The 144,179-nt window shown below is 36.4% G+C and overlaps 3 protein-coding genes, 1 long non-coding RNA gene and 1 pseudogene across 8 annotated transcripts; 1 reads left to right on the forward strand and 4 right to left on the reverse strand.

The window, feature by feature from the left end:
* Positions 1 to 4,614: 4,614 nt before the first annotated feature.
* On the reverse strand, positions 4,615 to 6,582 carry LOC122407626 (uncharacterized). The gene is made up of 5 exons (XR_006260240.1): positions 6,116 to 6,582; positions 5,826 to 6,011; positions 5,430 to 5,602; positions 5,020 to 5,133; positions 4,615 to 4,933 (listed from the first exon to the last, which is right to left on the reverse strand). It is a non-coding gene; the product is annotated as an uncharacterized lncRNA (long non-coding RNA).
* A 12,579-nt stretch (positions 6,583 to 19,161) lies between these two features.
* LOC122407918 (uncharacterized) lies at positions 19,162 to 24,468 on the reverse strand. 3 transcript variants are annotated; one of them, XM_043414402.1, is made up of 4 exons: positions 24,142 to 24,468; positions 23,288 to 23,456; positions 23,070 to 23,127; positions 19,162 to 21,655 (listed from the first exon to the last, which is right to left on the reverse strand). In XM_043414402.1, coding segments are annotated over exons 1-4 (324 nt in total). In that variant the 5' UTR covers positions 24,237 to 24,468; the 3' UTR covers positions 19,162 to 21,653. The 3 variants fall into 3 exon arrangements, with proteins under 3 accessions (XP_043270337.1, XP_043270334.1, XP_043270336.1); XM_043414401.1 differs by lacking the exon at positions 19,162 to 21,655 and adding an exon at positions 22,489 to 22,809; XM_043414399.1 differs by lacking the exon at positions 23,070 to 23,127.
* An 11,570-nt stretch (positions 24,469 to 36,038) lies between these two features.
* Positions 36,039 to 117,830, reverse strand: chinmo (Chronologically inappropriate morphogenesis). Of its 2 annotated transcripts, none has more exons than XM_043413955.1 (7): positions 117,743 to 117,830; positions 98,602 to 98,838; positions 73,761 to 73,981; positions 72,454 to 72,686; positions 72,080 to 72,327; positions 70,713 to 70,988; positions 36,039 to 37,880 (listed from the first exon to the last, which is right to left on the reverse strand). In XM_043413955.1, the coding sequence occupies exons 1-7, from the start codon at positions 117,816 to 117,818 to the stop codon at positions 37,648 to 37,650; spliced, it is 1,524 nt and encodes a 507-aa protein (XP_043269890.1). In that variant the 5' UTR covers positions 117,819 to 117,830; the 3' UTR covers positions 36,039 to 37,647. The 2 variants fall into 2 exon arrangements, with proteins under 2 accessions (XP_043269890.1, XP_043269891.1); XM_043413956.1 differs by lacking the exon at positions 117,743 to 117,830 and adding an exon at positions 115,543 to 116,095 and having other exon boundaries at positions 36,040 to 37,880.
* Positions 117,831 to 132,142: 14,312 nt separating this feature from the next.
* RFeSP (Rieske iron-sulfur protein) lies at positions 132,143 to 135,504 on the reverse strand. Of its 2 annotated transcripts, none has more exons than XM_043413957.1 (4): positions 135,150 to 135,504; positions 133,911 to 134,078; positions 133,103 to 133,280; positions 132,143 to 132,815 (listed from the first exon to the last, which is right to left on the reverse strand). In XM_043413957.1, the coding sequence occupies exons 1-4, from the start codon at positions 135,352 to 135,354 to the stop codon at positions 132,530 to 132,532; spliced, it is 837 nt and encodes a 278-aa protein (XP_043269892.1). In that variant the 5' UTR covers positions 135,355 to 135,504; the 3' UTR covers positions 132,143 to 132,529. The 2 variants fall into 2 exon arrangements, with proteins under 2 accessions (XP_043269892.1, XP_043269894.1); XM_043413959.1 differs by having other exon boundaries at positions 133,911 to 134,063; positions 135,150 to 135,503.
* Positions 135,505 to 135,812: 308 nt separating this feature from the next.
* Positions 135,813 to 139,631, forward strand: LOC122408480 (ATP-dependent helicase brm-like; annotated as a pseudogene).
* Positions 139,632 to 144,179: the final 4,548 nt, after the last annotated feature.

The following is a 144,179-nucleotide window of genomic DNA, read 5'->3' on the forward strand; positions in this document are numbered from 1 at the left end:
CAGGCGCAAGCACTACCATGCTTAAACAGTTGGGTGGATGGAAGTCCCTTACAGTTGCAAAAGGTAACTTTTTTATTTATTTAATTAAATTGTAGATATTTTCTATCGTTTACTTATTGTTTATCTTACCTATTAATGATATAATTATTTACAGATTACGTCGAAAATTCTTTAAAGAATAGAGAAAAGATTTATGAATGTATTACTAATATGACTGTATCCAATCCACAACTATCAAGTAGTCGAAATTACTCTAGTGGCACAGTAACTGCAAGTAACAACTCAAAATCTACCAGACAGGATGTTATTTTCGATGATTTTTCTGATGACTTTATAATAAGTGAAAATGATTTAGTAACAATTGATGAACTTAGTCAGGTATCAACATCAGAACCTCCAATTACCTCGATTACAACAAATGCAAAGAGAAAAGTATTGGGTGAAAATAATAAACAAATAACTTCGATTCATTTTATGACAAAACCGCCAATTAATGTTTTTGCAAAAAAACGAGGAAATGAACCAACGTTAAAAAATAGAAAAAATGATAAAATTAATGACCCTACCAGTAAAATAACATCAGAGTGTTTATCAACAAATTTACATTTAAATAATCGGAATATTAATTGCCAAAACTGTATTTTTAACGGAAGTATTAAAAATAATTGTGATCATTTAAGTGATAACAATAGAAACATTGAAAAATAAACGCAATTACAGTTTTAACAACTTAAGAGTTTGAGCTTATAATATGTTTGGTTTTATAAAGTTTATAAATAATGTAATTCGTTAAACTAATAAAAATAAACACGCATCTTTGCTAAAATGGAATTAATTTATTTTTAGAAAATATGACAAGACTTGATTCTTTGGATGTATTTGATGCCTGCCGCCCCGACTAGCAGCACTCGCTTCGCTCGTGCCGCAAATGTCGCGGCAGGCATCAAAAACTATCACCATTTAAGGTTATAAAAGTAAAATTTAATAACGTACTTTCGACCGGCTATGAAGAAAAATTGTATACACTACGCGGGACAAAAGTTGAATTTTCGGCCCTTGTAGTGTAATATACTATTTAAAGATAGCTTCTTCACCACCTTCGGAAAAAGATTTTTTCAAGTGCTCGATTGACAGCCCAGCTTTAGCCATTTTTGTTTTCATTCCCATAGAAATTCCTTCAGTAATGCACTCAAAACTACTTTTATTTAATTTTATTTTTGCAGTTTGCGCCTCAGCAAAAAAAGTTGTGTTAATTGTTTTTGTTTCAGCTCGCAGTTCTTCGTTAGTAATGCCTGAAACTCGAACTATTTCCTCCAACATTCTTACGCCGACAGCTCCATTATGGGATCCAGTAGAAGCAGATTCTCCTATTTAATCTTCGGCCAAAGTTGATAATCGGAAGGACTGCTTCAATTTAACCCTTTCCGGAAGCTTTTTTCTTAACGCCGACAGACTATCACAAAAACCATAAACGATTTTTTGAAGCTCTGACAAAAATCCAAGACTCTGTACTTCTCCAAGTAGCTTCGGTGTGTCGAATCTATGGCCATTATGAGCTACGAGTATTTCTGGACTTGGCATCAAAAAGTTCAGAAATCGCTGCATTGCAATTCTTCGTGGTACGGTCGCTAATTGCTGTCCGTGTAAATGCAATTCACCACCTTCAATAGTCAACTCTGAAATAATCAAAATTTTGTTTAAAAATAAGCAAAATTCAATACCAATGCCGACAAAAATCATTAATGAAAAATTCATACCAGTAATGATAAATGCTACTCGAGAAATGTCGTTACTTGGGAGAATATATTCATTAAATTCGTCAGAACCATGTTTTGCTGATATCTGAATTATTTCAGAGATTTTGTTGAGGCCCGTTGTTTCAAGGTCAAAATATATAATGAAACGGCACTTCCTTTTAAATCGTGTAAATATCACATTTGAATCCCGCGCCACGCGAGCTCGTACTCAGCCGCTCGACGCAACTCTCCGTGGCTCAGCGTGAAGGCTATCGCCTTAACAGAATAAAACTCTTTTCTCTCGTAATTACTCTCATTTTATGTTTTATTGACTCAATCAATTCAATTTTTATGCGAGGCAAGATTCAATTAAACAAAACAAGTTAAAAATTCAGTGTCAAAGGCAATTGAAAGTGTCCAGAGAAAACTTGTCCAAAAAATGTCCTATTGCGTGCTGGATCTAACGGAAATGGTCAGTCACAAACAAGCGCTTGGTTCCAGGGCAAATAATGACTCAAATTGACAATAATTTATTAATTTAACGATTGCAACAAGAACATTTGATTTATTTGATTTTGAAAAAACAAAATATGATTTTTGGTTGATAATAACATTTATTTTTACTCAGGCATCATTAATTTCTCAAAAGCGAGGGAAATCACCCTCAAGCTTGTTTAACCACGTGGGAATAGAAATCGGCCGACCAATCAATGAATTTAGAGAGCAAAATTCTGGTTGGAGATTATTTTTCTAAGCGAATCAAAGTTCAAGTTATTTTTAGACTGAATTATCATTATTATTCCTTTGTTCAAACGAGTATAAAAGGCCGTGCGGAGCAGCAACGGCAGCTCATTCTTGAATCAGCTCTCGCTTTAGTACAGAGGTAGTGACTCTGGAAACAAGCCCCAACAAACCAACCAACCTAAATACTCCAAATTTCACGCCGAAAGGGAGGGGTCTGTGCGATTCCGTGCAGGCCAAAAATTCGAGGGTGAAATTTCTTTCCGATCACGCCGAGAGGGAGGGGACTGTGCGATTCCGTGCAGTCCAAAGATTCGAGGGTGATAACCTATCCATTCCTTATTGAGAGGGAGGGGACCCTGCGATTCCGTGGGGTCTGAAGATTCTTGGCATAGGCTCTTCACCTTTACTCCACTTTGATTTATTTTGTTGGAAGCATAAGTAATTTATTTCGAAAGCATAAGCTTCCACTATTCTCCTTGAATCGAGGGCTTTCTCCATCATCCAAATTACTTTAAACATTCGATTAAAATAAAAATTATTTTGATTGTCCAAAAATTTAATCGATCTCAGTTGTTTTGTATCGAGTCAAATTCCACGCTCATTTAAAATTATATAGAATCACAGGATTAATCAGATTGATTGAATTTGAAAATTAAGAAAGTAGGAACTAATTTCTGAGCTCACAGATAACATTCACAAATTAATTAAAGAATCAGCGAAGAAGAGCAGAAATAAATAAAACTGGAAAAATTTTTTGACATAAGAGAGCGAGACCACACATAAATTGGACAAGTTTATTGAAATTAGGGAAATATTTTCATTTACACCACAAAACACCAACGATTTGCATCACATTTTCATTTGTTTAATAAAATTACTTTGAATAAACGCTATTATTATATTTTTACACACAAATTCTCAATCTCTCGTTCATTTCATGCCTGCTCCCAAAAATTTAGTAGCTCGAGCACACGCGTATCGGGTCACGTCTAAAAGCGTACCGTTACAATAAAGGTGCTTCCATTAGGGATTACTTCGTTTCGTAGAGGTACACAATCGTCAACGTCTACGACTGCGCTCAGCCCGCATCCAGATGAATAAGTAATGCCTTCTTTATTTTCAGCGTTGTTATTTGTTCTCTGTCAAGCCTGGAATAATTGTCGCCGTCTTCTTTTGGCTGGTGTTGTCTTCGAAAATTCATTCGCGGCTTTCCGCTTCTCATCTTTTTTTCGAAATTCTTCAGTATTCTTCCCTGAAGAGATGTCAAGTTGCTTGTGGATATTTACGACGTAACCAGTTTCATTATTTTTTCTGGTAAACGGCAGCAGCAACACGAAAATTATTCGATTCAGATCCTCAGTAATGTCGAGATTTTGGAGCTTTACTCGCGACAATTATACTAGGGAAAAAAAGGTTGGGACAAGTACATTGATGGTCCCTTGTTTCTGGATGACATAGAACAAATATTCAAATCCAGGAAAACAATTCTATGGAAACAAAAAACGAAAAATTGAAAAGTTCAAAAAATTCAACAAAAATTAAAAACAATCGAAAAAAATTCTATAAAGAAAAACTAAAAAATTTTCAAACAAAATCATAAATATTAAACAAATTGAAAAATGTACTATCCAAGTTACATGCAATATAAAAATGTATGATATCAATTGAAGGCCAAGTTTTTATTGATCATTTGAAATATTTACCCAACAAATCGGAAACTTTGATTGAAAAAATGACGTTTTATGCATAGGAGTCACTAATCATTCATAATAATTATTTTCGAGGAAAAATAAGCTCATGAAGCAAAAGTTATAAAGAAAGTTACGTGCAGTACTAAAATTGATTATATCCATTCGAGGCCAAGTATTTATCAGTAATTCGAAATATAATCTCCAGCAACAAATAAGTGTTGAGAATTCTCATCGGGCTCAGAACGTTTCATTGAAATTACTAAAAAATTAATAGAAATAAAAAATTGCAGAATCTTCCTTTTGAATAATAAGAACGATGGCAACCTTTTTTTTTAACCAGAACATATGAAAATCGGTAAAAACTCACATGAAAGTCATTCGTTACTTCAAGAAGGTACAGACTTTGAAAAATCGATTCCCCTCCAACTTTCAGGATCGCCTGGTGTTATTCACAACATTCAACTTCGATTGGATCGGTACAAATTATGTTTAAATACGTCTTAAACGTACTTGTCCAGCCCATCACTTTTTATTCGAATTGCTAAATTGTGCTAATTTGAACACGCTCTTCTTTCAAAATCGGATTTTTAGTAATAATTTCGACTGCTATTTTTAGCTCCATCGATTTAGAACTACCTAAGTGATTCACTCTACAATCGTGATCAGTCTGATTATGCCCTTTTTGACAAAGAACGCAGCGTTTATTTCGTGTAGCGTATCCCACAACCTTGCCGCTCAAAGACCCAATTGTAATTCCGTGTCCTGTAACGACCAAAATAGCAATATAGAATCTAATCTTCGTTCTGGAATTCTGATTACGAGATTGAAATGTCACGTCAAAAAAATACCTGTGGAGCTATTGTAAGAGCGACCAGTCCCTTTTTTTTTGCCAACCGAAACTTTTATCTTCGTTGGAGAACGTGAAACTTCTTTCAGATCATGTTGCCTTTCATTATGCTCTTCTGCATTGTCGAAATTGTGGGAAAAAATTCGTGCAGACAATTATTTTAAAAAGCGAGACAGTGTTGAAAATAATATATCAAGCCACATGCACAGTTCACACGCCCCGCATATTATTTTCAAAAGCAAATATTAAGCACATATAAATTCCAATAGTACCAAATGTCACCACAATAGTCAGTGTTAATACTGTTAATAGAATAATTTGCGATTTGTAACCCGTGCTTAAGTAACAGAGATAAGAATATGTTGCCACAATTGCCGTCTTTATATGCTAAATAATAGTCGTCAAAATTACCATTCCAAACGAGCAAGTAAAATCAGGTCCACTCCAAAATATAGAGTTACATCAAAATGCAGCCCAGCGTAGAAAATAAAAACTGAAACAAAAATAGAGCACTCTTTCTTTCTGAATATTACTTGCAGTTCTCGATGTATCGTTCATCTATCCAGAAGTCGCAGAGCAGCTATCTAAAAACACAGAAACTCAGTTATTTATAACAATAGAAAAAGGTGTTGATTAGCGTATTCATAAAAAAAAATCATTAAATTCTATCAATGACATGAATTACGATATGAAAAGGATAATTAACAGCTTGATACTTTATGCACAAATTTTAAATATTTCATTAATGTTAAGTATTTAGGGGGCCATAAAATTGTATTTTGTACAAAACAAACACTGTTATCCTACCATTCTGTTTGGGATAATTTTTTTTCCTGTCGTAAGGCGTTTCTGCAGCTTTTTTTGCAGTCTTTTCAATCGCTTTCCCCACGTATCGCTCATGACGTTTGATTGTACCATCATTAATGGGTAGTACATTCAATTCGGAAAGAATGGTATTCAAGTGAGTTGCACCAATTCCACCATCCAGTATACCTAAGAATAGATTTTTCAAAACATAATGAATTTTAAAAAAGGTTTTTTTGTGTGCATTCTGTAGTCAGTTTGAATCAAATATGAATTTTAGGTTATAAACTTACCAATAGCAGCTTTTACGTTTACAACGTATTGTCTGGCACCGGTATCGCTTCGAAAAATCCATTTTGATGTATACACATCTCCAAGAATTAAACATACATATCATCGTTATTTAAAACACTCACGAGACCGATTTTTGCTTCATCGCAGCTATGTACCGAAACGACAGTGGTACGTTGCACTCACGACACCACATTTCACGACTCAAAACACCAATGTCAATGATACGACGTCTCTCAGGCACTTCATGTGGAAATTCCTCTTGCACTTTTCTCCGTTTGCAGGCAGCAACTACATTTTCAGCCCTCCGGGCGGAAAGTGGCAACTTTCGGCCCGCTGCGCGTGCCGAAGTTGCCGCATTCCGCCTGCGTCGGACAGAAAAATCGTATACACTCCACGGGAGTGAAATTAGACCACCTCAAACCGCGTGCTTATCACCCTCGCCTTCGGCTCGGGTGACAATTCTGCCCGCGGTTTGAAGTAGTCTATTTTCCCTCCCTAGTTGTGTAATATACTATTTCTTTCCACTTTTCTTTTCTTTTTGTCGAGAATTGGCCTTGTTTATCGCGCACACGCGGTTCAGACGTCGCCATTTTTTGAATACTGAGCGTTTGCTGACAACGCTATTTGTGAAGTGTTGAACGACATTACCAACTGGTGAATATTTCAACGTTGCCAAATCGCGCAAGCAACTTTAGATTCATTCGTGAAGCTTTATTTTCGGCGATTTCAACAGTTGGCAATAACAAAAATGAGAATTTTTTATTAATTATTCCTCTGAGATTTGACTAATAAACCAACATTAAAACCCATTAATGCGCAAAACGCCAATTTTGGACACGCAATTTCAGATACACAATTTTAATTGAGGAACCGAAGGAAAATTCTTCAAAATCTCATATAGGGGGTTTTCAAGGGTGCTCTTTCAGAATCTGGCATTTATTTCGTAAAATAAAATCAAGATCTTTATTATTTTTGCGTTTTTATTCAAAAAGTCAAGAATTTTTGACGTTTTTTTCCTTTCAAATCGATTTTTGTCCTTGTTTCTGCACTTGAATAACCATATTATCGCTATCAAAGGTGTCCTTAATATTTGAGCTTTCTAAAACACTGGTTATGAACCCTTTTTTCTCTCTTAGTTTTTCCAAGATGGCAGTTTATGCAAAACAGCATAATGTAAATTTGCATGATTTTTTTTCTCAAAAAGTATCGACTTCACGAGAAAAAATTATAGAACAAAAAGTGTTTAGAATCGTCCAAAGAATACGTGTGATTTTTTTTAGAATTGTTCTAGCTATTTTTGAATTTTACAATTTTGACAATTTTTTGAAAACTTTCAAAAATTCTGAAAAAATTCACACATATTCTTTGGACGGTTCTAAACACTTTTTGTTCAATAAAATTTTTTTGTTAAGTTGATACTTTTCGAGAAAAAAATTATGAACCTATTTAGTATGCGACGGACAAAAAATTACAAGAAGGCATAACATAATCGTCACTCTGCCACTACATACCCTAGGGAAAAAAAGGTTGGGACAAGTACATTGATGGTGTCGTGTTTGCTGATAATTTCATCCATAAAAAAAAAAACTTGGAAACCGATGCCTCATTCTTCTTATTTGATTCGAACAGCTAAATCAATTGAAAAAAATTCCACCTAATTTACGTGCAGCATTAAAATTTATTATATCAATTCGAGGCTAAGTATTTTCTAATGAATTGAAAAAAAGTTACCACTTGAATTGCGTGCAGCACTACAATTTATGATATCAATCGGTGGACAAGTATTTTATTAGTAACTCCAAATTTTGACATTATTAAATTGTTCTAAGAAGCTTTTAAATCCAAAAAAATCACATGAAAGCTAATGAATTGTTACTCTATGGTGGCAGAGACTTATAAGAAAATCGATTCTATTCAGACTTTCAGGATCCTCTGGTATTATTCACAAAATTCGACGTCGATTGGATCGATACAAATTATGTTTAAATATGTGTTAAAAGTACTTGTCCGGCCCATCACTATTCATTCAATAAAAAATCAATCATAAAAAAACAAAATTGTACGGCAGAATCTGGTTAAAAATTTGTTAAAGTGCGATTCATTATTAATTCAATATTCTGAATAATAGTGTAAGTTAGTTCTTATTCCGAATGGAATTCGTTCGCTGGAAGAATAAGTGGGAAGTAAAAATTGCCGTTATTGAATATAAACTGGAGAGTTATTTTGGAAGCTAGAACATATATATTATGTACAATTGTTTTCATTTATCGATGCACAATAATATCCCTTGCATATTGCGAAACAATTTGTTTCCGTTTTTTATTAAATTAGTGCAATTAAGTAACAATTACTTGAAGATAATTCTCTCAATTCCCTCGGCATGAATACTCGTGACTTATCAGTTCTGGACAAGCCCTGATTTTTATTAGGATAAACAATTTAAACGGAAAATGATGGGCCGGACAAGTACTTTTAACACATATTTAAACATAATTTGTATCGATCCAATCGACGTCGAATTTTGTGAATAATACCAGAGGATCCTGAAAGTCTGAATAGAATCGATTTTCTTATAAGTCTCTGCCACCATAGAGTAACAATTCATTAGCTTTCATGTGATTTTTTTGGATTTAAAAGCTTCTTAGAACAATTTAATAATGTCAAAATTTGGAGTTACTAATAAAATACTTGCCCACCGATTGATATCATAAATTGTAGTGCTGCACGCAATTCAAGTGGTAACTTTTTTTCAATTCATTAGAAAATACTTAGCCTCGAATTGATATAATAAATTTTAATGCTGCACGTAAATTAGGTGGAATTTTTTTCAATTGATTTAGCTGTTCGAATCAAATAAGAAGAATGAGGCATCGGTTTCCAAAATGATTTCAAGCGCGATTTTTCGGTTTTTTATTTTTTACTTGTTATTTGATTCTTTTGACACTTTAAAAAATAGATACAGATTAGTTTTTTTTACAGATAATGTTTTTTCAAGATTTGTGAAAATTTTTTCGAATTGTTCTGTATTTTTTTTTATAAAATCATTTTTTTGACAATTTAAAAAGAAAATATTTTTAAAGTTTTTTTCATGGATGGAATTATCAGCAAACGAGGGACCATCAATGTACTTGTCCCAACCTTTTTTTTCCTAGGGGAAGTTTATGGTTTTATACTTAATCGCATCGCAAACTGAGCAACTGTACACTTATCGTAATGAATGTTTTCACCAATAATTCCACATTTGCAGTTTGTAGAATAGGAATACTCAACATACACGTCATTTCATAAGTATTGTTGTCAAAATTTGTGTTTGCCTACCGCATTCCGAAGATTCAACTTTTCATATTATCAGCAAAAAAAGCATCCAAAGACTTTTTGGAACAAGTTTCATAATTTATTACTCGAGAGACCAGGTGGAAAAAGAATAACTACACTTATATCAAGACCAGAAACTGTTTTGAGAATCTGTTGTACAAAATGTGCGATTGATGATCATAATTGGAAACCTCTTGAATCACGTTACCACAATCAGCATGAAGAAATAGTAGAAAATCATAGGACACATATTAGGCAACCAATTAATAATATGCATCGATCCGCTGCAAACCGATGGAGTCAAAACAAGGATCGGAAAGAGCAGAGCCATAGTTAAAAAGAAAAAAGACAGCGCAATTGAAAGAGAACAGAAATCAAAATTGTTTCATGTATCTGTGCATTAGTTTCTGAAGACAGTAATTTCAGATCTATTCAGAAATAAGTAGGTGAAGACTTTAGTAATGAATATCTTCATTAATATATTCCAGTCGGAACCAAAAAGTTAAAAGATTGGCATACCTGCTATTTCACAGAAATATCAAAGTTCATAGGTACTTGCTACGTACCAGTTATACAGACTTTGGTGCTATAGGGAAAAACACTTCAAAATTACATGAACCACATTTTTGAAACTTATTATGACACATTCAAAAAAAAAGTGACAGATACGATGCATGTTGAAGCAAGCAAAATGCTGTAATTTTGTATGTCTCCATGGTTATCCGCAGACAAAATATTTGATCCCATCCAAAAATGATCAGGTGTAGACTTACAGACATAAATTTTTCAACCCACAATGCCAATCGCAAACATGGTCTGGAAATATTCAATATACATGTCGCTTCATCACTTTGTCGAACTTTAGAGGTGTTCATTGCATTTCGAAGATACAAATTTTGATATCATGAAAATTAAGCACCCAATGACTTATTGAAATAAATTTCCAAATTTATCATGTAACAACTCAAGTGAATATATCTATGCATTTACATGGCCCAAAGATTTTTCAAAACTTTGGTGTATGAACAAGCAATCATGAAGGCTTTTTGTTATAAATATTTCAAATTATCTTGTTGAAATTAATATAAAAAAATAGAAATACGAATATCTCTCGTATTGTCTGGAGAACAAATAGAAATTGGTATGACAATACACTGTAAGCTAAGGAGGTGGAAAAAAGAGACCGGTGAACACAGCCAAACTAAATGAAAGAAATTATGACAACAATACATTGAATTACTTGACCAAAGTTTTTTAAAATTTATTTGAATTCGTTTACACACAACCATCCACCTCTTTCTTTAATGTAATTACACAACATAGAATTTTTGTTTGGAAAGAACGTTTTAGAGGTTATAATGAACGAACGTTTTTTTTCTCATTGTTATTATTATTATTATTCAACACTAATTAGTCACGTCATTAATAATATCGATTCCTTCCACTTTTCAATAACCACTTTTATTTTTCTACACTCTGCACGCAACAGCACTCCGACGGTCATAACCTCAAACGTCAACATGACGCGAAATCTCGCAAATTTGCTATCTATGTACATATTACGATATCGAAGTAGAACAGATAATTCTTAATTTTCACGACACACATTATTCACGTTTTCACTTCTCAACATTTTACTCACTCTCAGTACACTGTATGAGATCAATTAATCCACTTTTGAGGTTTTATTTATTATAGATATTATTGTCGTGAATTGGGCTCGAAACTTATTGAAACTTTTTTTATGAAAAAAATAAAATTGATTATATCCACTGCTATTTCCAATAATGTTTTATTTATTTAAACGAAATTTGCAAATCTTGCACCGTTGATCCACGAGGCTACGATCGCAATCACTTTATAATAACATAACAGACGATAACAGACGGTATAAAAGAAAACATTGAGGACTATCAGAAACTTTCTCATCGGCGATTGGTCGAGACGGATAGATTCTTACCGGTGATTGGTTATGATGGGCATCAAGAAGCCCTTGTATGTATCGGTCTGAACCCATATACGGATACGTCAGCTGCGTAAATGTGTTGGTACTTTTTGCATAATCTTGAGCCCGTGCAAAGTTTTTTCTCAGCAATTACGCCACCGATCATGCTGATTTTGGGCGCAATCGAAAGAGAATTTCTTCATTAGCTGAAAGTTCAATTTTCAAATTGCGACATAACTCCTGAGCTTCGCAATTCAAGAAAATGACATGTCGATTTTACCCCCACCACCGCGAATCGTTTTATTCAGAGATAATATAGTCTCGGCGAGAGCCTCGGGCCAGCAGACGACAGGGCTGTCAATGTACTTGTCCCGAGACTCTGCCGAGTCTCTTGATATAGCGTCCTGCGATTAAATCATGAACGATTTTATTATACTTTTGTGAATTCGAATTAAAAAAAAAAAAATTCCCAAAAGAGTTTCGTGATTAGTGTTATAATGTGCACCTATTAACTGTTGAAGCATCAAAACATACTTTGCTGATTTTTCAACCAAAGCCAGTCAAATATTAAAAAATCTTATTGTGTCCCAAATTTTCGACCGCGTTTACGGTAGATGGTTGTAAATATATTTGTTCACAATAAATTATTTCTGGATTGGCTTTCTTTTCATGCAAACTTACAAGAATTTTTGTTGACGAGTTATAAAGTTATATTTGAGGAACATTACTAATAAAGATTAGCAATGTCTAAAAGAAATAGTTGTAGTGGTAGAAAAAGAACTCGCCAAGCTGAGGTTGAAATTACAGAAAGTGAGAACTATTATAATGCTTCTGTAATACCAGATGATGATTCTGGCAAATCTGATTGTTTTTCTGAAACAGAAAACGATTCTGAAGATGATGATGAAAGTAATACCGAAGAAGAAATAGATCTTGACTCTCTGAAATCGTTCAGAACAGTCATAGATTCTTACACTGATTTTCAAAAAAAATTAGAAGAAAATCATATCTATGAATAGGTTGATGGCGAAAAAGAGTATAACGAGCCTTTGAAAAATGAAATATTACTGAAAATTGTCGATCGCAAGAAAATATTAGAAAGTTCGTTGACCGAAATATTCGAATTTTTCTTTTCCCTTGAAGTTAAAAATCATATTATTGATTCTACAAGATCATACGGGTATGAACTTTCCTTGGATGACTTGAACAAGTTCATTGAAATTTTAATTTTCAGTACCTTTAACAAAAGATTAGGTCAACGAGACTATTGGTCTCAAAACGAATTTTTGCGCGCTGAACCAGTGTCCTCATGTATGGGTGTTAAAAAATTTGAATTAATCAAATCCACGATGAAACTACATAGACCTGGTGATGAAAATAAAGAAGACAAAATTTGACGGGTAAGAAGTTTTTTAGATATTTTAAGAAAAAATATCATGCAATTTGGCTTTTTTTCAACGGCATTATCAATTGACGAAATGATGATAAAATATTTTGGGCGATGTTCTTTGAAACAATTCATCAGATGTAAACCAGTTCGATTTGGAATAAAAATGTGGGGCATAGCTAGTGCTAATGGATATCTGTTTGATTTCGATATATACTGTGGAAAACATGCCAAATGTAATATTTTACCCAAAATTTCTCTTGGTAGTCGCGTTGTAATTCAAACAATGACACAGTTGTTGTCTCTCACAACTCCACGTAATTTACAAAACTATCATGTATATTTTGATAATTTATTTTGTTCTACCGATCTTTTGGTCCATTTAAAAAAATTGGGGTTGCGATGCACAGGAACTATTCGACAGGACAGGATACCGGTGCAACACAAGATTAACAAAAAAAAAGATGAACGTTGAACTTATCATGCGATGTACGACAAGAACAGTGGTATAAATTTCATTACAGTAATGGATTTCAAGCCTGTTTCAATGTTGTCTACTGCTACTGGTGTAAAACCCACTGCGCCTATTGAAAGGTACCATAAACCTGAGAAAATGAAAAAAAACACTGCAGTTTCCAAGAGTTATACGTGCCTATAACGACCATATGGGTGAAATAGACCTTCACGATCAATTTTGCAATAAAGTTTTGCCTACTTTCGATCGAAAAAATGAACTTGGGTCATTTTTATGAGAGGCATCCAAATATCAATCGCCAATGCCACTGCATTGTACAATGTCGCAACAGCAGATGAACGTAAAAAAATAGGGACTAAAGATGTTTGTATGGCTGTTGCCAATAGTTATTTGAAAAAAAAAACCGCCAATGCAAAACTTCACGAAGTACAACAAACAAAAACAAAAAAAATGTTCTAACAAAAAATGTTTTGTAAGAACTCAAAAGCTTTGCATGGCGTGCAATTTATATTTTTGCAGAACTTGTTTCGATTCAGCACATGCAAAAGAATAAGAGTTATAAGATAATAAAACATGATTCATATCAAGAAAATAAAAGAAACAAAGGAAAACAAAAAAACAAAAAAAAAAAACAAAAAAACAGGTTCTCTTTATCGTCCACCTCCCCGTGGTGAGAACTGGGCAACGCTGTATTATTTATATGGCAGAGTGACGATTATGTTATGCCTTCTTGTAATTTTTTGTCCGTCGCATACTAAATAGGTTCATAATTTTTTTCTCGAAAAGTATCAACTTAATAAAAAAATTTTATTGAACAAAAAGTGTTTAGAACCGTCCAAAGAATACGTGTGAATTTTTTCAGAATTTTTGAAAGTTTTCAAAAAATTGTCAAAATTGTAAAATTCAAAAATAGCTAGAACAATTCTGAAAAAATTCACACGTATTCTTTATACGATTCTAAACACTTTTTATTCTATAATTTTTTCTCGTCAAGTCGATACTTTTTGAGAAAAAAAATCATGCAAATTTACATTATGCTGTTTTGCATAAACCGCCATCTTGGAAAAACTAAGAGAGAAAAAAGGGTTCATAATCAGTGTTTTAGAAAGCTCAAATATTAAGGATACCTTTGATAGCGATAATATGGTTATTCAAGTGCAGAAACAAGGACAAAAATCGATTTGAAAGGAAAAAAAACGTCAAAAATTCTTGACTTTTTGAATAAAAACGCAAAAATGATAAAATATTGAATTTAATTCAAAAGTTAATAAATTTCTAAAAAATGGATAAATTATTCATATAAGAATTATTAAGATAAATATAAATATTGGAGTAAAAAAATAATAAAAAAAATTAATTTTTTTAAGAATAATTTTTTCTTTAGAAATTAATTTAATTGCATCTCTAAAAGGTTGAATTAAACCTATTAAACCAACTTTATTAGGGCCCTTACGAATTTGAATTAATCTTCTTACCCGTCAAATTTCTTCTGCTTCTTAATCTTCTTACCCGTTCAAATTTCAACGCTTCTTAAAGCAATTTCATAATGTTAAAACTCGGAATTACTAATAAAACACTTGTCCTCCGATTGATATCATAAATTTAAGTGCTGCACGTAACTCAAATGGTAACTTTTTTGATTAATAAGAACTTTCTCAAGTTCCTGATGGTACCCGCAGGAATGAATATTCTGAATTATTATTAAATACTTGTCCTCGAATTGATATCATAAGTTTTAATGCTGGAGGTAACTTAGATGGAAATTTTTTTCAATTTATATTTTTTTCAATTTTTTATTTTGATTTTTCGTTTTTTATTTTTTACGTTTTATTTGATTTTTTTGACACTTAAAAAATTAATTACAGATTTGTATTTTTTTTAATGTAATGTTCTTTCAGGATTTGTGAATTTTTTTTAAATTGTTCTTTTGAAATTCTTTACAATTGGTTTGATAATTTTTTTATGGATTTTTTTTATATTTTTCGTGATATGATCAGGAAACAAGGGACCATCAATGTATTTGTCCCAAGCTTTTTTTCCCTACAGTATATATTACCGGGAAAAAGTTTTCGATAAAGTTCTCACGTTCTTTTTAGTGTTACTGCACCGCTGGTTTAGATATTTCGATGCAACAAGACGCATTTTGAAGGGAAGGCATTTAGCTTTACTTTGGTGTATTCAAAAAATCTCTACAACTTTTATTACGGGTACTATGTCGTTTCGAAAAACATTGATATTTTGGTTCGTTTGATTTCTTTTTCAACTGGACCGCAAGTTCAGATAAAACATTAATTAACTATATTATAATTAACTATACTATATATAACAATAAAACAGTAATTAATTTTGTCTCCTCAATTTTCCGATATATTTTTTCTTTTCATTTATTTTTCAGCGGAACCTCGAGTACATTGATTGTGGTAAGTGTAGTAAAATAATGGGGTTTTTTGAAAAATTTGGAGAGAGAAAATTTTTTTTATATAACGCAACCACGTTTTCCTCGCTTTTCGAGCCTGCCGGCGGTTCGGAAAGTAAGTGTTTTACCGACTGTTGAAGTAGATTAGTGGTGGGGAGTACCTAAAACACCACTTTTAACTCCAAGGAGTTAAAGCGTTTTATTTCGACAAGAGTCTAGTGTGAAACTTGGAATTTTCATGTAATATCGCATAAGAATTGTTCATTGTAAAATTTAATAATTTCAGCCTTAACGCTCGATTTTCACATCTTTCAAGGTAAAATTAAGCCATTCAGCGATACAAAAAACCCTTGTAAAGCATTTTTCGTCCGAATCGGTTAATAATTGAAAACGAGATTTCAATATGTACGCATATGATACATTATTACCAGAATTGACCCGACTTTTTTTCGTGAATCAACGTGGTATGAGACGCCGATGCTCGTTTTTTAGAAACTTGTGAATTTCGCGGATTGGGAAAAAAGTGCTACATACGAAAGGTAGTTTCTTTGATATGAGATAAATATTTGATAGATGCTTTTTATACAATCCGCGATATCTTTTCTACGAGTTTTTTCAGGAATGCACTTCAGTGCTTCATGCTATGTCTTATTATAATGAAATCGCTCAATAAAAAATTCAAAAACAAGAATGATACTTTTTCTACTTTGGATATTCTAATACGACTTCATGATTCTCGAAAAACCTATATCAATCCATAACTGTTTGAGGTAAAAAATTTAAAAAATCTGATAACATTCTCATGAACTGAAATTGAATAAAAGGTAAAACTTTTCTCTCCTTTCAAATTTCATAAAAAAAAACCTCATTGTTTCAGAATTACGATAATCAAGGTACTTGAAGTTCCACTGGAAATTGGACGGAGGAAAATGTAAAAAAAAAATTCAGTGAATAAACAATCGCTGATGCAACTCGTATCACGCTTGATATCCTGTTAAATCTAATATTTCTCGCGATATGAGGGGATTTTCAAAATTTTTCTTTTGCTAAAAACGCGATGATTGAGCGAAAAAAATCGTTTCCAATAAAAAAATTGAAACTGAAACCTCAACTTTTGAGGATTCGCTCGTGAAATTGAGGAGAAAAAATTTTATCTGAAAACGCGGTTCTATTGAAACGGGAATCAAACGAACCAAAAATCAACGTCTTTCGAAATGACGTAGCACCTCTTTTGAATAACATATTGTCATGAACATGTCTATCAACCCAATGAACGTAATAAGACTGTTGCTTCTTACATTTGAAGTAATGAACATTCCTGACAGTCCTGTTAACAATAATGAAGTGGAATTGAAAGAAAGTTTCGAGAGAATTCTGAAGGCTTCTATGACAGAGTTCAATCGGTTAGAAATCGTGGAAGATACGACATTAGATTTTCAAGAACCGTTTAAAGATGTCATAGTAGAACTTGTAGAACGAAAACTAACACTTCTCACGTAAAGCATGTCAAAGTATTCGATTCTCTATACGATTATGATGTCAGCCAATGAATATGTGAAATAAATGTTATTCAACATATAAGTCGATACGCAATGATAAAGGAACCATATGAATTGAATGTCAACATTTCGATGCGCAAAGTGAAATTCAAGATTTTAGGACTGGTTTACCCCCTTAATTTTTTTGATCCGAGGAAAACCAAAAACACGTCCATTTTTTTTTGCTCTGCAAAATGGCATTTCTTTTATTAAAATCGGATTGTAAGTTTTTATTATACGAAAAAATTCTGAATATTCGGGGGTGGTTCACCCCTTTGCAGTAAGGGTGCATAAGAAGTTGGACATGTCATATAGATTATTTGACATGCAGAACATTTTGCAATGGGTTTTGTTTCGATTGGTTGAGTGCTTCCATATGAAACACTCTACCAGATGCCAAACATGCCCAACTTTGGGGGTTGATTTCACCCCTTAAAAATAACTTTCGGCCGATAAAAAAGAATACGTGTTTCTTATTTTTTGATAAGCTACATTCTATGAAAAGAATACCAAAATTGGAAGGGGCCAGTGCTCAAAACAAAATTTGATATTTTAAGGGTGTTTTACCCCCTTAATTTTTTTGATCCGAGGAAAACCAAAAAACACGTCCATTTCATTTTTTTGCTCTGCAAAATGGCGTTTGTTTTATTAAAATCGGATTGTAAGTTTTTGTTATACGAAAAAATTTTGAACATTCGGGGGTGGTTCACCCCTTTGCCGTAAGGGTGCATAAGAAGATGGACATGTCATATGGGTTATTTGACATGCCAAACATTTTGCAATTGGTTTCGTGTCGATCGGTTGAGTGCTTCTATATGAAGCACTCTACCAGACGCAAAACATGCCGAACTTTGAGGGTTGATTTCACCCCTTAAAAATAACTTTCGGCCGATAAAAAAAAATACGTGTCTCTTATTTTTGGATGGACTATAACATAGAAAAAAATTATCAGAATCAGAGGCGGACACTAAAGTACCTTTCCTTGTAAGATCTAAACCAGTGGCGTAGTAGAACAAAAAAGAGCGCGGAACATTTTTGGTCTTTTATCCGGAAATTTTTCCCCGGTAGTGAAAACACTTGAAAAAAGGTAAAAAAAAGAGCGCCAAATATTGAAAGATCACAACCTTAGTTTTGAATGATCTTCACATATTATCATTGTTAATTTGAAATTTTCTTCCTCATTATTTGTTTCATGATAGGGAAAAAATATAAGATCATTCTAATATAGACAAGATTTACATCATTTGAAATTGACTAAACAGTTTTTGTCCGTCGTCAACGTAGAAAAAATAATTTCGCCACCTGAAGGTAGTTATTCAACTTTAAACAATTCATTTGTAAAAAATGTCTTGGAGATAAGAAAAAATGTACAATTTTCCAAAATATTTAGTAATTGTCACTCTTCTAAAAAAAAGCGAAATCACTATAAAAATACTCTAAAAAAATAAAAAAAGAACGCCAAGTATTAAAAGACCGCGTCCTTAGTTTCGAATGATCTTTACTATATTTTCAGTAAATTAAAAATTTCCTTTCCCATTATTTATTGCTAAAATGACATAGTAGGATGATCAAGATAGGAAAAAAATATGAGATAATTCTAGCATAGCTAAGAATTTTGAATAAATTTCGGTTTCTGCAGAGGATCGTATTACACCTCCAACTGTACGAGTTTTGTGACTTCAAGCGTTTCCAGAATGATTTTGCGATTAAGAGATTGTTATTCTGATTTTATGTACAAATTCACTATCAAAATTACATACAAACTTGGCGTAGATGGTTTTCAAATGGAAGCTCGGTGAAGAAATGCGCCATCCGTCTACATCTGGAGCGAATTTCAATCCCCACTAATTTATTTGTTTTTTATTTCGTTATCCTTCATCCAGCCTGAAGCGTTTTTGCTTTATTTTAATAATTAATGATTAATAGGATCGAAGACACGAGAGTGGTGTGAAGAACTGTAGACGTTGGGTGCTGAGAAAATAATAACAGTACTTTTATTCCTAAATCTAGTTGTATACAATGAATTGGTTTAAAGTTCCCTCTGTAATCTTAATCTAGCGGGATGTATGTGATTTGTGTGTGGTTTCGTGTAATGTTCACCCGATGGCGTTGGTGTTGTTTCTTTGTAACGCTCTGAGCGGGAATTATAGTAACTATTATTTCGAATGATTTAGTTTTGGGTGGGTTCGATTGATAAGGAGTTGAAACTCGCCTTGCGAATTTCTCTTCAATAACTCAAGACAAAGATTTAAATGTTTTATGAATATATTGACGAAAATATGGATCTTGACTCTTCGGCTGACAACAATGTTCTCCCTTAATTCTATTCCGTTCGACTTTTAGTCTCACAAATCTTTTGATTCTCACGCGCAGACTCCGTACGCTCCGCTCATACGCGGACCAATCACGTTGTTCTTCATTCTCCCACTCATTCGAATTCTGGGGTCTCGCGACCCACGCTTCGGTTTCACACGCTCGCTTCGCAACCACACAATGCCCTTATTATTCTAGGTCCTTAGCATAAGAGTGACGAAGGATATGTCCTAGCCTAATGTTTATAAGATGAAAGTGGGTAAAAGCATCGTATTGGAATACTAGAACTATTTATATAAGAAATCAAAGAAAGCCTTATTCCGATACATTTCAACGTATGGAGATTATTATAATGTAAACTATAAGAATGAGTTAGTCAATACGTTCGTATTTCTTATCGACTAGCGGTTATTGTTTATGCTATACTTATATATTAGTCACCCAAGTCCGTCACGTTCCTCTCATTTGTTAATATTTCAATGATCAAATTATCAAATCCGTATGAAATGCTAAAGTACGAAATTCGCAAATTCGCGGTTCTTAGCGCACTCTGGTGACGAATTACGCATTCGTCACATCTATCGATAAATCTCGGTCGGGTCGATACCCGTAGTGTCGCTTCTCTGGCGCTCTGATCGCGAGACGACCCACTGTCCACAATGACCGTTTTTCAAAATGGCCGCGCCCGTGCTGTTCGACACCCGGCTCGACTATCGAATTGTTTATTAAGTCTCCTTTGTCCGCGCAGTTTCACAATGTTTTTCGTGTATCAGTTAGTTCGTGCCGGCTTTAGTGCAACCATATACCTAAGTGTTTTGTGATTGTTTTATTGTGTGTCGTTACAGTGATTGTTTTGTTACGGGAGGTGATGTATGTGGTTTTGTTTATCGTTTGATTTTCGATCTCCTTGTTTCGTTTTTGTCGTTTCTTGTTTTCCCTTCCCCTTAAAGTCCCGTTTCTGTACACTTATTCCTTTTATTCGCTTCCTTTTGTTTCGTCGCTTATCGCTACTCCTCGTTCTCAAGATTGATCCTTGTTTCCTTTCTTCCTCCCCTTGATTCTGAATTTGCTTTTAAGTTGGATTCTGGGTTTGACGTCCCGCCTTAAATTTCTTATCCCCTTTGCCCCCACGTTACTCCCAATAGCAATCTCTTTCCCCTTTGGTACTCCCGATTATTATTTTTTTCCCGTTGGGTTATTCCGTTGCCCCATTTCTCATATTAATTGTTCTGAAATCCCCTGACAGGTTTATCCCGAAAGAGCTGCTGTTCGGAGGCTGAAGGCGAGGATCAATCTTTTCGAATTACAAATTTCTAAATCTGGCCTGATTTCTCCGCAGCGGAATGCTTGGTAAGTTTGTCTGAATGCCTATCGTCCCTTACATAGCCCTATTGATTCTGCTGCTCTCTGGCCTCTCCTGTTTCGTCATTGACCTTGTAAGAAAGTTATCTTACCAATTGATCTTCCCGAATCGCGGTTGGCGTAGGGATCCTTTTGGTAGTTAATTTCACAAGGCTGTGACGAAAAGGGTACGGCCTATCGGAGACAGAGGAGGGCAGAGTTTCTTTTCCTTCTTCTACTTATTTGTTTCCCACCTTCTATTGGTTTCCGAGAATAAATTCCCTCTGTTACCCAAATAATGAACCCGGTGCTCGAAATATCTTTTAGTTTTTCTTTATTTTCTAAATTTTCTTTTCTCATTACAGGTTTCCTTGGGAGATGGCGACACTGTTGCGAGAAGGGCGGTGGCGGGGGGTGTTTGAAACGGGTCTACCGTTACAAGCCACGTATGAATTTTTTACTTGTCTACTTATTCATATACTGGTTCCTCACAGGATATCGCGTGATGATATTAAAGATATTGCTGAACGCGCAGTATTCAATGTAGTGTAGCTTGCTCCTTCTTCATAGCGATGGTTTAGAAATGTAATTATATCCGTTGTTTGGGGTAGAAAAATATCTAACTTATTCGATTGAGTAAAATCCCACCAACGTTTCAAACTACATTCGTATTTTTTTAATGTTGAAGTGGCGATGGAGCTTGCCATGATATCCGCCGCCTAACCTGGCAATCCTCTTTTCAAATATGCCGTCCTAATAATTTTCCAGCCACCAACGAAAGGTGTCTCGCCAGTGGATGGATCCTGTCTCTGTAAGGAGCCCCAATAAGAAAGTAACGTTAGGTTATAAGGTAATGACTGGGTCGATGAGGAGTGACTTGAATAGTGGATACCAGGTCTAACACTGACAATTTATTAAAATTTTTCGATTTTCTTCGGTTGTGTATAACAAACGTCTTGATCCGTTGGCACAACGAAATAATATGAGGATCGGGGGTACCACAGCTCCGAACAAGGGGCCCAGTGGCGCCAAATCTTCAAATATTAATATGTGGTAAACGTTGTGATTCTAGGCATGACAAGTATGATTACCAAGTTATCATCTTCGAACGAGACATGTAGTATAATTTAATCTATTCGCCTGGATATTTATTGTGTAATTATTCATTAAATCATTCATATTTTCTAATTATTTTATTTTCTCATACACCCACTTCATTAATCTCTTTCATTTATATATATCAGGGATCTATTTTATTCTTCAAACCATTAATTTCTTATTCCATCGAAGAATAGACATTTTTTTACTATCGCTGATAAAACTAATTGAGTATCGATTTAAATAGTATATTCGATCAATCGTGTCTTCCCGAGCTTCTATTTGAAAACCATCCACGCCAAGTTTGTGTGTAATTTTGATAGTGAATTTGTGCATAAAATCAGAATAACAATCTCTTAATCGCAAAATCATCTTGGAAACGCTTGAAGTCACAAAACTCGTTAGCCCGTACAGTTGGAGGTGTAACACGATCCTCTGCAGAAACGGAAATTTATTCAAAATTCTTGGCTATGGAAGAATGATCTCATATTTTTTTCCTATCTTGATCATCCTACTATGTCATTTTATCAATAAATAATGGGAAAGGAAATTTTTAATTTACTGAAAATATAGTAAAGATCATTTGAAACTACGGACGCGGTCTTTTAATACTTGGCGTTCTTTTTTTACTTTTTTAAAGTATTTTTATAGTGATCTCATATTCTTTTCCTGCCATGATCATCCTACTATGTTATCTTAGCAATAAATAATGGGGAATGAAATTTTTTATTTACTGAAAATATAGTAAAGATCATTCGAAACTAACGGCGCGGTATTTTAATACTTGCCGTTCTTTTTTTACTTTTTTAAAGTACTAGCAACAACGCGGGCGCTACGCGCCCGCTTTAATTATTATTGTTGATGTCTGAAAGAAAATTATTTATTTTATTAAAAATATATTAAACTATAAATATTTTAGAAAATGTTGAAATATTAAAATATTTTATGGACGTAACAAATTGTTTTGTCATTTGAACAAAGTTTCGTTTCAGGTTTTTGATTAAAACAACAAAATATTTTAATATGGCAACAATTTCCGTTTCCAGTACTGTAAAAAAATATTATTAAAATGATGATTTACAACATTGAATAGGTTGTCATTAAATATATTATTTAATTATTTACAGCTTTTCCGTAGCAAATTTTTCGTTCCAAATTCTTTTCCGTTCCAAATTCTTATTATCTGAAAATTATTATATGAATTGTTATTATCCATTGAGAATCTATTTTCTTTACTATGCACATTCATGATTATTCAAAATACCACTATTTGATTATCATATATATTTTATTTAATTTTTAATTTTTTAGTAATATTTTATAATGGTTTATTAAACACTTACATCTTTGCAACGCAATGAAGCTTCGTACTTATTCGCTACCTCTTCCCACATTAATACCCGCATTTTCCTTCCTTTGCCGTTGTTCACCACGAACTTGTATAAAACTTTCTTAACACCTTTGTCAACCAGTTTAGAGCCTTCAATACTATCAATATATCCAGTGAAGTAGCTGAAAAAATTTAACGAAAGAGTAATTAATTATTAATATTATTTCTAATTATAATAAATATTTATATGTTCTCATCGTCATTGTCATTCTAGTTGTCGTCGTCGTCATCGTTATCCCCGTCACTCTCGTCCACGTCCACGTGTCCTCGTCTGCGTCATCATCTCCGTCACTCTCGTCCACGTCCACATGTCCTCGTCGTCGTCCTCGTCGTCTTCGTCATCCTCGTCGTCTTCGTCGTCATCGTCATCGTCATCGTCCTCGTCGTCTTCTTCATCCTCGTCGTCTTCGTCGTTATCGTCATCGTCTTCGTTGTTATCGTCATCGTCGTCGTCTTCGTCGTTATCGTCATCGTCGTCGTCTTCGTCTTCGTCGTCATCTTCGTCGTCCTCGTCGTCATTGTCCTCATCGTCGTCTTCGTCCTCGTCGTCTTCGTCATCCTCGTCCTCGTCGTCGTCTTCGTCGTTATCATCATCGTCGTCGTCCTCGTCGTCATCGTCATCGTCATCGTCCACGTCGTCATCGTCTTCGTCGTCGTCATCGTCGTTGTCATCGTCCACGTGTCCTTGTCCTTGTTGTCGTCATCATTGTAACCCTCGTCCACGTCCACGTGTCCTCGTTGTTCTCTTCGTTATCGTCGTCGTCATCGTCCTCGGTATTTTTTAAAAATATTTGTGGTGGTACTTACATGGTTTCGTCTCCCGCGATGAATTCATCCATTTCTTCATTGCTTGTGAATTCTTCTGTCGTCGCCGTAAATTCGTTAGTCGTTGATGTCGTCATTTTGTCTTTTCTTGATTCCACCACTTTCTTCGCGTGCTTGGCGGCAACTGACGATGTTCATGGCAACGAATAAACAAAACCATGACCATGGCAACGACCATGGTAACAAAGGCTCCACATTCGACACCGACGATACGTCGCAAGCCTGCATGGCAACGAATAAACAAAACCATAGCAACGAATAGAGGCTTCAGATTTCGATATCGAAATGTCTTTTTTAAGAAAGGATTTTCATTGTATACTTGAAAATCAATGAATAATGTTTAAATGAAATAATGTAGATACGATTTTAAGTGCGTGAATGTTGACATGTTCTGATTATAAAAAAATGATTCAACATTGTTTTTAATGTTGGAAAGCAACATTTTGTGGTTTTTTTTATCATATTGGTTTCAAAACATATTATTCCGAATTACAAATAAATACTTGGACTCTAATTGATATAATTAATTTTGGTACTGCAATTAAATGTGATGCTTATGACTTTTTTTTATTCATAAAATTGCTGGATCATTGGAATACTCCATTTTCCCATTTGAATTTCTAATTTGTTCCGTAGGAATTTATATTCCGAATCACGAATTAATACTTGGGCTTGAATTGATATAATGAATTTTAGTGCTACACGTAACATATAATTAGATGGAAACATTTTCAATACATTTAGTTGTTCCTCTGTCAGAATAGAATTAGGAGACTCGGGCATCGGTTTTTGAAATAACTTCAAGCGAGGTCTTTGGATGTCATAGGATTGTAATGTTTTTGAGCGGTGTATTTTATTTTTTTCACAGTTTAAAATAACTTTTAGCACAGTCCGATGTTTTTCGTTAAAATTTCTTGCGGTATCATACGGAAAGGGACGATGATGCATCATTGTACTTTTGTCCGTACTTTTTTCTCGAGATCGTATTTTGCAAAAAAGAAAACATTCAGTGAAGCAAAATTCGAACCAAAAAAATATCATGCCTGCGATAATTTTATATTCAAGTTTTTTTATACTATTTTTCTCATTTTCTAACTTATTGAATATTGAATTTATACTATAAATTCTTTATATCTAAAAAAATGATAAATAAATTTTGAATAAAGCTTAAAACGAGTGATGTTTGTTTTTATGGTCTCTTGAAAAATTTTGATTAAAAACTTTAAAAAATAAATAAAAACCCCTAGGGAAAAAAGGTTGGGACAAGTACATTGATGGTCCCTTGTTTCCTGATTATATCATGAAAAGTGTAAAAAAAATCCATAAAAAAATTATAAAACCAAGTGTAAATAATTTCAACAGAACAATTTGAAAAAAGTTTTATACCGAAGCCCCATTCTTTTTATCTTATTCTAAAAGCTAAATCAATTGACAAAAAATTCCATCTAAGTTACGTACAGCATTACAATTTATGATATCGATTCGAGGCCAAGTATTTAAGGGTAATTCGGAATATTCATTCTTATGGGGGAACCATCAGGAACTCGAGAGAGTTCTAATGAATCAAAAAAGTTACCATTTGAGTTACGTGCAGCACTAAAATGTATGATATCAATCGAAGGACAAGCGTTTTATTAGTGATTCCGAGTTTAAATATTATGAAATTGTTCTATGGAGCGTTTGAATCCAAAAAAAAATCACATCAAAGGTATTGTAATTTGTTACTCTATGGTGGCAGAGATTTAGAAGAAAATCAATTCTCCTCAGACTTTCAGGATCCCCTGGTATTATTGACAATATTCAGCGTCAATTTTGGATCGGTACAAATTATGTTTACTATACTTGCCGTCAAAACGCTGCCGCGTCCCTACGTATAATTGAATTGAGTTATCTAATCCACTATTGAATAAATCACGAAACAATATTATTCATTGGGGGCTCGAAGATACGCGTTTACCCACATTGTATATGATATTGTATGAGAGTTGTATCAACAGTGTTGTTTCATCACGAATCTATGAGAATCATATGGAAACATAATATTCAAGTTATGCCCGAGTAATGCTTCGCAATAAAGTAAGTTCCGGAATGGATGTAGGATGATAGGCAAGGTCAGAAAAGATGACAGTACGTTTTTTTGTAATTTATAATTAATGGTAAAGTTTCTTGACTTACAGTAATTGAACAGTTATTAATAATCTATATGAAATTTCGATTAATTTTATACAAACAAAAAAATCATGAGTTACACTCAACTGATTAGCGCGGATCTCTGCTACCCCTCAACCAGACTAGCGGGGACAACGAACGTCAAAGGAAGAACTAATAATGAAAAATAAACAAACAAAAAAATACAAAAGTAACGAAGAAAGGAACTTACATCTTTATACATAACTTTGTTTATTCTTCTTTTTCATTTCCTTTTCATAATCGTAAGAATCTATTCATTTTTTTCCTTTTTTCGTATTTATGCCACCACTAAGCTAGGAAGGTTGAGGTCGTATAGCTCGACGTTTCTCGATTTTCCATGCACTTTGTTTGCTCTCATTTTGCTTTTTCCTCGCTAGTACACTCTCTTTCATCCTCGATCACTTGTATAAATAAAATAAATTCTAATAATGTAAAAAGAGTGCGACATCAGTATTTAGAAAATACAAAGATGGTTCGCGCTAAATCATCTTCCTTCCTCTTTATCTCTTCCCATATTCATCTTTCGATTATACTTTTTTTCTTTTTTGTTTCTCATCATGGCTACTTAACATTCCATGCTCACGGAATCTCACCAGCTCACAAAAATTATATGATGTCACACCGCAGCATCATATATTTCTCATATCGTTTAGCGCGTTCTTTTACTCTTCTTTTTCTCTCGATCGACCTTCTATTTTCTGCGTCGATTCGAAGACGGGAAAATCTTTTCCTGCGACCCTACGACTCTCTGACCCTTTAACGCAATTTCCACGGCAGAAAACAAAAAAAAAAGTAAACAAAAAAACGTAATTATCTCCATTTTACTTAAATCAAAATTGGTAACCATTTCTTATTGTTATATACGAGTACAAGGCATTTTCTTCGTCACTGTTTTCACCTGGCTCGAGTTTCATCAACTCGTCGAGTCGGATCACAAAATCACTGAACGATATTGAGGATTTCTTTTATTTCCATCATTTCTTTCTTCTTTTACGTTCTATTGGAAAGAAAATAATTTCATTCCTTTCTTTAAAACAACATACGACCATATGAAACAAAATACGTACTTGCAATGAATAAAAAAAATTCTGGGATAACCCGTACCAGGCGCAACGAGGATTTCGAAAAGCCTTTAAATGTGTGTAATGACGTGTCACCGTTTCACTGTGAGTTTATCGAAATTCAGTTAATGTATATATATATTTGTTTTCTCCTTCTATTCTCTCATCGCATTGCGGGACAACGACAGCGGGGCTCTTATGATTAACAAGTATATCTCTTAAAATATTATGAGTGTACGTGTCCGTATGTGTGTTTATCCGTATGTTATATACACATCCATCTGTTACATATGTATGTGAATATATATACCGAGGGATCAGTGTACCCTTTTTATTAATCGAGTCGGGGAACGGAGGGAGGGCGGGGGGAGGGGGGAGAAGGAGAAATAATTCGATTAACGTTGCGATAACGTATAATATTGGACGCGTCCAGCGCATAGAAACATAAATAAATAAATTATAAAGGGAATATAAGGCGCAGCGACCGATATAAAGACATATATAGGTATGTTTACAAACATAATACAATTATATATTTATGTATTTATTTATACATATCGCAACCGCAGGAAAATTGAGAATTCTACTTTATAGAATCGAGGAAATATAACAGAGGATCTGTGCAGTTTATTCGACGTGTCGTCTTTCCCTTTTTTCATTCCCCCTGTTTGCTTTATTTCTTTACGTTTATTAAGAGCACATTACGCAAACCGCGGCCACGGCAATTTGTAACTTTCCACACTCCTGTGTAATTATTATGAATGAATAATACTTGGAGGCTCATGAAGCTCGAATGAAAGGATCGACATATCGATTGGCATTATCACGTCATATATAGTGTGACTTCACGTATATGGAGAAATCACCTATTTTTCCTTGCTATTTTTTCCTCTTCTTTTTTTTCATTATCCCATGAGGTAGAAGCGAGTTCGTATATTTGCAGGAATATATGTCACGCAGGACGAAAATTTCTCTAATCGTGAACACATATAAGACAGATATGTAGACGAAAAAGGACGACGCAGTAACTGATAATGTATAATTGGGAATAATACAGCAAAATTATTGTTTTTATTTTCCGGCAAATCAAATCCCAACGATAAGTCTTAACGAGTATACGGATGATTGTGGTGACGGTAGATATTGGTTTTCTTCGCTAATTTTTTAGTTTCCTATTATATCAATGAAACATATGTATGTTGACTTAAGACCAATACGTAGCGCGGATAGTGTGAGTCTTCATTCGTAAATTTGAGAGAAACTACTGATAACAAAGTAAATATAATTTTAAAATATGGCGACGAATATGGTCACCGGTTATAAAAATTCTTACTGAATAATCACGGCTATTGCATCGGTTTGTTATGTTTATTCTTATTACTTCTTCACATTTTTCTCATCGCTCATTGTTTTATTCATTTATTGTATGCATTATACTTAACCACTATTATACTTTGTAGTTTGTACTTGGTTTTCATTATTCCTGAGAGAAGGGACTTGCAGAGGAGTGTAACTGCGAGTCTCTTCAATGTTCTCGCGGTGGCCCCGATATTATGTTTTTTATCGTTCGTTTTTTTTTCATTCTTTTCATTAATTATTATCATTTGTTCAGTAAATAATTTTTTCGGTCTCCTGTTTTTCGCGTAATCTCAGAATATCACCACGTTTATTCGAACCGTCCTGTTTATTTCCATCTATAATTTGTATTTATTATTACTTTTATTTCTGTTTTTTTTTCTCTATCAATTAATACGGCCAATGAGCTCATCGTTCATCGTGAAATATCTGATGTTATATATGAATTATTACGTAATATACATAGACGTAGCTGTATATTATTATAATTATTAAATCGGAAAGTATCTCGTCCCGGTGCACCCTGTATTAGAATTACATTGTGTTGTGAGGTAGCTTTTGTACTTGGCGTGACGTTACATTGTGAGTGAGTCAATTTAATTGCCTCGGCCAGTGCACAAGGTCAGCAATTTTTTCGATACCAAATGAATTAACGAACGAGTAAAAACAACGGAAGTGTGGAAATTGTTTTTTTTTTCTTTTTCGTTATAAATCATAAAAAAGATCAGTACTCGACCACGTTGACCGATTCCAAATATTGTGGTGTATGATACTTGGAGTTGGTATGATAATTTACGAAAAATTGTTTCTCTTTTTCTCAAGTTTCTTTTCTTTTTATCTCAATACGCATCGTCGTTACAACTTAATATTAGCTATATTCTTCCTTTTTTGTTTGTATGTTTGTTTCTTAAACTTTGTACTATAAATCCGGTGACCACTCAAATGGTTCACCATGTTCGCCCTTTAATCGAAGTCCCGCATTGCGAAATCTCTAAATATAACCAAGTATTCGTGCGTTTGCGTACGTTACTTATTTTGTATGTATTACATTTTTTTCCGTTTTTTTTTTCATTTGTTTCGAATTTTTTTTCATTTCAATTAACTTTAGATTTCTCTTTTATTCCTATGGTATGTTTACTAGCTATACGATCAAACTGTGGATAGTCGTCAGTGCGCGTTTTTTTTTATCGTGTTTTCTTATTGTTATTTTCGATTTATTCATATGTTCTCTCTTCATTTCTCACCGCTCTATAATGTTTCAACACGTCGCTCTCACTGGTTTTAACGGTTCCACTTCCCCCCCTCCCCTTTCCCACTTCTCACTCTGTTTTTGCCACTGCCGCTCGGGTTAATGTATGAATAACTTATCAATTATAGCGATGACATAGAGATTAAATTCTCAGTGTAAGTAAAAAATCAATATGATGAAAGATTTGCATCAATTATAAATCGTGAAATAGTTAGCGGGGGGTTTGACAATCGTGAAAGGAAAAAATACTATATTCATGTCCTCACACAGCGATCGAATGAGCACGATTAATTGCCGAATTAGGCAGGAAAAAACGTTTTTGTTAACACCCGAAATCAAAAGTTCTTTCCCTTCCAATTCGGGATTTATGACATATTATTTATCTATCGTTGGTTTTCATTTTCATTGTATCATGTCGAACTCATTGATAGATCGCGATGTGAAAACTTTTTCCCAAAGCAGTGTTGTCACGACATTCATAGAGGATTTTGAATCCATAAACACATATTATATGAACAACATGCAACATATTACTCTACGGCATATTGGTACGATATTGTTGTATGTATCGTATATATACATGTATAAAGTGTCTTGAATCCCTTTTAAAAATTGAAAAAATTATATTTGCTTCCGTCGCTTTTGAAAAAATGTACTCTCTCATCACGGATAATGGAATATATCAAAATTAATAATGACAACGTCGTCGCGTAACAACTGAGAGGAGGAATGGAAAAAAAATAATAATAATACGAAAAACCTTACTAATTGATTTGAAAATGATAACGATAACGAAAACGAAAACCTAACCAAAAAACGATTTAATTAATAAACCTATACCCCATTTATGAATGAAGGTTCAATGACCGAAGGACCAAATTTATGAAAAGGTTTCCATGAAACAATTTTCACGTCATTGCAACGTGAAATTGGAACAAGATTCAAAGTCATACTGGAAAAAGACAAAAATGAATCTTTATTTAGAATACGAACTGTAATTTTACTCCCGAAGAAAGTCCCAGCGACGCTCAGAATAATTGAAAAGACAACATTGTTGAGAGACACAAATAAGTTTCGTATTATTCACGAAAAATATAATAAAATAATGAAAATTATAAACATTTTGAAGGAAAACTGTCAGCAAATCAACGGAAAGAATAAAAAAACTCGAGTCGTCAGCTCGTAAATGCGGCTACCTAATCAATCTCACATACATTTACATAATTATACACAGTATATTAATTTTTTTTGTTTTTCAAACGTTTCAACGAGTACAATTCCCACCGATTTTCGACCTCTCTTTCTCTTCGTTTAAGCCTAAATTCATTATAATGCTACATTGATTATCTAGGTACATTTTTTAATAACACCGTCTCGCCAGCAATTTTTAAACTGAATCCTCCCATTGATCGAGCCTACAATAAATCGATCTTGGATGCGCGTTCACGCTATTCGTATCGTTCCCTGCGTTAATCTCGTTATTTTGTGAATGAAGTCGGTAATGATGTTTTTACCTTTAGACGCGTAGCAGGCGAATGATTGAAAATGAAATTCGTAAATTTCAAAAACTCAAGCAATTGTGATAAGACTACCTCTAGAAAAAAAATGCTCAACTCCCGAATGACGCCCTCTCGATTAACATTATATTTATTTGTCAGCTCAACATATCTGAAATCGGGGGGCTCTTCCATACTTTAATGCAAATATGACATTACATAGACTTGGAAAATTTAACGACAATTTTTTCGGTCGATGACGCATTTCTTTGCCGTATTTTGCAATTTTAAAATAGATTCGAAAAAAATCATTACGAGTCATTGTATATTCGTTTTTATTTGAAATTGAATGACAGTCCCGAGTTTCCATTGAAATTGAAGCACGCATTTCAAACACCAATACTAACTTTAGTACGGAAGAATGAAAATAATTAATGAATGAAATATTGAAGTTCAAAAAACTCAAAAAGATTGGAGATTTATTCATCCGCCGGGGCACTCTATCGACAATGTTGGTTCAAAAATATTTTAGAATAAATAAAAAACAAGCTTCAGTTAAAGAACTCTAAAGAAAAAAATATATAATAGTGATGGCGTATTACAGAAACAAAAGTTATTTCTAATATGGTTTCGCCGTAATCAGCATAGAATATAGTATGAAAAGACAAATGTGATGCAAAGAAAGGTTGAATCGGAATGTTGAATGTAAAAAATAATCCGGAAACTGATCCAATTGACCTACACATGTTTCCAACTGTAATGTTTCCAACTAATCTCAGTTATTCTAATTATTTCAAACACTGACAATGATTGCGTAAGTGCGTATCAGTGGGTGCATTTTTTATAGCGACATTATTACGACAAAATTTGGACACCGAGATACAATATGATTTAGATGGGAAAATCAGATTTTTCTTTCACAATTTCATTGTTTCCTTGCGCGAAACGATCGCCATCCAAAATCTCACTTTGTATGCTTACAAGATTCATATTCGTTCCACTAATTGAATTATTTATGTTTACTCGTCTCGGATCTATTCTCATATATTTATATATTTATTTATTCATTCATTTATTTATTCAATTATTTATTTATTCATTTATTATAAGTTTTTTTTTCGTTTTCCTATCCATCAGTAACCTCCGTAATTTACCTTCCTCAACTGCACAAACAGTCTCCGGGAGCACTTTCATCCCCGCCCCCCTTTCCGCCACCGTACTCTAATTTTATCACCAGCACTCGACCGAGGTTCACCTTCTATTATAAATCGAGCAAAACTAGCGGGTCCTGCAAATGTGTACTATGTACTTTCGATCAATCTTTGGATCACAACGAGTTTAGTGTTCTTTCAAGTTATAAAAATATCGGACGTCCTTGAGATTGTTTAAAATATTCTGTTGGTGAAGGTATGTACGGATGTATCTTCTTATTCGCAGTGCTAGCCGAAAGTCGATCGTTTAGCATTTTTATTTTATCTTCATAGGATCACGCTCGTTCATTTCACATTTCGATTCTCCCCGGTGACAAAACGAAATTCGTCGATTTGCGACACCAAGCAAACGCAGGTAACAAGTTTTTCTTTCATTCCGATTGTAAATGAAAACAAGAGATTATCTATGATTCAACAACTTGTGTAACTTTATGTGTTTTTTTTGTTTCTCGTTATTTGTGGTTTCGATTGAACAGCGCTTCAATATTTCAAACGTTCTCACATATTATTTTTCCCTTCTTCTACGTGATCAGGGCTTTGCTCACTCACTCTTTTTTTCCAAATTCAATCACGCATAAAACCGCACACGTGTCTTAATTTCCAATCATCGAAGCTACTGAAAGTCCTTGGTATGTATATGTCAAAGACAAACACACACATAAACGCGAGCGTGCACGCGCAATGGTATTCATTCCAAAAATGTTAATCCTTTTCTTTTCTTTTTCCTCATGGTTGACAGAAAAAAGTTTCAATTGGATGAGTCGTTTCATATTTTTCGTCGTATTCCGTAATTGTTTGAATGACTATAGGAAATTTCCACTGAATTACGTTGAATGAACCTGATTGGAAGATTTGTGGGCGATTACAGGAGACATCGATAATTTCTTCATAGTCAGCTCTTTTTTTTTATGCTTGCCAATTCGAAGTTGGCGAATAAATTAATAATAACTGGCTATTTCCCTGTATGGTTCTCAAAAGAAAAAAATAAATCTTGTATATATGAGGTAGTGGTTTCGTAGTTTTGGCAGATCTGTTGTAACTTCAGTTACATATATTGCGCGACTTCTTTAATTACGATTATTTTCTAATTCTATTGCGAACGAAAAACGGAATAGCAGAAAAATAACATCACTAATTACGTAAACGATAATAATAATAATAATAATAATAATAATAATAATAATAATAATAATAATAATAAAATCAAAAAATGTCAACTCCACGTCGTATGCGCTAATAAATATTTGAATCTCTATTGTCTTTGATAACTTATGATAGGTAGGCATGTCGTTTAGAGGTGGTACATACTTTTCCGTAACAAAATAATTTACACGGAAACTATTTGAGTAAGAAATAAGAGCAAAAGAGTATATATATTAATATAAGAACGACGAATAAACAGATGGTATTTAAAGTATTAGCGAGAGAGGAATAATCCATTTGAAAACTGTAAATACTGTAACAAGTTATATCGCGGAGCCATCCTGACTAGCAATATTCGTAACTATACTATGGAATTCGTATATTTTCATATCCTCATTTCTATTTTCTTTCTTTCTGTTCATTGCTTCATATGTAGGTCTGTATCTTTGTAATTCCCGTTTCAGCGTCATTAAATTTTTAATTTCTACTATCTATCGAATTTTCTACTGACGTAAATACGAGTAGTTTTAAAATAGCGCTTGAATATCCATTCGAACGTCCATCTAGTGAAGAAGTCTGAGCAGGCAGTTTGATTGGATGATTGTATGTGCGAAGTACGACACACGTTCTATTCGAAATGAGTTATTTTGCGAGAACGATACTCCCGATGTTTCGATGAAACAAAACTTATTACAATTCAGAATACTTTTAAGATTGAAAATCCAAAGCGTGAAATTTTATGAAAAAAATCGAAACTTACACGAAGCTGGCCCGTGCTTTTATACATTCAGCTCTCCAATCATTCTGGCTATTATAATATCTCGATCTATTTACGTTATATTCAATTATTCTGGTTTTTTAAATAATAATTATTATTATTATTATCATTATTATCATTTATCGTCTATTGCCCGAGGCAAAAAAACCCGCTCGTTATTTAAACATTGTAAATGTGTAACAAACTGGTATTGATTGTTCTGCCGTAGTCTTTCGGCGCTTTTTCGCACCGATTCCATAGAGAGTAAAAGGTGAAATAAAGAGAGTGACGTGACAAAAACACGCCACAAGAAAAAATATTTATGAGTCCAAATCGTAACAAATATTCAGATTATTGTTGTCTCTCTCTCTCTCTCTCTCTCTCGTTTCGAACAAACCGGAGCGATCATTTCTATCTACCATATAGTAAGAGTCAACTTCTGTTAATAATGAAGTACTTTAAAAACCAAGCACCCCCTTCAGTGTTAAAAAAACTGGAAATTATTCATTTTGGCTAAATAAACAGTTCAAGTAGAAAGGGCAGCGTCGTTTCATGGTAGCGTTGACTGCTTATTTCTTCAATAGTTCTGTGCACTATTCGGACGTACATTTCGCGGGTTCGGCTTTATAGGCTAGTGTAAATAAAGAAAAAGTATAAAAATTTTTCTTTTCTCACTTAACGTGCCCTTGAGAAAACTCAATCGCATCTCTGGAGTGTCAATAGAGTTTTATAGATGTTTGGCACGTTTGACTGACGTTTATGTATGAAATAATAGTAAACACAAAATCACGTGACTCTTTGACATCGAAGTAATAAAACTTCGTAAATCTAGGGCTCGATGTTTTAAAGTTCGCCATTTCTTTCGTTTTTTTCCCTATAAAATAAATGAGTAGTTGAGGCTTCGGTTTGTTCATTTGTTTCAATAGTACCCGGTATTGAATTGATGGCTATATAAATAGTAACTTTTGATCTATTGAGAAAAATGGTTTTTTTCCTTCATTCGGCAGCATGTTTTATATATCGTTATAATATATAAATTCTGTATATGTGTGTGTATAAATTCATTGCGTCGTATTTTTAATATATGTATATTTAATATATTTATATGTATGTATAATATAGATATATTAATATTAATATTTCTCTCGTCTACGGCAGTCTGCGGTAGGATATTTTGTATCGCGTTGATTCTATCTTATTTCTTCTGGGTTGTTTGTTGATTTCTATTTATTATTTTAATTACGTATATCAATGTCCCTTGAATACTATCCAAGGTTATTGCTACTCGTTAGTCTCAAGGAAAATGATAAAAATATTGAAAAGTTCCAAGGAATAATAATAATAATAATAATAATAATAATAATAATAATAATAATAATAATAATAATAATAATAATAATAATAATAATAACATAGGGGGAAATAACAGTAGTAGTAGTAGTAGTAGTAGTAGTAGTAGTTGTAGTTGTAGTAGTAGTAGTAGTAGTAGAAGAAGAAGTAATAATAATGCTAATATTAACAATAATGAAAATAATAATAATAATAATAATAATAATAATAATAATAATAATAATAGCGGAAACTCTTGCGAGTTACTAACGAAGAAAATCTTGTAAAAGTAATCAGTTGATCAATTACCTGAGTTGATCGGTTTGTTTTCTTGCGATCTCTATTTGCCATTCATACGCTCACATTCATAATCGCTCGGCCTTACATACGCCTCCGTGACTGTATCATAATGCTATTTTCTTTTGTTTCTTTCGCCTCTTAATACTTCACTGAAACGCCGTTGATCTTCTTTTTATATTTGCCACACGCTTGGCTTTTCGGCTTTTCCACACCTCACTCGCTTCGTTTTGTCTTCTTTTTCATTTTCTTTTTATTTTGTGTTTCGTACGGTTTTTGTTTTTTTAATTATTACTTTTTTACAGTACAGTTAATAAACCTTACTTGACCGTTGCACTTTCATTGACTAGTTTTGTGATTTGCAGCGTGTTTTCGTGAGACAGCATCAAGGAGCGAGGATAGTCGGGGAGGGAGGATTTTCACGGGTCTTTCGATCGTGTTACGAGACCAAATCCGCGCGTCCTCGAATTCTGTTAAATCTATTTCATTTTCCATCATGTCTATTGTTATTACTGATGTTTTTCGATCTTTTGTCTTACGTATCGTATACTCGATCGATTATTTTCATCGTGACGTTCGTATAGGATGTCGGGTCCGCGGATTTTTTCTCTCTTTTCTTTCTTCTATGGTAGCCATTTTCATTTTCACATTCTTGCGTTGAATTTTTTTTTAATTTTGCGTCAATCTTTTTTCGTTTACTACTTGTCTCACAGCCGGAATGCAACAAGAGAACACGCTGTTCTCGTGAAAAAAGGGCCGTCTTGTGCCTGCTCTCCTAATGGAGTAATTTATGTATTTTTTCTTGTTTTCCGACATCGAAATCATTCAATCAGAGAAGCAACATCCGACGGCATAATATTATTTATTTCGTCTCCGTCGATCCATTTTTTCTTCAGCGGGAGACGATGGACGCTCATACGAATGGGTCGGGGTTGAATGGGAGGGAGCACTTGTACTCTTGCTAGTTTACAGGTAACTGTAGTAATCGCAAAATAGATTTTTGCTACCGCGGTTTGCAAAATCTCATCCTTGTTCGAGGAGGTGGGGAGTGGATGAGAGAGAAAAAAACAAACCTCCGCAACACATTTCCCTGGTTTTTTCTCTCCCCCCCCCCCCCCCTCTTTAGCATTGATTATAATAATAATTTTAAAAAAGAACATGATCGATGCTCTTTTTCAAGACGAAAATATCGCCAGTGCACTTTGAGGAATAACAATGCACTCTAGTGAAATCGATCACGATCCCGCGTTTATACGCTATCGTATTGCGCGTGATAAAACCAGCGTGACTTTGGTTGTTGATCTTCTTTTACTTGTTGTGTTATTTACCAATTTGGTTTCTTCTTATTCAACCTTGCAAATGTCGTATATAATTTTTCCTGAAGGTTCCAGGGTGCCGTTTATTGGGGTACCGTGTCCGCCACTGGATGACTCGCTTGCTGAAAAGCCTTGAGACTCAACTCAGTCTTGTGCTCGCGAGCGATGTGACGTCTTACCGTATTATTGCGGGTAAACGTACGCGAGCAAAACGGACATGAAACCCTTATACCCTGATGGCGTTGTCGCACGTGGGCACGGAGATTCGTCTCGTAACCGTACAATCTCTCGCAAAACGGACATTTCAATTTTTTTCCTGCAACATAAAAGCCCGAAAGACGAGCGGTTAGTTTGTGATGATTCGGTAATTAGGATATAAATGAAAATGAGTATTCCCAACGAGAGAATCGCTTCAACGATATAGAATAATAATAATAATCGTGACATGGAAATATTGATAGCATTTGCATGGGTGGCTACAGCAGAGATCTATGCATAATCCATCGGAAGTCACATATTTTTCAATGAATGACAGATATGTGACGTTTGATATCGATGCCAAATGTCATGTTGACACTACCATCGAATGATTGCTTTAACAGCCCATGCAAAAATTAATATTTCAGGCAGAGATAAACAAAACTGCAAACAGCAGGAGAGGCTTCCGTTATGAAATTGCTGCGAAAAGTCCTGCGTTTTCTCTCTCTCTTTCTCTCTTGGTATATTTCCATCTCCAAATATGCCAGTCCATGGTATATATATACATTGCGAAAATTTTAAGCTATAAACAAAGATCATATGACTCACGAGGGAAGCAATAGTAAGATCTTTATAAACATTGCTATCTTGAGCCTTGTGAGAGACCACTGCGGGTATTTCGATACCTATGCTCCTGTGTAAGAGTATTGAAAGATATAAAAAAAAAAAATTGCTATGTCAGAGATGCGCGAAGGCGAGTTCTGGTTTTAGCTCTCTCGGCAGATACAGAAAATCCAGAAAACCATACTGAAAAATTCAAGTCCGAGGACAAATGGTGAAATTTTCAAACGAGACATCTTAGAAAATTCCTTCTTCCGATTCATCATTTACATTTTACATACTCAAGGAACAATAGAATTCAACCTGTGAAATGCTTCGACGGAGAAGCAGGGGGGTACCTGTTGAAAGTGGTCTGTTATTCGAACGACAGCGTTCGAATTATCAAATAGCCCGTAATATTGAGCCATGCATAAGACCTTGATAAGTCTTGAATCAGCACATGATGGGAGCGCATGGAGACCACTAGGCTAATGCAAGAAGTTGCCTTGAGGGAAAAGGGATGGACGTGGTCATCACCATATATTTTGTTTTATATCTGCTATTGTGATTTTCAAGTTTTTTCGACTTATTGCTTAAAGTCATTGGATAATAACTAATGAAGATAGCGAGTGCCGATCGAATCGAAAGACGAGTGTACCAAAAGGTGACACAGCACTGGATCACAAGATATGAAATAATTACACTAGCGCAAGTGCACTGAAATTTTGAATGGTTGCATTACTTTTTTTTTCATGTCGATGCGTTCATATCCCGTCATGCAAAGACGAAGCATTCGTTAATCGACATTGATGTACATTTGGTGATGCATATACCTAATCTCCCGGCACTACTAATAGCAACAGCAGGCAGTAAAGTGTGCAACGTATCTCTACATACGTGAATGAGCGAAAGAAAAGCTTACAGGGTTTTCGGTGAATACAAGACCCGAAAATAGAGAGCATCGTGTTCAACCTTCCTAGAAAAACGTAACAGGGCTGTTACGCTATGCCGATGTGTCGTCGTACCGTGTTTTGCTCTCTCTCTCTCTCTCTCTCTCTCGCTCTCTTTCTCGCGGTCTCTTGGTCTCTTTCTCGTTACTCGCGGATTCGACGATGTACGAACACTCAAATACTCGTGCATATGGTGAGTATCAATACACACACGTGTGCACACAAACGCAGTCACTTCTCGTGCAGCTGACTATGAAATTCACAAAGGACCGTCGAAGTCCCGGGGTCGACCGATGTGACGCGCGCGATGAACAAAGGCGAAACACTTCTTCGTGCGCTAGAAGACGTGCGCTTGAAAAACGAAAAGAGAAGTAGAAGCAGCCGGGAAAAAAGAAAAAGTAAAACGAGAGGATTACACAGGGTTAGACGGACGGTGACGACGACGACGACGACGACGACGACGACCAAGTACAGAGCAAGATTCGCGGGATGAGGAGAGAAAGGGAGGGGTGTTTCTCCCTTTATCTCTTGGAGAACCGAGAGGATGGGAGCTTTCAGTGGATAATGCAACGAAAAAGCTGCCCTTACGCCCTTCATCCTCCGTATCAATTGCCGAAGCTTCTGAAGATTATTATCAAAGAGGGAGGATATTCATTGCTCATTAGCGTAAAATCCAACAGTTCAACCGTACAGTCACGAGCTCACGGCGTCTATTCAGCTAAAAAATTGTCCAAAATTGTTCAACAAAACATAAATATACGTCACCCGATTTATGATAGGCAATTTTATCCCAACGAAAATCTCATCACTTTCATAAATCTAAATTCGTATATACAGGGTGTTTTACCTAATCTGACCACCTCAAATATCTCGGTAATTATCGACGCCACAAAAAAATGTTTCAGACAAAAGTTGTACGGTGCAATGAGGGGGGTGGGGTTCGAAATGTCGAATAACCGAATTGTAGAATGGTCGATATTTCGAAATTAATAAATTCGTCATGGAAGATTGGAGAAAAATAAGTAATTCGAAATTCGTATTCCCGATCGACTATTTAGCAAATTACGTCTTTAATCGAATGTTTTTTCTTTGAATTCGCATTTATTCGAAAATATATATTTCCATAGTTTGCATTTCGAATGCAATTTTTACAGACCGTACGAATGTCAAAAGTTCATATTTTTGAATTCAGAATGGAAAGTAATTGTTTTACAGACAGACCAGAATATAGAGTAGCAAAAAATCGAAAGTGAATTTTTCGAGCCTATAAAACTTAGATATGCGGAATAGCGATAGCTCGAAAGTGTATTTGGAGCTCCGCTGCATTTCTTTATTATGATCGATCAACTTTCTAACGTTTCGCTATTTTGACCATTCGACTTTTTGGTGTTTCAGTATTTCAACCTCAGTAATATTTGGTCTTTCGTTATTATATTTTCAAAATTGTGAATTTTCACAGTATCGCTGACTATAGTAATTTATGAATCGAAAGAGTGAAAGTCGAATTTTCAAAAAATCGATATTTTAGTCATCGTTCTATGGGCGATTGTTACATTCTATTTTCGATGTAAAGGTGCTTCGAACCTTGCAGTTTCTGCTTTATTTATTTTCGGCATTCAAAGCTCTAGTCGAATCTATCCGTCTCCATATTATCATTCGAAATTTATAAATTCGAGATTTTAGCTGTTCGAAATTTTAGTCATTCCAACATTTGATCCCCACCCCAATGAGGGTCGTCATATGCGACTATTTTTTTTATGTGGATGAAGACGCTGACGCACAGTCAAGATCACCTTCACTTTTTTAAATGGAAAGGTACATTTTTTTCAACCATTTTGTAGAGCATTACAAACTGCATTAAAAAGACACTCAAACAAATCGAATCGATACTGAAACTATTTTTAAATTTACATTTTATATTAATAGATGTTCAAAATGTGCACCATCAATCTCGATACATTTCTGAAGGCGGAGGAGGTGAAGTGACACTACCTGATTCAATAAATAATTTTATTATGTGTTCAAACTTTCGTCTGAAAGGAATGCGACGATCATTTTGTTGAGTTCGTTTCTGTTTTTCCATAGATTAATGTAGCCTGTACTTTTGTTGAAATCTTAAGAATGGGCTAAAATTTAAATATGGTGTAAAGATAGCCTTCATGAACTGACTGTCAAAATTTAAAATTGATTCACCATTTAGTTTTGGAGATATTCGTGATTAAACATGGATCATTTTGTACGCGATGCTTATACTTAACACGTCACTGGATAGCACTTTGTTTACATTTTTTATTACCGACGTTAAATGGATCTTACGAATTTAAAATAAAAACAGTCGTGTATTTATTACTATTGTGGGATTATTAATATTTTTTTTTTAATGCGAATTTTTTACTATCTAGGTTCGGAGGTATCAACTAATGAACTGTGTATGTTAATTTTACGTGACGTGGAACGGGCAGATGACCAGTTGTGACGACGTGGCAATAGTGTAAGCTGCGGCAAAATCATAGGCGAAATACAAAACAATATGAAAGCTTTTTCCCCAAATGTTCGACCACGTTTCTCCATTGAATTGTCATTTGAACATTTTTCAACTTCTTTCGCGACGAATAAATACGATTTCGGGAAACACTGACATTTTGACGCACAACGCTATAGTAATACTGCAGATCGGCGTGTTGTCACGATTTCAGTGCCATTTTCTATAATATGTGTAAGAGACCTATTCGTGCATGAGGCGTGATTGTGTAAGACAGGCAGAGTGTACCAGCTTTGACAAAACCGTGTAGCCAGCAGGACCGTATAAGCGTCGGATTTCATTGTTCGCCGCGGCCCAAACTTTTAGTTCGTACGTGTAGGTACAGAGCTACCTTAAAACCATTTTAACTTTTTCTGCTGTAGTGTACGTAATGGATATCGCACTGGCAGTGATACCGATATTATAGCTTGTTGTACTGATACCGGTTGTAAAGCGATAACCGCCAGTTAAGATTAAAGCTTCAAGAATAATGCTTGTAAACATAGTTCAGTTGATAGAAGAAGAATACGAATGTCTGTGTCTAAAGCACCAGGGAAAATTAAACGGTACACTCTTCCAATGAAATTGAATTTAAATCAAATGTAAATTTGAAAATATTTTCGAAATCGATTCTATTTTCATCGATATCGATCTTAAATGACCTTGAACGACTTTGACCCTCAAGTGTTTTTTATGCAGTTTGCGATGCTCTACAAGATGGTTGAAAAAAAAATGTACAATTCCATTTAAAAATGTTTAGGTGACCTTCACTGTGCATCAGCGCCTCTATGAAAAAACATAGTCATATCTATGACTAATCCCTTCGCACCGTACAATTTTTTTGGATCCGATAAAATTACCGCGATATTTGAGGTAGTCCAGCATGGTTCAGACTTTCTTACCTCCACCATTGCTAATTTCTCACCTAATATTCAACTCGAAATTTTTCACTAAATTTTTTTATACCGCATCATTCATACATCCAAAAATGTAACTTGATGGTTTCCGCGACGGTGCCAGATAAAATGCTACATGAATATTTTTTTCGGTTTTTAATTAAGAATTTCGAATGGATTAAGACGAATGGTGTTTATTCGTGTACGTTCGATACACAACAGCGAATGACGATGACTTATTTCCAGAGTAGATCATACGAAACTATCATTTCTTCTCAAGCGGAAAGTACAAATAACGCGTATTTTTCAACTATGATAACATATTTGTTTATATTTACATGGGAATCAGTAGATAATTCGCAGTGGAACCAAGATTGGCGCCGCAAAGACAGCAATCAAATCTTCGGAGCTAGCCTCCTCACCATGAAAGGTGTAAAAAAATCTCTCGACTGCTTGATCAGAAAGCCTATACTACCTGGTGGACGGCACATTGACGTAGGAATCGACAATTTCCTCCCCGGCTTTCTACACGATCAAGTATCTTACGGAAAAATTCGGAGAGGTCGCACACACTAATTGGACGGGTGAAACCCATTTGCTTTGAAAAAAATAAGAAATAAAAGATTGAATTTTTGTGATGTCGTTCCTACATCGTTGCGCTTGGGACAAATAGACCCAAAATCAAATTTCGAACATGCGTAGAATTAAAAGTGGAAACGTACTAACGAAACAAAATTCAATTCAAATAGTCCTTTCCGCGAGAAGTCACAAAACCGATGACAAAAAAAAATGTCAGTCGAGAGATGATTTAGACTTGGTTTAAAAAGGCTCAATGATAAATAACGAACGACTAATGGAAAAAAAAAATGTTCAGTACATTACAAAAGAAGTACTTGTATTTACGCATGCAAAATTTTAGATCCGGTCATTGACTACATAAGAAAAAAAATAGTTAAAGGCGGTAAGGGGAGGGGTATTTTCAAGATTTTGAAGACAGGTCTTACGAAAAAGTTACTTTTAAAACGCGGGTCCCAAGTGATATTTTTCCGCTGGCGCAACAGAAATAAACTACAAACTGAATTATCGTTCTTGTGAGGATTCGTGAGAACTCAGAATAATAAAAGTTTGGGTTTACCGACTGATCTGAAAAGAATTGACTATTTTATTACGATTTGGCAGCGTCACGGAAATCATGTGTTCAATTTATTCAGCAATACACGCGACTGATAATTTCCGGAATAAAATCAGGGCACCCCGAATATGCACCGAAAGAACTGGCCTGAATCTGCGTGAACGATCCTTCGAAAATGGCCCCCGACTAAGAATCTATGAGGTTATCAGTTACAAGTCGGCATTAACGGTGCGACAATAAAAAAATAATTTTCTGTATAATCTGTATGGATACTACTTACGGAAGATCAACGAAAAATAGTTGAAACAAAAAACCTTAAAAATGTACAAAAATTAGTTTTTGTTAGAAGAAAAGAATAAATGGAGAAAGGAAGAATACAGAACGGTCGCACGCGCGCCACGATCACTAATATAATCCGTCATTCTTGACTCTGATGTAGGAAGGTTAGAGGCATCCAAAGCCAGATCCGGAAACCATAAAACTCGTGCGTTGCCTCAGTACTAATGCCCCCAGGTGCTTTACGAATGGCTTCTAGCCGCGATCCTCCATATCGTGAGACGTTAGAAAAGAAAAACAAGAAAAAGAACATAATGAAAGAGAAAGAAGAAGAAGGAAGAAAAAATGTAGCTATGTGATCGTGGATTCGCAAGAGAGGGCTTAACTTTTGGCCTTCAAAGTTTTTCTCGGGAGCATCAAAACTCAGTATAAAACTTGTCCTGAGCGAGAACGAGCTCCTCAAATAATAAAGTATAGGATGAGTAACGCATCGTGCGTGTCCAAAAAGACACGAGTAACTCCCAACATCGTGCCATCTTTCTTCCGCTCGATCTACCTGACTAACAAGTAGTAAAAACATCAGCAATCGTGGTGGATTCACATTGACCTTCAAGCCGAAACAGACCGAACAATAAATATGTGCCCTAGCATACCTCTACACATACGAACATCTGTATGTACGAGTGTATTTTCAACGATAGCATCGAGCAACATCGAAACGAGACGAAAATTTTTTATGTTACTTGTGAAAGTTTGCTTAAATATTTTTGAGCAAACCCTCTACTGCTGATCAGTCGCGAAAATTCAGGTCTATCATATATTGCATATTTGCAACAAACCTTGAAGAAATATGTCAAATAACTATTCTTCATTGAAAGTATCTTTCATTTTCCATTTTTTTTTTATGCATTATAATTAATCAAAAGTGGAATTCGTAAAAAATTGGAGCCTCGAAACAATTACTTTTGAGGGCGTTCACCGGTTATTATTACGCGTTTATTCAAGTATTCTGTAAAACATCGATTGTTCGTTCATTAAAATCCAGTGAAAGATGTTCTATATATTAACTCATTCAGTGTAAGCAAAGTTTTGACATCTCGAAGTGTCGTTCACGTATAATTTTTTTTCTCCAAATTCGTTATCAATACAACTTTAATATTATGTGAAAATATAATAATGAAGAATTTTTTGGGCAAGCATGCAGAGCTTCATTGCATATGAAAAATCTCCATATTTTTCATTACAATAATCTAATTAGTCTCTTGTAACTCTAGGAATGACTCCATTCTCTATATATTTGTACTATTATTTAATGCTCCGTAGTGCATTATATATATTGACTGGTTATAGTTGAAAGTAAATTGACTGTCGTAAAGCGAGGGAATTAGAAAAAAATGGTTGTTTAATCCGTAAATATCTAGGATAAATGTACCTAAAAGTAAAGCGTACTTCCCATGCACAATAAGCTATATGCTTATTCCCATGCACAATAATTCGATGCATGCGGTACCGATTCCAAACCTCAAACGGCAATATCGCATAAATATCAGGAAATACGAGAAATTATGCATGTATTGTTTCACAATAGCATCACGTAAATACGTAATGACAACAACAAATTTACAACGGCAATGCATTCCAGCAAGAATGGTCGTTTTGATTATGACCCCCATAATCCATGGGACTTGATTTTGCGGTGACGTCTGAAATGAGGATTTACCGCTTTATTCCTCTTGCATCCGAAAAGTACATATGAATATGTGCATGTATGTATTGATGAAAAGCAAATGAAGCCTCCATCGAGAACCAAGAGATCGCGCGTGTTCATGAGACCCGTTTTTTTCTCTCGAGGTTCCAACAACAAGCTTCACAAGCGTTGAATCACTTTGATTTTTCGTAACGTGCGACCGTGCGAGAGAGCCGGAGAATATTACGGAAAAGCGTTGTCCTACGACGACAAGCATTCATACTTAGACATTCATATTTGAAGATATTTTTGTAACGATATGCGACGATGAAGACGGGAACGGGGGTCTTCCCGAAGTCAGCGGATATAGAAGTCAGAGTGTATTGTCATCCAAATTGATTAAGGACTGTATCAATATAATAGAGATCTTCATTTTCGGTTTCATTCGCTCTCCAGTGAGATCCCAGCAACCTAGTCTCGGTCAAAATTTTTCCTATTTAAAATATACGAATAAAAGCAGGTGGCCTTGGAATAAGCTATAAGCGATGCTAGTGTTGATTCAGAAACTTTGAAATCCGGCCTCTTTCGAACGTTACATATAAAACTACGATGACGTTGCGTTCTGGGCCTTTCGTATATAATAATGGAACATTCGGAGCGGTTGGTGTATCAAGTTATACAAAATAAAAGAGGGCGGGAGTGGATGAAAATGTATAGGATTTTTATGTTATACATATACATTTGAGCAAGCGTACATACAAAAAATAATTATGATGTCGAAAATGGTCGTTGTCATAAATTTCGCAGTCTCGTTTCCCTAGTAGTGAGAAGCAGAAAAGAGAAGGAAATAAAAAGCCGCCTTTACAAAAATAGGACAGGCTTTCTTGATTAGCCCGAGTAGATATACACATGTAGGAACCCAAAGATATTACAGTGGTTGGTGTATAACATACTCGTATCAATGGTAAATAGAGAGAAGCTGCGATGCTCGCGGGAACAAGAAGTTCAGATCGACAACAACGCAGGCGAACAAGTCATGCGCGGCTGATCTTAGTTCCTAGTCTTCGGGCCTTGACCCATTTCACCCACTGGCGCCGAATTGGTCGTTGGGTGCTTACGGGCTATACTTCGTGTTACCAAAGACGTTGTCGCGTAACGAAAAAAGACCGAAGAATAGAACCGACGGGGATAAACGTGAGATTTTTCGAGGAAGGGTTTTTTCAGCGATGGAGGAATAAATCGAGAGGAGGAAAGGGGGCATAGCTGTATTGGAACTTGGTAAGAGCGGAGAGGGAAAAGAAAGATCCGATAAAAAAGGGACGACGGAGAACGGAGGGTGGAAAAGAGAAAAATCAATGCGAGACGGGCTTCAGTGCAACCCTCGCCAAAATCAAGAAGCCTCGTCTTTCAAGCCTCCCTCCCTCCCTACATCCTCTTCGCGTTCGCCCTTCCTCATTCTCATCCCTCATTCTCATCCACCTTGAACCACCGTATCTCTTTCCCCTCGCCTTCTCGTTCAGACCCTATTCGCGACTCTCCCACTGCTTTTTCTTTCATTCTCCAGCATTTCCCCAACTCGCGATCCTTCGCTGCATAGCCAAAACCGTCGACCATCACCCACCGTCGTCGACCCCCATGAGAAAAAAAGACCAAGAAAACCATAACCTGCACAACGGACTACTCACGAAAATCTTTATTCCTCGCATCAACGTCATTCTTATTTCTCATGCATCAATCCTTATTTGATTTTTCAACACCCCCTCCTTATACCGTAATTCACTCATTATCATTTTATCGTCGCACTCACATTCTCTCTTTTTTTCACTGTAGAAGGTTTTATGCAAGAGTATCTATTAGTTTTATTCACATGGGCTTTGACTATATACGTTCAATCATATTTTGCCCTCGTATTGATCTGAGAAATTATTGAAAATTAGCAACCGAATTCGATATTATTTTAAATCATTACCATCCGGCTTTTGCTTTCGAAGCATAGACTCGCTTGAGTCCACATATTCAAATGCAGTCCGTAATATAACTAAAAATCATATTCCCTCCCCGTCCTCCCGTCGTATTCGTGACAGCACAATAATAGATGGAAATTAGATTTTGAATCCGAAGTATTTCCGACAATGCAGCATGAAGAAAAGAATGCTCAAAGCTAAACGCCAAAATCAAGTTACAAGTTTCTATTTTGCTTAATATATGACATTCCTATGTATATTCTACGATTTTGTACGCTTGGCCATTCGGTCGGGCATGAAAAAGCAGGAAAACACGAAAAATATTAGGCTATCTCATGGAGTCGGACCAGATGAGAGACCTTCGAGCGAGACCCCTCCCCCCCTCTCCTCCCTTCTCGACCAGTCCCCTCTCTTCCCTACCCCGACCGAATGAGCGACCGTTCCCTCGCTAGGTTGATTCTACGAAGAATCAAATACGCATATACCAACACAAGTTTGCTTGCCAACGAAGAGGTTAAGTCTCCCTTCTTCCCTCCTTTCCTGTCTTTCTCCCTTTACCGCCTGCCTCCGCCTCGCCATCGGTAGGTTTTTTCCTACTCTCGTCTTGTGCGTAGTAGATGCACGTTCACTCGCACATCGAGCACAAGCGTTCGCGCATACGCACGTTACGCGGCTTATTGATTCGTGTTTTCCTGTATGCGAGGCTAGGAAAAGCAGTGGCGGCGCGTTGCGGAAGCGTCCGAAACTTTGACAATACGGCAATACCAACAACACGCGCGCCACACGGCGCTTTTATGCAATATACCTATCCCGTGAAGCCCGTTTGTGTATTTAACGTGAAATGAAATGCGGAAAAATCCAATACATACATAACATACACCACCGATTGCGCAACCGCTTTAAGCGTACACGTTTTATCCTTCAACTCGCTAAGACTTGATGCAATAATTCCATATAATCATTTTATTACCATATTTCAACGGGATTTGCTTGAGCTCCTAGCATCTATATGATGATTCGTATTTATCCGTATGATAATTACATTCAACACACTTAATCAATATAAAGGTAGACGAATAGTCCTGCGACGCTTTTTACATCTTCAGCTTCGATTTTTCGTGAAACTCATAGACACTCCCGATCTCGATTTGTTCGATGCGCATTCTCCGAGTTTACTATGTCAATATCATCGTTCCATAAGTAAGAAGAACAAAAAAGGGGAGAAAATGAAGAAAATATAATAAGCGATCGAGGAGGTTCCCGCAGAATTCGTTCGGACTAGTTCAGAGGGTGTAAAACGCTATGCCCAAAAGAAAAGGCGGAAACACGAACGTATTTTTTCAAAACGTTATAAACACTGGATGCTTCCATTTTTTACTATTTCCCTATCCTATGGTGTATTCAAGGTGCTCAATGATGCATATAGAACATTTATGTATTTCTCAGTTGATTCGCGTGTGTGTGCTCACGATCCGTCCGAGGGTGCAAAGAACTCATACAAAGCTGCCCGGGCAAAGCGGAAAATATAGAGATCCAAGTTCCGTGCAGCGGGTCGTACGTACGTCTAGGCGAAACGGGGGTTTTCATTTTCAAGATGCACCAGAAGTGCGTGTTGAAATCCTCGGCATTTGAATATTATTCCCGAAATATCAACAACAACAACAACAACAACAACAACAACAACAATGATAACAATCAAGAATCGTAGGAAATCGCGAATAGCCAAAGTTAAATACGCGCAGAAGGAATTTGCACTCATTTGAAATGGTGGAAGGTTCGACGGTGTATTTTTCGTTGCACATCATTGCTTTAACTTTTTAATTTTGAAATGAACAACAGAAATATAGCAGAATAATAATTTCGTAATTAAATTTAAGCGCAGATATACTCAATTTAATATTCAACCCTATATAAATATTAGCAAATGGCTCTTTGAAAGTCAATATATGTGAGAGTCAGAAATTCATCACATGTGCATCATTTATTATATTCAATAGTATAGTAATTTTCATGGGCTATTCTTTAATTAGCACTATACCCCGTCTTGAATATTTAAAATCGTATCTGAATTTTCATACATCGTGTCCGCATAGAAGCTTCCACCTTCTTCGTAGAACACTTGGGTATTCGTTTTCCCATCATATATACGACAATCAGTGACTACTTGTGTATCATATATAGTAGGGTGTGTCGAAAAAAATCGATATTTTATTTTTCGGGCTCCACAAGCATTTTTCTTCTTATTGTGCCAAACGATGAAGCTAGCCGAAAGGACAGCCCGAAATAAAATTATTTCGGCCGGCCCACCGCATACTTCAATTTTCCATAAGAATAACACGTGAAAAAAAACTTCGGTGAACATTGTTCCATATCATCTGTAAAAAAAATTGCACAGATATTCTACTTACGTATTTTTGTAGAGAATTGAATTCCCTATAAAAAAAGTCCTTAGAGTCATTGGCCTAGAACCAACCGTTCAATGGCTACAGCAGTTTGAAGTTTCTAACGTCACCTAACCAGATTTTGCATGTATTATTTCCTATTTTCGAGGTCGCTCCCTTTAACGGTGCTGTTTAAATTGGGCTAAAGCCTATGTTTTTTTATATTTAAAAAAAATTAAGACTGAAGCAGTACAGCGCTAAGAATGGAAATATGCTGATTCACCTGAATCTCAATATAATGGTGGTACGTGACATCAATTTCGTCAACTTAACGAAACGTTGAATTGATTAAAGTGCTTATTCATATGCTAGCTCAATTTATTATTGCTAATTATGACGAAAACGATTTCACTTTGTTCTTTTCTCACAGTGCTGAAATCTCCAAAGCAACATCCCGACTTATCACTACTCCCATCACTCAAAATATGTATAATCCGAGTGAATCATGCGGGACGTTTTGATTATAGGAAACCTCGATCGGATAAAAAATTTTGAGCAAATGAATGAAAGTCGAGTGATCTCTTGACAACGCGAGACACAGCAAGCACTGGTGTATCAGTAGTCAAGAATGATATTATTCTACTACCAAAGGTTCGAATTTCCATTGTGGCAGACGATCAAAGTACAACAAAGGGAAAAAATGACACAGAGGCTTTGTCCGAAGAAGTATTGAAGGCTATGGGAAAGCGTATCGCACCAGAAAAAATCATAGGCCAAGCAATACACAATGATATCTCCGAACGTTGGCTGGAGGTGTTGAAAATGGGCCTTACGCCGAATGACCGATCGGAAATTTTGAAAAAATATCCGATTCCTGTAAATTGCACTTTGATCGACGCTCCAAAATTGAACCCGGAGTTGAAAGCGGCAGCGACTGAAGCTGCGATAACAAAAGATATTCAAATAGCGTCAAAGCAGGAACGAATCGCGGGCTGTCTTACCGCCATAAGAACAGCACTCTCAACTGCGCTAAACGGCAATGGAGACGCTGAATATCTCCTGATTATCGAATACCTTTGCGATACAGGAAAGTTATTGACAGATTTTCAACGAGAAGAATCGTCAGTTCGAAAAAATCTAATATTAACTGGAGTAAATGGACCTGTTAAGGAAATGTTACAAAACTCGGAAATGGACGAGTGGTTGGGCGTTAAAAATTTGGAGGAACAATTGAAAAGTGTGAAATCGGTGAAACGATCGCTCAAAGACCTCAAACCACCACCCAAAAACCAATCAGCAAGATATCCAAAAAATTTCAGAGGCCCGCTTGGTCTGCAGAACTAAAAACCACAGCCAGCGACGATGGGCGGGCAAAAATACACGTCGCGACTGCAGAGAGGACAAGACCAGCCGAAGGCGCACTCGTCCCGGAGAATACAATCAAACCAACCTTACCGGAAGTCATACCAGTGAAAGGATCGCAGCTACTCGAGACATCGTCGCTAAATCCTGTAGGTATTAAGGGCGGATGATTACGTTTATTTAAAGATAAATGGCGGAGGTTTACCTCTGATTCAAAGATTCTCTCGTGAGTCAATCGATATAAAATACCATTTAAAAACAGACCTTATCAGCGAAAAATTTCACGAGAAACGACGTGACCGGAAGAAGAGAGATTACAGATTGCTCGACATATTGACGAATTGTTCAAAAAAGGAGCAATAGAACAGTGTTCACCGGCCAAAAATCAGTTTGTGTCCAATATCTTTCTTCGGCCGAAACCAAACGGATCTTCAAGATTAATAATACATTTAAAAGGAGTCAATGAATTTATTCAATGCGAACATTTCAAATTAGAGGATCGGAAAACGGTGATTCAATTAATGAGTCCGAGCGCTTTTATGGATTTTACTGACGCGTATTATATAATCCCGCTCGATAAAGCTAATAGGAAATTTGTTAGGTTAATATTTGAGAACATGCGCCTTCCTTTCGGTCTCTGTACGGCTCCTTATGTATTTACGAAATTGTTGAAACCAATTATTACTCATTTGAGACAACAAGGTTTTTTGTCGGTGTTATACATAGACGACTTTTTATTATTGGGAGATTCTCACGAAGAGTGCTCGCACAATGTCTTAAAAACTTTAAAAATACTCAATGAAACAAGATTTTTAGTTAACAAGGAAAAAAGTGTACTTGTTCCATCTTAAAGGGTACAATATCTTGGATTTGTATTTGATTCAATGAAATGGATCGTGGAACTTTCACAATCGAAGAAAGGTAGTCTTAAAGATCAAATTAAGCGAATGAGTATAAAAAACAGATGTAAAATCAGAGACTTTGCGGAATTTCTAGGAACGACTGACATCTAGTTGCTTTGCAATCAATTATGCCTGAGACTATACGAAAGCAGTCGAAAGGGAAAAATTCTTGGCTTTAACCGAAAACGGGGGAGATTACGAAGATTACATGAGACTTGATAAACACATGTAACCCCATAAAAGATTCAACGCTTGTCATGGAAATATTTTCAGATGCGTCTTTATCGGGCTGGGGCGTGTTTTGTGGAGACGAGCGTGCTCGGGGACATTGGACCGACAATGAGTGACACTTGCACATTGATCATTTGGAATTACTCGCATCGTTTTTCGGACTACAATGTTTTGCGGAAAATATGTCAAATTGTCAGATACTATAACGAATAGACAACACAACTGCAATTTCATACATAAACAAAATGGGAAGTATTCGGTTTAAACATTTAAATCATATTACGAGACAAATATGGCAATGGTACGAGGCAACAAATATTTGGATCTTCACATCTTACGTGAGTTTAAAACGAATGTTGAAGCAAACGAAGAGTCTCGCACACTCGACCCGAAAACGGAATTTTAATTATCAAACACCGCATTCAGAAAAATTGCAAATACTTATGGAAAACCACAGTCATAGATTTATTCGCGACAAGAAACAATGCAAAATGCGAGAAGTATGTGTCATGGCACCGAGACCCAAACTCGTTTGCCGTCGATGCATTTACCATCTCGTATGGAAGCCATATTTTTTTTAAGCATTTCCGCCATTTTCTATAATCGCGCGAACTTTACGAAAAATTAAACGAGAAGGATCCCACGGTATTATAGTTGTACCAGACTGGCCCAGCCAGCCTTGGTATCCAATGTTCCGAACACCAGCAATTTCGAAGCCTCTCTTGTTCCAGCCCAATGTTAAACTGATACTTTCTAACAACAGGGAACCTCATCCGATCTGACGACAAATTTCCCTGGTGGCCGTGAAGTTATCAGGCGAGCGTTTGAAAGAAAGGGAGCGTCAGTTGCAACAACGGATGTAATGATAGCTTCATTATGTGACTCATCAATTAAGCAATATGTATCAGCACAAAAGCGATGGTTGTTCTATTGCAATAAACAAACGAAATCACTTTTCTCGGCTTTAAATTCAGACATTTTGAAGTGTCTCACAGAACAGTTTACAGAAGGCGCTTCATACGGTTCGCTGAATCCGATAAGATCCGCGATCGCCTTAATCGTGGGACAAGAGGTTGGACTAGGTGACAAAATAAAAAGATTTATTAAGGGGGTGTTTAAGTTAAGACCGTCAGCACAGAAGTATGACTCTACGTGGAACCCAGGAATAGTTTTGGAGTTTTTGTCAAACATGGCGGATAATGAGGAACTCACGTTAAAAAATTTAAGCATGAAATTAATCACGCTGCTAGCCATGATGACGGGACATAGAATGCAGAATTTTTTCGCACTCATTAATATAAATAACATACATAAAAGCGATGAGGCAATATAAATAAGAATCCCGGACCCCATCAAAACATCGGGACCGAATCGGACACAGCCAATACTGATTCTACCAGTGTACAGGGATAATAGGAAATTATGTGCAGTTTCAACATTAGAAACATATTTAAAGGAAAGGGAGAAAATACGAGATAAGGAAAAATCACTATTCTTATCATTTAAGAAACCCTTCTGCACGGTTTCTAGTCAAACTTCAACTCGTTGGGTTAAAACGATTCTAAAGAAAAGCGGCGTAGATACAGAAACATTTACAGCACACAGTACACGATATGCCTCAACTTCGGTAGCAAAAAGAAATGGTGTGGGCATAGAGACGATAAGAAAAACAGCCGGATGGACGGCTGGATCACTCACATTCGCCAAGTTTTATAACTTGAATATTCTTACGCACAAAAGCTCATTTGCAACGTCTGTTTTAAAATGTAAATAGAACTTAAAGTTATTATTTTGCTTAAGTTCAATTATCGAACGAAAATTTTCATTGCAATAAAAATGTTTCAATTATTACTGTTGTTACAGCCTTTCAACAAATACATGTTGATCATGGAGGAAGAGGCGTGAAATACAATTAAACAATTAAACGAACTTACCTGTAAGTGAAGTTCTATTGTAATTGTATGAGCGCCTCTTCCGAAATGATCACTCCCACCCAAAAATCCCAGTTTACGTGATACGCAAATCCCTGAATAACAGATCAAAGCTTTAAAATAATGACAAGAGAGAGAAATGCAACGAGAAGAACAAGGATGGCATAGCTTTCGATTAAGTGCTATAAAATTTGTGGCCACGTCGGTGTGGAATGGAGGTACTCCATGTTGATCATGGAGGAAGAGGCGCTTATACAACTTCACTTACAGGTAAGTTCGTTTAATTGTTTAATTTTTCACATTAAAAAAAAAAAAGAAATTGAAATTCTTTGTTACGTGTTTAATTCGATTAGAAAAAATTGACTGCGAATCAAGTGACCGATCCATACGATTATTATTTCAAAACATCCAACGAAATTAACTTCCTATTTGTAATTAACCTAATTTTCGGAAGTAGCGTCATGTTCACTTATGCAAGGAGTGCACGATCTTTTTCAGCGATTACAATCATCGTCAAAATTGATTTTCAATAAAATTTCATACAATCACGATTTTTTTATTTATTTAAAAAAATTTTTTTATTCCCATTATCTTTTATTCATCACCTCGTTTATTGCTCACTGCAAGAATAAAGATGAATCTTTCTAAGGAGAACTAGTAATAGTAGTAATAGTGAACGATTTTTATCATACAAATTTTTGTATCAAAAAATTTTGTCGAAAAAAAATTAATTCGCAAAAAAATAATACACAAAATATAGTATATTATACCACAAGGGCAGAAAGTTTGAAATTTTTGGGATTCAAACGTCTGCCCGTATGGTGTATACTATTTTTCTTTATAGCCGGTCAAAAGTACGTTTCTTCGGGAATATCCATCTACCGATAAAAGATGTTTTGATGCCTGCCCCGACATTTGCTGCACGAGCGAAGCGAGTGTTGCTGGTCGGGTGCAAGCAGATGAATTTTGAAAATTTTGACATTGAATTCGTAATCAGTGACCCCGAAGAAAACCTTCTAATACAGAATGTGACGAAAATTGCATTACCATAAAAAAGTTAGGATTGGAAGGGTTAAGTGATGATTTGGTTGAGAAGTAATGGAGCTTAAAATCTATAGGATCATGAGTTTTTAAGACAATTTGATTGACAAATTAATGTGTATAAAATTTTAATGGATTTGGAAGTGGTTTTTAGGATTAAAAAAAAATACTGACGTGTAGAACCAAAACGGGCAACGGATTCGTATTCAGAGAGCAAAAATGCATAAGAATATCATAATAGTGTCAATGACGAAAAAATTTGTATTTTTGTGAGCCCGTGTAATTTGGAGAACTGAATACCCAATATCCATTAGAAGAGTTTTTTTTGAGCGAAAAAGAAAAAAAACACCGTTAGTACTAAGGAAAACTGAGATTACTCGTTTCCAATGATTCCGGTTTCACCAACAATAGAAAATGCAATAATTTGATCGGCAAATTATTGGAGTTGGTACGTTCTAGGCAAAATTATATGATTACAAGCACTAATTGTTTTTAATAAATCTTTGAACTTATTTTCAATAGCTTCCACATATTCCATAAATTCAAGAAAATGATTGAGCTAAATGAGTAATACTTTTAATAATATTAAATTGGAAAATCCGCGAACGTATGAAAAACGACTACAGTGAAATTGAATTATTGCTTGGATGAAATATATTTTTTCCAAATGAATAGAACATTAAAATACTCTCAAAGTATAAAAAAATGTTCAATACCTCTAGATAATCGCACATTAGTTTAAAAATAGAACATTTTTCAGAATAGTTGGCAAAAAAAGCCTCGAAATCGTTGATCCAGCAAGATACCCGGATTAAGTAGAAAAGATTCCTACGAACCTGAGCGAGAAATGTCAAGAATAGATGAGGATGATGCGCGTCGGTGAGGAAGGATAAATGGATCACACAGTTTTCAGTATCTGTACTTACTGAATCGGGAGGTCTGATTAAATCCTGCCTCTTCTACTCGCTCTATGTAGATCGAGTTCAGAAAAACGGAAAAGTTTACTTTAAGAAGAGCGAATATAATGATGCAGAATTATTATTGGGTGTAATAATGAGAAGTCTGCTTCAATTGCCAAGTACAGCAAGGAAGATTTTTGAATTTCTTTCAAATTAATTCAAATGATGCTTTTACAACTATAAGTTGAACAGGCACTTTGAGGTGCATAAGTATAGTTAGTTTTCGTATCAGATGGGTTTTCTAATACGGAGCAACATTTTGCAATTTCTTTCATTGCGATCGGTTGAATAATGCTGTAATTTTTTCAGATTTTTTTAACCCTCGACCACGGAGATTGAAGTTTTCCGTTTAAAATAGATGGAATTTTTCTCCGTTTGTGGTCATGATTTTACTGTGGGTCTCAATGCGTTTAGAAAATCTTGAAATTTTCAGAAATTACTTCACAAGCATGTTGATATACGGAAAAAATTTCCAAAACTCCTATCCTCAAAATGTTGTATAGCATCACCATACTAACCCATTAATGCGCAAAACGACAATTTTGGACACACAAGTACGCAGTTTTAACTGAGGAACAAAAGAAAAATTTTGAGGGTGCTCTTTCAGAATCTCGCATTTATTTTGTAAAATTAAATCAAAATCTTCATTATTTTTACGTTTTGAATTGAAAAGTCAAGAACTTTTTAACGTTTTTTTTTTCTTTCAAATCGATTTTCGTTATTGTTGCTGCACTCAAATAACCATGTTATTACCAGTACAGGTATCCTGAATGACCCATCCAAAACACTGGTTATCACTCTTTTTTCTCACTCAGGTTTTCCAAGATGATGGTTTTTGCAAAAACAGCGTGATGTAAATTTTCATGATTTTTTGTGGGTAGGAGTTTTGGAAATTTTTTCCGTGTAGCAACATGCTTGTGAAGTAATTTCTGAAAATTTTAAAATTTTCCAAACGCATTGAGGCCTACAATAAAATCGTGACCTCAAACGCAGAAAAATTCCTTATCTATTTTAAACGGAAAACTTAAATCTTCGTGGTCGAGGGTTAAGCATTGTTTTAAAAATCTGAAAAAATTACAACATTACTTTTTATGTATGTCGAACCGATTTAGAGGCGGAAAGGGTAAAATAAATTTTGATCCCAAATAACGACCACCCTAATGTGCACCTATTCGTGAACATTTTTTTCAATTCCTGTTTCTCAATCCTTTTTCTCAATTCCATTCGTCTTTTTTGTCTTAAAAGAAGGAGAGAGCCATATAAGGAGAGCGGGCGAGAAAGTCACGCGTTCCAAAGCTTGACCGTGACCCAAATAGCGTGCGTGCGGACATACACCACAGAGGCAGCAAACTATAGATGAGAGGCTGCTGCGGTATTGGGATCCCTAAAATATGATCTTCATCTCTCGGACTGAAAATGCAGGCATACATATATGTAATAACACGTGTAAGTGCGGAGAGAAATAGGGGAAAGGAGTAGACGGGAAAACACGCTCTTGAGGGCTAATATTATCTGCGCTGATATTTACGTGAACACATGCTTTTCAACAACACATGCATGTATTTGCCTTTTTCATAAAATATTCTTTGCAGTTTCAGCATCGGGCAATGGGAGCATTCTGATGAATTTCTTATTGTAAATATAAAGTCTAAAATCTATTAATTCAAAGTGTAAGGGACACAGTTTAGACAACATATGAATAGTTAACGCGTGTATTGAGATCCTTTGATACAAATAATATATTGAGATTAATAAAACTTTTTGGCACGAATAAAAGCTAACTCTATTCTTTTTCAGTGTTCGGCAGTTTCACGTAATACGAACCAATGCATCAATGAATGAATATAGCGAGATGAATTTTGCCTCAATCACAAACAAATAAAATTCAAGTCCAGCTTGCACGATAGTAAAAAAATTAGAGAGAAAAAAAACGTTTCATTAACAAACGTATAAAGTCGATTACAGATCAGTTTTCACGTTCAATTAATGTACGCGACTTCAGAAAATACGTCAACAAAATGGCCGAAAATCCGTTCGAAAACTGTCTTTTTATTACTATCTTGATCTATATTTCGACGCACTTAAATATATGCAGCATTTGAGAGAAAAATAAAAAATTGAAATATGGAATATGTTGAACTTTGGTAATCGAGGAAACTAATGAAAATCAATCGATCAACGTATATGAAATATGCATTAAAATATTTTGTCGCATAATTCAACTGATTTTGTGAATTTCAGATTTAACGACAAAAGTTGAACGACTAAAATTTTTCAAGATTGCATCTTAAATAATTCAACTGATTTTGTGAATTTCAGATTTAACGACAAAAGTTGAACGACTAAAATTTTTCAAGATTGCATCTTAAACAGTTTTTTTGTTTATACGGGCGAATGAAATGACAGCGCAGTTCGAATGAAATATAAATTTTATAATGTCAGATCAATCAAATAAGTTGCATGAAAATACAGCAAGTTTTTCCGTGTTCAAGTTTCCTCAAATGTCGGCCTCAAAGTCGTAATCGAGGAAGATTTGACCCACAAAACATTGACTAGCACGACGAGCGGCCACTTCACCTTAAGCGACCACGATGAGGCGACTATAAATTTCAAAAAGTCCCGTGAACCTCAGTTCTTTCCACTAACGGCAAAAGCCATGAATATATGTCGTGTATCTCTCATACTTTTTCGAATACCATCCCCACTCGGTAACTCGACAAAATGGCAAGCCCCAAAAAATCTAATGACTTCTAAGAATCCGTCGTGCATAAATGTGTAACGGCGATCCCGGAAGTTCAGCTCTGTGCTGAATTCTTATGGAGGGGCCATAATTTTACGAGTATACTCGCCAATTCGTACCGTTACTTTGGGTATACAACCATCGAGACTAGCTAGGAATTTGAAACCGGAGATAATCCCTCTGGTCGGAAAGAAAAGTTCATGCAGAAATCGACCTACATTATCTAATGCTGTATACGATACATATTCAAGTCTCGATGTAATCATTGAGAAATCTATATACAATAAACGCTAAAATTTATCATCCAATATTCTCGTTGAACATATATACAACTTCGAATCGACCACTTTTTTCATTCGTTCAGTTTCTTTCCCTCCTCACATAAATATATTTTCAAGTTTATCGTTCATCCACACTATTCTCTCACTTTGCCAAATTGACTGCTTGCCTTTTGGAAAATCGTGAAATGACTTTTGGGTTAAGCAGCCTGCGAAAAGAGATGTAGCGCTTTAATAGGATATATTATTCCGTTAAAATTTCACCTCCTTTTTAAAAAGAACTTATGCATTCATTAATTGCTCAAATAATCCGACAAAACAAAAGCTGAAAAAAATTAACGAATCAAAAAATGTTCAAAGTTGCAGCAGCAAAAACAGCAGATTCATAAATGAGTTGAGAGTACTTGACAGCAGTGAAAACTCGTGCAGTAAATCGTCAATGTATATACATTCGTTTCGCACGAGGAATAATAAAGGATATAAAATGTTTCATGTAGTACGAGAGAGCATCGAGTAAAGGAGGGGAAGGAGCCGTGAAATGTCGCACGGCTTGTTGGCTCGAGCATTGATAACCAAGCAATCACAAGCGGTCACATTAATTTGTAGGTGACACACGATTAACGAGGTCATGGTACTATTCAGCAAGCTTTTTCATTTTCATTGTTATTGGCTGACTTCTCTTAACTTATTATTTTTTTAGCACTAGTTCCGCGACTATAAAAGAATTCAATCAGCGAGCATCGTTTTTATTCTCGTAGCAGAAGCTAACTATTACCCTATACACATCTCACGCGACTTAAGGGATTAGATGTCCACGTATTGAAACTACAACCTACCCACCTTTTGCATAGGATTGACGAAACGTGGTCAACTCAATACCATGAGTTGACCAATTTTTCTCATTTCAGTTATTTTTTCAGTTATTCGGGCTGAGAAAAATGAGTTTTCGTACAAGGGACAATGATAATAAAAAAAATATGGGATATCGAATAAAAAAGAATGACCGAAGCTCCATCACCACGTTTTTGAAATTATGCGTTGCGATTAAAAGTTCGTTATACCTGAGACAAAGCGATTGTTACTTTTATGAAATTACCGATCTCTTACAAGTGCACATACCAAAGTAGTATTTATGTTTCACGATCACACGATCTTCATTTTCTACACGACGAGCCGTGTGCTCAGATACGGCTTTCTATTATTTGCAGTTAGATCGTTATACAAGCCAAAAAATTCAACCGTTATGTGACGACGTCGACAGGACGCCGTTATTATGGATCAAGACAACGTCACCCCTCTTCACCGTACTCCTTTCAGGTCTTTGCTGCCTGTGTAATTCGTTGTTTGGTAGATTCTCACGAGCCCTGGAAATATACACCGTTAGAAAGAGAGAGAGAAAGAGAAAGCTCGCTTTCTCTCTCGCTCTCGCCTACTCATACGCACACATGCACACGTGTATGCACGAAAGATAGATCATTTCGTTTTGACTTTTCTATTGTTGTTTCTTCTTGTACTCATTAAAATCTTATTTCTAATCATTTTTACACAACGAACCGGGAACGCACGTTTGGCACGAATTTACGAAAATCTGGATCCTTCTCTGGATCCTTAAAGATCTCAGAATGTGCAGCACAATGTATTCAATTTTGATGTGTTTGGTTCCCATCTTTCGAATGAGAATACTCGGAAAAATAACAAAATGACATGGGGGAAAAAAACATTGATAAAAAATAGGAATGAAAAGCAAAAGGACCTGTCTTACGTATAAATAGAGATGCAAACGAAAAGACCTTTTCTACGAAATATTGCCTAGAAAAAATGTTCGCAGCGAAATATTAATAACTTTATTTGAAAACTCGATTATGACGGTATCGGGTGCATATTTGGTGTATAACATTTTCAGATACTTTCTAATGACTGTGACTGAAATCCGAAATAAGCTGTGAGGTTAAGATCAACAGGAAGGACGGCAGATAGATAAGACCACTTAATTCTTTGTTCCACGCTAGAGTCGATGAAATGAAAATTCACCGTTAGACGCGTTGAAATCGCTGTGAGAATGCCTGCTGAATTTGAGACGCCATGAATTTTCGTACATATAAATGCGAAGACTAACTATGTTATAATTCCCCCTATATGTAACATAACGGGAAATGAGAAAAACGAGCATCCCAATTGAAATTTAGAAATTGAAATTTAGAATTTAGAAGGTTCCTTCGTTATATGATTATTGAACAACTAAATCAACGAATTTTTTTGAACAAAAGAATCATGTTTTCTAATGAAAAATTAGATTTTTGTTAAAAGTCTCGCAACTCGTGGATTTTATACTATTTTATATTATTTTGAAATAGTATCACAATTTAAGATAAGAGTCGATTCTCCTCGACGATTTCACACTTTCAATAATAACTTCGCTACAAACAACGCGCGATTCTTATACACATTAGGGTGGTCCTTATTTGGGGTTGAAATTTTGTTTCTCAAATTCCCCCCCTGGTTCGATTCTAAATCACTAAAAAAGACACCACAACAAAGCTGTGGTCAGTGGGATGATGGGAAAGGGTGCCGGCAAGCCCGGTCGTTGTTTCTACTTCAGTCAAATTTGTGTTTGCTTTATCTTTGGCTCCTATTCTTTTTCTATGTATAAATCACGTCGAGCCATCCAAGTGTACTCGAAACCCTTGTCAATCGTCATTAAGAACAACCATTCAAGTATTTATTTAACATATAGTCGTTGAAAATTCGAATTACAATATTTTCCCGTATACCCAGGAATAAATCGTCACATGATTTTTTATTCTTTGCTTCTGAATTTCGATAATAGACAACTTTTCTATCGTTTTTCTATTCGTCGAGAGAATTATATTTTCTAAAATTTCTAGATCATTACTTCCTCTGATATTTTCTTCATGACCTAGAGGTAAACCGTTCTATTTGCATGCTATTACTGAATTTATATATCTGTCGTTTTCGGGATCCATTACTCAAGAACAGCCTTTTTTGAGGGCCGATGAAACGAAGTAGTCTTGTTTCGTAGGCTTATGTCAGTTTGTCGGTGTTTTGATGTGAATTCTTACATCTGAGGAATTTTTTTATAACCTGATAGTCAGGCGCTATGTTGAGAGACACGGAATAAAAGAACTGTTTTGAGAATTTGTTTGTCAAAAGAAAGTCGAACGTAACGCCGAAAGAGTTTTGATGAATAATTCGCAATAAGATGCAATTCCTGAACCATCGGATGATTTATATCAGCATTTTATATGAAAGTTATTAAAGAATAATGATTATTTAAGAAGATTAATATTTGAGGATAGAATTTGTAGTTAAGGTGGCTTGGGCTATGCCGAGAAAACTTAAAAGATATCAGGAAGAATATCGTGTTAGCTGGACGCTGTGCCACGAAACATGATATTCGGAACGGCGTCGGCTTGCCCAGGGAAGTTGTGATAGTTGGACTCTATGCCGCAGAGTCTATAATAGGAAAACACGCAGAGATTACAAATGAAAGAATGATTCGAATAAAATGATAAATAACCGGCCCCAGCAGAAAAACATCACTTTTATATAAAATGCCTTTTTTTCAATCGATTCGAACTTGCCGGCACCATTTCCCATCATCCCACTGACACCAGCTTTTTCGTGGTGATTTTTTATTGATTTAGAATCGAACCAGGGGGGGAATTCGAAAAAAAAAATTTCAACCTCAAATAAAGATCACCCTAATACACATATACACACACACACACACACACAAATTAAAGAATATTAAAATCGAGAAATACAAAATAACAACAAAGAGATTTTAACAATAAGAACCTCCTTGAGTCAAGGGTCGTGCTGCTCAGTCGCGTTTATTAACGGAAAACACGACTGACGATTTAAACCAAGAAAATGTGTGCCAGTGAACAGGAAATTATGAAAAAAAGTTATTTGAGGATACACAGTAGTGAAAATGATTGTTACGTCCAGATGAAAGCAATTTCTTTGAGGTTGATCCTCTGCGACAGCCCCAACCAAAAGTTATGCACCGTCTGCATATTAAAAGGGTTGATAATTCGTTCGGATCGTAACAGAAAAGAGACTATATCTGTCAAACTAGATGGTCAATCACCTTGATTTTTTTTCACAATATCTGTGATATCCTGCTCCAGCTCCTTCTCGTTTTTTATAAACTTCCTAATTTTAGTACTAGCGGTAGAATTAATAATGTGCTGTTTGCCTATGAATGGTCCATATGTTACGTGTTAATTGAGTCAACTTCAATTACATATATCTCGGGTTCGGGATGATGAAACTTGTTAAAATTTTATTGAGGTGTTGTTCATATGTTAAACTATTTTATATTTAAATAATTTCCTAATTTAACTGTCTCGTGGAGGAATCACCTTAAATTACTTGGAAAAATGCATTGATTAATCTGAAGTACGAAAGTACGAATCACTTTTCATCCTTTTTTCAAACAAGAGAATCATTCTTGTCTTTCACAAGACGAACCGCACCTCTCTCTCTCTCTCTCTCTCTATCTCTATCCCACATATAGATTATTGCTGTTTGGTCTTCACTGACATCACGGGAGAGCTTGATCGAAAATTACAAACACTAACAAATTACTGCGTGCGCTTCATTTTCAACCTCAGGCGTGATGAGCATATCACCGCGTACCATCATCACCGTCTTGAATGGCTTTTGATTCAAAACCGCCGCTCTTATTTTCTAGGCGTCATGATCTACCACATTCTGCACAATAATGCCCTATCTTATCTCCTTTCCACATTCCACTTCATCGTACATCTACACTCCGCAACTCGTTCCATCTCTCTGCAGCGTACCTCTGGCGATCGTTTCCTTTCGAAATCAAAGCGGTACAGACGTTATCGCGCTTCAAAACCGAGCTTCAAAACGCTTTAAAAAATTACTTATTAAATCTTGAACTCATTGAGTAGCAGCCTAATTGTACAACTATCGTCATCTATACTTTGCACCTCTTCGTCCTTTACTCTAGTACCGTGTCTTTATTCTATGTACGTATTTAACCGCGTTCCACAATCTAAACTCTCATCTATTGCTTCAAGTTGGACATTATAGCGTTATTTGTATCAATCTCACACCGGAACACTCACAACTGTATTCTCTATCTTTATTCTTATTTTTATTTTGATTATCTTATTTTTGTCATACATTGCATAACTCTACTCTCTATTCAGCTTTTTGCGTACTGTCTGCGTACTACCTTGATTCTTAGTGATATTTCATTTTATTTTTATATAAGTTCTATTTTATAATTATTTTTATTTTCTTTTTATCTTGTTCATATTGTAAAAATCCTATTGTACTCTTTTTTTTATCTTGCGCGCTTTAGCTTGCTTGGACGGAAATACACAATCAATCAATCAATCTCTCTCTCTCTCTCTTTCACTAAGGGAGCAACCGAGAGTTGTAGATCTTCGTCGTCTATGATTACAATTCGTACCGTTTCGTCGTTCATCGTGCGCACTTTGTCGTAATTTGCCAGTGAAAATGCAGTAATTTGGCCAATGAGAAATCAATCATCATCTCTCTCTCTCTCATGATCTGGACATGATTTTCATATTCGAATCATGAAGTGGAAAAATTGTTATGATTAAATGTGATATAAAGTGCCAAGTTTTTCATTCACACACCGTTGGAAGTTACTTATACTCATATGTTCAAGCTTCGAACGTCTAAAAATGTAACAATATAGTCTCACAAAATTACATTCGCGCTCACGGGGTCGAGTAGTATACTTTTGAATATTCAAATAAATTTTAAAAGGGCATTGTTATATGCTGGTTGGATTTTTGTGTTTCGTTCTACAGAAGAATGCATTTTGACAGAGCTGTCGATATGACGACAGTATAAAGTTTAACTTCAATACCCTGTTTGAACTATAGGAATTTTGATTCCGCTCAGTTAAGGGTATTCTATTTTTTTTGTTTTTTACATTCAGTGTCATTTTTGTGTTTAGTTACATATATTTGATCTTGTCCTTCATGCCAATTTATGAACTGGATTGCTACTTGGAGGCGTACAAAGAAGTTTTGTAGATTCCAAATTTCTATGAACGAATTGCACAAAACATACATATTTTCCAACTCAGGTGGCCGATTCAAATAGCTCACGGTATCGTTTTTTCAGTATACACAATCTTGTTTATATGCAACAGTCACTATTTGTGGGTATGAAAAGTATGCTTGACGCTGAGATAAAGCAGATGTAAGGCAGACTCGAGGCACGAGGCTCGAGGCGAGTCACCCATTCCATTTTTTTCTTCGTCTTGTTCTTTTGCTGCGATGTAAATAAGGACGAGCCGTAATTAGCTCAAAACCCAAATGTTGATTACTATTCCGATTTGAAGAACAATTATAAGGACAGAGAATACCGAGGTAGAGCAAAGAATATAGATTAGAAACTCTTCCGGGTTTCCCATTCATCGCATCAATATACCTTTCAATCGTTAGTCTTTCTTCCTCCTTCCTCACGAAGGTATTTTCTCGATTCCGATTTTGGACACGATCATCCCCACGCGGACACAAATATTCTTTTTATTCCTGATATGGAGGAAAGACATTACATATAGTACGGCGATATATCAACTTTATATTCATTCAATTTTAACCTTGCGACCAGGCAAACTTTGAAGAGAACTTATAATCCTAGAAGATAATTCGATTAGTGGAAAATCCATCCCGTTTAAACGGATTGACAACGAAAGGTAAGCAGTACTCTATCTTCGAAAAGACATTTTTTTTCAAAATATCATTGCGTTTTCCAGACCCATGAACCTGTATAAAGCAATCGAGGAATAAATTTCTTTAAAAAAAAAAAGCCCCAAAATCCTTAAAAACGTATACCAATGGGAAATGAAGCTTTTCAATGGCTGCCGCGACAAATGCTTTGCCTTAAGGTGATGGAGCAATCGCTATCTCGCCACCGTGAGTGCGAGAGAGATAGCTGCAATTTTCGAAATTGAATATGTTCGACACGGTTCGATCAATAAAAAAAAGCCCCTGTCAGCGTATTTTTGCCATCTTTCCGCGTCCGCTGACAGAGCCTTTTTTTGATTAGTCAAACGACAGCGGAGAATTTTCATTTCGAAAATTCGAGGTGAGGTTAGTCGACTGATCTATGCTCTTAAGATGGATCTACGAAGTAAATATTTCGAATCGGCCGCGCCAGGCGCCGATTACGGATATCGCAATTTTCACATTTTCGGTACACAGTTTCACAGTTTGGTTACAGAAGTCTAAATATTAAGAAATTGATCAAATTTGGTGATAATGTTCTTCAACATCAAATGCGAAAATACAAATTTTTTCAAAATTTTCTTCTATACTTAGTTATCTATAGTAATTACGCATTAAAGCAGATTTCTTATGCCCGGAATGTATACCTATAATATATGGAAACGCTACGCTTATATACACGTGAATTTTAGTGATCAATTACTCGATAACTGTGTAAAAGAAAAATCTTAAAAAATTTGTGTTGTCAAATTTGGCACTAAAGAATATGTTCACCAAATTTGATAAATCTCCGAACTTTTTGAATTTTTTTATGTTTTTAGTATGGTTAAGCATGGCAACGTTGTATCGCTCGTACCGAAACTCGCTAATAAGTCCAAATCGACTGGAGGATGTTGGCACTTGGCGATTAAAATAAAAATTCGAGCCCATTTCACGAAAATCAATCTCAAGCTAAATTTAAGTTTCAATAGGGGGGGGGGGGGGGGGGGGGGAAACAATACAAAAGTGCACATTATTCGTGAGCTATAACATAAAATTTATCACATATGAATGCGAAAGCATAAAAGAAGGACACCCAATGGAGTGACGCGCTCGGTGATAAATGGAGATGTAACACTGCGAGAAGAAAAACGGAACAAGAGCTGGACTAAAATCGACCGTGAATTCGCGGAGAAAAATCTGCTCACCATTGCACATCCTTACAAACATGTGTATATGGATGATAGGCCAACGGACATAAACGGCGAACGTATACCTACACGCGCATAGGCACACCGACGCGTGCATACCGCACACAATCCGAAGAAGCACGCGTGCGTTCGCCAGCAAGTTCAACGAACTTGTGAGTCACTGTGTCACTCGCATTCGGCGTTCCCTCACCAGCCCTCCCATTTATTTTCCCTCCCTGACTCAGACCTCCCACCACTTTGAGACTCCCATCAACCAACGAGCTGTTAGCGACACGGTGGTCCTCGGCTTCAAACGACCCTGGAATCGCATGCGATAGTCGAGTACGCTCGCGATTTACGCGTACGCGGCATCTCTTCTTTACACTTGCATATACATACATACATATATACGCATGTGCACATTGTAACTACTACATCCGCGTGTGCGTCCTTCTCTCTCCCTTGCTCCCGATATGCACATATGTATATATTATATACATATCACGACCAATTATTTCTTTTTTTTTTTTAGTTCCTTTTCGAGGTTTATTCCTTTTCGAGTTCCTCCTCGCGAGCTCGAAAATACGTTTCGATCAACAACTATATCATCTTACGAAAAACAGAAATAGCCCTCGTCCGTATATATTATGTACGATACTTGACTCTCCCGCAACGTCGCAGTTTATTCACATTCAATTTGTTGTTCAGATAAATGACACTGACACATGATTTTTCATTTCTATAGATACTCGGCGCGGGCCGCTGTGGCACGCGTTTGGGTCAACATTTCACGGAAAAACATTTCTAGCCTACTTCTGAATAATTTTGCATGCGCGTATTAACCCTTAATAGTCACACGGGGTATATTGGACCCCAGGCGTTTTTCGACCGACGATACCAAATAGAAATTTCAAGAAAATGGGACTCGTGGTCCCCTCGGTCGACAGTTCGAACCTTTGAATAGAGAGCCTCATCGTTATTATTTGAAAGAGCCCGTTAGTTTAGTTTTGGTAGTCGATCAAGTCAGACCGTGCGAAGATCTGGGGTCCGATCCACCCCAGCGTGACAAATTTAACCAATACTACCTGAAAGCGTGATTTCTCAGGTTCTCAGGAACGAGTTGATTTTTTTTTTTTTTAATTGAAAATTACGATTTCTACACCAATTTTTGTGAAAAAAGTCATTTTTCCTGCATTCTTTTCTTTGACATTTTTTTTAATATTAAAAATAACACGAATAGAATAAAATCGTTATGGTCGTTTCTTAAAGGTTCAAAATACATTGCAGTATTTTTATTTGATTTTTTTTTACAGTTTTTCAATTATTTATCGTCCCCCAAAGTGAGTGGGGTAGTACTTTAGACCCCGTGTGATGACTATTACACCAGAAACTTGAGGTGTGACTAGTAAGGGTTAAAGTGCAAACTTGCGTTTTACTCGGATGTTAAGTTATTGACAAGCTCTGCGCCGAATATCAGAGATAATAGTTGATCCAAAATTTGGACTCGCACCGATAAATCATTTATTTATCATATAACTTAATTTTTCCTCTCAGTTCGCTGCTTGTCTTTGTGTCTTGCGAATAAAGATTAATCGATACGATCATCTCGTACTGAAAAGCTCAGCCGACCCAAGTTCGAACTCGACTCCAGTTTTATTGGCAATATCGAATGCCCGAAACTGAAAATTAATTAAAGCCTTATGCGCGAATGTTTAAGTATATACATTATCAAGGAACGAGATCAGACGCACGTTTAATTAGTAAAATCAAATGTTTGGCCTTACATATGAATTCCAGATTCGATGCCGAGATATATTCTTCACTCCTTCAGAGATAAAAGGAAAAAAGGGTCGAAATCGAATACATAATGCCGGACGTTGACATATAACGAAACGAAACGAAACCAAGTTTTATGCTGAACCAAAATATGTCAAACAACGAGTTGAAAATAAAACCTTGATCTTCGATCACAGTATTGTAATTATAATAGAGAAGCTATACCGCAGATTGTAATTAATTAAGAACATAATTTTAAAATAATTAATCATTTCGTTATTCGGTCCAAATTCGGGAATTCCTTTTGTTCTTTTATAATCGTCGAATATTGTTAGATTTTCGATTGTGGTATCTCCCGAAAAAGGATGCATCGATATTGAATAGAAGGGGAGCACTGGAGCGTAACTTAAGATTACATAAAACATGGTTTGTCAGACCAGGAAGCGATGGTGGCAGGTGTACGCCGGGAATCATCCAACGCTACGAAACACACTCCTTTTCCTCTGACTTCCAGCAACTCAAAACTACAAAAATTTCAACACGAATTGAACGTTTTTTCATCGTCGTCGCGTACACCGTGGCGAGTTTTTCGATTGCCGGTACAATCTTGTCGCATACGATCGAATCGGACAACTCTATGAGGTATATCTACGTGTATATCGTTTAGGTCGGCTGAATTCGCAAAAATGAAGTATTTCCACGAATTATACTATATTGATACAACAGTTAATGAAAGAAAAACCTTTTGCCAATGAGCGATGATCGTGTCTCCCACTGAAATTACGATTATACATTATATATTTAATATATGATTCATGTAATGAGAAGTAATTTTTAATAGCAGCCCACATCGTCTTATCCTGACTGTGAGTTTGCATAACCCCAACGTCGTAGCTAAATAGAATAATCATATTTAGAATTATGGCGGAGAATCGGGGTAAACATAAATTGCAAAAACGTTACTCTTATTGAATCATTTGACGATGTGACGATTTGCGCATGATCATTACGTCGATATTTATAATTCGAGTGTTCGTTCAACCCCTAGTTTGATTTACCATTTCTCGATATAATGGGACAAGAATCAATTGATTATTTTTTCTCTGGAGCATATTCGATACCGGAATTATATATATTGATTTCTCAGCAGTATACCGATTACCAGAAAGTCAGTTTTCACCATATCGTATGTATGAATAAGTTATAAATGAAATAAAAGAGAATTTCATTTGGAATGAAGCTTAATGCTTATAGAGCCTCATTATTTTGTTAGTTTAGCTTCTAGCCGCAGCTATACGCGGACTTATTGTAGCTGTGAGAAGATAAAATAATATTAAATAATATTGTTTGGACGAAATAGAGGAATAGCTTTTTTTTTTAGACTCACCGTCCGGCGTGCTGACAGTGCCTGCCTTGTTGATTTTCGAATTCCATCTCGCCGGTGTGGTCGGAGCTGGGCTGAGATCGGGTGTAGGTGGATGAGCAAGGGGTACGATACTGGGTCCGAATTGCGCGACGTTGGGCTTATGATCACCCGTTATACCGTAATTAGAAGCTTCGAAACCTCGGCCGACCGTGTAAACCTCCCCCGATAATCTCTCAGCCAATTTTTCTGCCCTTTCACGATCCGTCAAGCCCGCTGGTTCTTGCTTTATACGAAGATCTAAAGGTACACCACAATAACAATTGATCGCGTTTCATCATTCAATTTATTCGCCCATGCAGCGAAACGAAAAATTCAAATATCATCTAGTTCGCCGTTCAATTATTTCCAATTATTTCAACTAGTCGTTCTCTCAAATAGCATCACAATATGCACGAGACTATTGCTATTATTTTAATTAACATTTTTCATCAATCAATTATTATTTTTATTTTACGTATTATTTAATTTTAGCATCGAGAAGAACTGTCGAAAGCATTGTTTTCGCTTTATCTCAGTTCAAGCAGAGAAAAAAAAACCATATTGATGCTGAATTCATAAATACTCTTCGATATATTAAAAACCGTGTATATATTTAAAAATAAAATATTTTTGAGACTCTTCGGCAGTCCGCGATGAAAGCGCTGAAAATCAATATTTTCCAATTCCTGGAACGAGTTTAGCCGTGTCAGCCTGAAAACTGGCCAACTAAACGAGTGGATCATTCGTTGATCTTCGAGCGCTACGATCTAGGAGGGAGATCGGATATGGGGGCAGAGCGAAGCACCCCGCAGAAGCTTCATCTATTGCTTACTTTCAAACAACAAAAAACCTATTCTGTAATTTTTTTTTTCATTTTCCGAATAAGAAGATTAATTTTTCTGGAGACCCAGTGAAGTACCACACAAAAACAGTCGAAGAAAAATCAGAATTTCTTTAAAATTTCTCTTTTTTGTTGCTTTTCAAAGTTTTTTTTGTTTGAAAGTTTTTCAAATTATTCCTGTTTTTTTTCCTCTCTTAAAAAAATATATACCAAATTACGAGAAAAAGAGATTGTGTTCTTCACCAAACTTCGTTCATTAATTGAAAGAAATCTTTAAAATCTCAACTAGTTCTTTGGCAAAATGAGGATTGAAAAAAAAGCCAACTCCAAAAGATTCACCATAGACATGAATCGTCTAGAATAATCATCGAATAAATTTCTCAGTTATTATTACTCTCTTCTTATTCATTGGGAGGCCGAGTTTTGGTTGTCCACGACCGACCGGCTCGAACGAATGATATCATTCGGAGGATCGAAAAAGAAAGAATAAAAAAAGAATGTTTCTTACCTTCCGCAACGCTTTCTTTGTGCTCACCATTTCCCCTCTCCTCGGACCTGTCACGTTCGAGTTCGCGTTCGAGTTCCGTGGGTGTGTGCGGGGCTGTGTGAGGATGAGTCGAATTTTCCGATGGATGAGTGAACGGCTGATAGAGATGATTATCCAATAAGAGTGGATGCGGTGCTGACGCTGGACGAAAAGCCGCCCCGTCTCTGAGTACACTGACCCTGCCCAGCGCATCCATTTCGCTGGGTGACCTATCAACGCCGATATCAATCATTTTTTTTTTCTTCAACGTTCTTGTCTTACTCAAAATGCCTAAAGTTCTTAACGAAGAAAACTGTATCGGATGCGGATGCGGAAAAAAAATACGAAAAAAATACCTCATTAACCTCGTTCTCTTCTGAGGGCTCTCGTAATAGTGAGCGGAACTGTAGATATTTGGTACCGCGTAAGGTGGTGCGGGGGTTGGTTCTCTCTTCATAACTCTCTCAGCAACCTCGGCCTCGAGAACCTCGGCATTCCCGGTTCCAGAATCCGTCGATGAATTATTGTTCTCGGCTGCGTGTCTATGAGCCACCGCGAGCTTTTCGTGCTCTATCGACAGACCCTTGACCTGTTGTTGTTTTGTTGTAGTTTTTTTTTCATTTTTTTCCTTCTCCGATATTAATTAATATACGATATGGCAAAGAAGATTCGAAGGTACAACAATGCGTTGACCCATTTAATCTTGAACTTGAATTCCTAAAATTCTCTACGCTCGAACTTTACGACCGACTTATTCTTTTCTTCTCGCAGTAGAAAAAAATAATGTTTTACCATGAGAGAATTGTCAAGAATCGACTGACCGTTCCACAGCAGATATTTTTCACGAGTAAACAACATTTTCACATCTCATTTACCTGAATTTTTGGCTTCTATATTTTTCAAAGAACCGAATATTAAACCTTTCGTGTCATTTTTATCGATGCATAGATTAAAAATTTCATTCAAATTATCTCATTACGAAACAAAAAATTGAGAAAAATTTTCAGCCATTATCCTACTAATGCAATTAATTTTTCAACTTTTTTCACTTAGTTCCTCCGAGGAGCATGACTGACTGAGTAAATACCCGTTTCTCCTCTCGTTGTCTTGTATTTTACATAATCTCATTTTTTGTAAAGCACTCAAACTTGAGGAAACATTGATGCACTTATTGAGAGGAAAAAAAATGCCTCGACAATAAACTTTATACTATAAAAAATGGATGAGGGAATATTTTTGTAATATATAGTAATCGCATCTCGAAGAAAGCATACTCTGAAAAGCTATTTACAATATTATTGTTATCATTATTATTATTTATCAAATTATCCGTCCAAAGTGAATGAATAAATTTGCATTTTGTTTTCCGCTCACGAATATTCCAGAAAAAATTAACCACGATTCTTAATAAATATATGTATCTACTTCAAATTTGATTGGGTTCGAGAGATGACTTCATTCGAATGTGCCTTTTTCATGATAAAAGATATTAAAATTTCTCATAATAACGAAATATTTTCATGTATTTTCTGGGAAAGCAAATAGATTCGATTTTTACGATATATAATCAAGGATAATTGGAATAATTTTTGTAGAAGAAAATTTGATGATGTGTGTGTGTGAGAGAGAGAGAGAGAGAGAGAGATACGATTGTGAAACGTACTTGAAGACACTCAGCAGCCTTGAGGAAAGAGCTGAGCGACTCTTGTGACACATGAACCTCGCCTCTGTACATAAATTCGAGGAGGGACGCCATGTTGTGTGCACTCGTGCCATCCAATATGACGATGAGACCCGCTGGTGAGGGTGGCATACCCTCGAACAACTCTTGAAAGTGTTTGCTGCATGCCGCAAGTATGAGTCTGTGCGCTTTGAATGTGACACCTGCAACAATGAACCCCACGAAAAAGGTATCCTTACAGTAAAACAACATCAACCATTATCATTTATTTATTTTTTAAATCATTTCAAATTCTATTTGAGCCTTCTGATTTCTCACCGTTCGGAATTTCAACTCCGCCCCCAACGTTGGAGTCCAACGGAATAAATGAAAAAAACATTTGTAATTCACCAATTTTTTACGTAACGAAGTATCAGTACAGATTGAAAAACTACGAATTGCGAATTCGACATGAAATGAAATTGGAGAACTACTCGAATTATTAGAGGTTTTTTTTTGTTCATATCGTTGGACTCCAAAGTTGCAAACTTCAGGGTCATCTAAAATTTGAAATGACTTTCCTCATTTAAAAATTGCGAAATTTTATAATTCAGTAGAGGTGCTTCAAAAACTTAAGGCAAAAGTATACAAAGTAACCCCACCTTCATAGAGGGGTGGGACCAAACTTAGTATTCAATGAAAAAATGATTTTTTTTTAAATTGAAATTTTCTTTGTTGAAATTTATTCAAACTATTCGACTGAAAATAAGGGGTAATTGCATGATGCATATGTAATAATTATACAATGTTATCTCAATAAAGATAATTTTATAGTGCTCTTATATTTCTGTGGATACACACCTGAAAGCGAAGAAAATCCACATTTAGTAAAACATTAGCAATTCTAGTCGTTAAATGGTGTAGCCTTAACGTATATCTGTTACGTCTGATCGTGTCAAGTTTTAAACATAGATGTCTATTTAATATATAAATGGCATTTACGCTATAAATGTATTGCAGCTATGTGACATATATTGCATATATGTTCATTTTCCATATTCATTCTGTGTGATCATAAAATGCGGTTTCGAAGGCTCTGTAACGTATGAGTTTGCAAAAGCAATAGAGTATGTCTTGTACAAAGAACTTCCTATTCTTTCAAAAATCTATCTCGTGGAATAAATTTTGTTCTCTACCATGCACCTTTAGTTATGTTATTAGCCACAAAAATGTGAGAGAGTTAATTTTTCAAATAAGACCTATATGTTACAAAAAATGTATATACTGTGTACTTCGTGGCAAAATCTCACCTCGTTTTGTAGTTGTGAAATTTTTTTGTTGGATTAACAAATCGTTTTGAAATTATTAAATTTGTTTATTCAAAGATATTTTCGTGTCGTATATTCGAGACAAAAATTTGAATGTTTGCATGGAGCACATTTTTTATGGGTCAACAAATTTCGTACGGTATATCATTCTTGATACGTTCAAATTTTGACAAAAAAAATGCCTGCCTACATCGTGATTCTATCCGATTTACCGCGACCGATATCTAACGATTTTACAACTATGTACTTGACGATTTTATTTTTCGATACGTACATATCGAGTCAAAAATGTAATCGGCCAATAAGTCAAAGAATAATATTAAAACCAGTTCAACTGGTTGTTAGATTAGGAATATAAAAGTTGTAACATTTTCAGTATTCGCAATAACGTGTATCGAGATCGTAGTAATCTCTTTGTGTAGTTAAAAATTAATCATCCTCATTTCCCGGGTTATACTAAAAAAAAATAGAAACAATCTTAAATAATTATCACACCTTTGAATTTTTTGGTTCAAAGGTTCGTAAGAATTATTCCGGAGGAATTGTGAAGAACACAACAATACATTAAAAGTTTTCGCACGTTTATGGGCTAGAAAGGCCAATTTAGGATTCATACGGGGAGATTTTTCCTCATAGGAAATAAGCATTATATTTATGTTTTCAATCGCCATGTTCGGTCTACAACCATTAACATCATTTACATATATTATCATCATCATCATCGCTGTGTGATTTTTTCGTTATTGATATTGAATCGCTTTTGTCTTCCCTTCATCAGTAGGTATAGGCATTCACCAAAAGCTCAAACAATAAAGCAAACATTCGGTCGTGTGACGGCGATTTATGAAAATTTGTTTTTTCAATATACATAGACGACAATCGATAGAACGAAAAAAAAACCATCTTGTTTTTTTTTGGAAAAATAGTTTGGTAAATGTGAAACGATATGCTGGCTTAGTTAGTGGCTGAAAAATGCAAAGAACGCGTGTCTATATATGCGCGAAAACGAATAAATTGCACCGGAAAAGCGGAAAAGCTGGATAATTTATCAAAGAAATGCTCAATTTATTTTTCTCACGGATCGATTTTTTTTCCTATTTCGTTTGAAACTTATTCTCTCTGCGCTAGTATTTGGCAACCGTAGGAAGTGGCCGAGCGTCGAACCCCTTTTTTACGACGTTGAATATGTGTGTACGTCGGACCGGAGAGAACAAACGAGGTAGCGAGTGAATTCAAAGGGGCCAATATAAAGAACGAGAACGAGAGAGAGAGAGAGAGAGAGAGAGAGAGAGAGAGAGAGAGAGAGAGAGAGAGAGAGAAAGGATAAACGAACGAGCTCGAAAAGTGGATGCCCTTTCTCGCAGGCGGCTGGCTATGTAGGCCATCTTCCGCCTCGATCTCATAATTTATGCTCTACGAACTTCCATACATATAACGAAATCACACATACACACACACGCGTGCTCGCCCGCGAACATGTGCATACACACACACACACACACACACACACACACACACACACACACACACACACACACACACACTAAAAAAGGGTGCGTGGCTTCGTGTTGATACTCACACAATCGCGTACAGGGTTCGGGGTAGAAAACGTTCGGGTTTTGGCGGAGGGGGTGCGGGCGGCGAGTTCGTATCCACAGTGACGACCGCGAGCGACCCCGGAGGAACGCGATACGATATAATAACCCGCGATATATCGCGAGAAGACACGCACAGCGAAGTAACGTGCCCGAAGAACCGTTTTCAAACCGGCAAACCTAGTTGAACCTTGGCCAACGTTTTTGCCGTAGGCGTCAACCGCGTTAATAAAATTTATCGAATTTCAAACTTGTCCGAAATGTAAGCGTTCTTCAATTTTATTACGTACCAATGTGACACATTCGCTTTATCAGTGACGAACTTTCCCTCATTCCGCCCCCGCGTACCGTCTATTCCGAATGAAAAATGAATAAATGCGAATATTTTTATATTTTTCATTCGACTCATAGAAATTTACACAATTCTCATATAAAAAAAGGCGACTTAATCTGCTGCTGAGACAAGCAGCAAATATCTACTTGCATAAATCAGTGATAATATATGCGTGTATCAAAATAAAGAGAAAATCTCAAGAGTATGTGTACGCACGTAATACAAGCTTGAAAAGAAACCGCGGCGGTAAAAGAAGAGATCCACGTTAGCGAGCAATTGGAAAGTTTATTTTGATCTTATTAAGACGGAGAAAGAACAATATGAAACCGGAGGTAGAGAATGGCTCGGTCAAGTAGATATATTGTTCGAACGACGAAGTATCGCGAGCGTGAGAAACTCGGTTATTTAATAAATTAAGGAAAAATATGCATTATGAGATAAGTATGTAGTTAGTATCGAAGAAAGGGGAAACAGTATAAGGGATAAAGATTAGCCGAGTAGATGACGGAGTGGATAAAGGGTTCAGACGACCAACCAGCACCTGTCCAACGTTTTTTTTGGCAATGGAGGGGATCGAGATCTCCCATAGCCTGGCTTCGCGTATGTGGAACACAGATTCCGGCAATGCAGTCTAACTTCTCTATCTGTCCTTTACCTTGAGAACGAATGTATCGAGTTTCGGACCCTGTGCGGTGGCGGCGGCGGTTTAAACTCCCTATTCACGGTGCTATAACCCCCGATGTATATCCCCACATTCCAAGTCATATATCGCGCACTATCCTCTTTCGTACGAATGAAGAATAACGTGCGTGTATGAATCATCAATTGGCCCGATAGTACTGCAACCTTCGAGGAATAATCATGATCCTATTTACAAATACACACACGAGAGCACGCAGGAACAATGTGAAACTATGAGGACGCACGAGGAAGCAAGACTCTATTTCTTATAGGCCTTCTCCGATGGCTCTGATTTAGAAGTCAGGAAACCAATATCCCTCGCGGCATGACTTATGGAAGCAATTTCGAGACATACTAAAAAGAATAATAACGAGAGTTGTACAAATGTATGAATGAATCGCGGTGAATGAATGATATATATGTAAACAAGCTAAGCATCGTACGTTACATTTTAATATATTTTTCTCGGTAGTTGTGAGTGGTAACGTGTGAAAAAAATGATAAAAATATGAATAAAAGTAAAGGAATATAGACTGCATGGCTACACGTGAGAACCACGCATTGATTAATTATTACCGAACGCTTCAAAAGATTGTGGGCCATTGGAATTATTGATCCTGTACGAATATATACCTGCAATTGTCGCAATATTTCCGCACCGATATAATGAAAAGCAGAAGGCTTTTTAAAATACCCTTTATATCGTAATTCGCCTCGAGTGTCGAGTTGAAGAAAAATCTCGATGAAAAATAGAGAACCATGTGCACCGGATTCGCTGTTTTTTTTATTTTTATCCTCCGATGAAAATCGATGTAGGTGGCAGTCCAGTTGATTCGATATTCGATTAATATAGTCGATGCTAACGGCGTATATGCTATCGGACGATGAATATATGACTGCGCGCCCCAATACAAGCAAAATTGACGCGATATATGAAGAGAAAAAAGTATATAGTACCCCGTTGAATCGAGGAGTAACACGTAGTACGCTAATATAAGCATAGCATATTGCCTTAATTTCAACAGAATATTTAGCGATTTACGAGCTTCGTGGGGAACATTAGCGCGACGAACAAAACTCGCGAGTTTGAAGGTATAAAAATTGGAAAATAGTTATAATATAGCTGTAATAACATACGAATTAATATATTGCTATATTATTAAGATCCGTGCGAGTTGGGTGTTTTTTTTTTTTTTTTTTTTTTTTTTTTTTTTCGTGTGCTCGAAGTATACGAAGATACGACGAGTGCGAGTGCGCCAACATATGTGAACCACATTCGTTGGAGTTTCGCCGCGTGCAGGGGCCAATGACCGTCGTTTAAGGCCTCACGGACAAACTCGCCCGTGTTACTTCGTAGGCGTAATAATACGCGCGAGCGCGCGTATTTGTGTGCGCCCGGGTGCGAGGGCACATGTGCGCATGTGCGCATTATAACCGCGGATACACATGCATGTGGGATTAAAATATATCGTGTGATACGTCTCTGTGTATTTAGACGCAGAGAATTTCGCACTAATACGAACGGCGAGCGGCTCCTACTGCTATGCGTGTCTCGTTGTCGCCGCAATGACAACGAGAACTTTCGACGATATGACGCTGTGCTGCGATCTACTCGGTAAAATCGGTGATAATTTATGTCTTTCGCCAAAAGCTATATTGTTGAGACAATATATTGCAAAATCCACGAATTAGATCGGATCCCGGAATAATTGAATTTATTCTAATTACATTCGTGCGTAATCCCAACTCTCAACGCGCGATATATGACATTCGATCTCACGTGCGTTCTTATCCACTATATATATATTTTATTAAATCTTATGTATATATTCTATTAACTTTTCTTATTTGCCCACAAATACTTATTGTTAACGATTTCACCCGCGCCTATTTATACTCGCTGATAGCACTATTTTTTCATTTATTTATTTATTTATTTATTTTTTTATCAACCTGCTTACGGCGATAAGAATGGTCGAACTAGGAGGTGTCGAAATTCATCGATTCGGAAACTTTGATCCACCATTTCGGTTTTATCGTCTTCTCAAACAATCGGGCGAATCAAAAAAAAAAGAAACAGAATCAACGCGCGAATGAGCTTGGTTGTGCGTTTACTCGCAATCGAGTAAACGAATAGCGCGCATGTATATGAATTGGAGCAACCCGTAGCGAGAAACGAAATGTAGCAAGCGCGCCTGAAAAGAAGAAAAAGAGCAAAAAGAAGTAATATGTGAAATACGATATAGAAAAAATAAGTTTAGACGGTCGTTGCGCAACACGGAGCAGTGCACTCTTCGCGGATATCTATTCATATCTCAAGGCCAAATTTCCGACCGAGAGAGTCCACGTGTGACGCGTCGGTCTGTGTAGGTTTGTCCGTGTGAGTGTTTAATTTTTTTTTTTTCTCGATGCCTACGAGTTTGAGAGCCTACGGTCGCCCCCCTCTTTTCCATCGCTTCCCCCGCCTATTGTCGTTCTCTCGCGCCGCACGCGCATTGCGTAATCCCTCCTCTCTGTTCTTTCCTCCTCATCTCGCCAATTCTCATCGTGCACATATCAAGGATCCAGGCCCCTATATGCACGATCAACACCGAGGTCAATGTCCCACTCATTGAAACTCATCCATTTTGCATTGTATTATCGCACTCATTACACATTGTGCACAAAGCACGAGTGAGAAAGTGTACCTACGTATGTATACGTGTTAAATTCACATATAAGCGATGGTAAACGAAAAGTTGAATATATTTCTACGTACCTAGATACATCAAAATTCCACCGGACGAATCGCACGTCGAATCATTATTTTTTAAATAGATGCTATAGTTCCGTATTAAAATAAAATAAAATACACCAAAACAATATGTTCGTGGGGGAAAAAAAAAAACAAATAATCACTTTTTCAATTCGGCCACAGAACGAGATCTTTGGTCCGAATTTCTTAGCTTGCAATAACTTCAACTCTATAAATATAAATATATATATTTTCTTCATTATTGCATGAAATTAACGACTTTTCTAAGAGCAGGCCAAAGTTTCATTGGAGTATCGTGTGTCATTGAAAAAGGTTAAAGGACGATTCTGTAAAAATAACATAATCGTCCGGATTTTAAGTCAAAAGAGATTATCGTTTGAATAAGCGAATGGATCAAATCGCTTCGGCGCGCACCGCAGCAGAGCTTTCCGAAAGATTGAAAAAATCATTGGATACATCAGAACTGAAACGCTTTTACTATTTTTTTACGAAACCCTATACGAAGACAAAGATATAGTTTGCGAGGACGATTGCGTGTCGGTAAAGCGTAGCGCAGTTTATGATGCCATTATATCTATAGATATATACGTGTTTGTAGTAAAAAAAACTCAGTGTTCATCAAGAATTTGACCTCGGAGCTTAGGAACCACTCCCCAAGAAAAAAAAATATCATTCCGTTGTTGAAGTTTCGCCACGTTTTTTATGAAACGTTGGATCATTTTTTTTTAATTTTTTTTTTTTTTTTTTTATTGCCGCAATGTCGCAGTTGCACATACATACTACACGCGGAGCGCGATATTATAAGCATTGAGATAAGGATATCTACCGGTAGAAAGAAATAAATCGGCACGTCGCCCGCTTCCAATATTCTCCGTATCTCGAATGATTTAACCTCTGAGAAAAATGATTCTCGCGAGATATCTCACTCAAGCTTTCCTTTTCCCCGAGTACGAATGAACAAACGACGCACGGTATTAACGCAATTTTCAAGTGAACCAAGAAAAACGTGATCGCCTTTCGAAAGGAAATAATGCGGCATACATGCGAAGATCGTCGGCGATAACTAATGGTGAGTGTCCGTGGTTCGAATAGAGAAAAGAAAACGTGATCGCTCGACTGTGTCTCTATTTTTAAAAAGGCGATGAAAAAAAAAAAGCGAGAAATGATTTTTCTGCGTTTCCAGGAAGGAGGGAGAAGAAAATTATGCGATATATTGCACGATGTACGACGCTAGGACGCTCCACGGGCACCCGAGGAAATTCGTTAAGTTTCGTACGCCACGCCGGATACAGAAATAGAATCACATCGCGCAATAACCGGTACAACTTTTAGTTGCGCTCGAACCAATAAGCATCTTCCGCGCGCGCGCGCATTTACCATCGATTCCCCAGAGAATATAAAAAACAATCTGGAAGAAGATCGCGAATTATTCATCTTATTCCCTATTTTGTTTTCTCCGTTTGCGTCATATTCGAATTAATGAATGCTACAACGGTCGAGAAAAAAGTCTATGTGACGAATAAACGAATAAAGTATGCCAAATGCGCATAACAGATTAAACGTATATTATTTGTGTTTCCACGAATAGTTAGACGTCTTTCGAGTGGGCTTTCGGGCCAATCGCAAAGGCACATCTATTGCTCAAAATTTATGAATGCATACACGCAAATAACCTTCTACAAGTGAATACGTATCAATGTATGTGTGTGTGTGTGTGTGTGTATGTGTATATAAATGGGAGATGAGGGTCAATGGACCCGCAAGGACGTTGCAGAGCAGAGTACAAAGGCCCGCAAAGGCGCACGTTCGAACCTTTTTTCGTTCTTCTTCCTTGTTTTTTTCTTTTTTCTTCTTCTTTTTTTGTACACGTTCGAGCTCTTCGAGCAATAACAGCGAAACGGAGAATCGAGCGAAAAAGAGTGCGCGAGGAGTAGGGGCAAACAAAAACTTGAGTTGCCCCGTGCTCGACCAATGGCCGCGCGGGACCAAGGCCACGCTGTGCACATGCCGCGATCTACGGAGCTGCACCCGCTCAGCCACAGAGTGGTAAAAAATAAACGAGAGAGGGATATGCGTAAGAAAGAGAAGATAAAATCGCCAGAGAGGAGAACAACGAAAGCGGTCTTGGGAGAAACCACCGCGAGCGGTGAACGAGAGCCAAGGAAGGAACGAGAGCCACGCAGGCCAATGAGAGTGAAGCGCTGCACTGATGGAGAGGGGAACTTGGCGCGGTGAACCGCAAAAAAAAGAGTGGGGAACGAGCACGAGTGGGAGTTGAACGAAATTAGAAGTTAAGGAGAATCAACGAGAGCGATATCTTCTCTTTTTGTCGAGCAAAAACAAAGCGACAGGGCCTCCAAAAAAAATATTATGGGAATGTAACCGGTGCTGCTCCCAGTCCCGCGGTTGTACGCAGGGACGTCCGAGTTTTCCAACATCCTCTCACCAAATTCTTTGTAATTTGCTGTTTTTTCGGCAACGATTCTCTCCGATAATGTAATTATTATTAATATATCGGACGACGATAGAAAAAATCATGTTTATATTATCGAATGCTGCGAAAAAGTTCGGCACAGGTGTTTGTACATGTAAAACGAACAAACAAATTTCTATCAAATATACACGTAGAGTATGCAATGAAGTTCTTAATGAATAGAACAAGCATAAAAAATTTCTTCTATCGTATCTTCGTTTTTGTGTCTGAAAAATTCAAAACGTTTTTTGTCATTCAGTTGTAGCTTGTAACAAAAAAAAAAAAAAAACATTCAACACTAAAGATCGGAATTTGGCAAACGCGCTGCGTTCGAAGAGAAATGCAACGATTGAATTTTCAAAGGTTCTCACAATCATGCAGTAACAAATTCACTACCGAGTTAGTTGTTCATGAATTTTTTCGAGGACGATTCTAGTCTTTGGTGTATGAGAATGCTTTTTAAGTGTTCCGCTTAGGAGCCAAGGAATCGTGTCATTGACCCAAGGTAGCGCTGCGCACGATGGCGTGTCCTGTTGCATCAGCGAGTCAACCTTGACTCCAGGAAGTGTACTTTGTCACGGTCATTTCACCGCGCGAGCCAGCGAAGCACGCATGTTCAAAAAACGCTATTATGTATACTGCCCGTCGCACGTATATAAATATATACATGAGCGAAGAATATCATTCGTACATGTTTCGCCCACGTGCGATCATATATTATATTGTATACCTGCACATGTAAATATCGTACTTATGAGAATAAAAAACTTTACTACCAAAGAGCCTTGCACTCCGCGCAGGTTTTGATATTCCAATGCGGCTATCTCCCAAATAAAACAGTCTTACAGTTTTTCGGAGTTTCCGATCGCTCTTACCGGACCGGATAAAACTTCTTGTTAGAAAAAATATAAATAGTGGCTGATAACACTCCAGATGAATCTCGCGGAGGGAGAAGGGTGAAAAAACAAACAAATTAATACAAATTTAATTGATCGTGGTGGAAAATATCACAGGCCTTATACTTTATGCTAAATCTTGAAAATTGTGCATTAGAAATCAACCTGATAATCTTAATCCGACAAGAAGGCTTTTTATTACCAAACACGTTATACGAGCTCATAAATTCATCGTCCAACGAGTCAAACGTAACGAGGGATAGAATAAAATAAAACGTTGCTCTATACATATCCGTCAATGCTTAGTGATAGCTATTCGAAACAGAAAGTGCGTTCACCGGAAATATGCAAAATTCTGACCGTCGACTCGTTTGAATATTCAACAAGGAACAAAAATTTTTTATTGTGCTCCACGGATATTTTTTTTTATAGTTAAATTTTTTTCTTATCCTCAAGTATAAACGCGATGTAGCCCGTACTATTGAGTACATGCAGGGATTATGCAAATGAAAAATACAGTCTGATTTATCGGACAAAATAAATATAAATGTATGAGTTTTTCGTGTCCATCAACTGTATACAGTACTCTGAGCTGATTTAATCAAGTGCCCTTCTTTTCAATAGCCTCTACTTTGATATCAAAATATGCTTCAAAGTTCATTAGTCGAGAACGAATAATCGATTACACATAATAATAAGTAAAAATCTGTGATTATATCATTTGACTAAGTTTCTGAAATTTCTTCAAAGGGCACATATGTTTTATTATATTGTTTAGCGCCGCCTTAGCGAAAAATCGTAAAAAAGTTTTTGACCAATTTTCAAATGTGAGGATGCACAAAACCTGAAATATAGAATGAATGCTGTAAAAAAACTAGAGATAAGTATATATGGGGTATTCCACGCCGATTCGACCGGGTTTTGAACTCGGCCCCTACGATTTTGTCCTCAATTTTTTATGAGTTATTACTACTTCTAAAGACCATTCAGGAATATTTTTAGATTTATTTTCCGGCGCGATTTCATTCGAATAAAATTTTTTGAAAAATAAAAAATGTTTAGCCCAGATTTAAAAATCTGAAAAAATTCACATAAATCTCATTTTTCGTACGAAAAGTTTTAAGCGTTGCGAACCAAAGTGGGCGCAAGTGTTGGAAAAAAGCTTTTTCAGCAAGAAAATATCGAAAAATATAAAAAGAACTGGGCTGGACTGTTGGCCAATCATTTTTCTTATCAAGTAAAGGTGTTAAAAAGAAAACTACTTTAATGACTGAAAGAATCGAGTTATTTTTAAAACTTATAGTCATATTTTTAGGGGATAAAACTCATCTTGGATCATGTTGTTTTAATTAGTATTCTCGTACATTCGGTTTCAATGATTTTTCTGTCCAAAAGAACTTTTTTAAATAAGTTGTATTTTTCGAAGTGATCAGATGCCGAATAAACTTTCGTAAATACCAGAAAAAAATCTGCGCGTTGTTTAGCTCGACGCGCGAAATTAACATATATGCGAAAAAGGATTTTCATCTTTATTATCACTTTTTTTATTTCGGATCGACAGTATGTTTTTTTATAACTAATCAGCAAATGAAATAGCGCTATAGGAAAATCTTAAAATAATCCAGACTCTTCTTCAAAGGTGATGCTGTTGGGCCTGTACATTGCACTCATGAAATACACAAATTAAGCGCTCCCAGCGCAAACGCAGCAATGAGCGCATCAACCCAAAAGGAAATCTAGGTTATATTCGCACGAGAAGGGGAAATCGAAAGTCTTTGACAAAACTTGTAAAAACTTGTAACGATTGGTAATAAAACCTCGAATTTGTAACTTCTTAAATAAACTTATTGTTAACTTGTGGTGAAAGTATCGAGTTAGAGTTCAGCTCTTTTGGCCTTAATCCCTTAAACACTCGTCTTTGATAACTCGTCCCTTCACGACGGTCTTCGCGGACACAACAGTGCAAAACCATAAAAAATTACGGACTAAATCGTAGAGGTGAAAGGTCAGACCCAGATCGAATCAAAACCCCGCCTGTAAGTTTTGAAAATAACTCGTTTCATTCAGTCACTAAAGTGGTTTTCTTTTGAATACCTTAAGTCGATAGGAAAATGATTAGACAACAGTTCAGCCCAGTTCTTTCTATATTTTTCGATTTTTTTCTGTTGGAAAAATTTTTTTCGGACAGAAGAACACTTGCGCCCACTTTGATTCAACGCTCGAAATTTTTTATATGAAAAATGAGATTTGTGAATTTTTTCAGATTTTTAAATTTGGGCTAAAAATTTTTGGTTCAAAAAATTATATGTGAATGAAATCGCGCCGGAAAAATCGACAAATATTCCTGAGTGCTTTTCAGAAGTAATGCTAACTCATAAAAAATAGAGGACGAAATCGGAGGGGTCGAGGTCAAAACCCGGTCGAATTGGCGTGGAATGCCCCATATATATATACTATATACATTTATGCCCTTTGGGCATTCTCACCTGTAAAATCCTGAAAATCAAAGATTTCAATTCAAGAAAGAAAATGTTCTGAAATGAATTCAAAAGCTGCAAAGCACATCCGGATTACGAACAAAAAAATTTGGATCACGAAAATTAAAAAAACTTGTCGAATTCGTTTATATAAGATACAGATAACTTAGATAATGTGAGCTAAAAAAAAAAAAAAATTTGGCCATTGTGCTTGGTGAATTTTTAATCAATCAAACAATCTAGACACGAGTGAGTAAAGAGTCGGTATGAAGGAATAAGGTGAAATATTAACGCGATGGCAGATTTTTGCTCGATGCTAAAAAGAGATACAGAGAAAACGTTGCGGTAGAGAAACCCTCCGCACGTAGATCATTCGAAGAAAAGAATAATTTGTTACAAGAGAATAACGATGTGTGATTATTGAAGATCTTTTCTGCCCTCATTTGTATCGGCTATTGCATCTCGCTCTTGTATACATGCATGCATTTTCAGGATTAACGGAATTCAGACCATATCCGTAAAAATTCATGAAAAACGCACTTGATCTGTATAACGGCGATATAACATTTCTCTCATATACTCATAACCACGACCCTCCGAGTTGTTCACCAAGTTCCATCATTCGTTGCAATCTATTCAACGTTCTAAGGGTGTTAATGGACAATCTAATCCCGGTTTAAAATTCAGCGCCGCAAAATATATAGTGTCGACCCTAGTCAAGTGTAAAACGAATGACTTTTTTTGTGTGACGAAGTAACGAGTCTTAAAAATATACAGCATGGAAACGAGTCTGAAATTCAGGAGAAAAAAAAATTCAAAACCGCAAATAAAATTGTCATCGGAATTGCCCACAAAGTTTCCTGAATGGTTTATTGTCTTAGTTCATTAAAGTAATTTTATCGTTCTATAAAGCACACCTAAATCCGTAAAAACAATCGTTCGACGCCAAGTTGTGCGAATAAATATTCAGAATTTTGCAATTCCAATACTTAAAATTCGAATGAAAATGTATTAAGAACCTTCGGAACGCGAATGGAATCAAGACTCAAAAAAGTTTTTGAAAAAAAACGCAGATTTTTTCAGTTTTCTCTACGTTTTCTCTATAAACAATTAATTGATCGGGACGTTTTCGTGCTAATCCCCTCCGCGAAACGTAAAAAAATTCCTTTTTTTCCACTAATTAAAGAATAAAATTTAGAATTTAAGTTCAATACACCACTAACACAGTCCGATGTTCACAACAATTTAAGCAGGAGTAGTTCTTTATACCCAGAACGACCCTCTTCGAGGAATTTCTTGGCCCGAGCTTCCATCACTCCCACACAGCCTCCCGAAGATCACAACTCCGAGTGCTTTGATATTGAAAAATGTATGATGCAGCGTTTCTATTTTTTTTTTTGAGCTTGTTTTACGGAGTTTCCAGTACAGTTGTATATTGAATCAAACACATATTTGCCATATAAACAGTAAATTTTTTGAAAAATGGAATCATATTCGTGTTCGTAATTCGATGTACTTGGCAACTTTTGTATTTATTTTAAAATCTTATCTTCGTGGATGAAAAGTCTTAATACAACCATTGATTTTCATGATTTTACAGGTGACTGCTCAAAAACCATAAATGTACTTGACTCTAATTTTTTACAGGATTCATGCTGTATGTCAGGTTTAATAAAATATACTTCAAGTAACATGTCTTCCTTCACGCACACGCAAACTGCGATAAAAATCTATTTCTCATGAATTAATCTGACTCAATAAGTATAATTAATTATATTACAAACACAATTTTTTATACCTATTCTGAAAACAAAACATACTGAGAACTCCAGACGTTATATCATGTTGTAAGGCATTATTCAAGCATCACGTGCTGGGCATTATGCTCATTTTAAAGTTTATAATTCGTACTGCATTATTCGAAAATCAACGAAATTAATTTGAATACCAAAATAGTTTAGTAGGAGCTGAAGGTGAACTATTTGAGGAATTTTTGGAATTTTAAGAATGTTAATAGCTCGTAAAACGCCGAAAAATCAATCTGCCCATTACGGGTGATGGCTTAAAATTTTTTATATGCTATCACGGTGTTTTTAGATTTTTCAGATTTTTAAAACATGACATAAAAAAAAAAAAAAAAAAAAATCTGAAATGAGAAATTTTCAAAAGACTCTAAGAATATGATGAGGGTGTTTTTAAAGTTCAATGTGAGCATATAAAAAAAATCAAAGAAATCCGAGAGGATCAGGGTCACGAAACACTTGGATTGGAATATCTCATATATTTTAAGAATCTTTTTGGTTTTTTGTCCTGAGATGTTCCATTTTTGAGATTTGCCGTCAACACCGATTCCAGAAGTGCTATTTTCAACACACCATTATAAAAAAAAATACCATGGAACAAATTAAAAACAAAATTTTTCTAGTCCTACTTCTGAGTGTGTAAAAGATGTGTACAAGCAGGTTTTATTTAAATCCATTCAACCAAGTTTTATTTATAAAATAAACAAAAAAAACCTACGATTCCAACTTTCACACTGTTCACACTGCCCTTAACATCAAGTCGTCTTACACCTTTATCCTTGCACCCTTATTCTATACCATACAAAGAAATGAGAATATATTAACGCACTTTTTAATATTTCATATAAAGTCAATTCAAACTGTATTATACACGATTAAAAAATTATTAAGCTTTACATGATGAAAAAAAAAAAAAAAAAAAACAGTATCAAACCAAGTCCAAAAAAATAGTTTTTTTTAATGAACTCAAAATATATTTTTCTTTTAAAATGATATATTTTTAAATACGAAAATGTACTACAATTTATGTGGTAATTATATGTTGAATTCGAAATAGCTGTATACGAAAAACTGCTTAAAGCAACCTCAAAAAAAAAAAAAATTAGAAACACTGCATCGTACATATTTCAATATCAAAGCACTCGGAGTTGTTGTGATCTTTAGCAGGCTGTAGAAAGTGTGATGGAAGTTCGGGCCAAGAAATTCCTTGAAAAGGGTCGTTTTGGATTTAAAGAACTACTATCAACTAAATTTTTGTCAATATCGGAGTTGATAGAAATCTGTGGTGAAGGGTCAAAGTTAGCGATTTTTCGTAAAACTTCAAGAATTATCAACTTTGGAAGGCCTCTTGATCTAGACGACTGAACCACGGTTTCTATAATATAGATGGTGTATACTAAAGGAAATGGAACTAGTATTATTTGACGTGAACGTAAAGTCTTTGTGAAGAAGAGAAATTGGGCAAAATCCAATGGATCTGCTCAAATAAACAATATCTTTCAAGTGCCTTAAGGTAGGAGTCGCGCGACAATCGATATTAGACGAACTCCTGATTTTTTAATTATATAATTTTTCTTGCTCCCCTAGCCGAAAGTACGCACTTTCCGGCCGCATTTCAGGCCGGGAAGAGCATTTTTCGTGGCCGGCTAACTCGGCTAACTTCAGTGCGCTCTGACGATATTTTTGCGGCCGGTGATCCTTTAACATTTCGATATATGAATGTGAAGCCTGTATTCGTTGCCATGATTTTGTTTATTCGTTGCCAAGCATCATTATTATTTGCTTCAAGCGGGCGCGTATAGCGTAGCTTTTATCATTTATGTTATGCACTATACTGTCATAAACCCGGACGAATAACATACATTTGTTCGTTCAGATGCGAAAACAGAAAATAATGTAACCGAACTAATAAAATGAATATAGTCGTCCGGAATAATGTTGTATTTCCAAATTCCAGGTTCATAGGAAAGCACATATTCATATAAATTGTCAAGTATAGCGGGAAATATTCATATATAAAAATTGTTAACTATCATGGGACTTTGAATCAGACATGTATCAACGAATTATTTATTTGTACTAATAATATTGTTGTATCATTGTGTGGTATTTTGTGTGTGTTTTTTTACTTTTTGTTTATGTTTTTAATGCCCGCCCCGACCAGCAAAACCTCGGCTTCGCCTCGGTCCTGCAAAAGTCGGGCGGGCATCCCCCCCCCCCCCCTCCTCGCAATTGCTAGTAATTATTGAACGTACTTTCGGCTACGGGATCAAGAAAAATAGTATACAACCCACGGCCCAAATGTTAGATGCCCTGGCATGTGCGACATGAAGGCCTCGGCTTCGCCTCGGCCTTCATATAGCACATGCCAGGAAATCCAACTTTCGGGCCTAGGGTCGTAATATACTATTTACGTGATGAACTTTCATATGGCTAAAGGGTTTAATAGGTTACCGAAGATTATATCAAGAAATTTACGATCAAAAATAGAAATATAACACGGCATCTTGTGAGAAACCCATCCCGCCAACACTATGATTGCAGAATTCATTTCCTTATCGATTAGATATAGTTTACGTTAAAATTGCTCCTCATAGATTATATTATAAAGATTCCAATGTGACCATAAAAATATAGAGCCATCGACTCATTCGAAGAGAATTTTAAAAATAATCTCGATGAAAACTGAGAAAATGGCAGAAGATCGACTGCCATGAAGTGGCTCAATATATGAAGTGGCAACGTTAAGAATGTATACATATATGTATACTTTTCGTGATAACCGGCGAGTTTGGAGGCTAGGATATCTGTCGAGTGTCAGGTGAGAAGAGAACCGATATATATATATATATGTATATATTGAAAAACCGAGTCAAATAAGCAATCATAAGATATTTCCAATAATAAATTATTAAATATGATCTTGTATAAATTTATATGAATACAGTTTAAATTGCCCTAAGATTTATTCAATACAGAAAACCTTTCATATAACCTATTTTATTTCGACGATTAATAAATAGTCATTTGACCATAGAGTCGCGCGACTCTTAACTTAAGCTACAGAGTCACAAGAGGTCGCGATCAATAGAGAAAAAAAAAGAAAAAATATGTGAATCTGCAATATTCTATGAACTTGTGTGATCATCATTTATTTATAAAAGAACGAAATTTTCAAAAAAGTTGGAAACACGATGGCTTCTGTATAGTCTCTGGCAGTTAATTCGCTTTCATAAATGTTCTCGGCTCCGAGTCGCTACCTCGACTCTAAATAATAATTGATTGGACAATGCCGAATTCACTCCATTCCGTTAACGTTCGATCGATACATCACTCGTGAAAAACTTCCCTCACCAATAGCTTGCGCACATTTAATAGCTTGCAGCAAACGGCTCAATCAGTCTTCAATAATACATAACGGCCGTTTATTTTCAGCTCATACGCACCCCCGCGCATACAAATCGGTAAACTGTTTTTTGCAAAATTTACAAGTCTTCATTGCACAGCCTTTTTAAAGCCAATTTTTTTCTCAAAACCATTTCACAACTGGAAAGTTCAACCTTCATACATTTTGTTACCCAAATCCTAAAGTTACAATAATAAGATTGTTCGAACGAATAAAAAGAATCGTTGTTTTTTTTCCATGGTTTCAGCTGTACGTGAAGAAAAAAAAATCTTCAAAATGCTACTGATTTTTAGTATTTACAAGTGCATCTTACAAACTTCGATATTTATGGTTTCTATTTGAAAAGAAAAAAAATACGAGAAATCGATTTGTACGACGTTCTGCGCACGCGAATGTATATAATTATAACTCGTATGCACATTCGCTTCGTCACGATTTCATTGAGAACAAATGGTAAAAAAAAAAAAAAAAAAAACGAAATTTCTTCTTTTGAGACTACGAGAATAACACGAGGATCATTCGCCGCGACCAAAGATTTCATGAGAAATAAAATATCGTACGACGAATTGATGAAATGATATAATCTGAAAATAGTGCAAGAGAAAGACGGGCTCTGGGGCACATATATTGAGCAAGAACACACAACATATGATAGCAACGCTCTCCCCCTCTTTCAAGGCAGGCAGTCACGCACACGCACGTGTATATCTGTGGAACAACATACGAGTTAGTTAGAATACGGCCCTCGCACGGGCTTTCAAAAAACGTCACGAGGATGAGGCGAAGACCATGACACGGAAAAGAATTGACCATAGAACGGAAAAGAATTAACGCGTCGCACGTATATACATATAGATAAACCTGCGAGTGTGTGTGTGTGTGCGTGCGCGTGTGCGGGCGTATGTGCGTTACCTATTGAGATTGCGGTCTTGTTGGATCATGGTCGACGCAACACGCGAGCGAATGATTATTCTCGTATCCGATCCCTGAGACAACCAGCGATGCAGCTGTATGTGCCATATTATTACCGAACATATAGAGTTGGATTTTCGGTGCCGGGTGACCCAGTTTTTCTTTCGATCATGGCCGAGCCTTCCTCTCGACCCCTCGCTCTATCTATCTGACCCATAAACAGACAGTGACGTACGATGTGCATGATGCTCCCCACCCCTTCCCTTCCCCTTCCTGATGCGCCCTTCACACGCGCGTATATATATAAAAATATGTGTGCATGTATACGCACACGTGCATAGAGATGACATGCCACCGAGAACGTATAGGAAAAAGAATCGACACACTGGAATATGCAACGCTCGAGCGTTATCGAACAATATATATATTTTTTTCCCCCTCATTTAATTAATAACCCGAAATATCCTCCAAAAGTTTTGCTGTTGGGTGGAACAATGCAATTGCCTGATTCGGGATGTAATTATACGAATTTCCGAGTATCTACAAGTGTTTTTCTATGAAAATTATTGCTCAAAGTGAGTGTGTGTATTGTATTCGATTCCGATCGCAATAATACGATGAAATAACGGTGAAGCAGCGATAAATCTCTTCCTTATGTATCGTATAAGCATTGAATGAAAGAAGTTAGAAGTATCTGAGTCTCGGTATAGGGAAAAGAAACAGCAGTAGAGAAAACATGGATAATTTAAAAAATGTAATACAAGACCTCGTTATATTTTCGATGCGTAATAACGGATATTGGCGCGAATGAAATTTCAATCGCGAGCTATCCGCATCGTTTTAGTAATCGCGTTCACTGCGTGCTTGCTGAATAAAATGAAAACAAAACGTCCATCATTAACGAATGCGATATCGATTATGAGGACAGCATCGAATCATCGTTCGACCAAAATTCTTTCGATAAACATTGTTCGCGCAGGCTTTATTTAACGGGATATAAAAATAATGAAGTTGTCAAGAATGGATTACAATAACTTTTGACATAGCCGGACAAGTTCGTTGTAGCATGTATAGAAAGTGGCAAGTTATATCTTTTTTAACATCATCGTATCGTAGATAATAGGGGAATCACGCTTGATGAACAATAAAAGAATGGTAAGGTATGGACGACTGCAACAGTGCACCGTTATTTTTCTCGACTGCGTGTGTCTCGAAAAACGAACACGTGTTGTATATATGCAACGTGTGCCACTCGCAGCAGCAACTTTGAGGTCATTTCGGTAACGGGCTTGAGGAATTAAATCTATACGGGTGAGGATGAAATGTTAGAATGACTAAAATTTGGAACAGCTAAAATCTCAAGTTTATAAAATTCGAATGATAATATGGAGAATGGAGACAGATCAATTCGATTAGAGCTTTGAATGTTGAAAATAAATAAAGTAGAAACTACAAGGTTAGAGGCAATATCGATTATACGAAAATTCGACTATCACTCTTTCGATTCATAAATTACTACGATCAGATGCGATACTGCGTGTATATTCACAATTTCGAAAATATAATAACGAAAGAGAAAATATTACTGAGGTTGAAATACTGAAACATCAAAAAGTCGAACGGTCAAAATAGCGAAACATTAGAAAGTCGACCGATTAAAATAAGGAAACGCAGCGGCGGAGCTTAAAATAAACGCGTCTCAGTCACTCGCTTACTCATCAGACTGGTGATCTCCAATTTCAAACATCGCCATTTTCACCATCATTATTTTGTACATAGTCCAAGTCCAAGTTTCATAGGCTCGAATAATTCATTTTTAATTTTTTACTACTCCATATTTCGAATTGTTTATAAAACAATCACTCTCCATTTTGAATTCGAAAATATGAAATTTTGACATTCGTATGGTCTATAAAAATTGCATTCGAAATGAAGGCTATCGAAATATATATATTTTCGAGTAGATACCAATTAAAAGAAGGAATACTCGATTACCCACGACGTTCTACAATTTGGTTATTTGACATATTGACGAAAAAACGAGTTGGTCTATTTATAGACAAATAAAAAAGTAAAAAAAAAAAAAACAACCTTTAAAAGTGTAGAAAAAGAGTAAGAGGATCTCATTTTATCATGAAAGATCGTCCCTTTCTTTTTGTATAGGGCTGATTAAGTAAAATAAAAATATTTCGATCACGATCGAACCGAGACCGACCGCGTCACTTTCATTTATCGAAAGTTAGTTTTAGAACGAATGCGAGAATTAAATGCTGATCAATACGACAAACTTACGAATGTTTCGCGTAGGACATTGTTCAGGAATATTTTCTCAAAGTAACCGCGCATTCGACCGAAGTCCGAATTCCCGCTGAGAAAAAAAGATAGAGACATTTCGAATGTGCATCGAATGAGCGTTGTATAGAAAAAAAAAAAAAAAAAAAAGTTTTTTTTTTTTTAACCACACGAATGGAGCTGCCTAATGCTGGCTAGTTTGGAGGTTACCCTTTGAGCGTTGGATCTAACTGTAACTCGGACCTACTTACCGCGACGTGCACGAAGTTCCTAATACACCTATATAGCGGATCTCTCTCGGTCGATGTTCCTTCCGCCGAAGTATTCTCCTCGTTTTTTTCTGCGTCCCTCCCTCCCTCTCACCTCATCTCACTCGCACACACTTACAAACGATATTTTTCACCGAATCTCTGAAGCAACGACGCGAACAACGCTTGTAACACTCTCTTGCTTGCTCAACCATTTTTTTGACCTCGAATATGATTAGACCCTTCGATGCTGCGAGTTCTCTAAACCCAACATTATAATAATAAAAATCGACGGTCGGTTTCATCTTGAAGTATGGTTTTTCGCCATGGGATTGATATAATCGATCCTCTCAACCCCCATCAATATTACGTAGGATCCCAGAAGCGAAGTAGTCGCGAAGTGCGATAAAAAAAAATCCTGATATTATAAAGCCAGAGCAGGGAGAAAGTTGCGCAACTGTGAGCCGTAAATGCACTTTCTAATTTTTCGGGCTCTCGCGCATGCCTGTTCCATTCCACGCTCAATTTACTTTTATTTCTTCAAGCTATAAAATCTCGATATTTTTGTGGGAATTCATCGTCGGTGATTCACTTCCTGCCTCCCTGGACCTTACGCCCGTTGCATACGAGTTTTAAGGCTAGTCACTATTTCCAGCATTCTCTCGCAATAATCCAACACCGCATTTTTTTTTTTTTTTTTTTTTTTTTTACAAGTTTCTCCATTCGATTCTCTATCAGTCTCCATTGATGAATGATAATGAAAAAGTGTGCTATTTTTTTGGTCGCGACGATCAGCATGTTCCTTGCCGCGATCGAGAGCTCACTGCGTTCTCGAATTTGCACAATATTTAATAGGCGACAAAAGAATTTTACTTCCAGTGCCAGAGATAGAAGACAGAGGAAACACATCATTTTTCACTTCGAGCATATCGTATATAACTTTTCAATTTTCTCTCGTTCAACGTTCGAATCTTCATTAAAATCGTTTCATTAAGTTCCACGTCGGAATAGACGATGATCTTTTTTAGCTCGTCCTATATCGGCCAAGATTTATAGGCGCAAATGGATGTTTTGGTTAAGTTTTTTGAGTCAAGTTTATCCAGAAACTATATAGTTCAAATAACATTGCGACATAATTTATGAACGAGAAGAATTTCAGCAGGACCGATGCGAAACGATGAGTCGTTGTTATTCTACCGCGCGTTATCACAGCATTTATCTACGATGAGGTGCAACGAGATTTCGCGAACGTTTGATATTTGCAATGTGCACGAGTGGGTTGCACAATCGCGACTGGGGAACTGGTTGGTTCAGCGAGTCGAAACGCAGCGTATAGTCGATTCGCCAAGAGAGGAGAACGCGAATTTCCCACCAGCACACGTGTGAAACGTCACTGAATTCTCGTCGTGGTATTCGCGGACAGCGGAGACGCCAGAGGCGTAAGGGAGGAAAAACGCCCGCGCATACAACGATGCAGCGGTGTGCAGCGGCTCGAGAGAGAAAGAGAGAGAGAAGAGCGCTGGCACAGGATTGGACGTTGCAGAAACGCCAATAACGAGTTACGAAGCTCTGGCGAGTAGGCGAACTTGGTGCATTCTCTGTGCACTATATTTCGTGCCCCCTCCCCGCTCTCCTTCGCAGCCTTCTTTTTTCTTTTCTTTACTTCTCGCGCTCCACCTCTCATTCGCTTATGCAGCTACTATACGTAGCGAGCTCGCGTGGTGGAGATCCAGGTTTTGCAACAAGCTGGAACCTCCTCCTTCGAGTGCACCATACGTGTGTTATCGAGTTGCGAACTAATGGCGAATACAACGGTGCGTTCAACGAGCGAATGCACGGGCTCTCGCGTTTACTAAGTTTTCCTGAAATTTCAATGCCGGCACAAGTCGCCGTACAACGCTATGTCCGATTATCGTACATCTTGGGAAAAATAATTGACTTATTGGGGTCGCTTCAAAAAAGCAATTGAACTTTTTTGCTCCTTTGCGATGATCGGAATAAGAAACGACGAGTCAAATTTATTCTCGCATGTAACTTATTTGTTGGGATTGATACATTTTTAATGTAACGACAGCGCTTTAAATACTTCCGTATTAGTAAAATCGTCAAGAAAAATGTCACAACAGCCATTTTCAATTAATATGTGCGTGCGTGCTAAGTGTTTATGTCCTCATAGGAGACATTGAGTTTTCTACCGTTCAACTTGATATTCTCGCCAGGCTATTGCTCGGAGGCCCAACCATTATTATCGTATTACATGTGCACTAGAGGATTCTAAAAAAAAAAATTTTTTTTCTCAATCTCGCATGCTTGAAGAAAAAGTAATTTTTCCAAAATTTGGGCTTCCTCAAAAACTTTTGAAAGATAACACCAACGACTTAAATTTTTTTATTGAAAAATGATGGTAAAAAAATATTGATTTTTCAATGTCACAACAAAAATAGCATTCACAATCAGTCAAGAGTTCATTCCCCCAAAATTTGAGCTGGGAAGAAAAAGTTTAATGTCCCAACGGAATGAATTCTTGACTGGGTGCTATTTTTGTTGCGACACCGAAAAATCAATTTTTTTGTTATCATCATTTTTCACTAAAAGAGAAAAAAAATTGAAAAAAAACCCATTATTCAGTAGTTGGCACCACTTAAAAAAAATTTTTTAGAAGGCTCAAATTTTCGGTGAATTACAATTTATTTATTTTCAGGAAAAAAAATAAATTTTTTTTGAATCACCTCAATTTAGCACCTGTTTTATTTCCTTCTCTCATCCATTGAACTTATTTAAGATCAAGTGATTTTTTTTTTTTTTTTTTTCGTAATCACCCTGGTGTTCGACTCCGAACGAATAAAAAAAATGTCCGGAAAAAGGTAAGGCCTGTTCGTTAAAGGGATGAAAATCCCGACAAGAAACCTGCTACAGGAGATCTCGATAAAATCGTCGCATAAGTACACTAAATTGGATACAATCGAGCGGGTTGAATAGAATTTTTTCTGAATTTTCTGTCGTCTCTATCGGTCAGGACTGAAAAAATATCGTCGAAAAATTCGTTTGTTGAAGTACTAAGAAAGGAATTTTTCCTTTTTTTTTCTCACTTTCGATTCCCCAATTGGCAAGGATATTTTCTAGCCATTTCAACACAAAACCGACATTGGTAGAGCAAAAGTTGAAGCTATTTGAACTTTATTTTCGATTTGGAAAAAAAAATCTCAACCTTGAGACTCGATTGTTGTTCTTCTAACATAAAACAACTTTATTTTCTCGACATATATACGAGAAAAATCGTATTTCCGAAATTCTAAGGATAATTCTAGTTGATCGGAAGTATGTGACGATTCCGTAACGAGAACCTGCAGTTTTCTAATTACGCTGCGCGAATTTCAAATTTAATCTGTTTGCAAATTAAAGAGGTGTTCAACCTTGTCACAAGTTTTTCCCCTCAACTATATCACGGGCCTTAGCTTTTTCAGAACATGCTGGGATCATGTTAAAGAAAAATATCCAACTTCGCTCAAATGTTCATTCGCCGCGGTGATGCATCGAACAAAGAAAGAATACATATGACTTAAATTGAGAGACATTGTCGGTGCAACGTGTAATTAATAATTTAACAAAAAAAAAAAAAAAAAAAAAGAGGTATGGACAACTCACCCTCGCAGAAAAGGGTGACATCGGTGAGACTCTCGCTTTTGAAGAGGTTTGAGAAGGCGGTTGCCAAGTTGCTGCCGAAACTGTTCCACTTGAGGCAGAATTGTTGCTGATGAGAGTCCATGATGCCACCCCTTGGGCCAACTCCGTGACCCTCGCCACCCCTGTCACTGCCACCACCCCCCTCCAATACGTTCTTCTCTTCCTGCTGATCGCACCCGTGACCAACTGCTCCTCCGGCTAAATTATAAAAACAATCCAATATCCACTTCATTTACGAATCGTCATATGAGTTTCTTGAAAAATAAGTATTGTATTTTATATTTGCAAAAAAAAAAAATTGATTTTGTGTCCACTCGTAAAATTTCAAAGGGACAGCAAAATGTTCGAAAACCTCAAAAAAATACATTCAATTTCAAAATCATTCAAGGCAGTACTTGTATATTCCTATTGTTTGGCTTTGTTGATTTATTCAATAATATATGCATTGAGTATGAAGAGAAGGGTTGAGTGAGCGGAGTGAAGTTTGACAGGCCGTAGAATCGTGACCAACGATTATAATTCGTTTCTGTATGGTTTTGCGAAATTTTCGGTTTCACACGTTTTACATTTAAATATTCCATTCGGTGCGGTTTTTATTTCGACTGCCTCTCATTTATCCAGAAATATTTCAGTTGGATGCCATAACACGATTACGCCTTTGGAGCAGGGCGAGTTCAAGTTGTCAAAAGTTCTATCCAACAATATCCAATTTGCATACACACACACACACACACACACACACACACACACACGTAAAATGGACGATTACATGCTCGTCACCGAATCAATCGAACTTTGACTTTATCAAATTACAACATCCTATTCTATATGACTATGGAAATTTGCACTTCATTAGAATATTCCGTGATAATATTATCGTTGAATTTGAAATATAATAATAAAATCGGCACATTGAGTTGACTACGTCACAATTTTTACTTTTAATAATCCAACATGTAAATAGATTTTGGAACATGCGGTAACGTATAAATATTAATACTTGAACACGAACATCTGTACAATACGATTCGAGCACTGAACGACGATTCCACATCTCTTGTAGTATTTTTGTTTTGTTTTCAATCGAACTGATCAACTAGCTCTTCGTCATTATCACACCGAGCAGAGCGCATCAAACGATGGGCATTCGAATACACGATTACGAATAGTGGAATTGACCCGTTAAAAATACTCGGTGGTTTCAACAATATTTTTTCTTCCCTTTTCAAAGTTAATTACATGTTTTTGCTCTCAAATCGATATATATAAATATGATTTCCATGCATGTAGTTAAAAAAAGGAGAACGAAGATCCAACGATTCGAATAAAATTCAATTAAATTGCTCAGCATTTGAAATTTGGAAATTTCAACAAAATTCGATGAAGCGTCATAGAAAAACCTACCTCGACTTGTGGTCGAATCCACTCGGTTCACTGGTGAGATAATAAATGACAAACATTAAATAATAAATTCACTAAAAAACGAGAAATAAATTAAAGTAACCGGGAGTCGTTGTTTATATATGTTCACCAATCATCATGCTCACTTTTATTTCGTTATTTTTTTACTTTCCCTCTCTCTCACTCCCTCTATTCCTGTATCACGGGTATCCGATATCGCATAAGAAAGGAATACAGAATGGAAAGAGCACGCGTCGTCACCGTTAAAATTTTATGGGACGACGAAACTTTCCATGAAAATGGAAAAGCTCAAAAAAAGAAGGAACACGCATATATGCGAGCACGTATTTGTTAACACTGAGCTTTGTATCATAAAGATGATGAAGCGATTAGGGTAATCGAAATCTGGGTCATAGAAAAAAAAAATTAAAAGAAAAACGGATGCTGATGAAGAGATGCACGCGTTGGTCGATGAGGCAGGCACTCGCGTTCGAAAGTGGCCCACGCGCGCGTGTAACTGCTGTTGCTCGGATGGCCCGCTGCTATCGGAGTCGAGCGCGAAACTACGAGATGGAAAAAAAAAATAAAATAAAAAAAAAATACGTTGCCGGGTGGAGGGCACGAGAAATGGCGGTTCAGCCGCTGCGAAGAGCACACACTATTCGCGACATCGAAGAATAGACGAACTCCGGACTCTACTACTACTCGGGAGGGGAGATCGAAAGAGGGAGGAGAGAGGGAACAGTCGAAAAATAATGCTCCGTTCTAATATCCGTGCGTAGAATGTGCGTGCACGACACTCCGATATACGGAAACGCCGAAATATAAAATATATTCATCTATTATTTCTTATGCAGGAATGGAAGAGGTTCATTATTATAATATTTATCTTTTATCTTCTATTCGTTTTTAATGTTTTTCGAGCCTTAAAATGGACAATAGTGTGTCGCAAATTTTTCAAAACAGTCGATATTATTATGGTATTACGATGATAAAATCTTTTCAAAGTGTGCGCGTTTTTGAAAAAGCGGACGCATATAGATCTAATGAACAAAGTGAAAATAAAAATAGGGAAGAAACGCGGGAAGCGGATACTTCGTCAAGTTAATATCCGCGATTCGAACGAATTTATATCGTCCTTCGTAATTAGATATTACGAGAGGAACGCGTAATTTTTCAATGATGATGAACTTGTTTTGTGAGTGGCGGCATTAATTCTTTTACCTCGTTTTCATTTGGGTCACCGACATCGATGCAAATGCGATCGAACGATGCGGAATTAAAAAATTGAAACAACAGTGGCTCTCTTTTTTTTATTTCTTTATTCAGTATTGCCGATAATCCGCGTGCATATACAATCTGGATTGGAGCATCGAAAGCGAGAGTGGGGATGGAGGATGGAGGGGGAGGGGGAGTCCTGTGGAGACAGAGAAGGGCAATGTGTGTGCCATGAGAACAAGGGAGAGGGAAAAGTGCGTGGATGAGCTGTGAAAGAGAAGTGGTTTGGAAAAAAGTGGCGGGGGACACGGGTCAAAAAAAAAGAGGGGCAAGTGAAAGAGTGAGTGAGAGAGAGAGAGAGAACGAACAAGCGAGAGAGATAAAGACATAACATTTGAATCAAACGAGTGGGGCAAATTGCCCGTGGCTAAGATTTATGAACTTGAGTTTGCGCTAACTTCCCTCTCTCATTTCCCTCCCGCCCTTTCTCGCTTTATCTTTAGCGCCGTCCTTACTTCTCCTCGATCTAATACATAGACTCAATGTTTTTTCCTAGACACTATACGCAGTTGCCTAGGCACCAGAAGAATCAACACTTACATATACTCGCATATAGGGAAATGAGCGCACGCGCACACATGGCATCGGCTCGGTGTCGCGTTTTTAACTTTGTAAAACCATCTATAAGGTGTCTCAATAATTACATTCACACATTTTTACCTCGATACCCACGGAGCAGAACTTCGAACATGAGCCTGGGCCATTTCTCTCAATATTGATTTCAACTCAATCGAGTAAATTCGTCTTATTTGCATAATTGAGCTTCGAGTTTTCTATTTTTGTTGTTTGTTTCGCATAGTGTATGCGATTGACATATCACTGAAACCCTGACTGTTTTGTGAACAATAAATTCAAATGCGGGAGCGAAAACATGCATCTTGTTCCAACTGGGGTGTATCGCTTGCCGCGAAACATCGATTCTTTTAATAAATTGATATAAATCTTTCAAGTAAATAAAAAAGTTTACCCGCAGTTACGAGAGTCACTGGACAAACGAAACCTCTATATCATCTAAAATCGATAATCCCATTGTTTTAGCGACGACTTCAAATCCGAAATGCAGGGAAATCGACCAATCTCGGGTATAAATACGCTGCTCGTCTGCTTGCCTTGCCTGCGCACTGGTCACAAAAGTTTTCTTTTCCAATACTTAACTTCAAGTGATCGTTCCAAATACAAATTTTTCAATAGGACAGATAAAAATTTCGTTGAATCTCATTTTTAAAAAATATAATATTCGATTCTAGGGGATTGAAATAGTATTTTTTTCTATGTGCGTATGGTTTTGGAGACGACGACGACGACGACAACGACTACGAGAAGATATTTGACTACTTTCGCGGCCAATTATGAAGAGCAATTTGTTTGATTAATCAGGTTTTTTTGTTTTACTATATCCGTTTTCGAAACCTAATAAAAATGTAAGCAATACAAAAGATTTTCTAAACGGTTCATCAACAAAAGCGTTGCAAAAGCCCATTTTTTCTTTTAGGTCTTCTGCATGCTACGGGGAAATAGCCTTATGCCCGTAATGATTAGAAAATAAAATTATAGAAGAAGAAGGGCTCGTCGTGGTGTGGACGTTGCGATATCATCCGTGTCTCATATCGGCCCAACCATCATTTCCTTGTCATGCGCTTTTCAGTATTCTCAATTTTCCAATCGCGTCATTATAATCGTTCTTTCATATCTCGTGATTCATTCAATTGATTCTTACAATACCATGCACTACTCCGATTTCGTACACGAATTATGTATTTTTATTTAATTGCAATTTTCGTCTTAACCTTTAAGATGACGGATCAGTCGGTAATCACAACCGTGAGTGCGAGAGAGATATAGCTGCAAATTTTGAAAAGGAAATTTTTCCACATCGTTCGTCTGATCGAAAAAATAAAAATGTCACCGGATTTTTGCAATCGTGCTGCGTACGATGACATTTTTATTATTTTAATCAGACGAACGATGTCAAAGAGTTTCAATTTCAAAAATTCGAGGTGTTATTACCAACTGATCCATCATCTTAAGCCTTTAATGAGAAAAATATAACGACGTAGTTTTCATACTCTCGCACGACAAATCGCCGATTGGGTTTAAAATGGCAGAGAAGTTCAATGATCCTGAAAAATCCGATAGAGAGCATCATTAGAAAAAGTATAAATAAAAAACGATGAAAGTTGACTGTCTCGTCAAAATGCGCTATTTTTTTCTTTATCGAGTCGTGATCTCATCTCCGAACGAGAGATTATCACAATAAATTTTGCGACCTCTTCCTTCCCGCACCCAAGAGAGAGAGAGAGAGAGAGAGAGAGTTTCTCATTCTTTCGAGTTCTCCACAATTATTGCAAACATGCGGTGGAATTGTATTTAAACGGGGATTCCGATGTACTGCATTAAAATCCCTGATAAAAACCAAAAATCGGAATTTCACTCCCTTCATTCGTTTGTTAGAAATTAATCAGTCTATGGAGTTTTATTGACTTCGAGAAACGCAATGGCTACAAGGAGAGAAAATTTTAGTAACATTTACTATGGTCCCATATAGAAGTAGGGTTTCATATCATAATATTTATTAATTCTTACAAACACACGCACAATAACTTTTAGCAAAGCGAGAACTCGATGAAAATTTATGTGTGACACAAAAACACAAACATAGTAAATTTTCAAACATTTAGGCGAATCGGTGATACTTGTATTCGAGCTCTTGGAATTTTACTATGCTCAACTGCAAAATAGCAATTCAGAAATTTTTATTTGGAAACGGTTATACTATTTTTTTTCTCTCCTTGTACCGTCGCGCTGTATATGAAATGAGAAATAAAGAGATAAAACGGCGAAAAATCGTTGTTTCAAAAATAGCTCATTCGTGCTGGTATATTATTGACGGTGGCTTAATAATTTCAGACAACTCCCGCGAATTCGATGATTCGCCCGATCGTATGTATTTACCACGATCCGGGTTTAAATTTATTTCAACTTGTTCGGTATCAAATGCTGATCAATTCATTTGTTATTAATCTGCTTCCAGTATCGTTTTGATATTACGATTCCCTGTACGATGTAACATCACTGTGGAAACAGCACAACTGTGAAAATAGATATGTAATAAAAAATATGAAAAACATAAACAATCTTTTCGAAATGAATTTCACAATGGTCGGTTGGAACAGTGTACGCTCGCGTACGGTATGATGTAAATACCAGCACACTTCTTCCTCTTTCTTTCGTCTCATTCTTTTTCTTTTGGCGCACACAACGCTCGTTTCACGGTCAACCTTTTTTTTCATCTTTTTTTGTTGTTCAATCATATGCCGCGTTTTCTAACGGCAACCTTGATGCGCGCCAGTGCGCGCGCACGTTACCTCGTAAGTCGTCATATAGAAGTATAGAACACGCTAGATAAGACATATATTATATCCGCATTGAGTTTTCAGTGCTAATTCGGAACCGAGCGTTTTTTTTTTTAATTCCCCAAAGACGTGAGTTTCTTTTCATTGTATCTAATTCCATGCGAATCAACAATATTTGTATTCAGCTTCCGGGTGTATATAATAAAAAGTAAGGATACCACTGAATGAGAATTAGTATAATTTTTAATTCTTGAAACAAGAGGAATAAACAAAAAATGGAATCCCATTATTAATTTCACATATGAGAAATAGGCTGAATAATTTCATTCCCGCGATTAAATTCGAATCGACAAATTCTTTTTAAAAATCAATTTGTCGTCGTTTTTGCGTAATTTTCTTATACACCAGAAGTACGATAATCAAACCGATATGGCCAAGTCGTCCGTATATGAGCACCATTTTATTTTCCGCGTTTACAACTTGAGAATGAAAGCAAGAATGAAAATTTTCACTTCGTACGTCGAAGCCGCCTCAGAGAACTTTGCCAGGGATATGCTTCAAAAATCGTGGGAGTGTTTTGCCCGAGGAATTTTTTTATTAGACACACCATACAAGATAGATGGAGATAGAGACGTCGGCCTCGTCGTCGAAACTTTCAAGAAAAGATTTGAACAGTCCGGCAAGAAAACGGCAATAGATTGCCGAATCCGAAGCAGCCCGATGACAGGTACTAAGCGTTTGGTGATGAGCGCAGACCACGTGACTGTTGGCTAATGATCTCAGTTCACATGGAGAGAAAGGATCTTCTCCCTCCTCCTCGTCTCCCCCTAACAACCGTACACGAAACTCGAAAAATTGTTGGATTTTGCGTCGCGTTCAAAACTAACTTTTCAATTGAATCAAGAATCTAACATCATTCTCATTCCGTTGGTTATTTTTATTCTTATCGTCTCGATAACTGCCATGTTATTTTTATTGTATTACAAGATCCTTCTTTATAACGATTCTTTCATTATAAAGGAATAATCAATACTGTAAGTTGTTCAATGAAATAATATTATCCAAGCCAACATATATATCAAGTTTTATGCAACCTTTACGCTCCGCTGTTTTTCGCGCTTCCTTTCTCGTCTAAATGGACGATTTATGAAACTCAACGTTCAGCGTTTCGATCTTGATGAGGCGATTCTCTAGCGTTACTATTAATAGATTTTTTCGACCAGACACGGGAGTTGAGATTGTCCCTATAAATTAGCACGACGAAGACACGATTTGCTTGAAATATAGGGAAAAGCGCGGGGTAAATAGGATCGCCGAAGTAAAATGGACTAGAAATCTCAATCATATGTTGATTTGGTTAGAGAATATATTGTCAAGATATTTCATCACCTTTGTACGTTGGCCTCGATAGCCTATACATTTTCTCGACCAATTAAAAAAAAAAAAAAAAAAACAATCGTTAAATATTAAACAATTAAAAAATGAAACGTCTAATGTTAGATTTAATCTGACGACCCCGCATCGGATAATCCTTGAAAGTATTAAATCGTATAATTTTATCGGTTCGTGACATGGTCAAGTGTTACATATAAAGATGCTGGTCAATATTGAATAGTCGAAGAACAACAATATAGTACTGAATGTCGTCGATGAATTTCATTGAATATGGGGATATCCGCAAACATCCAATTTTCCGCTGGCGCTGTTGCAATTTATTCGATAAACTTATACTGCGATTTATGTTTTTGAAAACCGAGATATTCAAGATATATAAAAATCGGCAAATTTTTCTACCTGCAAACGACAAACCCGATGGAATATACTTCTCTTTTGCCCAAAATCCAAACTGTGCCGATTATAATAAAATCAGGCATGCACGAATAACGCAGCAAATAATGACGCTGTGTTTTGAGCTTCGCGAAGCTGGGCTAACTGTCAATTTCTCACTAATTAATATTTCGTGAGAAAACGAACGAGGCGAGGACGTTGAAAATTTTGCGTGTCCCTCGATATATAGGTACCAGCACGAACGAGAAGAACGATTAGAATGAGGGCCCAGATATCCGCGTTTATCAGGTATATAAAATAGATGCCGTACAGAGGTTCATATTTTTGGTGTGTGCGCGCGCGCGCGTGTGTGTGTGTGTCATGGCACTGCAAAATTCAAACGTTTATAACTCGGAAACGGTTTGAGATACAGGGCCACCGTTTTGCACAGATGTTAATCTATACAAGCTTTTCATTCTCTGATAATTTTGTCAGAATTTGAAAAAAAATACGAATATGACGACGTTTTGAAATTTTCATAAAAAGGGTGTCGACGCTCTAACTTTCGAAAATTTAGAGATTTATTAATAATTTTTTTTTTTTATAAATGGACTATCATAACAAGAAGATTAGTATTGAATTTGGGGAATATCGGTTGAGCAGTTTAAATTTCATGACATTTTGAATTTTACGAAAATATGAGTTTTTCAAAAAATCGTCTAACCGCTTCAATTTTGGGAAATTTTGTAAGATATTGTGTATAAGTCTGTACTTGCTCTATACTTTTCAGCAAAGTTGTCGGAATTATTTAATTTCAATGTAAATTGAAAAACGATGAAAATGGAAAGTTGCAAACTGTTTTTTCTGATGGCACGTCTTTCAGTTGTTTTTTATGGATTTAAACAAAGAATTAAATTAAAGTTCGTAAAAGAAGGTAGAGAAAGTACATTATTTTCTTGTATACAAAAAAATGCTGCAAATTAAAATTTGCAAATTGCTTCCCCAAGATGGTCAAGATGCACGATGCTCAAAGCTCCCTCTATGAGGAAACCAAAATGAAAAATATAGCACCTCGTAGAGTAAGCTTTGAGCATCGTGCATCTAGACCATCTGAGGAAGGAATTTGCAAATTTTAATTTGCAGCATTTTTTTCGTTACAATAATCTGACATATGAAATTAGCCGGTATACGTAATCGGAGCACCGGAACATGAAAATTCGATAAACGAATGAGAGAGCGCCGCCCTCTTGTTCACGAACCTTTGTATTTTCCGATTCGTGCTGCTGTTCACTGTATATTTATTATTATATAGAAAAGTCGACAACAGGTCGGAGGCGGAGAAATGAAGCTTTGACGCTTGGTGCGTTAGAACCGCACCGCGGCGCAGAGAGGGCACGTAAAGCGTGGAACGTAGAAGGGGGCAAGAGGGGCGGGAGGCAGAAGCCAGGAGGAGCGCAAGAGAGAAGTAAGTGTACGCGGGAGTTGGGAGTTGGTAGAGGTGGACCGTTCAAGGTCATCGCGGGGCCGCACGCGCGCTTCGAGCTCACGCATACAAGCTTCTCCGCGTTGCGGAGTCGCACGTATGCGTGTTTTATGCTCCTCCGGATGCACACATGCAAGAGTTCTTATAAGTACATATACAAATGAACACATAAGTAGACGCGTGGATATGAAAAACTATGATACGGTGCAGGTTCGCTCACGCGTTTGAATCATTCTCGATATCTCCCCGCGCCGCCCGATCTTGGGGGAAGGGGCTCTTCTTACCCCTTTACCCTCGTTTCCTCGGCCGTTGCTCCTTCTCCTCTCTGCCTTTTACAGATACGCGATCTATATAATCAAAATCGAGCGCTCTTGTGAGCATCAAAAAAAGCAGTCAACAACGCCCAGTTTCACTTCCGTGCAATCACTTATTTGCATGGAGTGGATCGCGGGGGGAGTGGGGGGCGGCGGCTATGACGATGATGTCAAGCCAAGAAAATTCTGTGCGTTTCTTCATCATTATTCGGCCTTGCTCATCTCGCTCGTTTTTCATCAACCGATTTCTTCATTCTCATTCCACCGTCTCTTGTTTACTATATATTGGCGTCAAGACTGCGTCTCTATATATTACGATCAATCCGTAAGAGCGATAGAATTTTAAAACGCTCTCCGAGAATCGAGAGACGACAGTGCAATGAAATATAAGAAAAAATATAACAAAATTAATGTCATCATAAATATTACATTGAGAGAGATTTACTTTATCTTTGAAACTCGATCGACGAGGTCAACACGTTAGTGCGAGAGAGACAGTTACAGATTAGAACCGATTGGCCATCGATTTAGTCATACTCAATACTATTTTTTCTTTTTAATTCGAGGCCAGATTAGGTGACTGCATAATGTCCTTTGAAAATTCAAAACATCAATTGCACAAGTCTCGTCTGATCAATCGTTGATTAATGACAAAAAAACATCGTTGGATCGTAACAATAAAAAAAACTATAAGCAGTCATGGAAATTTCGCAGATTTTGTCAAAAAATATGATGCTGATTCTAATATCGTATGTCATATTATGTACAAATTTCTTCTCAACTTTCAACGAATTGTCAAATATAAACATTGGTATACAACTGTTTTTCTGGACTGCCTAAAATATAATTAAAAGGATGTTCTCTGTTTTGTTTTTTTTTTGTTCTATCATGATGGAGATAGCAACAGGAATATATTTACAATCGTATATGGCGACTATGACGGTGAAGTTTACAACGTTCAAGTCCATCGAAAAAAACATTTGTTTTTTCCACTTCAATTCACATTCCTTTTCAAATATGCGATTAGTAAAATAGAAAAATTCAACGTCATTGGTGGCATTTTGGCGAAGAGTATTTTAAATAAGGTTGTGCATGAGCCTTTATATATGAGAGATATACAGTCGATACGAGACTGGAAAGGAATAGAGCGAGGGTGGGGGTACAAGTGTTGTTGGTAGGATTGAAAGCATCGTGGAATTATATGGGGAGAGAACAACGCAATGCTCGCTCGAAGGGCGATAACGTCGTGGAAAATCGCATTCTGCAAGAGGGAACGCAGAGAGTGAGATGAATAGATATTCATCTCTTTTTCTGTCTATCGTTTCGTCGTTTCTGCACGAAACATAGTCGATATTGCAGCAGGGGTGTACAATTTTGCTTCTGGCTCGGCATGCTCGCTTCAGGAACTACCCTAACTTTCAACCCTCCCGAAAATTCCCACTCTTCGTCCTCTACCATTCTCTCCACCTCTTTCCTCGACTCGAGGAGCGAATCGAGGGAAGCAAAGTACACGAAGTGAGAGAGCGAGAGAGAGGGAAAGGCACGGTGAGGTACAGGCTTTTGACAATATATGCAGATCAGTATACACATACATATATATGAAAGTATGTATATTGCAAAGCCCATCGCTGGGCGCACACGGATCTCTGAGTGTAATTGCCAGAGGGTGGAAAGAACGAAAACGCAGCCCCTGGAATCCCGGGGGTTGTGGAAGGGTTTTCTTTCTCTCTTTCTCTCTCTCTCTCTCTCTCTCTCTCTCTCTCTCTCTCTCTCTCTCTCTCACTGTTTCCATATCTTTCACTCCCGTTTTTTCTCTTGTGGCCCTCAACGAAGGTTGAAAATTAAACGTAAAACGTAAAGAAGCGTCAGACAACGCGGGCTTTTCCGAATATCTTCAATAATTGTGATAAAAAATTCATACAAGGAAAAAATATCAATTCTTCATCCCTTCGGGTAGAAAAATCAATAACAATACTTCGATACCGTCGACTCAATACTATACCAGATCCAATGAAGATCTTTATATTTTCCCACCACATAATATATCGAACACCATTTGTTGAAATACCAGAGCCATTTTGAAAACCCTTAAATGTCAGTCGTGGACATAAAAGTAGAGATCCGAAAGAAATAGCTACAAATTTTGGAAGTAAAATTATTTGACTGATTACATAAAATCTGTCAGCAGATTTTTTCCATCGTCCTGCCTAATTTGAGAGATTTTTTTCGTAATCGTGCAACTAGTATCATGATATTAAAACTTGTAAAGAAACTCAAAGTAAGCTACAAATTCGTAAAAGACAAAAGATATCGGGGATCACGAAAAATAAACTTACAATAATTTTCTGCGTGGATATATTAAAAAGAAATAAAAACAGGTTCGAAAAAAGCACAAAAATTCAACAGAATGGGTTAACCAAAATAAGCGATTGTTTTACAACGGTGAATAAAAATTTACTCAAAGTTTTAATATTTAATCACATTGAGATGATTATTGCTTACCGCCAGAAAAAAATTGACAACAACATTAAATGTAGCAACGAATTTCGTAAATGCATTTAGTCATCCATCATCGCGATCCCAAAAGTTAAATTCTACGGTTCAATTTGATCCCACTATGGTATCCGGTCTGAGATCTGTTGGCGTATATATTTTGTGAATATTATCGTTTCGAGCGTACGGTTCGTGGTTGGAATTATATTGTAGTTTTTAATTAGATTTTTATCAACGCGGAAACCCGTAATACTTTTTTGAAAATGAAAAAGAAGTTCCCCGACCATGAAATTGCCGTATGTCTTTCTATCACTTATTCAAATAGAATCAAGGAATTGTGAAAATCACTAAATAATTTGTTCGAACCACAAATATCCCCGGCAGATTCGAAAATTCTTTATTAATTAATTTAGTTGCGGGGCCCGCTATAGTCGGTCATTCCTAGGAATATCAACAGTTTTTTTATGTCCATTTGAAAGTCATGTCATGATTTTCTGGACCTCCGATACAATCAATGATCAAGGAAAAAATAACTCGTACCATTTAAATTTTGTTTTTCATTGATGCTCGGGTCGGTTTGGTCCGTTTACGAATTCACGTTTTCTCCCCGCTTCTACACAACAATAACAACAACGACCAATATAATATAGTGTAGGGAACGTGTGGCGATCAATGTCAATCGGACCCTGCACAACTCGTGGGGTGAAGAAATCCTGCCTGATTATTTCGGCTACACCACCCAGGACTACACGTTATAGAAAATTTCATTATTCACAAAAAAATAGAAAAATTTTTTTTCAAATCTTGAGCCGTTTCATCGTTATTCAGGATTTTTTTTATAATTGACGACATATTATTTTATTTGAAGGGAAAAATGAATTTTTAAAAAAATTTGATACTTTTTTTTGTTCATTTTTTACGTGTACCAAGAAATGGAAATCATCCAATGCATTAGGTGCTTTTATTTGTTTTCGGGATTTTTTTTTTAAATCCCACCTTTTGGATGAGTGACTTATTTCGTATGCTATATACTTATCCCCACGTCGAGCAAAGAAGAAAAAATTATCGATTTTGTCCGAACCACTCCAATATATATTGTGTCTCTGCAGGCCTCACCTGCATAACATCCATTTTTCAATGCCAAGCATAATAATCCAGGTTTTCTACCAATAAACAACTTCAAAATGGATTCTTAACGTTTCAACATTTTTCATTAAACTATATATTTTAATAGCTTATAAAGCTTTGAATGTAGTAATATTCAACGCACAGTGATGCGTCGTTTGACAGCCAAATTTTGTTCGTGCGAACAGTCACATATTAATGTTTCGAATATCGAGATAACTCGTTTTTTCTTTTGGTGAATTTTTGTTTTTGTTTTTTTTTTTTTTAATCTCACACATCATCATCTTTGATCTCTTATAAGTTTCATTATAATTGACTCAGTAGCTCTTCACGGAAAAGCAGCAGAATCTATGCATAAAGCGAACAGATTATTCAGAGATTCCATTAACTGGCAAGTATTACATGAATTATTGTAGTGTTATGCGCGTAATAGATGTTTGGGCGTTAGAGTGATGAAAACATTATATAGAAAATTACAAGTAATAATAAAAATGAAAATATTTGAAAACTCGTTAAAAGAGTATTTTGGCTCGTATGAAATGACTGCGCGTGAGAGTAGCACGCAAGAGCATCTTTTCGTTGGTGAATGAGGAAAAGAGAGACACCAGGTGTTACCGTATAATTGAACGTTGTACACGTGGCTGTTCAATCACCTGTAGACTTATCCGGAAATGTAGAGAATAAAAAACAAAAAATATGTCATCAAAATTCTAGTTTAATACTCGAATACGAGAAATCGACCCTCCTTATTTTTTTTCATCTTATAGTTTCCACAAAAAATGTCGCCAACATCACGGGAACATCAATGACGCTGAAGTTTGCAACGAAACGATCTAAAAAAAATACCCTCCAATAATTCCAGTAATTCTCTAGCTTCGTTCCCTGCCGAATTCGCAGTTCGTACAGTTTTTCAACCCGCACCGATATTTCGTGAAATAAAAAATTGGTGAATCTCAAATGTTATTTTCGTTCATTTCGTTGAACTCCAACGTTGCAAACTTCAGCGTCGTCGAACAAGAACATTTCCTTGCACTTGCGCCAATACGGTTTTTTTTTGTCGCCGCATATACTATGTTTGGGAATCGATTATCTTTTAAATCTCTGCCACCATAGAGTAACAAATTACAATACCTTCGATGTGATTTTTTTTTTTTTTTTTTATTTAAACGCTCCATAGAACAATTTCATTCAAACTGGGAATTGCTAATAAAACGCTTGTCCTCCGATTGATATCATAAATTTTAGGTCTGTACGTAACTCAAATAGTAACATTTTTGATTCATTAGAACTCTCTCTAATTCCTGATGGTTCCCCCATAAGAATGAATATTCCAAATTACCCTTAAATACTTGGCCTCGAATCGATATCATAAATTTTCATGCTGCACGTAACTTGGAAATGGAATTTTTTGTCAATTGATTAAGCTTTTAGAATAAGATAAAAGGTGTGAAATTTTTTTCCAATTGTTCTGTTGAAATTATTTACACTTGGTTTTATAATTTTTTTTATCGTATATGTTTGTGAAAATAAAATATTTCCACCGAATTTTGCGATCGCGTTATATTATCGAACTACGTCCAAAAGCTATCAAGAGACTCGGTTATAAATTACCATAAAAAATGTTGTTTTTTTTTAACTCTTTTCTCTTCATTTACAATTCATTTTCATTCCAAGTTTGCAGATTGTGGGTACGAAGAAATGTTCAACTCTCGGAATGATACATTTTCGTTGCATATACTTATTGAACTGAACAATCCTCAATTCCCCCATCGCAAAAATATCCCGCCCCTCGATGATTTATCATACGCACGAGCAACAATTACTCAGGTAATAAGAGAGACTAATCGTAAAACAAAGGAATTATAAAAATTATAAAAACAGGAGATAAACGATAGAAAATTTTAAAAAATTAAAAAAAAAAAGGAAAATAAAACTCCACCCTTCCATCCGTTTCTACATTTTCTCTCTTTCTCTATCTCGCTCCCCTTCCCTCGCTGCTCTCTGTGACAGCACACGCTTAACCGTACGAATAATTTGGAATGTTGTTTCATTCACGTTGAATAAGAGAAATCTCCGGAGATTATGGGAGCGAGAGAGAAGATGAATAATTGGTACAGAAGAGCTGAAGGCAACACAGCAGCGTAGAACAAAGCCCACGTGGACGGGAACGAAATAACTTTGACGAAACCGAAAACGGGAGAAAGAGAAGGAAGGAAATATGAGATGGAAGAGGAAGAGGAAACGATAGCGAAGAAAAAAAAGTGGAAAGAGCTCCGTTACTACTGCGCTTACTATTAGCTTAATAGTACTGTGCCTTCGGCTCACAGCCCATATAGGCCCGAGATGCCGTGGAGGAACGTACTAACGCCCAACGCCCAAGTTGCGCGTAGTCCAAAGACACTGCAAATCCCCACCTCTCGTGTTTGCTCGCTCGCTCGTGCATGTTATCGTCGCCTTTATCTCAGTTCTTATATGTACTAGTGGTAATGAAAAACAAAATAAACAATTGTCGCGGAACGTACACGTTGTTCGTCAACTCGATTTTCTTAACCCGTCTCTATTATTGTCAAATTGATAAATATAATGCATGAAAAAAATATTCAACTTCAATAGCTTCTCAACCGCACAATGTGCGAATCTTGCAATAATATAAAATCGGATTACGACCGAGTTCCATGACAAAGAAACGTAAACTTTGTGTTTCATATTTTTTATACGTTCGTTGCGTATAGCATAGCACACAATTCTTGTATCTATAGTGATGATGACACTTTTCCGATATATCATTTTTATGTTAAAATTTCTTCAGTTCTAATTCAATTCGATGCTTCCTTTCCCTACACGTGCGTTATCACGCGTTATATGCTCATATGTTATTTTCTCTTTTTTTTCTCATTTTTACGGATCAACGATGTAGCTTAAGGAGGGTGCCTAGGGACGATACAATGTTGCCATGCTAAACCATGTAAAATACATTAAAAATTTCAAAATGATAAGAATTTAATTAAATTTGGTGAACATATTCTTTAGAGTTAAATTTGACAATACAAATTTTTTAAGATTTTTCTTCTTCACAGTTATCGAGTAATTTATCATTAAAGTTCACGTGTATCAGCATAGGGTTTCCATATATATAGGTATACATTCCGGGCATAAGAAATCTGCTTTAATGCGTAATTACTCGATAACTATAAGCAGAAGAAAATTTTGAAAAAAAATGGTGTCTTCGCACTTGATGTTGAAGAACATTATCATCAAAATTGATCAATTTCTTATCAATTTGACGAACGTAGCCACCCTCCTTAAATACGAATGATTTAACATATCCATAAATGCTAACGATGTTGCTTTTGAGCGTGTGCTGTCACTCGTCTATCTCCGATGCTAATTTCTTTTTTTACATGAGACGACGACGAGGTTAGTAGGAGTTGAAAACAAAATTGGCGGAACACGTGGAAAAATGTATGGTGGTGACTCACTACTAGAAAACTGGTAATTTCTTCGTCGATTAACATTCTACAATCAAACTTTCGGTTGACAGAGAGCACAAATACAGCTTTTTGCTTTTCCACGCAATACCAGCAATTTCTTGCAATGCCATAAATCTCGTAATCGTTCCGAGGCACAGAGTCAAAAGTGCGCACAACGTAAACACCGATTCGCATTCTTATGTTGACGTATCACCTACCTATACAAAAACATACGCAGCACCAGATCGTACGGAAACCTCTTCGCTTCACCACCTACTTTGTTGTCGAAAACGTGTCAAGTTATTACAATCTATCTATTGTAACGAGATACGAAGATTCGGAAAAGCACTTGAGCAGACACCGAAAAATCACTCGGAAGGCAAAACTTTTTTATGTCGATACGGGATGACTAAAAATTCACGCACATCCGGACGCAGCCACGCACACATCAAGGCACAGCGTAAATAAAAACAAGTATCTAAACAAAATATGACAATGCATAGGCCGTTTTGTTTGCTATATGCGAATAATCGGTATAGCTGACTTTGTGAAACCGAGATTGAAAAGACGCGAAGAAGAAAGGAAGAAATAAAGATCAAGACCGTGTGACGGCAGACTCGTGTCGCTAGTCCTAATACCGCGATACGGAACTCTCTGTGTGAACAACCGCGATTGTGTATAATAAAAAAAAGCACGAACGCGCAACGATGGACAAACGTGCGTTGTGCGCCCTGACACGAGGCGCGATCTCGATTGGACTGTGTCCTAGAGGGCCCTCTTTAGAGTTCCTTTCAGAGCGATCTATACCACACGCGCCTCTCGTTCTCCCGCTCGCTGTCTCTTTCGCCCTCCTCGCTCGAGCCTGTGTACGTACACGCACAACACACATAAATTCGAATTCTACTCTCTCTCTCTCTCTTGAACGCAACGCGACAGTAGGGCCCCCGCGCTTCGCGTTCTCGTTCTCTCTCTCTTCAACTATTCCTCTCTCCCCTCTTTCGTATATCGTCGCGCCTGAACTCGGCACAAAAATTTTCATTTTCTCACGCGCATCGACTCCATTTCTTTTATGTAATCCACCGGCCCGATTATAATAATCGAATCGAACATGCGCTATTTTTATATAGACATTTTGTTTGATATTTCTATTAGCGCTGAAATAATGCAAATAAGAAAATAGTTTTTCCTTATCGATGTCTATTTCCGCGGTGAAAACAATGATTGACGTATGCACATGTTCGATGCTGTCGGTCAAAAATGAAGATCCGCAGTACGTCTATATTGTTGTTTCATTGGCAACTACCGAAACTAAGAATTTACCACTCTCGAGAATCGCGGAAAGGAAAAAGGTTGATCGACAACCCGTTAGAGTAATGTGTGGAGTGAAAAAAAAAAAAAAAAAAAAATTCCACATTTTTCATATCGCTCGTCGCGTGATGCATGCGCGTCTCTTCCCGTTGAAAAGAAGAGGAAAAAAATATGGGAGAGTTTTCAACAACGAAGTTGCGTCGCAACGATCGGTAAATCGGTGTGACCAGCATGAATACAAGATCTTGGCATTCTTATAAGCTCTCCGAGAAACAACACCGAAGACACCAGGATGAGGAGGAGGAGGAGGAGGAGGAGGCGAGGAGGACAACGACGACGACCTTTGAGCGGGTTAGTTCCCGGTAGAAGGGAAAAGGTATTTGCGTTGGGAAGAGGCCTCTCCTTTTCTGCTATAGTAGTATAAAACTCGTGCGCGCAACGAGAAGATGCCTCGAAATCCGCGGGCGAAAAGGTTGGTGGGAGGATGATCTCGTTTTGGTCGAAAACTCCGAGGATAAAAGAGGCATTTAGAAACGAGAAACGCCACGGCGCGAAAAATTTGGACCTTTGTCCAAAAGTGATGCAGTGCCGTTAGTTTATTTTCTTCATTTTATTTGCTTCGCGCATTCGAGGTTAATATACACGCGGCGAAAGATATAATAAAATAAAAAATAGTAAAACACAATGTGTTAAAAAAATAAATTGTTGATTAAAACGAATGCGCAACTGTTGGGTGAACGCGGGCAAAGTGCCTGAGCGACCTATTGACTCCGAGGAAGAGAGCAGAGCGAAATAAACAATTCGCGATCGGTGTATATATATATATGAAAAATGAAAAATAAAAATATACTGGAGTTGCAATTGCATTAGGAGGAGTATAATCGCCGGATCGATTCAGCATCGCGGGGGCTTCGTTCGGATAGAGTTCATGACGAGATTTTATATATAAATTGACGATAGAGGACCGGAATCAATTGAATCCGGAGAGGGTTATTGAACCGCCCGATTCACTTCCGAACGGGATATGACGCGAGAAAAGTGGATGAAGGACGGAAATTCATTTGCGATGAAAATAAAGGATAAAAATAGTGAAAAAGAGGATTAAAATACCTGGTGGATGAAGCCACCATGGATTGACCAAGGATGGTTGGTGGTTGCTGGGGCCGTCACCAACAGGGGTGTACATCCTCCTCCGACTACGTCACGCCCGTCACTGGGACCCCGTGGCTCGCACCCCCGCTACCGTTGAGCCGGCCGGCGAGCAAACTTTCTCTCTTCGTATTTCAAGCTCACCGCGCGCGCGCGCCTGCCTGCCTGCCTGCCTGCCTGCCTTGTATTCCTGGCGTTTCCCCTTCCTATAGCTTGATGGGCAAAGAGGGCTGCAAGGTTAGCGCCGCTACCGCCTTCTCTCCCTTTCCTCCCTTACGTTCTCGGCTCCCTTCGAAGACTGCCAACGACCGCCAACCACCGATACCATGCTGCCTCCGACGCAACCCCCCCGGCGCCTTCTCTCGGTGTCCGCGGTACGCTGTACGCAGCCAGAGACGCACACTACACAGTCGCATCACTTTCCCTTGCGCTCTCTACCACTTTCACTTGCGACAACCGGGTTGCCGTGGTGCCGGGCGGCCCGCGCGAACGGCCCAACGCTACAGTCCTATCTACTTTCAGGGCTGTCTTCGCCCACGTGCTCGTACGGGAGTCTTTTCCCCCTTGGCTCATTTTTTTTTTTTTTTTTTTTTCATTTCCTTCTCTCACTACTCTGCTTAGATCAAAATATTACACCGCGAATCAACTCGAAATTTTATACTTTCATATTATTATATATACGCGTACAAATAGATCATCCTCGCCCCTTTACTTGCTATTTTTTTATTCTCTAGTCGCATGAAAAGTGAAATTTTTTTTTTTTATTTCAATGTCACGAATTCTCGCATTTTAAGCGATGAAATATATTTGGAGTACCAATTTTCAGATCTTTACCGACACGAGCTTTCGTAAAATTCGTTATAAAAAAACTCCTCGCAGTGTTCGAGTAACAGATACGACGAAAAAAGAAAAGAAATAAGTGGTACGCGGAAAGGATATGAAATGATGAAAAGTGGAAAAAGCAAAGAGTGCCTTCTCGAAGCGATGCACCTGCAAAATCATGCGGAGGGTTACAGCCCTGATGGCTGTGGTAAAATTTGGTGGAGGGGAGAACAACCTTGCAACCCCTGGCGCCCCTTGACGTGCGTGAATAGAAGGCGTCGTCGCTCTCCCGTTTTCGGGGATGAACAGCCGCGGCTGCGTTGCCTCGTGAGTGGGAGCGGGGGGTTCCCGAAATTTCAGGATGGTTGGCGAAATGTACGCGAAGCGAAGCAAAGAGAGCGAGTACATTGCGAAGAAGTAAGAGAAGGATTGGTGGGTGGAAGGATGGATAGATCGGGGATGTGCGGGAGAACGATAACGTATACGGACATTTCGTGGAAGAGGACTGGAAGAGGAGGGGGGGGGGGGGGGGGGGTATATAATATGAAACCGAGCGACCTGCACCCGGCAACAGCCCCCGACCTCGGAAGACTAATCATTAACCTCCTTCCATATACGCGCGCGCTCTCTCGCTCCCTCTTCAAACATCCGTCCTAACTCGTTTTACCTCCGCGGTCTCACTTTCACCTATGCGGCCTCTTACGCCGCACCAAGGGCTTGACCCTTTTCCTTTGCACCTTCGCGTCTTACTCGTTGCTGCCCCCTCCAGGCTCATTCTTACACCCACGCGCCAAAAGTTTTCCACCCTGCTCGCGTCGATGCCTGCCTGCCTGACCGCCCTCCCGGCGGCCCGGTCGAAACTCCAGTGGAAGCAGCACCAGCGACAACAGCATCAGTAGCACCAGCACCGCTATCAACCGCAACAATGGTATATTTACCTTCGCCATTGTCTAAGCTTCAACTTGGTACTCATCCTCAGCTGTCGATGCCTACGCAATACTCCTCTGCTCATCCCCACTCTCGCGCCTATTTCTCATTTTCGGACGCACACACAATTCTGTCACCAGGTAAACGGGCGACCTTTTGACCTTCCTCGAACAAACGAGGAATCTTTAACGATTCAAGTTGATCAAAGACTGTTTCCTCGTATATACGTTTGTTTGTAATATACTTTAAATATTAGTCGTTTGATATTCATATAATATAGTCGGAAATTTTGAAAGTAAGGGAAGCGCGGATTATTGACGATAGAGAGCTAGAAATAAAAAAGTGTGAAAAGGGTGATGTTCTCCAAATCGGATTGATAGCTCGAAAAGTGCGATGGAGCCGTGTCGAATGTCGCGAAGCAGCAGCCTTTTAACCTAAAGAGAGAAGCCCTCGAATCGGTCTCTGGTTCGTGTGGCTGTCGAAAAAAACGGCAGGGGACGACTGATGAGAGGGGTATAAGATGCAACGCGCATCTATTGATTCTCTTGCCGCCATTGGCGGCCGTGCTCTCACGTCGCTTTCGTATTAACGTGCGTGCAAGAGTATATACACGTGTGCGTGTGCACTCTTGTCTTGGCCGCTCGATAGAACGCGCATACTCACGCACTTTTTGTCCGCGTGCACACGACGTTCGGTATGCATAGTACGCGTGCGTTATTCACCCTCATGGAATAACTGCGAGCGCCGTATTTCGTATACGCATACCCAGCAATACGAAAGTACGGCTCTATACAAGAATTTCCTATGCGTGCACGGAGATAACGGATTTGTTTTCTATAGTCAGGAATATATTACTTTTCAAGAATTTTAAAAGTATTTAGGCACCGATTACAAACACCAATCACAAACATTTTTTGAATTTTCCAATTTTTCGTCCCTTCAATTCTAAACAGCTTTATGTACATAGCAAAAAGTGATGCACGAGTTAGAACTATATATTTCGTTTTGTTTCCGAGTGTTATTTATCATGTCAGACTAGCACTTACTGATAAGTGAAAATGTATTGTAAATTAGAAATTTTGACAGTTAGCATAGTAAATTCTATGATAAATACACGAATGTAGACCGAATACGTTCGACATTTTACCATACATATCGTTTTTTTTTCAGGATTTTCAGGAAAAGATTTTTTACTATATGCTTATGGGGAAAAACGCTCTTTCGAATAAAATGGATGAGTATTGGTCTTTTTATTATGGTGGATAGAAAAATTGCTATAACTGCTCTTCGAATTAATGCTGCAACCCTAAAATATATACTATCCCCAAGATACTATATTCTTAGTACTTTCCTCTAGAATTTTCGGCCTCGTTTTCTCCGTGTGCGTGTTACTACGCCTTATACCTACTATTTTAATCGGACCGATCAATAGAAAACCGCATCGTATACAATTGAAGAAATGTCGAAAGAAATATTTATACAATATATTACTCTCGACGGCGATCAACCGTAGAGATACGCTGCTCGATGCCGATTATTAGCGTATACATTTCTGACTTATCGACGATCCGCTTAATTTTCAGCTAAATTAACATACAACGTAGGATATCACTTTCAACGTTTACCGCAAAAGCACGTTTGAATAAAGCACTTATAACGTTACTTAATTGTTTTATTAAAATTGCAAAATTCGTTTATTTACTCCAACGGCCATTTTTTGAACGTTTTTTGAACCAGCCTGTATATTGATTGCGTATGCCCGCTTTGGTTCTTTCAAGTGTGTGCAGAGAAGGAGAGAGAGATATCCCAAACGCGGTGCAACGTTTTCGGGAGTTTGTGCAAGGGATCGAGGGTTTGGACACACACACCAGCACAGTGCGTACCTCGCGGTCTATGGATGAATATACACACTATATATCTATATATATATATAGATCCTTGAATAAGGGTTTGATGGACGAATAGCAGAGGAGAGGAGAAACTGGATTTCCTATACCATCCGTACACACGTTTATGTACGCGTATACATGTATACATCTTACGAGAGCTATAGTGCACGTATGTGGATTTCTATAAACGTAGATCTATTCCGTCATGACGCTGAAGTTTGCAACGTTGGAGTCCAACGATATTAACGAAAAAAAGATTTATAATTAATCATTTTTTTATTTCACGAGTCATTGATGTGGGTTGAAAAATAACGAATTGCAGATTCGGCAGAAAACAAAATCGGAGATTTACTGGAATTATTCGAGAGTTTTTTTAGATGATTTCGTTGGACTCCACGCGTTTGCGATAGCTCGGTCAGTTTTGTTCGATACGCGCAACATTCATATACAAATTATGTCGGAGACTGACGCGAGGATAAAAAAATGAGCCAAGAATACTCTCACTTCTTACCGCTTCTTCGCCCGACTATTTCCATCGTCTTCCTCTCTTCGTCATTTCTTTCTTCGTTTATATTCGAGTTTTTTTCTGCCCTGTTTCGTCTCTATGGAGATCCGCAACCCGCAACGAGCTCTTGAAGCAGCAACAAACGTTCGATAGTTTGTTACTTTGTATTCGAATGCATAGGAATGAGCACCCTGTAGAGCGCCACTCGAATTCTCGTTTCTTTCTCGCTATTTGTCACCATCGTTCTCATCCTTTCTCTCTCTCTCTCATCCGTTTTTGAAAATGATTTTACCCTCTCGCCCTTCTCTCATTCTCCACTCCCGTTTTCATCGAGTATTCTCTCTCTTTCGATCTCCTTCTCTGTCCTGGCTCGTCATATCCGGCCTGAGTGATTTGGACCACTGTGTAACAGTATATATATATATTAGGGTGCTTCAAAAAAAATCGATATTTTTTTTTTCGTGGGCCGAAGAGGGGTGTTAGTATATGTAAAAAAAAAATGACTTACTCAAATTTTCAGATCTTTTGAAAAATATATAACGGTCCCTCAAACGACTTTTGTATTTTTTTTTCCTGTTTTGGGGACAAACGTCATGAAAAAAATCATAAATCGTTATGCAAACATAAAATGCACTTCTCCCTTGAATACATGAAACTTTACTTTTGTGTTGAAAAAAAAAATCATTAATTAAACGGTCCCTCAAATGACTTTTCTGTTCGTATGACATTTTTTTTCGTACTAGTGCACTTGTACTTGTTACATTGTAGACCGTGAAGCAATATAAACAGAGCTATACTGTGACCACGACAAGGACGAAGCTCAACAGCTACATGAGCTAGGGGCTTCGCAAAAAACATGGGAAAAATATGCTTCATATTCAGCGCAGAGAAAAATTATTTCCGAGCTAATTATTCAAAAAACATATAACATAATTTTGCAATGAATTTGCGTAGTATGCTGGAATACACATGTTCAGCGCATTATTCCAATGTATTTTATGCTCACAATATTTCACTTATTCAACAAAGAAAGTGCATTTTATGTTTGCATAACGTTTCATGACTTTTTAAGACTTTTTCCATGACGATTTTCCTCAAAATAGGAAAAAAACATAGAAAAATCGTTTGTGGGATCGCAAAATATATTTTTTTTAATCTCAAAGTTTGGGAAAGTCACTTTTTTTATATGTACTAACATCCCTCTTCGGCCCACGAAAAAAAAAAATCGATTTTTTTTGAAGCACCCTAATATATATATATATATATAGTTGCCTACTATAGTCGCGTGCACTCAAATGTTTGTCGATTTTATCATGCACAACACTCATCGATGTATCGCTTCCATTTTTGTAACGTTCGATTAATAACTTGGACCCGCCACTAAACCCCCGATACGTGCATGTCTGTTCGTTCATGGATCCATCGTGTTTCATCGCTTTTAAGGAGGGTGGCTACCGACGATACAATGTTGCCATGCTAAATCATGTTAAATACATTAAAAATTTAAAAATGATAAGAATTTAATAAAATTTGGTGAACATATTCTTTAGGACCAAATTTGACAATACAAATTTTTTAAGATTTTTCTTCTGTACAGTTATCGAGTAATTGATCACTAAAGTTCAAGTGTATAAGCATAACGTTTCCAGGTATACATTCCAGGAATAAGAAATCTGCTTTAATACGTAATTACTCGATAACTAAGCAGAAGAAAATTTTGAAAAAAATGGTGTCTTCGCACTTGATGTTGAAGAACATTATCACCAAATTTGATCAATTTCTTATCATTTTGACGAGTGTAGCCACCCTCCTTAATCATCTCGAGTTCTTGTTAATCTTATGTTTCAATTTTCGGACCATTTGATGCGCTTTTGTTTTTTTTTTTTTTTTTTCAACTAATTCTTGATCGAGAAAGATCGTTTCTCTTTACGACTGCGTGCGGCAATATTCAAATTTTAATTCTTCCTCGCATGCAAGCGTAGAATTATCTCCCTTACTCATGTGTGTTTCCGGTGAATGGATACTCACTCATCATCCGTGAATTCATGAGATCACAGAAACGACGATTAAGATTTTTAAATATTTCAAGGTATATTTCATTCTTCGACTGATCTCACTTGGAATTTTCGAAATTTGCAGCTATCTCTGTCGCACTCACGGTTACGATATACCGACTGATCCATCCTCTTAATAGTATTCGTTGAAAAACAAATTTTCTTTTTCTCTTGCACCTCCGTCAATGAATCGGAATAAAGTTTTAATAAAATAATCCACCAATTGACTGTAACTTGATCTCCACGAAATCTCAATATAAAACATAACTCTATTAAAAAATTATTCTCGCAATTGAACGTATAAAATAAATAAACAAAACACATGACATTGTTTTCGAGTAACCAGCATTCAATCTTACTTCCTACTAAAATTATATAAATTTAAATATTTGCAAATTTGCGACTCAATGACTCCGTAACCATTGATCGGATCTGAATTAAAGTTGTCAAACTTTGAAAATAAATAACAATGCTGCATATATTTATTTCAAAAGTTTATCCAACGTTAAGAGTACATTTTGAAACTCTGTTGGTTTTCCGAGTAACGCTCAGCAGCAGCAGAAGGGCGCGCGAAATGGAATATACCCTAATTTTGAGACGTTTTATAGTTAACAGATAACGCCAACAGAGTTTAACGTTAATGGTTTTTTGACAAAACGGAAATTAGTATCAATTCTTCAAATCTTCATTATCAATACTCAATATTTTTGTCATGCATCATGATTCAAGTCATCAAATGATAAGTATTAATATTGAAAAGCAGTACTCTATAGTAAAGAATAGATAACATGCGTTTTTCAACGAATACATTAGTTTCCATTTTCCGATCTTTGATCAAGTGTCGGACAATTTTTTTTAGCACGTAATATTTTCGCGGTTTCCTTTCTTTTTATTAAATTCATTGACAAATAGGACATATTTAATCTCGTATAAGGAATGTCGATGAAATAAAAAATCTTATCAAATGATGGAAAAATCACAACGATATATACAACGATACACTGATTTCATAGTAAACTTATTATTTTCGAATAGTCAGCTGACAATGCGTAACTGATGATTTTGAAACACGCTCCATTCTACTCTCCCTTTTTATATTATTGTTATTTGCAGATGTCATAATTATTTAATATATAACAATAGCAACAGAGAAAGTTGACCGACTTTGCCTGCTCCTTCCTGATTTCAACAGGTGACGTCGTTTCAAAAATTGATAATGTACTATATATATTATTTTTATAGTAAGCTCACTTTCGATAGCCGGGAAAAGAATCATTCCATCTTAATAATGAAAATAAAATACACAGAATGTCATGTATTTATTTTTCCATGCTTTTTGATATTCACTTTCCGACATTGACAACTCGGCAGCAATTGCGATCGTTCGAAATGATCATCCTCGTCTATAGAATGTTGTGCTGTTTCAGGGAGCACGTACCCGAATAACCGATTAACATCGATGTTTCAAGTAATATTTTGCTTGTCATCGCATTGACAATAAATAAATAAATGGAAAAGAAGCTTAATAAACATTGTTCCTTATAACGAATAACCATCATCGAATACACAAATCAAGTTTATAATAAGGAAATATTTTGACATGATAAGAAATGTAGATGATGTCAGTTGCAGGGTTCTATCGCGTAAATGTGAAAATTGGGCAGGCAGGCGGAGAAGGGAAAGGCGTTGAAGCTAAGATAAAATAGTGCGGGTATTAGGGTGATGCAAAAAAATTGATATTTTTTTTCTCGGAGCTCCAACGGAAATCGTTAGTACATAAAAAAAAAGTAATTTTTTCAAAATTTCAGATTTAAAAAAAATTTTTTAGAGGGTGCTCAAGCCACTTTTCGATATTTTTCTGTTTTATTTTTTTATCAAAAATCGCAGAGTAAAAATTTTCTGTTTGTTTTCATAGCAGAAATTGTTAGTGCTCTATGGAATTATAAATCTAACAAAATTTTTTCACTCTCAGAAAAAATTTTAAGACTACCTCGTATAATTTATGTCTTCTTTTCTGTATATTTAGCTATAAATTATGATATTAAAAAACGTGCAGCTACAAATAACTATTCTTGTCGTCCTTCCAAAAGAAGGGGTAGAAGTATTCTGCAAAAACAATTTTTCAAAATTTTGTCCAATTGAAATTCTCTACTTCAAAGTCTGGTATTTCACCGCAGAAGACGTTATAATTTGGGAATTTTCTAGTTTTCCCATTCATTATAAAAATTAATAATATATTTTGACTGAATTTTAACGAAAAAGAAATGTAGGCTTAAGAATGTAAAATCGCAAAAAATTTTAGTTCTCAACTGTTTGTTTACAATCAAAAACTATTTGAGTTTATACAGAAACGCAACATTGTACAATAGACTTATTTCGATCTTGTTAAATCAATTTTTTTTTTAATCTGCAAAAATTACAAGACCAATTTTGGAAGTTTGATAAAAAATATTTGTGGGTTTGCATCCGTTGGTCTCCATTTTTTTCTAACGGAATTTGGTCCTATTTTACTAATTAATCAACTTAATTAATTACTAAATTACTAAATCATTTTACTAACTTCTATAACGCACGAGAAAACTTGAAAATTTCCAAATTTTATCGTTTTCTGCGGTAAAATATGACACTTTGAAATAAAAAAATTTGAATTTGGCAAAACACAGCTTTATTTGGCACGTTGTCATTTTTGTACGATGTCCTAGGAAATTTTCGTGCATAAAAATATTTATCTCCATGAAAAATACAAGAAAATCGATAAAAATTATTGTTATAAAATGTAATTTTGAGAAACTATGTTTTTACAAAGTATATTCACCTTTTCTTTTGGAAGAACGACAAAAACTGCCATCTGTGGGCACGCGTTTCTTAATCGCATAATTTATAGCTAAATATACAGAAAAAAAAGAAATAAATTATGCGAGGTAGCCTTAAGAGTGTGGATCAGTCGACTAACCTCACTTGGAATTTTCGAAATCAAAATTCTTAGACACAGTTTGATCGATTAAAAAAAGGCTCTGTCAGCCTACGCAGAACGATGGCAAAAATCGAATGACAGAGCCTTTTTTTAATCGGTCAAACTGTGTTAAAGAATTTTGATTTCGAAATTTGCAACTATCTCTCTCGCACCCATGGTTGCGATATACCAACTGATCCATCCTCTTAACATTTTTTTGAGAATAAAAAAATTTCATTAGATTTATGAGTCCATGAAGGACCAACATTTCTGACATGAGAGCAAAAAAAAAATTTTGCTTCGCGATGTTTGTAAAAAAAAACAGGAAAATATCGAAAAGTGGTTTGAGCACTATCAAAAAATTTTTCTAAAAATCTCAAATTTTGTGAAAATTCCTTTTTTTTTATGTACTAACCATTTCCATTGGAGCTTCAGGAAAAAAAAATATCGATTTTTTTTTGCATCACCCTGGCGCGTATGTGTGCGCGCTCGTCATTGTAAATTGTCCGTATTTGTAGCACATCGACTCTCTAGATATAGTGTATGAAAAGCCGAACATCATAAGGTTCATGAATGAAGAAGTATACATGCGAAAATTTCATTATAAGAATTTTTCATTTCGTATATATACCCGATGAATATATATATTGAAAAGTTGTTCACCAGTTTTGACTACGATTTGACATTTTACGTTTGTACGCGATGGCAAATTTCGATCTTAAAGAGTCTGCGGGAGCGAACTAGTTTTTTTTTTTTTTTAAGGTACTTGTCAACTCATTGTGGGCGAGCGAGTCGCTGTTGCACTACTCTTTTTTTTGTATAGTCCCTAGGTTTATAATAAATTTTATGTTCTACTAAAATTGCATCTCGTCGTTGTTTCATTGGAGATACAGAAGCAGGAAAATGCCCCAAATATAGAAAGTGCATGTATAATAACAGCAGGACTGTTGAAAATTCGTCGAGGTGTCGTTGTTACAAGTGATCCATTGAATATTCAATCAATGACTGTTCTTTACACACATTTATTCCACACATATGAATTTATTCGGTTGCATATGAAAGAAGTGAGGTGGGGGGGGGGGGGGGGGGGGGGGCATCCAATAAGTCGAATCGAATCACAGAAGGTTGTAAAATATTTCAACAGACCGGAATAAACTATACCTTTCTCGACTGAACGACACATTTCTTCCTCCTATCTTGAAACTCGATGCAAGTTTCGCTTCGACTGTTCATACATACATAAACCTCAAAAATTCTCCTAGGAAAAAAAAGGCTGAGACAAGTACATTACTGGTCCCTTGTTGTTTCCTGATCATATCACAAAAGGTGTAAGAAAAATGACATAAAAAAAATTATGAAATCAACTATAATTAACTTAGACACACAAAAATTCGGAAAAAATTTCATGAATCATGAAAAAACAATTGTATTAAAAAAAATACGAATCCGTAATTATTTTGTAAAGTGATGAAAAAAATTCAAATGAAGGGTGAAAAATAAAAAATCGAAAAATCGCGCTCAATAATATTTTGGAAACCGATACCCCATTCTTCTCATCTTATTCTAACAGCTAAATCAATATTGAAAAAAAATCCTATCTAAGTTACGTGCAGCGTTAAAATCTGCGATATGAATTCAAGGCCAAGTATTTAACTACAGGAAGCATCAGGAACTTGAGAAAGTTTTAACGAATCAAAAAAGTTACCATTTGAATTAGGTGCAGCACTAAAACTTATGATATCAATCGAAGGATACATATATATATATATAAATATTTGAAAAAAAGAAATTTTGCAGTCAACGGTGTAAACAACACGTAGCATGCAATATTGGAAGGCGTTATTGTTCTTTATAACCATATAATATATCAATGAGTATGCATCATTTGAAGTTTATGGTTACTGTTTAAATGAAAGAAACGCAAATGCATTAGGCCATATTTTTAAGACATAGTATTTTTGACAAGTTTACCCGGAAATAGATACAAAATAAGGATAATAGAAAAAAAAACACTTACCTTAATACTGGTAGTTTTTGGTTGGTTACATTGATAAGGTGATTGCACTAGGACACGTGTATCCCCGTAGAAAGAAGCCGGCCTCTTGTGACATTGAGAAATGGCGTTGAGCAGGCGACGCGCGGGGGGCGGGGGAGGAGGATAGAGGGCACTAAACTCTAGGACGCCCTCTTCACTCGTTCCGCCGAGGCATTCCTTCCTCTTGCGGCTTGCGGCCGGGTCATCGGATATCGGATATACCAAGTTTAGCACTTGGCGCGCCTTTAATAAATAATATATCTTGCAAAAATGATTTTTATTCTTTTTGTGTCTCGGTGAATTTCTTATCGATCCTACATCTCAACGCGATCGATAGTCAGGCAGCAAATAACCTCCTTTTAAATAATTAAACGAAACTGAGGACCTCTCGTTTCTTTTTACACGTTCGCCGTTCGGTGCTGCTTGTTACTCTTTTTATTTTGATTTTTTCCCCTTCGGCGCGCGGTACAACAACGAGCGATTTGTTTACTTGACCTTGCCTGACAACAGCGCCACTTGCTGTGCTCGGACAGATCGCGGTTTCTTCATTATTTTTGCTTTGCTTTTATTACGTACTTTTACTTCGCTTCGTTAGAAACGTTATTGCAGCGAGAGAAAAAAAAATTATCCACGTACGAACGCACACGCACACGGACACGCACGGTACAGCAAATAGCCGAGACTCAAAGAAAATTATATTTTCGGTGATATATTTTGTTCTCACTTCGGTATCGTCGATCGCGAAAGGGAATTTTGATGAATTTTGATGCGTTGCATAAACGGAGCAAGTTTTTTCTTTTGCGTCCGTACGCCGCCAGCAGCGAGGGAGACTGAAATACTGAAAACCCCGTGTGTCGTCAATCGAGAGAGTGGGGTGTAGGGTTGGGGATTGGGGATAGAAAAACTGATGGTGGCCGCCACGGCGGACGCCCTTCGTTGACGGCGCGAAACTGAAAATTCGCCCCATAACACATATGGCGCCTCCTCGCGGTAGTGTCAATGCCAATGTGGATCGTGTTTCAGGTTTCTCTCAATTATTATTGTCATTATTAATACCATCACTATCATTATTAGCCGTATCGTGCGTGACCGCATTCCGTTGACGATTTTAATCGCATTAGATACTCCGACCGATATTACACTCGTATTGACGTTCTTTTCCGCAGTCATAAATAAAATTTTCAATTATCGATATTTACGTGACGAATGAATTTTCATTGAAAAACTCATGAATATTTGGAATAACGAGTGATTGGAACAATTATTGGTTCCCGTTAGAATTTTTAATCGGTACGGGATATGTTCTTCTTGCAATTTCGTTAAAGAGTGTGTACTTCGTCGTAACGCGATATTTGGAAAAATATTTTTTATATTTTATACACCCCTATACTACCATCAATCGCCATAGCCAATGGCAATAGCCTTGCCAACTTTCAAGGTCAATGACCTTCCACCCAAGATGTCTTTCACCTACAACCCCGCGAAAATCAATGAACTCGTACTACACGCCTATACCGTTGAATATAACAAACTGCTGAGTATTACGTCAAACAAAAAATAATAATAAAACAAACACCGAACCTCAATTTTCTCGATGAAAATAATATGAAAATTATCACTTTATATAATACACGTTGACTATCATTATTGGTGAAAGGGTTATACGGACAATTGTTATTTTTTGTTTTATGAAAAATAAAATGTACATTCATGGGCTGACAATTCGATCATATCTAAGTTTATAGTCGTTCGCAACGGTGTACTATATGAAATTCTGTTCAAACTAAAGTTTTTGAAAAAAGAGTTACAAACGAATAATAAATTATTCATTATTTCATTCGAAAAATAATGAAGGTTTGGAAGGAATATTTCTTACCGCTTACCGTGTAGGTTCGAAATTTGGAAGCAAAAAAAAAATCGATGGACCTGTGATATCAATCTTTCCTATCAAATATCAACAACACCCAATTTCATATGAGGAATATAAAAATTTTCGTTATTCTCATTGATCCTTTTCATAAAATAGTATTATTCGAATTTTGAATGTATTGAAAAACTTTCAGAACGAATCAGACATCACTTCACTTCAATCAATTACAATTACTCCAACCAATTCAAACTTTTTTTTCGTATTTTTTTCAAAAATTTGCGTCGATCCGCTCCTTAAGGAATAGCATTTCTTCCAATTTTAATGCTTTTTTTTATCTCAATAACCAACATTCTAATAATAAAAGGACTAACCGAATCAAATTCTTTATTGCTCCACCACCGAGGTTAAGAGAAAGCTAATGAATAATCGTTAGTGCTCTTTTATTTTTCCGCAATTCTTGAAAAAAATATTTAATTTCGACGCTACACATTTTTCATGAATGTCCAAACATTTAAAACAAAAATTGATCACCTGAATTTTCCATTTTCCATATGTCAATGTTTCTTGTAATCCGCGATTATGAAAAGAAAAAAAAACGAAGCAAAACGACACAGTCCGAAACCATTGATTTAATGATTTCCTTGGATTTTAAATTGAAAATTTATCTTTTCCAACACAAATAGAAAAAATGAGAATCAATTTTTAATCATTTTTCCGTAATTTTATCTGATACAATCCAGGGAAATGAACATCAAAATGACAAATTTAATTTGGTTCGAATTGATCGGAATATAATGTAGTTTTCTTTATCATTAATGGTTAATGTAGAAAAAAAATCGCCACATAAAAAAGCTCAGCAATCATTTAGTTAATGTTTGGCCTGTGAATTCGGTGATGTAGGAAAGAGACAACATGCAAAATCTTGATGTTCATGAATTTCTTGTTCGGATAAAAATATAAATATATAATATAATATATGATTATGAATAATTTTTCATGTTTTACATTGAAAAGTACAATAAAATATTGAGCGCGTCTGTGATAGAAAGAAAAAATGAGCTATCAAGCACTAAAAACGTGAAAAACAAAATTCGAGCAGAATAACAATTTCATGAGGCACTTTAACCGATGCACGCAGGTATAAAGCATGGGTGGAATTAAAAAGTACGTTTGATATACTCGCTTTATTTACATCAATTCAGTGAATAAAACTATGAAACATTGCAATACGGTGGTGAATTGAAAAAATATATAATGAAAACTGGGATTCATCGGGAGAGGTTGAAACTTTAAATATTCATCAGTATCCTCGCATAATTTCAATTTATTCTAATGACTATACATCTTGAAACAATTATACGGGAGAATTTCCGATCGACCATTTCGTATTTTTTCAAGATCCCGGCTGGCAAATGACGCGGATTGAACGGCATACCACCCGACAGGTGTATCGACATCTCAAAACGGGAGAAACTAAATTCAGGACTTCTCATACGACATGGAAATATCTAAAATTTGTTATTGGTCGACTCAGTGACACATTTCGTCAACGCGATTGAGAAAATGGATGCTCGTACAAGAACTTATTTGAGATTGACGATGTTACTGTTTTTCAAATTCTTTTTCATTTGATTCCGCCATCTTTTCTACTATAACGTTCGTTCTCGATCGTTTAGTGTCGTGAACGATCAATTTAACCGACGATGACGGTATTTTCAACAAATTCGTACTCCGGTACTTCGAGGTTGAGCGGCGCCGGTCCTTTCCTTATTCTTCCGCTCGCATCATAATGCGAACCGTGACACGGACAATAATATCCACCAAAGTCACCAGCGTTTGCGATCGGTACACAACCAAGATGAGTGCAAACACCAACTACGACTAACCATTCGGAACGTTTGACGCGCTCTGAATCGGCCTGAGGATCGCGAAGTTCAGCCACGTTGACCGCCTCCTCTCGAGCAACTTCCTTTGAATCTCTGTCAATCCCAAGTACAACCAAATTTCATTAAAAAATTTTTACACACGAGTAATCCTTTCGTAAGCAGAAAGATCTTTCATTTTTTTTATTTTTTTTTTAATAAAAGATGCAACTTTGAAGAACGCAACAATTTCAGAATAAACTCAACTTATTCATATAGGTAAAGAAATTGATAAACTACAATCTTTATAGACCAATTCATATTATGTTGGCTTGCTCCAAAACGAAAGAAACATTCCTTCGATGAATCAAAAAAATTCTTTCAAGTTGAAAACTTTTCTTTACCGGTGCCGAATGAACAGAGGTTTGCCACGCCACTTGAAGACCATGCTCTGGCCCTCAGGAATTTTATTCAAGTCAACCTCTATCTTAGAAACAGCCAGTACATCCTTTGAAGCTGCCAGCATTCCCACCATACTGAGAATCTGTGCTTTTGCGATATAAGCTGCGCATACTCCTGTACCTGTATAATGAATATAAAATATTCATATTTAGGTCAAGTCATAGTTTGTATAACAAAAGGTTATTTGAGTCTCATTTCCTTTAAAATTTACCAGTGCCTGTCCATTTCTGAAAATACTTGACATTGATGTCTAAAAAAATTCATTTTAGGTTGCACAATTTATAAAATCTATTTGTATCTTCACATATCATTACAACATAAATTTTATTGTTACAGATTTATGTAAAAACTACTTTAAAGTTGCAAAATAACTTTTTCCAAATTAGTGTCATTCTTCTTCAATTAAGTTGTTATAGTGTGAACATTATTGCACCAATACATTTGGGAGTATCTAACTGTTGAATCGATAAATCTTTTCAAAAATATATACAATTATCATCTTTTTCCAAATTATTCCAATGATTTTTAGTCTGATTATCTGAGATACGTAGATAAAGATATATATACAGTGTTAACATGCCGATAAATACTCTGGAGTGAGACAAAATTTTTAAGAACCTTTTATTTGTTCAAGAAAATGGAAATACAGAATTCTTCTTGAAAAATTATCGTTGGACCAATAATTTCTCAGGGTAAAAAGTAAAAATGACCCAAGAGCAGGGTTACCAGAAGAAGAATCTTGAATCTTACCAGCTGCTACAAGATATGTAAAAGTTTGCTTCTCTGCAACTTTCTCACGAGACTTTATGGTCGGATCTTGGTTAATATCTTTGCGGTAATAGGAGAAATCAGGCACTCGAACATCTGTATGTGCCAATCGGGTCTGAAGAACCTGTGTGCTCGCTGGAATATAAACATCTATCAAAGTTGCTATAGTTCACAATAATCTCAAAAATATAACTACAATTACATATTGAGAAAACAATATCTTGCATTGTGTATTTGTCAATTCTTTAGAACAAGAATAATTGAGAAAATTTGAGATGCTTCTGAGCTATCTGATGACGCTGAAGTTTGCAACGTTGGAGTCTAACGAAATGAACGAAAAAAAAATTTATAATTAATCATTTTTTTATTTCACAAATCATTGATGTGGGTTGAAAAATAACGAATTGCAGATTCGGCAGAAAACAAAATTGAAGATTTACTGGAATTATTCGAGTTTTTTTAGATCATTTCGTTGGACTCCAACTTTGCAAACTTCAGCGTCATTCCAATTTTGTTTTCTGTCGAATTTGGAATTCGTTATTTTTCAACCCACATCAATGATTCGTGAAATAAAAAAATGATTAATTATAAATCTTTTTTTCATTCATTTCGTTGGACTCCAACGTTGCAAACTTCAGCATCATGCTATCTGCTGAAGCTCCTTAGACAGTTCAATTCTTTCTCAAATACACTTCTGACCATTCTTTGGGAAAACTACATTTCTACAAAGTTTATCAGCAGCACCACATGTCATTGGGTGGAATGTATTACACAATATACGCGGTCTGTACACAATTTTTTGAAGTTTGGAATCTGAGGTATTGGTTGTTGCACAAGAGAAATGTATTTTTTTCTCAATCATGCATATCCTTACAATTTGTGGAACAAAAAATTTACGCACGCATTTTTGCTATGCGTGTGTAATGCATGCTCGAGATTTTAGCCATTCGGGTGTAATGTAGATATGTATAATCAGATGCGATGAGATTACTATTGCACATTAAGGTGTAATTTGAAAATGATGGTAAATATATACGATACATAAAGTCAAAATCGACAGATTGGGCTGAGAATAACGCAGTATCGTAGTGCACTATATTTCTTAAAATCCGTTACATAACTTGCAGCGAGTGAATTGACGGGTAATGTTCGATGAAAAAAAATAAAATAATAAGTAAAATAGTTGATTGAGGGATTGTCGATTTGACAGATTGAACGAACCTATGGGTCCAGAGCAAATACGAATTGTTCCTCTAGGTAGATTCTGGTTGAGAGTCCAGGAAAGAACATGGGTGACTGTAGGTGGCACAACGATTTTTTCTTTAGTTGCTTTAGTTGCTCCAACTGGTCGGACTCCATTTGTAACCACTGACACCGTAGCTCGTGCAAACGGCGTTATATTCGCCGACTTCGCAATTACGTTCATTTTTTTTATCGATACGATATTACAATACGGGATCTAAAATAAAAATAATAAACCTTGGAAACGGGCCACCACAAAATTACGTCGTGTACCGAGTACACTTCTACACTCGGATGATCAGCAGCAACCCCGTCGGCCGACGGAGGAGTGAAGGACACAGAGGAAAAGAAAGAATCAGATGGTTAGTTACGGTCTGACACCGCAGCAGCGCCACGACATCACAAGAATTCTTATTAACAAAAACTAATGACTGCTTTATCAACTGATGGTTAAAAAGAAGGCAGGCTGGGAGAAACGGGAGAAACACTACCCAAACGACCAAACCCAGCCGTACCTACAACTTTGATTTTTTAATTTTTTAATTGTTAATAATCATAAACATAAATGTACTTGTCTCAGAGTCGATGCCGCCGCGACTCTAGATATGGTAGTTGGAGAAACTACTTAGAGATATTATAGGAATGCTCACTGGTGTGTTCCGAGAGCGAGAGGAGACAGTCTGTCAAAAAATTAGCTGGAGGAAGGAAGGAAGTTGGAAGGTTGGAAGCGTTGGAAGGAAGTGTTGCACGCCAAAAAAATATTTTCTGTTCAGACTGTACAAAACAATATGTGCGTGCATGTCATGTGCACGGGATCGAAAAGGAGACGTTGACCGTGTTCCGATATTGACTGTGATGAGTACTGCGAGTACGTGCATTGGTATAGAACTTACAGTACTCACAGTCAATATCGGAACACGGCCGTTGTCATCACAGCTTCTCTCTCGGAATGGTCCAGCCCGTTGGCCCGTTCTGAAGTCACTGACTCTACCAATCTGGAACGCGAACACCCATAAAATCCTTAGGGGCCCAACCGTTCCGAGAGAGAAGTGCATTTGTGCCAACATCTCCTTTTCTATTTGATTTGTGCGCACGCGGCATTTCTTCGTACAGTCTGAACAGAAAATCGTTTGCGTACCAGCATATTCATATATTCATACTGCTCACTGCAATTCTCGCTTATTCAAACGCCAGCGGAAGCCGAGCGCTGCGGAATCAATCATCAAGTCATTTGCGAATGACCTCGCGGCTACCCTGGTAATCCACCTAAATCTACGAATCTCTTGCACGCCTTTGGGATGTCTTAGCAACACCGATTGCCATATCAACAAGACCTGCATCAATCAGCGCTGTGAAAATCTGTGCGAAGTCAACGCGTGCATTGGACAACTTGAATACTCAACTTCTCGCCGAGTGCTCCTAATTCACCCGGACGAATACCAGGTGAGAACAAGGATATTCAATTGCATTTTAATAACATTCAAATTGAAGAAGCAACAAAAACTCAAAGCAGAATGTAACTGTAGGCAAAAACGTTAGACAAGTTGATTCAATAGTTTGTAGGCATTTATGGTGAACAGGAGGGTAAACATGTATACAAGCTGCAGTAGGAATATTTTTTTTACAAACTTTCGCATAATGTTAATTGATGTTTTATGTCTCGCAGGAGTTTGTTACCGTGGTGCTCCGGTATGACAGAGATTTCAAATAATTTCATTGCAACAATGTTGATAAATTGGTTTATTTCAATAAAGCGATGCGCCATGGTCATGCAAATGCAAAGAGGAAACAAGAGCCTATGCATAGTTTTATGGCCAAGAACGAAGATTATAGAAAGCATATTGATCAAAAAAAAGGCAAACAAAAGGCTTTCCTACTTTCACAAACTGACAAGTACATCAGCAATCTCACAGAAATGGTTAAACAGCACAAAATGAAGCAGAAAAGTAAACAAGTTGGGGAACAGAAGCGTAAAAAGGTAATAGTTAGCTATTTTTTTTCTTTATTCAAAGATCTAGATTTGACAAAATTAATTGTTCACTATGTCAGAAGAAAAAGAGACTACAGAACGGCGAAGAAGGTGCAAACTGTGATGTCTGTATGAGTGACATCGAGATTGCAAAGGGTAAAACATTGGCCGATGAAGATACTCTGCTTATGATGAGTCAACTTTCGTCTTTCCTGTAAACACATCCTGGTGCTGGGAACCTGCAGAATCATTTATGGATGTCTGTTTATGTATTACTATTCTTCAAATATTTTTCTTTAATAACTGAAAAAGATTAACTTGCTGCTGATATATGGCGGAAGGCAAAATGAAGAAAACCCTACAAAAAGCGAAAATCGAGGACAATGAGCACAAAACAAAGGAACAAACGTATTAAAGTATTGCTTACATTATTCATGTGAGAGGTACGAAACAAGTATCTATTATGGTCAATGGAAAACTCAAAGAATATCAAATTGAGGTAAGTTTTTTCAAAGCCTTAAATCTTGGGGAAACAAAGTTTTATTGGCATATATCATATGATTCCGTAATTAATCTCATTTGTTTTACGGTCGCGACTGGTTGGTGTCCTCATTCAACAACAATTTGAGCGATATTCTTGCGGGTGAGATAGGTCTTGGCAAAACAATGCAAAAGATTGCCCTCCTTATCGGATGGAGCCGAATAAAGTTAATGGACCATTTTTGATCATCGTACTACTTTCGTAAGAAACCAAAAATCTTCTCATTTCGTGTAAAAAGTTTCAAGCCACATTAAATGATGATACCATTGTATACATGTGGGTAATATCCGTTACATTCGTTTGAACTCGTTGATTTAACTTACAGAACTGTGTCGAATTGAATACTCGAGTTTGAAAAATGGGCACCGAGTTTCGTAGTTTCGTACTAGGGAAGTGCTAATTGAAAAGTTGTCGATAAGATTGATAATGCATTTTCGCACAATTTGAATACGAACGACAACAATCAATGTGTATCGTGACGGAGCAATGAAGTTGTAATATAAGCTTGAAAAGTTATATCTAATGAAAAGTTGAAACTAATCGATATCATCAATAATCGGTAAGCACACCTCTATAGTTTCCGTACAAGGATTCGCCGATAGTGAAAAGGGCGATTTAGGCACAGATGCATACAACAAAGTTCAACGTTCTTTTAACAACGCACGAATATATCGTTAAGGACAAAGGCGTTTTGGCAAAACTTCAATGGAAATACATGATGATCGAAGCGGATCACAGAATGAAGAACCATCAGTGCAAGCTCGTGCAACTATTGAAAACTCATCTCGCGCCTCATCGCTTTCTGACTGGTACACTAATTTGTTGTGACCGCTGCAAAAAAAAAATTGCCTGAGCTTTGGGCCCCTCTGAAATGTTTGCTACCATCGTCGCGTAGCACTTTCGAGCATCGGTTCAATGCTCCATTTACTACGACTGGCGAAGAAGTCGAGCTCAATGAAGAAGAAATCATTCTTATTATTTTCCGTTTACATAAATTCCTTAGGCCTTTTTTGTTGCGTCGTTAAAAAAAAAAAATTAAGCAGCAACTACTTGACAATGTCGAGTACACTATCAAGTGCGACATGTGTGGACTTCTAAAAGTTTTGCGGGAGCACATGCAGAGCCCGGGTATTTTGTTAACCGACTGTTCAGAGAAAGAAAAAGGCAAGGGTGGTGCGAAAGCTCTGATGAACACGACAATACAATTGAGAAAACTTAGTAATCATCTCTCAATATTTTAAGTTATTGAAGAAAAGTATTGCAAATATGTTGGGACCAGGGGCACATCTGACATATCAGACCCCGATCTTTATCGGGTTTCCAGTAAACTCAAGCTTCTCGATCGTATGCTGTCCAAGCTTAAAGCAATCGACCATCGAATACTGTTGTTCCGTTAAATGATACAATTAATGACCAGTATAGAAAATTATCTCAGCTGAAGAGTATTCATGTACCTTTATCTTGATGGTACCACGGAAACCGAGGACAGAGGTGATCTTCCTTCTTGCTCTGTCTATAACAACCGGTGGTCTCGGTTTTAATCTTCAAGCTGTCGATACCGTTATTATTTTCAATTCCGATTGAAATCTTCATCATAATTTGCAGACGCAGGATCCAGCTCACAGAATAGGACAGAAATTCGAGGTCCGAATGTTTCAGTTAATGATCGTAAACTCCATGGAAGAAAGAATTCTGGTAGCAGCGAGATACAAACTTAACAGGGATGAGAAGATCATTCAATACATTCCGAAATTCATTCCAAAACATTCAAAATTGATTGGTCAGTCGGTCATCTGAGCACATGATTTTTTAGAATTTTAGTCAGAGCAAAATCGAGCTTCTGCTATTTATTGAGTGTTATAAGACAATGTTTTAATAATGATAAGAGCAATAATAATATTGAGAGAAATTGATTTTAGTTTGTTACATAATTAAAACGAAGCAGATCGGACTTTGTTGTAGAATTTTCATTTCCAAACGAAAATAACCGGCGCACGTGCGATCGAGGTTGTTGCAAACCCATTTGTGATAATAATAGTTAAGATAGCACATGGTCGGGAATCCGCGATCACCCGTACCTCCAACTCACTACGAGGATACCAAACGGTGTGAAAAAATTATCATTTTATCGTTTTCAATTATCATCGATCGCAGCTACTGTTGTGATACACTGCGTCGTTTGTGTATTCGGCTGCTCACATATCTTCAAGGAGTGTGCATATTAGGGTGGCGCAAAAAAATCGACTATCTTTTTTTTCAGGGTCTCGTATGAAAATATGTTAAGAGTATGGATCAGTCGACTAACCTCACTTGGAATTTTTGAAATTGAAATTCTCTGACACGGTTTGACCGATTAAAAAAAGGCTCTGTCAGCCTACGCAGAACGATGGCAAAAATCGACTGACAGAGCCTTTTTTTAATCGGTCAAACTGTGTTTAGCGATTAAACGCAAACACGTTTAGCGTAAAGCTGCTCGAAATTCATAAAGAACAATTTTAGCCAGTTTTTTCCATGGAAGCAAAATTTTGGAGACGTACGAGTTAAATAGACGCCCGGTTTCGGTTTCAGCGCATCTAAATACAAAAGGAGCGTACTCGATCTAGATCAATAAAACTCTTCTTCTACCCATGCTAGCGATTTTGACCCATTTTTAGAGATTTTTGCAGTTACTCAAAATTGTGCGGGTATATCAGCCGATCTGACTCCAGATTCAGATTCAGCACATCAAATTACATAAAAAACACCCCCGATTAAGGTCGAAGACAACTTTTATCATGCTTTAAACAGCAATTTTCCGTCATTTTTGCGGTTTTTTGAAATTTACTAAAAATTTTGGAGATGTATCAGTCAATCTAACCTTCGATTCAGATTCAGCGTATCGAATTACATGAAAAACAGCCTCGCGTAAGGTCGAAGACAACTTTTATCATGCTTTTAACAGCAATTTTCCGCAATTTTAGCAGTTTTTTGGAATTTACTCAAAATTTTGGGGGTGTATCAGTCAATCTAACCCTCGATTCAGATTCAGCGCGTCAAATTACATGAAAAACACCCCCGCGTAAGGCGAAGAGAACTTTTACTATGCTCTTAACAGCGATTTTCTGCAATTGTTGCGGTTATTTGGAATTTACTCAAAATTTTGGAGGTATATTGGCCAATCTGACCCCGGATTCGAATTCAGCGGGCCAAAATACGTAGAGATTGATGGGTCCGGTTCTAGGTACTTACCACTTTTTTTTGTATGCCGGTGTAATTAACAAGTTATTTCACTACATTCCTTCCATTACCTATAATACCTATGTAAAGACGGGAAATCGTGATGGTCGTATTGACAATAGGATTATCTGAATAACGTTATTCATGTTTTTTTGCAGAAAATTTATTTTAACAAATGTTCGAAGTGATGGTCATTAACCTCCACACATTTGCGAAGACGTAGAACTAATAATTCTCTTGATCTTCAACAATAATGTCAATAATAGCCGGAGATGTTTCTGATGATTGTAAACACTGGCATTATAACGTCACTATCATGATAGCGCCGCTATTACACCAGAAACTATTCGAAGATCAAGAGAATGATTAGTTCTACGTCTTCGGAAATGTGTCGAGGTTAACCCTCTCATACCGAGACCTATTTCGCGTTGACGGAAAATGATTCCCTTCATAATTTTATCTCAAAATACTTTCTAGATTCCGAATCCATTGTGACATTTCGGTTTTTTTGTTGGGAAATATGAATTTTTGAATGTTCGCTGCGTGCAGCACCAGGTCCTTGGGGAGCAAAATCAGGAAAATTTACGAATGAGTCTAGCACCGAATACCTTAAATACATCATATTATTAGCTTCCCTTTGAAAGGAAATAACGATTGGAGAACGAAAAAAAAATTTATACCCACTTTTCTTTTGCGATAACTAAAGCACCTTTTCACACAACGTCAACTCAACATGAAACGCCGACTTCATATTGATATTTCGATGAGTTAAAGCAGTTTATCTCTTGGTTTAGGAGTATCTAAAGTGCAATCTAACCTTGCTTCATGGAAATAGGCAGTTAGAACCCCGACCTTACTGACCGATGCAGTTTTATTGGGGCTGGAAGCGCGTGTTGCGTAGAAGCAACATACGGTCCGAGAGGGTTAATGGCCATCACTTCGAACATTTGTTAAAATAAATTTTCTGCAAAAAAAACATGAATTACATTATTCAGATAATCCTAACATCAATACCATCACGATTTCCCGTCTTTACATAGGTATCATAGGTAATGGAAGGAATGTAGTGAAATAACTTGTTAACTATTAAGTTTAAGGCTAATAAAGTAAAAGGTCTATACTTTTTTACTCAGAATTCGATACTCCACCATATTTTGATATAAAAAATATAGCATTCCGCTTAAAAAAACGAAGTTGACCTTCATATCTCCAAAACGTCTCCACCTATCAAAACAACATATGTACCACATAATGTGCCTCTCAAAACCGTGCAACTTATGTCTGAACATTTTTTTCATACAACGCTTATTTTAGGAATTATTCGAGGTGGTCACGTTAAATGATTCACCCTGCATACTAATAAAATACTCGTCTTCCGATTGATCTTATAAATTTTAGTGCTGCACATAACTCAGATGGTAACTTTTTTGATTCACTAGAATTTTCTCAAGTTCCGGATGCTTCCCGTATAGGAATGAATTTCTCACGTTCTATTTGAATTGTTTTTTCCTTTACAATATATTTACGGACTTGTATTTTTTTTAATATAATGCTTTTTCATGATTTGTGAAAACTTTTCTTAATTGTTTTGTTCAAATTATTCACAGTTGGTTTCGTAATTTTTTTTACATATCATTATGTTTTTAATTTCTTTCATTCGTCATCCGATGTACTCGTCACTTTTGCGTTTATTCGACAACGTTTTGTTTATTTGAATCAAACGTTTTTCATACATTACCAAGATTTAGCAGATTCAATTTTTCTTATTCATTACGTTTGAAATGGTTTTTTTATAACCTTTAGTAATGAATTGTTCATTTGAAGCAAGTTTCGAGAGAATAGATTGAACAACTTCTTATAAATCATCGTGCATTTGTGTTTTGAACTACATGAGTGTCACATAGGTTAGCATAAACGACACACCATACGTCATACGACACGAAAATATATAGGTATATTAGGGTGATGCAAAAAAAATCGATATTTTTTTTCTCTCGGAGCTCCAACGAAATCGTTAGTACATCAAAAAAAATAATTTTCCCAAAATTTCAGATGTTTAAAAAATTTTTTGGATAGTGCTCAAGCCACTTTTCGATATTTTCCTGGTTTTTTTTTCTCAAAAATCGCGAAGCAAAAATTTTCATCATAGCAGAAAGTGTTAGTACTTCATGGAATTATAAATCTAATAAAATTTTTTCACTCTCAAAAAAAATTAAATGGCTACCTTGCATAATTTATTTATTTTTTTCTGTATATTTAGCGATAAATTATGAGATTAAAAAACGTGTGGCTACAGATAACTATTCTTGTCGTCCTTCCAAAATAAAGAGTGAATATACTTAGCAAAAAAAATAGTTTTTCAAAATTACATGTTATAACAAATATTTTTGCGTTTTCTCAAACGATTGGTTTCAATTTTCTTGTATTTTTCATACAGATATATATTTTTATTGACGAAAACTTTTTTCTTGCTAGGACATCGTACAAAAATGACAACATACCAAATAAAGCTGTTTTGCCGAATTCAAATTCTCTTTTTCAAAGTCATGTATTTCACCGCAGAAGACGTTATACTTTGGAAATTTTCTAGTTTTCCCATTTGTTATAAAAATTAGTAAAATATTTTGACTGAATTCTAATGGAAAATAAATGTAGGCTTATCAATGTTTAGTACCGAACTCTTTGTTTACAATCAAAAATTATTTGAGTTTGTACAGGGAGGCAACTTTGTACAATAGACCTATTTCGATCTTGTTAATTTAATTTTTTTTTATCAGTAAAAACTACGAAACCGATATTGGAAGCTTTATGATATATATTTGCGATTTTGCATCCATTAGTCTCCATTTTTTTCTAACAGAATTCGGTCAAAATATTTTACTAATTGCTATAACGCACGAGAAAACTTGAAAATTCCCAAATTTTATCGTTTTCTACGGTGAAATATGACACTTTGAAATAAAAAAAATTGAATTTGGCAAAACACATATTCGTTTGGCACGTTATCATTTTTGTACGATGCCCTAGCAAGTTTTCGTGCATAAGAATATTATGTCTATGAAAAATACAGGAAAATTGAAATAAATCACTTGAGAAAATGCGAAAATCATTGTTTTAACATGTAATTTTGAATAACTATGTTTTTTCAAAGTACATTCACCCTTTCTTTTGGAAGGATGACAAGAATAGTTATTTGTAGCACCACGTTTTTTAATTTCATAATTTATAGCTAAATATACAGACAAGAAGAAATAAATTATGCGAGGTAGCCTTTAAATTTTTT

Source organism: Venturia canescens, chromosome 3, assembly GCF_019457755.1.
Source record: "Venturia canescens isolate UGA chromosome 3, ASM1945775v1, whole genome shotgun sequence".
Classification (NCBI taxonomy): domain Eukaryota; kingdom Metazoa; phylum Arthropoda; class Insecta; order Hymenoptera; family Ichneumonidae; genus Venturia; species Venturia canescens.

Excerpts from the sequence above, each read along its gene's own strand:
- LOC122407918 (XM_043414399.1), bottom strand. The coding sequence starts at position 24,236 with ATGACGACATCAACGACTAACGAATTTACGGCGACGACAGAAGAATTC. Across the intron at positions 23,457-24,141 it reads ATCGCGGGAGACGAAACCAT|CTACTTCACTGGATATATTG; the intron begins GTAAGTACCACC and ends AAATTTTTTCAG. Across the intron at positions 21,656-23,287 it reads CTTCATTGCGTTGCAAAGAT|AGACAGGATCCATCCACTGG; the intron begins GTAAGTGTTTAA and ends GGCTCCTTACAG.
- chinmo (XM_043413955.1), bottom strand. The coding sequence starts at position 117,818 with ATGTACACCCCTGTTGGTGACGGCCCCAGCAACCACCAACCATCCTTG. Across the intron at positions 72,687-73,760 it reads AGGCTGCTGAGTGTCTTCAA|GTCAAGGGTCTGTCGATAGA; the intron begins GTACGTTTCACA and ends AAACAACAACAG. Across the intron at positions 72,328-72,453 it reads AAGAGAACGAGGTTAATGAG|GTCACCCAGCGAAATGGATG; the intron begins GTATTTTTTTCG and ends CGGCGTTGATAG.
- RFeSP (XM_043413957.1), bottom strand. The coding sequence starts at position 135,354 with ATGAACGTAATTGCGAAGTCGGCGAATATAACGCCGTTTGCACGAGCT. Across the intron at positions 134,079-135,149 it reads TATTTGCTCTGGACCCATAG|ATGTTTATATTCCAGCGAGC; the intron begins GTTCGTTCAATC and ends CAACTTTGATAG. Across the intron at positions 133,281-133,910 it reads TACATATCTTGTAGCAGCTG|GTACAGGAGTATGCGCAGCT; the intron begins GTAAGATTCAAG and ends TTCATTATACAG.